The following is a 125,188-nucleotide window of genomic DNA, read 5'->3' as shown; positions in this document are numbered from 1 at the left end:
TACATTCCGATCCCAAAGAAGGGCAATGCCAAGGAATGTTCAAACTACCACACCATTGCACTCATTTCACATGCTAGCAAAGTTATGCTCAAAATCCTACAAGCTAGGCTCCAGCAGTATGCGGACCGAGAACTACCAGAAGTACAGGCAGGATTTCATAGAGGGAGAGGAACTAGAGATCAAATTGCCAACATACGCTGGCTCATGAAGAAAGCTAGGGAGTTCCAGAAAAACATCTACTTCTGCTTCATTGACTATGCTAAAGCCTTTGATTGTGTGGATCACAACAAATTGTGGCAAGTTCTTCAAGAGATGGGAGTACCTGACAATCTTATTTGTCTCTTGAGAAACCTGTATGTGGGTCAAGAAGCAACAGTGAGAACTGGGCACGGAACTACTGATTGGTTCAAACTGAGAAAGGAGTTTGGCAAGGCTGTATACTGTCGCCCTGCCTATTTAACTTATATGCAGAGCACACCATGAGAAAGGCGGGACTAGATGAATCACCAGTTGGAATTAAGATCGCTGGGAGAAATATCAACAACCTCAGATATGCAGATGATACCGCTCTAATGGCAGAAAGTGAAGAGGAACTAAAGAGCCTCTCGATGTGGGTGAAGGAGGAGAGTACAAAAGTTGGCTTGAAACTCAACATTAAGAAAACTAAGATCATAGCATCCATTCCTCTCACTTCCTGGCAAATAAATGGGGAAGAAATGGAGATAGTGACAGATTTTATTTTCCTGGGCTCCAAGATCACTGCAGATGGGGACTGCAGCCCAGAAATTAAAAGACGCTTGCTCCTGGGGAGGAAAGCTATGGCAAATCTAGACAGCATACTAAAAAGCAGAGACATCACCCTGCCGACAAAAGTGCGCATAGTCAAGGCTTTGGTTTTCCCAGTGGCAATGTATGGCTGTGAAACCTGGACCATAAGGAAGGCTGAGCGCCAAAGGATTGAGGCCTTTGAATTGTGGTGCTGGAGGAGACTCCTGCGAGTCCCTTGGACTGCAAGGCAATCAAACCGGTCAGTCCTAGAGGAGATCAACCCTGACTGCTCTTTAGAAGGCCAGATCCTGAAGATGAAACTCAAATACTTTGGCCACCTAATGAGAAGGAAGGACTCCCTGGAGAAGAGCCTAATGCTGGGAACGATTGATGGCAAAAGGAGAAGGGGGCGGCAGAGGATGAGGTGGCTGGATGGAATCACTGAAGCAGTTGGTGTGAGCTTGGGTGGACTCCGGGGGATGGTGGAGGACAGGAAGGCCTGGAGGAATGTTGTCCATGGGGTTGCAATGGGTTGAACACGACTTTGCGACTAACAACAACGTGTGTGTGTGTGTGTGTGTTAACAGAAGGGATATATTTCTCCTACATTTCCTTCCCAACCATGAAACTTGCATCTCTTTAAAAAAAAGCTCCTTTTTTGCAGCTGGTTTGCAAACAGCTCTTTAAAGGTGGTCTGGAGTGGATGGAAGGTCAGCATTCTGAGACTTGCATATCTGGCTCCATTCACTCCCTCACTTTGTAACTTTTCTCTTGCTGTTCCTGGTTTCCTTCATCTGAGATGGGCAAAAAGTAGACCAGGATTTGTTTGTAGATCTTGGGGTAATTTCTAGTGAATCTTAGAGGGGAAGCATGTCAGGACAATAATGAATGTGGGAGAAACTTAAATACACACTCCTAGAGCACTGTCCCAATCTGAATTGGGACCAAGGATGTGTACACTAAAGTAAATTATCCAGTCATGCATAGCTCTGTGAAGCATGGTTTAAAGAGCATTTAATTTGGCCTTAACTCTTTTCAGCCTTCAAGGATGAGGGAAACATCAGAAAAACTGGGAAAACAAAAATTGGGAATTGGGAAAATGGAAAAAGGCTATTTTTTGCACATGGACAAAAAATATGGAATGCAAAGAACTCGAGGTTTCAAAAAAAAACTGAAAGCTGCAGAAGGTAAAATTGTCAGATTCATCTCTGCTGCCCAGCATGAGAGGAAAAAAATGAATTTTGAAGTGAGTCCCTGCCACTTTGACCTAAGAGAAAAGACTCACCCTGCCACCAACTATTTTGGTAATTTGGGAAAAGAACTGCAAACTGTCATTACAAAGATGCTTGGTGCTCCCGAACCACAGTTCCTCACCAACTGTGACACTCCAATTTTCTTTCCAAGGGAAAGAGAAGGTCTCCTTACTTCTAGGCAAAGGCCTTTTAAAATTTGCAAAAGATGCATGAAATATTAATGGACATTAAAAACTCAGGATATTATTACAGAAAAGAGCAAAGAACCTTGGAATTCAGTGAATGAGAGCAACTAGAACACTGTTTGGACAATAGGTCCATCTTTCTCTTGCAGTGTCAGAGAAAATCCTATTACAGAATAATGTCTAGGAGAGCACATGTCCCTTCTTTTTGAGAAGAAAAGGATCCCTGGAGGAGGAGGAGGAGGAGGCGGCGGCAGCGGCAGCATTCAGAAAATTATATACTGAGGGGTACACATATGTATAAATTGTGACGATGCTCAAAACTCAAGAGCTTCTGGAAAGAAATACTTAAAACAATTATAGTAACAGGAATTGAACTCTCTTTAAGCATTTTCTTCATTAGGTGATCAGGTGAGGTCACGAAACAAGCACACGAACCTTCAGGTCGTCGCCACACCTTGTTCCACTCCCCCCCACATGTTATGGGGGCAAAGCTCTGCAGAGAGGGGCGCTTTTTCACCCATGGAGTTTCCTGGCATCACTCGGAAGCCTGAAATCAACACGCAGGGAGCGTCTAGCATGGGAGACGCTTCCCCCTGCAGCACCAGCCACTTCCCCGACACGTGGGCAGCGAGGAGGCCAAAACAGAGATGACACTTGTTTTCCGTCTCCCTCACATGCAACAGTAATTCGTGGCAGAAAAAACCTGAACAGGGCTCTTTGGTGTCCAGAAATTCCTTCCCACAGCAGCCCTGACCATTGTGTGGTCCTGATCACGGGGGGAGTGCAGTGAGCCTCCCTGTTCAGCCATCGCTTGCCTATGCAGGTGTGGCTAACCAAAGGTACTGGGGGCCAAAGCCGGACAGTCCCTGCAGTCCCAAACGTTTGCCCATGGCTGCCCTGTGCGCGCTCCCAAAGTCTCCTACAAATCCTCTGCATGCACCATGCAGGTTACTTTGCAGCCCAAATGACCAGAAGGAAGGGAAGCCCAGCGCTTATACCAGAGACAGAGAAGAACTGAATCGAGCCGAGCCGAGCCGAACCGAACCGAACTGTAGTAGCGTTGGAAGAGGCCTGCAGGGTCACTGAGTCCAACCCGCTGCTTCCACTTGTGGTCCCCCATCCAGCTGCAGGCCCACGCCTTTCCTGCTTAGCAAAGGTGCCTCGACATGCAAGCTCAATGGATAACAATGCAGTGCTATGCACACCCATAAGCTGCATCGGTAGGGAATGAAAGCAGAGCCCCATGGAGTTTGCCAGACTGTTCCACACGGCTCTTCAAGCTACCTGGATGGGAGCAAGCTCAGAGCAGGGGCTTGGGAGCACAGGAAGGGGTCACCATTTCTGCTGCATCTCTGGTTCAGAGCTGCCCTCCACCCATGTGCTTGTGAGCATGTGTGTGAGCTTCTGCATATGCTCAGCTACTCCCATGACATATACTTACAGCTGCATGCACACCAACCTCCCTGCAGGCCTTTGCATAACATAAGATGGTCCTTAGACCTTCAAACCAGCAGGGTGGCAGATATCGGGCTCGGAACGGCAGTAACGGACCCTGTCTCCTCTCCTCAGGCCTCTTCTGAAAAGGGTTTCCATGCAGGGAATGTCTGTATGTGCTAGTCAGCCCCAGCGCAGAGGCCAGGCCAGCCCAAGACATTGCAAGGGGATCTGTTGGTGACATACAGGTACATGAGGGGGTGTCACACAGAGGTGGATCATGACCTTTTTCCCCCTGTGGAGGAGGGCAGGACATGTTCCAAAGGAGCCAAGCTCAGGGAACCAAGGTTCAATTTGGATGCCAGGAAGCACTTCCTGATGGTTAGGACCCCGAGGGCATGGAATGGGCTTCCACGGGAGGTGCTTGAGGCCCCATTGGTGAGGGTTTTCAAGGATAGGCTGGACATGCACGTGGCAGGCATGTGGTGAGCGGAGCCGGCTGGAGCCAGGGGTCAGACTAGATGGCCCAGGAGGCACCTTCTGACTCACTTTGTTTTTATGTTTCTTTGTTTCTATGAAGTGCACATGTGCACATCATATACATGCACTAAAAAGTGTGTGTGTTTGTTTCAAGGAACCAAAAGACACCCCGATTTGTAAAAAGGGAAGTGTGGGAGAGGAGGCAATTGATTTTAGAAGAAAGTCACCAGCAGAAAGATTCAAGGGTGGGAGGCAGCAAGAAGGGAAGCACACAGCTAAACCCAATGTAGATGCCACAGAAATTCAAGTTTCTTCATTTCAGCCGGTGCCCCTGGACAACAAGGGGGTAGAGCAAATGGCCTCAGCTCCAGCCCTAGTGCGCCGCTCCCTAACACCTCCTATGGGCCTACCATTGCCCACACCCAGAGGAGACAGAGGCCTGAGAAGGGCAGGGGTGATGCCAACAGATGCAAGCTGGCGTGGGCTTTTCTGTTGTGTGGGAGCTTGAGACCCACAAGCGCCTGTGTCTTCCAACCTCCAACCAACTGTGTGGAAACAACAACAGTATGAAATGCAAAGGAAAATACCAGCCAGCTCCTGAACGCCGTTTAACTTAGCTGAAGAAACACATTGCATGGGGAGGTTTATTCCAGTCCCCAGTGGGACTGAGGTTTTAGTTCTAATCATTCACCTGTTTTTAATACTACAGAACGCTTGAATGTTGAAGAGCAGAAGGCAAAAACGACTGAACCATGAAAAAATATGTACAGGGACAAATATTGATTGAGGGGCCTAGATTCCCTTTCTATTTTGTTTTCCTTTCTGCTATAGTTGTATATAATTTCATGCTATTGAACATTAATGTTCAGAATTGTGTACATTTTGTTGGTGAAGGCCTGGCATTCCCCCCTCCCTGAGCACTTTAAGAGGAAACAAAACTGTTTCCCTCTTTCCCAAGACAGTGTTTTTTTAGACTTCTGATAGCTGAGGCACTTGCTTTTTTAAAAAAACTGATGAGCAATTCGCACACACACACCAATCTCAATTTAGAATGAGTGCTGTGGAACTTTTTCAATTGCGTTAGTCCCTAGCCTTTTCCACTATCAGTTTGGGCCCCAGCATTCCTGATAGCACATTTCGGAGTGTGATGGGGCCCAAACGTCTTCCCAGTTCCATTACCATCAGCTCCCTTGAGCCTCCCCATTGCCTCCTTCCCTTACCAGACTGTGGGGACTGTGACACAAGAAACTGGCCCCCCCTGGGGGTCCTGTGGATGTCTGGTCCTGGGAACTTACTTATGTCCAAGGATGCTGCTGTATTGGCATCCCCAGTACCAGAGAGAGAGAGAATCGTGTTTCCAGGAATGCAGAAGCTTGACTAACTTTGGAGGCTGTTGGGTTTGGTCCAGCAAATTTAGGCAGTAGAAATGAGTCTCACAGACACTGCAGTTTCAGGATTTAGCACCAACTTTGTTTTTTTGCAGAATTAAAATGAATATTAGACTTCCCTATAATCCTCCTCTTCCATTTTCAGAGAAGCCCAACTTCTCCTGTGGTTCGGTGTGAGTCACACCTCTGGCCATGCAGCCTCTGAAAGCAGTTAGTTTTGTGTGGTCTCCATACACTTGCCTGAGAAAAAGTCAGTAGATTGTGTGAGATGATCTCTTGTGAAGGGTGCTATGTACAATCCCTCTGAGGCTATAGGAGTAACTCATGCAGGGATACAGCAAGCAACCTCTTCTGCAGGTGAGTCCATTGGATTTCTCCACTGGAGATTTTAATTTTTCATTTCTTGATTTCACACAGCCCACTAGCAATTTTCTTATGGCACTTCACTTGGGGGTTACTGCTCTAAGATCTCCCATGTTGCTTTTTAAGGTTTAATCTAATTTTGATAAGCCGCAACCTTCAAACAGTTCTAATGGAACAGACTAGGACTGGTAAATGTGTGGCTCTCTACATATTGCTGGACTACAACTCCCAGCATTCCTAAGCACTGACTGTCTAGCTAGAGCTAATGGACACTGCAATCCAATAACACCTGGAGGTCTATACATTCCTCACTACTGGATTAAACAACAATACATAATTGCTTTTACATTCTGCAAAGCTGTTTTCTTCACCCAATGACCTTTCCATTCTCTAAACTTACCAGCAGCTCTTGATTGTCCTTATTCATACAGTTTTGCTGTGCATTGATGGAAGTGCTGTATTTACTGAAGCACTATAATTTTGTCTGTAACCCTCCCAGGAAGCCATGTGGCTAATGGGGGCAAGCTAAAAAGCAAATAAATAAATAAAAATGCTGCCTTCCAAGTATAAGAGGAAACCTATGAATGCTTGGAGGGATAAATTCCAAAATGGTTTGTCCAAACCATAACCAAAAATATGGCAGCATCTGTAACTCTTAAACTGTTGAAGTACGTGTAGGTAGCAAATAAGCATACATGACCCAAGTCTTATGGGGCAGTAGATAACAGAGAAATCCTATGGCCCCTTGTCAGTGTCTGGAAGGCCATAGGATTTTTATTTATTTATTTATTTATTTATGGATTCTCATCATTGGATATGCAATGATGCCAAATTACTAGCAGAAAGCAACAACAAACTGAAAATTGCTCCTGACGGAAGTGAAAGAAGAAAGTACACAAGCAGGATCGCAGTTGACTATTAAGAGAACAAGGATCACAAGCACTGAAGAATTACAGAACTTTAATGTCAACAAAAAAATTAAAATAGGAAAGATTTTGCACATCTTGACTCAATTGCCAAGTCAAACAGAGACACAGCCAAGGAATTAGAAGACGACTGAGAGTTGGAAGAGCAGTAATAAAGGAACTGGAAAAGATCATCAAGTGTAAGGACACTTCACTGAAGACCAAGGTCAAGATCATTCACAGCAGTGTATTCCCAATCTCTATGTATGGGTGTGAAAGCTGGACAGTGAAGAAAGCTGATGGGAACTAAATAGGTGTGTTCAAAACATGATGCTGGGGGAGAGCTTTGCGAATACCCTGGGTGGATGGAAAGATGAACAAATGCATCCCAGATCAAATCAGGCTAGAATTTTCCCTTGATGTGAAAATGACTAAACCAAGCCTGTCTTATTTTGGGCATGTCATAAGAAGGCAAGACTTCCTGGAGAACAGTCTCATGCCAGGGAAACCACAGCCTTGAGTTTACGAATGCTGAGTAGCATCATTAATGACATGACATTTTGGATGACGTTCATTCGTAGGGTCACCGTAACTCAGAGACAGTTCGACAGCATCTAACAGCAACATTTACAAGAATAATCATCGTATGAGATATGATGGAACGGCTGGTGATCATGAAGGACTATGAAAGTCTAGAGGGAAGCTCAAAACTTCTGGAGGTCAAGTGGTATTCATCCATCCTTCCAGTCCATGGAAGAAGACTAAATGGAGATGAAAAATTCTGCAGCTGAGTGACTGTCTACCAAGATGGTGCTGCTAGAATATATTCGGTTTATGGGATTCGTCATACTTTTGGAATGAAGAGCTGCTTCTGGGAGGTAGACTGCATCTCACAAAGTCTGGGAAGAAGATGCTTGTCCAAAGAATGGTACCTTTGATTAAAGTCCTCCTAATCAAAGGTACCATTCTTTGAATGAAGTGAATTCTACAGGGGATGGAGATGGTAAGGATCACATGTAAGGTTCATGCATTATAGCAGAGTAGCTATGCTGGAACTTGCCTGAAGTTCTTAATCAAAATGCAGGAAAATCACTGGAGCATAAAAACCATGAAAATCACAGTTCATGGCTTTCTATGTCTTCATTCTAGTGTTCGGAGTATTGAAATAAACAGCATGAATTCTTGATTCAGGAAGGTAAATATGCCATAATAGGTATATATGAGACTTGGAGGGATGACTCCTATGAGTGCAGCATAACAACCGAAGGATGTTTCTTGCTGAAACAGGGGGGAAGGAAATTGGACTGTATGTTAAAAATGAACACACCTGCATAGAAATTCGAAAAAATAAGTGCACTGGCCCTGTTGAGTCAAAATAAATGGAGGCAAAAACACAAACGGTGCTGTAGTCAGAGTTTGCTGCCAACTACCCAGCCAGTGAGAAGAAGCAGGTTCTGATTTCCGAAAACTAAATTGCAGGTATGCCGGGGAAGCATGAAGTAGCGGTAATGGGGGAGGGGGATTTCCTGTCTGGATGCCTGTTGAGGGACAAACTCTGCCAAGCATGATTTCTGCAGGAAATGCTTGACCTGCCTTACTGACAATTTAGTCCATAGAAACACAGAAACAGAGCGAGTCAGAAGGGGTCTCCCGGGCCATCCATTCTGACCCCCGGCTCCAGCCGGCTCCGCTCACGACATCGGAGGATAGAGGAAGAGTGAGGAGACTAGCAATCCTTGGCTTGATTCTGACCAATGAAGAGTTCGCCAATGAGGAGAAAACACAGGAACGCTGGAGAAAGTGACTGTGAGATACCTCACTTTTTGCTTTTAAGGAAAACAAAATGGGTGTATTTAAACGTTCCTTGGACCTCAAAGAAACTGGTGTTAATCAACCTTGAGTAATGGTATGTTGGATTCGATGGAAGAAAAACCTAACAGGAGAGTGAGTTCCAAAGGGACGGCATTTTCTATTAAAAAGGTACTAAAGGCACAGTTAGAAACAGGCCCGATGAGGGAAAAAATAGAAGGCAAGGGCCAAAGGCAATGTGGCTGCACAGAAAGCAGAGCAAAGATCTTGAAAATCAAAATTATTCCATTTTAGTGAGTGGAGGAAAGGATGGGATCCTGGGTCCAGGCAGATAGCTTGGAATGGCAGCGATGGGCTGAGTTTACACCCAACAAGGAAGGAAAACGGCTACCAATTTATCATACTTGTGATCATTAGGCACAAATTGTCGTGTGGTCTGGATCCAATGAGGGCAGGTGGCAGGTGGGTTTACAAACCACTCTAGAACCAGTGGCTTGTTCCAGGGTTCAAACGACACAACAAGCTGCAGCAATGAACGTAATTATAACTGAGAGGGCACTAAATGGCATGGAAGAATGAACCCCGGTGTGCTATTCTCCTTCTCCGATCATGCAAAACCCCCTACAGTGCCCGGAAGGTGAAGTGAGGTCCAGCTGAGCTCAGATCAGCAAGGAGTACCAACAATAACAAATAGAGATATTCAACGTACAAGGGGATAGTGATAGATCTTTGTTCTGCAAAGATGGCAACATGCTGGCAAGTGGCAAAGAAAAGGCAAAACTGTTCATTTCTTACTGCCCCAACCAGCACGTCTGAAAAGGTAAGAATGTAGCACAAGTTTGACCATATCCAAGAGCTATAAATGCATCCAGGGCCCCAGGTCCAGATGAATTCCAATGTTGAAGGAGCTTGCAGATTGACCTTCAGAAGCTATTTTCTTTGAGGCACCATGGATAATGGGAGACATGCCAGAAGAGGAGAGAAGGGCCGATCGTGTCCTTATCTTCAGAAAGGAAGATCCAAGGAATGATATCAACACTTCTTTGTCAGACTGACATCAACACTTGCAAAGATTCTAAAGCAAATTATAAAGTTCTCAATCTATAGGCAACGTGACCCTAATGCAAAGATCACCGGGAGCCAATGTGGGCTTGTCAACAACAAGAGGTCCCAGACTAATCTTATTTCATTTTTCAATTGGATAACTTCCTTCAGAGATCACGAAAACACCATGGACTTGACAGATCCTGACTTCAGTGTGTACTGTGATATTCTGGCTAGCAAGCTAGTTAAGCATGGGCTGGATGCCAGGAGTGCTAGCTGAATCCACCGCTGGCTGGAAACCCAGGCAGAAGGAGTGCTTGTCAGTCACTCCTCATCAAGCGGGAGGAGACTAGTGCATGGGGCGCCACGGTGGTTTGGTCCACAATCTGTGCGCCTCCACATTTTATTAATGAACTGGAGGAAGAAGTGGGGAAAATGCTTTCAGATCTGCAGATTACACAAAATTAGGTCGGATAACTAATATCTTAGAAGATAGGAACAAAATTCAAATTAAAAACTAGACCGAAAATAACAATAGAATTCAGCACCGACAAATGCAAGCTCTTTTTAATTTATTTTAATTTATTGATCTTAACATTTATACACCGCCCCATTTCCATAGGCTCTGGGTAGTTTACAAGAAATTAACCCAACAGTGAGTAATATTGACTAATACAACATATCAAATAAAACTGACGTAAAGCTCTTTATTTAGGAAGGAGAAATCAAACACATGGTATAAGAGAACTACCTTCACAGCAGTATGTGTGAAAAGAATTTCGGAGCTGCAGTCAATTACACACCGGCCGTGAGTCCACAGGGTGCAAAAAGTCGAATGCTCTATCAGGTGCTTCACAAAAGGTAATGGTCCGACCTCACTTGACTACTGTGGCCAGTCTCGGGCGCCACACTTTAAGATGGATTCAGACAAGCGCATAAGAAAAGCCATGCTGGATCAACCAATGGCCCGTCCAGTCCAGCACTGTTTGCAGAGCGGTAAACCAACTGTCCACGGATCCCTCAGGCAGGATGAGTACAAGAGCTCCACCTACCCAAGTTCCTCAGCAACTGCTGAATGCAGGCATGCTGCCTCTGACAATAGGGTACCACATAGCCAATGGGCCAGTAGTCTTAGTAGGCTGGAGCCGAGGGTCAGACTAGATGACCCGGGAGCCCCCTTTCTGAGTCGCTCTGTTTCTATGTTTCTCCTCCAATCCCTTTTAAAGCTATCCGAACTGGTGGCCATCACTATGTCTCGTGGCTGTGCATGGTGTAGTTTAATTATGTCTTGCGTGAAGAAGTTCTTCCTTTTGCCTCTACTGAGTCTCCCACTCATCTGCTTCACGGGGTGAACTGGAACAAGGTCAGAGAAGGGCAGCAAAGACGATCAGGGAGCTAAAAACTAAGTCCTACAAGGAAAAATGGAGGCTGGGGATGTTTCGCCTGGAGCAGAGAAGACTAAGGAGGAATGGGGCAGCTCTTGACCAGCACCAAAAGGGCCACAATCTGTTCTCTATCACCCAAAAGAAGATTTCAGCCAAGCATCAGGAATAACTTCCTAAGAGCCGCCACAGTCACAAAATGGAATGAACTGCCTAAGGGAGGTGGTGGGTTTTCCATCACTGGAGATACTCAAGCGGAGACAGGATGCCTATTTGCCTGAGATGCTTTGAGCTGCATCCCTGCACTGACCACTGGTCTCTATGATCCACTGGTCAACCCTACGATCCAACGTCTAAAGCTTCAGAGAAACCAAACCTCAACCAGAATGATAGGCTTTGTGCTGAAACGTATAAAAAAGCAGTCCAGAGTTGCTTGAGGAAATGTTTTATGGTGTCTGCAATTTTAGCTTAGCATATAGAAAGCAAAGATAACTTAATTGGTCCATGGGAAGGTTGGGGAGAACCCAGAATCCACATCTGAACAATGCCTTCATTGGGACAAGCCAGAATTGCTGCAGCAGCATTTGCAAGCTGTTGTAGTCCTACCAAACACTTCATCAGACTCGGTGGTACAAAAAGGCAAGGGACAGAAAGGGCGACCTGGAAAGTGCCCCAGTGAGCTCAAATACTGTGACCACGAGGTCTGCGTTTCAGACCCAGCCTCAGGATGGAGGTGGAGGACTGAATGAATGAGTCACGGACAGGTGCTGCAAAGATGGAGATAATCTTTGGGTGGCATTCTTCACCTGCCTACACTTCCTCTTAGAGAAGGAGGCAAATTTGGGCGGCTTTCTCCCCCAAAAGCAGCAGCAAGTGGGGTGGGGGAGGAAGAGGAGGAATCGACTCTATACCACCCCATTCCACCCACATCCCCCACAGCACAAACTTCAGTTGGTTCCAGTTTTTAACAAGGGCTTATCCAGATGTGCACTTTTCCCCATAAGCAGACTGGGAAGAGCAGAAATATTTTTGCTTAATATCCTTGTTCTTGGGGCTGTGCCATTCAATTCCTCCTCGGCCTTTGCACGGCTTCATTAATGAAATAAGGGAACGCATTACTTAAAACCTCAGTAAGGGAATGGGGCCATTTCAGCTGCAATCTTGGACAGACTTACCCGGGAAAAGCAGCCCTCCGAAACATTTGGCACCAGATTCCAGTGTTTTAGCAGTTCTTGTGAGGAAGAGGATGAGCAACTGCTGAGACAAGAGAGAGGAAGATGACACTCAGTCCTGCCTTCCCCACCCCTCCAGAATTTCCCTCCAGGCAGGCATGGGAAGAACCGTGCCAGCTGTGAGGGGAAAGAGAGGGAATTTCAACCCGGCTCCAACCTTGGACTGCTTTTCCGAGGTTGGAATAGAAGCCCCAATTTTTCCCTTGGCTGTCTAAGTAAAGCCTCGCCACCAAAGGACTGTGCCCTAAAGCAATTAAAGTGAGTGAACCTATTCTCTCTCCAGCAGTTTGAATTAAGATTTCAGAGCTGTTGGAAAGGTTTGCAGAAGCATTTCTATATTTAAATGTTCATCAAACTGTTAAAAAGAAATCAGGATTTTATTTCAGTATGATCCTAGCAAGCTCCGTGCACTGCCTCTAATGGAAAAGTCGGGTCGTTTGCTCAGGTATGATGCTTTGCCTCCTGAAAAAAACATGAAGATTTGTCTCTTTTTATTATGTATTATTCTGATATAATGCTAAATAATTAAGTTATTTAGAATTCAGAAATCTGTGATGCTGCCATAGTAAACAGAGATGATAATAGGAAAGGATTTGAAATACTTTTACTTAGATTTTATATGGTCCCTAAAGATTTCATGGGAGATGTTGAAGTGATAAAAACACCAGAAAATCATTTTTAAAGCTCTGAAAGATTTATTTGATTAAAGGTGAAAGCATTTGAGGTTCTTTTAAAGTAGGCTACAATTGTAGAAAAGAAAAGGGGGAAATGTAGTGTTATAAAGAAGTAACACACTTTCATTGGCTTATGGTTAAGAAAACTTAAAATTTATTTCACTGCATGGATTAGAATCACACACCAGATTTTTTTTTAATGAATGGAAACTTGAACAGACTTGCTTTATACAAATCAATGAATTCGTGGTGTTTGCTTTATTTTTTAGGGTATCTGCCTGGCTAGAAAATGAAGTTTCAGGAGATTAAACTTACTAAGGTAGAGCTGGATGTGATGGTAGGCACAGAACTGCCACTAAGAACAATACCAAGAATCTAGTTCTCAGTGTGACCTGCAGAGTGCATCATGCACGGATGTTGGTTCTGGGCCCAGGGCCTAAACCCAGGTCACCGGGGGCTCCAGTCTGGCCTTTTCAGGTTCTCATTTGAGCCCTTCCTCTGGTCAGCCCCTGTTTCCCTGTTCACCAATCATTTGGTTCACTTCCGCCTGCTGTTCCAAAAGGTAGAATGCCTCTCCCAAGACTTACTTACTGGCAGTAAGGAATTTCAGTTTAAATAAGCTGTTTTTTCAGGAGTTTGAGATTCCCCTATTTTGCCTGGAACCCTCCCACACCTGGAGTCCCTCAGATATTCTCCAAAATGGGTATGGGCCAGGCTTGTCCCATAGGGTGGATTTGCTTAAGGTGGATCCAATGGATACCACGCTCATTATTTTTGTTCTTTATTTCATTTTATACCACCCAGGAGTTGACGCACTCTCATTCTTTTCTTTGTATTATGTATGTAGACTGTAGACAGGAAAAGTGTCAATAAATCATCCCTGAGTTGCTTCCTAGGACTAAAAATGGCAAAAAGCTATATCTCGTTATTTGTTTGTTGGTCTGTTTGTTTGTTTAAAGTTTTTAGATGCTGTGCCAATACTGAAAGACCCTGGATGGTTTGCAAAAAACAAAGCAACCATATACAACAACCAGTAAAGAGTGCTGTCAGATCGTGATGCTTATAAGGCATCATGAGAAGACGAGAGACATTAGAGAAGACAATCCTGCTAGGGAAAGTTGAAGGCAGAAGAAGAAAAGGAACGCCGACTATGGGATGGAGGTAACAAAGAGAGGGCTGAGGACCCCTCAGCTGGGGAGGTGGTCACCACTTGCTTCAGAGGCCAGGCTGCTTCAGGCAGGTTCAAGGAAAGCAAGGGGTCAGGGCCCTGGGAGGACTTGATGGCACCTGGAATGCAAAACCCCCTAACATACTGCAAATTACTTCCAAGGACAGAATTCACACTCCCCTCCAAGGCCGGAGATTTCGGGGCTAAAGGGTACACAATTCTCACCCGGGGAATCTCAGGAGATGTCACCCCTTGAGTCGTTTGACTGATCTACTAGGGATGAAAGCCGGGGGCCGGGACAGATTGGGGTTCCTCTCCCGGGTGAGGTTCTCTGTTGGTGCCAGAAGCTCTGCTGAAGAACGCTGTCCTGCTCTACAAAGGAGAAGGCAGCACTGGGTGCTGTATACCGTGCCTGCGTGAGGAACAGCAGCTTCGCTATTTTGGGTCTGAGGTGGCCAGTTGGCCTCAGAGGTCTTGGTGGAGCTGAGACTGAGTGGATTTAGTGAACATGCTGCTCTCCAATGGCCTTTCCTCCCCTCTTGGGGGGGGGGGTGTTGTGTTATAGTGTTTTAAGACCCTCCACCCCTATTCTCTTTTAATAAACAGCTTTCCCCCACCACTTGAGTTGTCACATACTGAATCCAGTGTCTGGCCCTAGGATTTGGGGGAAAGGGCAGAGAGCTGCATTCTGAAAGCCACGGAGAGGTGGGAACTCCAGGACAGCTGAACATGACAGTGGGGTGACCCTATAGAGAAAGCCACCACCTCGAGCTTGCACGAGTGGAGAGGGGCTGTCATGGATAGGACATTCCAGGGGGCTATCATTCCTACGGCCACCATAACTCAGGGACAACTTGAAGGCACATAACAACAGCTACTCTTCCAAGCAGTTGGGGAACAGCCCCTCTTCATGTTCTCAGAATGTTCTCAGATGCAGAACGTCCCAGCTTCAGTTCCTGCTTCTCCAACACAAGGATCTTACACAGCGAGGTTTGGAGAGCCACTTCCTGTCCATTTGGACAGCCCTGTTCTAGATGGACCAGCGGTCCAAGGTTGACTAGCGCCAGCACCACAAATTCTCATAGGAAATCCTGCAGCTGTTTCAATACAACGGTATTGCCTCCCACACTCAGAGCCTTGAAGTTCATATGGACTAGCACCAATGGAAAAATGTTCTGCTTTCCCCTGCTTACATATGTTGTCGTTCTTGTTTTGCAATCAGTTCTTTGAGTGTTGAGGCTATAGGACAGTGATGGTGAACCTTGTAGAGACCGAGTGCCCAAACTACAACCCAAAACCCACTTATTTATCGCGAAGTGCCAACACTGCAATAAAACCTGAATACTGAGGTTTTAGTTTAGAAAAAACAACTCACAGCCAGTCCAAGCGTATGCTTGGACTGGCTGTGAGTTGTTTTTTCTTGCCATGTATCCTTGGCAGCGCACTGACCAGCCATGCAAAAGCTCAGACGAGTTGCAGCTCATGAGTCGCAGCTCGTAACGTCATCGCCTGGCGCCGCTACTCCTTTCCAAGCATGCGCATGGCCCCTGTGTGCGCTGTTATCTGATGCTCGGCTGCTGGGGCGATGCTGGGGCGACTTGGCTCACGTGCTGACAGAGAGGGCTCTGCGTGCCCGCTGCGGCACGCATGCCATAGGTTCGCCACCACTGCTATAGGGTATGAAAAGCACTCTTGCAGTTGTTTTTATAGTTGTATTTGTTGTTGTTGTTGGTAGTTGATTTTTTAATTATGATTCATATCCCACCAAGCAATCACAGAGTTCGTAGGGTGGCTAATAGTCCAGTATAAATAACAGCAAAGACAATGTTTAAAGAATATTTAAGAAAAGCAAAGTACAAATCAGCAGCAAGATGGCAAATTATAGGAAAAGCTGGTTGGCAAATTCCCCCCTCCAAGCCACCCCCCAAACTCGATGTTGACTTGTTGAGCCAAGGTCACCTAGAGCCCAAATCAAAAGAGGAAAGGAGATCTTCATTACTGATCTTAGAAAGAGGATGGCAAAGCGGCGGCAAATTTCAGGCTAAGAAACAACTCGGGTTGAGGCACCAGGAAGCTGGCAAACGCCAGGGGATTCAGCAGAGAGAGGTGATGGAAGAAGCTGATGACAGGTGACGGTTCAATATTAACACATGTAAAGCAGTGCACAGCAGAGGAAATAAATATAGTTCACTTCTCGGAAGCTTTAAGCTTGATCCTTAGAACTTTCAGAAGCTGGGCAGAACTCAGAGTGCATTTCCTGCTCATTTGCACTGAAACCTGAAATTAAAACAGTCTGGCTTGGGCCACAAAGGGTAGGGCTCAGTGTGCCAAGAATAGTGACACAGAGGACACAAAGGGCAACCCCCTCCTTCTTTGTAATATCTCCTTCTACTTAGCCTGAGCTCTGGGGACATGAACACACATGTGTTTTCCCGGCCCTTCTTCGCACTGCTGGCTGATGCACAAGCAGAAAAGACATTGAATGCTGGTCTGTTTAAAAGTGAAATGAGTTTTGCAAGCACAAGGGAGCACAAGGGAGTTTTGTGAGCCCCTCCTGGGGCTCCACCTTCACAGGCCTTCAAGCAAACCCTGAAGACTCAGCTGTTTATTAGCCCATGACCACGTTACGATTTTCCTGGAACCTCGGTATAACTTGGGGCTAAGCGATTTTATCTGTTAACTTCAACGTTACTCCAAGAAAGCTCCGTGTCATCTCAAGAGGGGGCAAACATTTTCTTAGAACGTGCCATTTTCTGCTCTTTCCATTCTTTGACATTTTTATGCCCGTTCTCTGAAACCGTCCATTCCTGGGCGTATTTTTTCCATGCCTGTTTACTTCAGGAAACTGTGGCTTATTTAAACCAGCAATGTCCTCAAGTGCTTTACTCCAACTCTCCAGTCGAGTCTCAAGTCACTGCAAGAAGTTTCCGTGTTGAGTTTCAAGTCTCTTCTCAAGTTTCAAGAGCCAGTTTTAACTGACAGGTGGTGGTGGGGTGTGTATATGTGAGTTGTAACTCCCCCCCCCCCGATGTTCCCATATGTACTTCTCTCAGTGATGCACTGAAGCACTTTACTTCAACCACAATTTATTAAAAAATAAAATAAAACCCCAATCTTTCTCCCACCCCCTTGAAACTCCCCATGCTTTCGTTCATGTGAGCATTGGGCATGGCTTGCCAGGTCCCCAGAAGCTGGACAGCAGGGGTGGTCCGAAGGGTCAACAGCCCTCCAATAAGGTACTGTGGAATGGCCAGAGGGTGGTTTCTCCCTCCCGTTCAGGGTCAAATAACACCCCCAAGCCTGGCAATTAGCCAAACCCCCACCCCACGCCTGCATATTCACAACGGACACAAGCGCACACAATGCGACCTGCCAGAGCTTGCATGGTTGCCTGCATCGGTCACGCGAACCTGCTCTTGGTTCTCCAATTTGCTTGCTCCTTGGGTGGGAAGAGAGAAACTTGAATGCATCACCAAAGCCACGGGCAATGTTTTCTCACATTAATGAAATCCAGTGCAAAGAACAACGCCCACATTTCCTCTTGTTCGTCCCAGAGGGAGACGGAATGCAGCCATCGCTCTTCAGTCCTACGTTAGTCTGGAGGGGATGTGCATTCGAAGTGGGTCTCAATTGCCTCAGCGACATGGATATGTTTCTTCTCCCCCCAGACCCTCTGAACAGTGTTTGCTTTTGCTTTTTTCCACTTGTTTACCCTTTGCAATAGGCAATGCTAGGGAAAGGTTCCAGGACGTAAAAACTGCAAATAGGCAATACCTGATTGCTGTATGTTGTAACTACTTGAATGAAACGCACTTACAGAATGGTATTAAAGTTGCAAGGGGCCTGTGAGGTCATCCAGTCCAACCCCCTGCTCCACTTCTGCATGTGGTCACCCATCCCACTGTAGGCCCATGCCTTTCTAGCTTAGCAAAGCTGACTTGCCTTGCTAGCTAACTTTTCACATACAAGTTATAACTGAAAGATGAACTGGAAATAAAAATTAGACAGAAGCCCTAAGTAGGCTTACTTAAAACTTGACTCCATCAAAATCAAGTGGACTTATTACAAGGAAATTATATAGGAGCATTAATATGGGAAATACTGTTATTTTTCATTCAAAAATCTAACCTATTTGGCAATGTTTCCCCCATCCTGAGGTGCCCTCCTGTACTCCCCCCACATTTTCTTTCTGGTAGCTTCACGGCTTTGGTTTGTTCAGTTGTTTGATTACTTGTTTATCTTGCACTTTAATCAAAGCAAAGCTTCCTCTTAGAAGCCCACGAATCAGTTTGACTCCATTTGTTCAAGCAGAATCAAAGAACACGGCAGGCCCCAAGATTATCCAAGGGTGCCAGTTCAGATTTCTGGAATGAATCATCTTTTCATCTCTTTGCACTACTCTCTTTACCTGCACCAGTTTCTCATTTGTTTCTGGCTTGTTGGAGAAATTTGTGGGGAGCACAACATGGATTGGCCTGTCTATTCTCAGAGATCAGTTTGCCCTCAGGTCGTAGTTCCCACATCCTGACGTGCCCTTTTGTACGCCCTTTTCCAGGGTGACTACAGTCAAGCCAGTGGTTTATAGAAATGGTTTGGATACGATGGAGTAAACAGGCAGCCAGGTTTGCAGATAACACCAAATTTTTCAGGTGGTAAAAACTAACAGAATGCAAAGCACCCCGAAAGAATGGACAGAAAACCAGAAACAAGATTCAGTGGGAAGTCAGTGCAAAATGACCAACTCCAGAGCAAAATATCACATAGGTGGGCAAGATGAGAACTAGCGGCAAATGACCAGGAAAGATCATGGGGTCATGCTGAACAGCTCAAGGAACCTTGCTGCAGCTCGAAGCAGCTGTGAAAAAGGCAGATTCTGTGCCTGCTTGCCAATGAAGAAGAGACCAAAATAAAAGAGGCAGGGTCCTTTCCAATGCCGTCATGATGTCTCTTCCTGCATTTCAGCTCTGACACACCGTTCTTCTGTCGCTCCTTCCACAAGACACTGTAAAACTGCATGAGTGCCAAAAAGAGCCGCAAGGGAAGGAAGAACACGGAGCCATCCTTAGGGCAAAGGGCGACGATTATTGGGAGTTTTGTTTCATTATCATTTTGCAAGAAGATAACAATGGAGGAACAGAAAGAGGCTTGTAGAAACTGCCCACACGACTGAGAAACGGGATGGGGAGAAGACTTCCTCTTGCATAAGACGAGAACACAAGGGCCATCCACTTAAGCTAACGGGCAGGAGATTCAGGACAGGGGAAGAAAAAGGACTTCTTCACAGCATGTAATCTGTGGAATTTGCTTCTACAAATGTAATTATAGCCACAAAATGTAATTATGGCCACTACAGCTGAGATGGCTCTAAAGAGGGAGATTAGACAAATTTGTGGAGAGTAAGTCTATCAATGGCTATTCATCATGATGGCTTCCAGTTACTTCAATACTCAGCCGTGATCATTGCCAGTGGGGTGGGAAGAGTAGAGGACCCCTTGCTGAAATCCTGTAAGCCCCACCCCTTCCCAATGCATACAAAATCAAGCCCCTCCCACTGAGCTGGATAACCACACCCCTCGCACAGTGTATTTATATAAGATGCATTCCATTATGGGAAAAGGGATGGAGCCATTCAGCAAACTGTGGGGGAAACGGGTGCATACACATTAACACCTTCTCCAAATGCAAGGAGCTGTCAAAAGCCCCAAATCACAATACTTGGGATCACAAAGCTTATGCAATAATCGTCACGTGTAGGCACAAGTTTCCGTCAAGCCTGACTAGGATGAAAACTTGCTTTTTCACATAATGCCCAAGATGTCACCCGCCTCAAGCACAAAGTGATTAAACAGAACCTGGAAAGGCACAAGACAAAGAAATAAAGACCTCACAAGTGGTATAATGAAGTTATCCATCACACTGCCTTACTGGGAAGCTTCAGCTGTGCCTTACAATACAGGCAGGCTGGGACTGGTGATACAGCTTCATCCACAGATGAAAGTCTTTTGCAGGGGAAAAACTATATTCCAGTAATTCATTGCTCTACCCGCTCCTCCTCCAACATGATTATTACTGCATCCCTAACCATCTGGAGTTGGGAAATGAGAACAACTATCACTCAAGCAAATTTATCTCCAGAGAAGTTCCAGGCATCCCACCCAAGGCAAGGTTTTCTAAGCCCCTAACATTTCACTAAAGCAAGGATGGTATGAGAGAAAGGGAGGCTGTAGGTAATCCAACCGCACCTCTCCAAATTCCTGGAAAGTGATTCTGTATTTGAAGCACCTCCTCCAGATATTACTAATGGATGCCTCACTTTATGCTAATTTCATAACGTTGTGGAGGGAGTCATTCTGACCAGAAGTGCCACAGAAAAACTGTTGAAGGGCTATTATTCTGCCTGGATATTTCATTACTGCATAACATTTCTTGAACATAGGCTAATTGCAGGACAGCAACCAAATTGTAGTGAAGAAACACACTCATATGATTCAGTTTCTGTTTCTATTGGTTCTGCCTTTCCACTCTTAAATTCATCCCATCCTATTTCTTCATTGGTTTGATAGTTTCTTAAGTGTGCATGCAGCTCTATACACATTTCCATGCATATTTCTTTGGCCTAATATACATGTTCTACAAGCAATTTCCCTTATTAGTGCACTTTTCATGTGCATTTTGTGGGCATTTCTCCTTCACACAAACCTTTTTGTATGCAGCTTACTGTGTTCCAGCTCATTTTATTCTCACAACGAGCTTGTAAGGTACATGTTAGCCTAGGAGACTGCGGTTTGCATGCCCTTCTTAGCCTCATGACAATGCAACACTTTATCTCACCCTGCCCATCTCCTTACTCTCTAAACACATCATTCCCAGTCAGAAAGCTCAAGCTTAGAATGTGGAGAGGGATTGGAATTTGGCACAGAAGTCTCAGGGTTAGCAAATGAGCTTTGTCAGACAGTTGCTGAGAACCAAACCACCTTAGGCTCAGTAGAGTGACACTGTAGAACTGGAAGGGTCTGAGGAATTCATTAACCTGAGCCAGCATCAAACCGAAGAAGCATCCCAATTAAATAGCATCCGGTGTTCCTGTTGTCTGCCCCAGATGCAGCATGAACCTCCCTGAGGGAGAAGTCAGGTTTTTTGGGAAAGGGAAGGAGGAAGGAGTCTTCTGTTTGGAATCAACTCTTCACCTGGGGAAGAGCTGCCACAAACAGAAGATAATATATTACCTTGATTGATGTTACTTGAGGACAACCTTCTTATGAAGGACTCTGTATCACAAAAGCCCTGTCTAGCTCAGATAAAGGGCTGTATTTTCAACAGTCTTCTGTTTAGATCCACTGAAAAAGGAAAGAGGAAGAGATGTGCTCACATTACCAGCTATACAAAATATAAACAAATGTCTTAAGAGAAAGGGGTTTGGGTTGGGGTTGGGGTTCAGATTCAGGTTCGGGTTTGGGTTTGGCCTAGGGTCAGTATTAAGGTCATGATTAAGGTCGGGGTTAGGATTGCTTGAGAAATGGCCAAAGGGATGTCTCTGTCACATTTATATGTTCAAGATGACTGAGTTCCTACAAGGCAGTAAGTCATTGTAGCTTATTAGCAAAGAGTGCCTACTGTCATCTGAACCCGGCAGTATCTGTGCATGCTTGACAACATTGCAAGCCACCCCTATCTTCTAAACAACCAGGGCACATTGAGTTGTGTGAATCCAGTCCACTATATGAACTATGAGAGCACAGAAAGCAATTGCTGACTTCTGAACACAGAACCAATCTTTCTGTTCCACGCACTGTGCACAATGTGCCAACCATTTCACCAGTGGGAGGTTTTCCTAAGTTTGTTGTGAAATAATGAAATGCTATGCTTCGACAATGCATCTGTATTGTAGCTGCATGTAATTTCCCATCCAAAATGAAGGTGTGGGATAAAGCGTTATCTGAAAGGAACGAAATCGGCTTCCCACTGTGGAGATTCTAGACCGGAAGTTCTATTTAAGGCTGCAAGAACAGCTCATTCTCTCAGCTCTTGAGCTACTCGCGTTAAAGCCAGGCCACATTGCCTTAAAGCAGATTTTAAGCCAGACAGGACGACCCATTGAAAATGTTGCACAATTTGCTTTCTATTGCAATCCGTATTTTGTTGTGCATTCTTATCCAGATATTGCACTACAACAGTGCACAGAAAATTATTTGTTTTTCAGCATGGCGATCCGTCTATTTTTATAGGTCACCCTTGTCACTCCGTTATTCTGTCTATTGGGAATCTCTTTTCTTCCTTGTTGTTATTCTGTTCCTGGAGAATGAACCACCCGAAGACACCTTGGCAGAGCTGAGTTTGTGATTGTAATCTACTGTGAATTTTGCCATTGTTCAATGACCCTCACTGTTCCCCTTTGCCCATGCACTAGGTGGGGAGAGCTCCACAGGGTTATCAAAAATGTGTCAGAATAACCCTCAGTTCAAAGGAGCTTGCCAGAACGTCTGTGCTTCAGAGCAAGTGTTTATAGGTTCCCTTTCTGGTGACAAGTCACAATTCCCTCTGTCCAACACTTTTGTTTCTCGCAGATGGGAGATGAAGGGGCAAACTTGCTTCTGGTCTGTTCGAACTTCAGGATGGGCTCACCCACTTTTATGGAGAATTATTTGATCCCTACGCAGTTTGTGAAAATAATTAGACCTTGTTTGCTGTAACTAGTGAATGAGTGTGTGGCCATGGAAAGCTGATGTGCACTCTTTGGTGGAAGTGGGTCACCCTAGTTGCAAGTGTAGGGTCATATTTTGGTAGTTTTCCAACATTTTTAGATCCCTTTGGATTTTTAAAAATCCTGTGGGGTTGCCTATAATTCCCCCAGCTTGGGAGATGACAAGCATCCTTTTGCAGAGCAGGAAAAACACGGAGGCGCGGCTGCTTTTCTACTCTTGCTGCCCTGCAAATAGCTAGGCAGCCGCATTGAGAGCTGAACTCAGCCAAATCACTTTAGAAGCAGAGGAAAGGAAGCCATGGCCAAGGATAAGGATAAGTCACACTTTGGTGGCACCCTTCTCCTTCCTCCTTCCTTCCCCATCTTTCAGCGGTGGCGCCCCGACTGGGGAACACGCTCCCCAGGGAGGTTCATCTGGCACCATTGCTCTGTTCTTTTCGGCATCAGGCAAAGATCTTTGTATTCTCCTGGTATTTTAACAATTAATTGGTTTATCCTTGTTTGTACTACTATTTTAGATGCAGTGGGCTGTGTATTGTGTTATGGTTTTGTTCTTGGTTTTCTGTTTCCTGTAAGCCATCCAGAGACTTTTTAGTAATGAACGGCACGGGGGCGAAATTAAATAAATGAATAAATCCCCAGAACTCGCCACAAGCCCTTCTTAGGGATGCTTTGTGACCTAGGAGAAGCAGCCAGCACAGGTATTGCAGCAAGGAGAGGAATCAGATCTGAGCACAGCATCCCAGCTCCACGGCTGGGCCTCTCTTCTGACCAGGGACCTAGAAATCCAAACAATCCCATGCCCCCTGCGGGCGCCACGAGATTGCGTTGCCCATGTTGATGAGCAATGATTTCTTTCTGGGGGGTATGCATTATTCCGCTTATATAACTCTTCGATACACCAAGCAGTCCGTCATCAAATGCAACCAAGCAAGATTTTGATAAACCAAGTTAAGAAACGTGAAAAGCACTGCAGCACCAGCGACTTATGCACTGAATTAGCGGAGTCAGGGAGAGCACGCGTGAACATGTGTGTTCTTAAGATGCCTGGAAAAGCAGCCATCCTGTCTGCCTCTTAACCTCTGATCAGAGCAACCTCAGAATGTGCAAAAGTTCACGTACTCAAGGTTCTGTCTTTCTTTCCTTCCTTTTTATCAGGTTGGTCGTCGGCTTGTTTTTGCTGTAACTTATCAGAAGTGAAAGTGTGGCATGCCAGGGGGTAATGGAGAGCAGAGAAGAAATGCAAGGCCTCCATATAATTGGAGCCCCGTATGAACAATCGAATCAGGATCCACAGTGACACCACTGCTTCCCAAAGCAGCCAGTCCAAGGCCTCAGGAAGCTCCGTGGAGCACCATGCAGCACTTCGGGTCTTCTCTTTCAAGTGTTTCCAGTATCCCATACCTGGAGAGCATCCCTGCTTTGGACCACAGATGTGCCACTGAGTTGTACCACGTGTGGAAAGAAAGACTGGGTCAAAGCATTTGCGTACTGGAACTGGGAACACCTCAGGGAGTTCAGCAAAGAAATATTTACACAACCCTGTGAAATCTGAGCATAAAGCTCCCAAATGTAGGTCTCATCAAGCCACTTTTATGTTATCCTGGCCTCTTTATCATGTGTCAACTGGAAATTCATAATACCTATTTTTGACTGAAGGGTGACTTTAATTACAATTTCTTTTACAGGTTTCAACAGCGCCTCCTGCCACGCACCCCACCCCCTTTCTTCTTCCTTTTTGGTATCACAGGAAATGAGAGCAATACGGTCTCTCCAGCTCAAGAAGAAAAAAATGAAAAGGCTGTTAAACGTATAAGTAATTTTAACTGATTCATTGATCTGAATACTTTTTAAAGTAATACTGTAAGTATTTCCGTCACACTTTGAAGTTCAGCACTGAGCTCGGTTATATCCCTTAGGGTTCCTTTACAGCCATTAAGAACGTGTACCTTTTATCTGGTGCCTTCAATTAATTGAATTTCAGAAATATTCCAAGACGGAGGTTTTGGGTTTTTTCTAAGAAAATCATTTCACTCCTGCAGGACATTCCTCTCTGATTTATTGTTACAGTAATTAAAAATACTCTGTATTACAGTGGACACCTGCTGAAACTCCTGTCTCCTCTGGCTATATTTTGGTTCAACTTAAAACACATATAGGCATATTGTCAAGCCAAGCAAAATTGTCTCATCTTCTGTATTTTTTCCCTAGAATCCTGGCACAATTTTAGTCTGAAGCTCAAGTGTTACTTACATGACAGTGATAAGCAAATACAATTAGGCCCCATATCAAAAACATTTGAATAGCAAATAGCCAGTTTTGTAAGTGTAAATTTTGCTTCCATCACTTGTCTTCCTGTTTATAATCAGTGACGTACATACATACATATATACATGCATACATGGGATAACATCCTCCTCTTCTTCAGCAGTGATAGTTATAGTGCAAGAAAAGGCTTTTTAAAATGCTAATTAGGATCATTAGCAGACAGTTTTGTTCAAGCAGTTCCTAACAGGAAAATGTAAATGTTGCATTAATTATTGTATTATGGAGTAATTGTCACTGCCCTGTTAACTCCCGTTTTATTAATCCAATTTAAATATCATGAACTAAGGCCAAACCCATACTTTACAATCTCTCCTTCTTTTACAGATGCCTTTCTGAAAATTTCATTTCTTTGTGCTGGACTTCGGAGCCATTTTAGGACATTACATTCTGGACATAAACCTAGGATTCATTGTGTCTACCTAAACTTGTAAAATATGGATGCAACAAAGAAGTGTTTGAAAGCATATAGCATATGCCAGTTCACCCATGAGGGAGCCGTGATTGGCTGCTGCTAGCATTGACAAAGCCTTGGGTCCAGACATAGTCACACTTCGAGTAGGCTAAGTCAGAAATCGCTTAAGTCCCATTAATTTCAGTGGGTTTGTCCTAAGTATGGCTCCAGTCCTTTGAATGGCAAAACCCAGGTGGACTGTGTGAATGCCATACTCTGCAAGGTCGCACAGAGGAAAACTGCACACCAAAACCGAGCATCCAACGCTGTCTCCACCCCGTCGCACGTGACGGTAACGTTTCCTTGGCTGGCTGCATGCTGTGTTAATAATTCCTCCCCAGAGGCAAAACAGGACAGCGCTTAACCAGAAAAGCCAGGAGAGAGATCCTCTTCCCAGTGAGGAGGAAAAATTATATGGAATAGCCTTTGGGCAACTAGACCACTTTGCAACGTTGAAATTTTATGGAATTCTCTTCGTGTGTTCTCCCCATTACACTGGGTGGACTTCATTCTGGTCACAGCCCCAGAAAGGATTGGATGCCCATCATCCAGTGGAAAATCATGGGCATGCATACACCTTGGGCTTCAGTCCCTTCCATCCCCCATTAAACATGCTCTCTTAGGTTTTAAGACTGGATAAGGGAGGCCTCTGTCTTCTCAGTCTTCTGGAGCACAGCTGTGAAAGTAAGCAGACAGCCCTGGAGAGATCCACAGACTGATTCTGTTCCTGGCCGCGGGACCAGATGGTCGTGCTCGTGGTAATTTCAAACCGTGCTCAGATAGAAGCATCAACCAGATGAAGTGAACACTATGGGGTGGACACTCGAAGGAGAACTGAATTTATGGTGAGATTCCCTAGAAGCACAGAAGCCCAGCTTTCTGAAAATGTGCACATACGTTTATTTAATGTACGATTTGCCATAACTCCAATTTTGTGGAAGCAAAAGTTAGGTGGTGATACATCAACATGAGCCCCTGAGTAACTCTGAAAACTCTTCATAAGAAGCAATTTAGGACTGTAACTGAATTCAACATGCATTCAAATATCTGAATTCAAAGTTGTCCAATCTTGATTTGAAGTTTGGGAACATTTGCAATCCATATTCCAGTTATAGGGTTGAAATGTAATATAGTTCAGTTTCTAGTGTTGAAATGCCAACATGCGTTTGTGGCATTGATTGAGTTTTGGAAGTTGAAGAGGAAGGAACCTGCAAAACCCAAACAATACTATGAACCTGAAAAACGTCTCGAAAGACTGTGTTGGATTGTTAATTGTAGAGCATGGTTTATATCGGAAGGCTTAACAGATGACTGCATGGCTCAAAACAAGGATGTGTTCTAAATTATGTACCCTCTCCATTCCCATGATCGTAAGCTGCACCGGATGCAGCTGAAAAGGAACTGTGACGCGTGAGCAGAAGACAAAGTATAATATGCCCAGAAATGTGTCACATAAGTCATGAGAATGTAAGAACTGTGTTGGATCAGACTTTTGGATCGTTAATCTAGTTCATCTTTCCGTTCACACCGTGACCAACCTGCAGCCCATGGGAGATCCACACGAGCGCATAAGTGCAGCAGCTCATGTTTTAATTTATTTATTTGTTTGTTTTTTTCAAACTTTTCTAGGCGGTGCCTCACTGAAGTCTCGGGATGGTTTAACAATACAACAATGTAAAATAAAACACAGCGTCCTAAAAAAATTCAACTGACAATGAAACCCCAATTAAAACAATCAGATCTTAAAACATTGGGAAAATAAAAAGGTTTTAGCCTGACACCAAAAAGAATGAAGTGACGGCGCCAGGCGAACCTCTCTGGGGAGCGGATTCCACAATTGGGGCACCACCGCAGAGAAGGCCCTTCTCCGGGTAGTTACCCTCCTGATCTCCTTCAGGGAGGGCACCTGGAGAAAGTTGTCTACCCCAGATCTTAAGGGGTGGGCAAGCTCATATGGAAGGAGATGCTCCTTCAAGTAGCCAGGCCCTAAGCCATTTCGGGCTTCCTAGGTCATCACCAGCACCTTAAATTGGGCCTGGGCTTCAACTGGCAGCCAGTGTAGGTGGAAAAGGACTGGCGTTCTGTGCTCATACCTGCCGTTCCCTGTTAACAACCTGGCAGCTCTATTCTGAACCAGCGGAAGCATCCAGACTGTGCAAGGGCAGCCCAACGTGGAGTGCATCCAGTAGTCCAATCGGGAAATGGCCAGGGCATGGGCCACCACTGCCAGGCACTGCCCATCCAGATAGGGGTGCGGCTGATAGCTCAGCCCCAGCAGCCGGTCCAAGCTAGCCAAAGGACCTCCAAGATGCCATGGTCACTTGGGCTCACTTTGCCTTGGGTGACAGACCCATTGCCTGCTCCAGGTGAGATGGCGCTCCCTTTGAGCAGCTGGGTTTGTTGTATGCCGTGGTTTTACGGATGAGACCAGAGACCAGAGACCAGTTGGAATTCTCGAGAGAAAGAGTTTATTTACCTGCCTGCAGGGACCATCACTCGTTAGAGTGTGGTGCTGAGCAGTTCGAAGGCAGGATTTTTATATTCTTTTACACGGATGGCTATGCAGGTGCTTCAATAACTGCGAACAATAGGGGAAATCCACTGAGCTACATTCGCACACATTTTTTTTATGCTAAAGCAAGCAAGCGAGGGTACAAGGGCGTAATGTTATGCTGGAGCGTAGCAACAAAGGCTGCTTTGTGGTCAGCCTTGCGTAGCGTGCACATTCGTTGGGGTTCTTGTTCTTACGCGAACAGGACACTCTGATCATGCTTCTTACCTGTGACGAGCCATGCCCTAGCTGCATGTTCGATGAAGAGGGGGGTTACAACAGGGTTCATCATCCAGGGGCACTCCTAGATCCATCACTGTCATTGGAGTCCCACATAATCATGGCAGCTCAGAAGTCCCTTGACCAGCTACAGCCTCTCCTGGACAGGGATAGCCTCTCCAGGGACAACCTAGCCAGAGCGATACAGGTGCTAGTAACCTCAAGACTGGGCTTCTGCAGTGCACTCTGTGCAGGGCCACCCCTGAGACTGGTCCAAAAGCTGGGCTTAGTACCGAATGCAGCAACGTGGCCGTTGGGAGCTTTTCATCATGCACCCCCTTCACTGAGGGAAGTGCATTGACTGCCTAGCAGACCATATTTTGGGGGTTGATCCTGGTGCATAAAGCCCTAAATAACTTGAGACCGTGCTCCTTGAGAGAGGGCCTCCTCCCCTACCAACCTGCCAGGCCACCAAGGCCATCAGATGGCAGTTCCCTAGTGGTTCCACAAGGCCTGATTGAAGTCCACCTCAGGAAGAACCTTCAGCATGGTGTCTCCACCTCTGCAGAGCTCTCCTCCTCTGGAAGCCAGGGAGCTGTTGCTGTTGCATTGCCTTCAGTGCCCCCAGAAACCATATTCATCCCAGCAAGTTTTCCTGGCTGACTAGCCATGGATCTTGTTGATATTCTGCTTAAATGTAGGGTTTTATTCTTTTTCTTGTTCACCTCTCCACAGTGTTTGCTCAAGCAGACACCTGGCACAATCGCAAGGAACTCAGAATTGCATGCACTAGAAAGCAGAACAGAGTGCACAAAACCATGCTCCGTCCCAGTTCCTGCCAACCTTGCAGTTCGAAAGCATGCAAATGCAAGTAGATAAAAAGGTGCCACTCCGGTGGGCAGGTAACAGCGTTCGATGGATTTCGGTGGCTAGTCATGCCGGCCACATGACCACGGAGACTGTCTGCAGACAAACGCTGGCTCCCTCGGCCAGGAAACGGAGATGAGCACTGCCCCCTGGAGTCAGGCATGGCTGGACTTTAATGTCACGGGGAAACCTTGACCTTTTTACTCCACAGTGTTTGCTCAAGCAGACGCTTGACACAATCTCAAGGAACTCAGAACTGCATCCACTAGAAAGCAGAACAGGGTCCACAAAACTGAGCCCACCCGCAAATCCAATTCCTCACGCATCCCTCGTGTAACCACTCCAGAAAGAATCCTTCCCTAGACCTACATCAACTATTGTCTGGTTATAAATACCCCTTCCTGACAGTACAGGAAACCCCAGACACTATGTTCAGCCTCTGGGGCCTTCCTCCTAGTGCCAGCCCCACGAGAGGCTTGAAGCGTGGCCAGCAGGAGGAGGGCCTTTTCTGTAGCGGCCCCCATCTTTGGAACACCCTCCCCGCTATGGCCCACCTGGCACCGAATTTGCCATCATTTGGTGCCAGGTCAAGGCAGCCTTTTCTGCGGAGGGCTTTGAAGATCTCCTTGATTATCCAGGGGTCTGAGGGGATTGTCCTGGTGAATCTTCTTCTTGCTGGGTCTTATTACTGTGTTTTTTTAAAATACTGTATTTTACTGTATTTTTCATTATTTTAAATTAATTTTAAATTCTGTTAACACTGCTGTTTTGCATTACTTGCATTATGTTTATTGTTTAGTTTTATACATTCTTGTAAATCACCCAGAGAGCTTCAGCTCCAGGGTGCTACAGAAATGAAATAAATATAGAGAGTGGTGGTTTCTCAGCTACAGGCACTCTTGAACCGAACTGAATGTCTGAATCCACCGGATCCAGGTCCATTCTTGGGATGGAACCAGTCCTAGTCCTTCTGATGGATGATCTTCTTGGGGAAAGGGTGGATGCAACCTTCTTGCTTCTTGATTTCCCAGCAGCTTTGATACCATTGACCACAGTATCCTCCAGGACCTTCTCTGTGAGATGGAATCGTTCTACAGTGCCTTATGTGAAGGCTCAGATCCAGAAAATAATACTAGCTGACTGGTCCCTTGGCAGTTGGGTTGAGGGGTGTGACACAGTGCCATCTTGTCCCCAGTGTTATTTAGTATCTACATGAAGCTACTGAGCACAGTCATTGGGAGACCTGGGACAAGGTTCCACCAGTATCCTGATGACACCCATCTCAAATTATCTGTGATATCTGAACCAGGAAAAGGCCAATCAACTGAAGCTGAATTCCAATAAGCGATTCTACAGGTGTCCCGGAGTGGCCATTTCCAACTTTGGTTGGTACACCAACATTCCTGGATAGGGTTATGGTGATGCATGAACTGATATCCTCCTGACTAGATTACTCATGACTACAGTAATGTACTCTGTGGAACTGCCCTTCGGACTGGTTTGGAAGCTACAGAGAGTACAGAATGGGACAGCTTGGGTGAAGCTACATTGTCGTAACATCTGTGTTTGGAAAAACTGCACTGGCTACTTGTTAGCTAAGCAGACAGGTTCGAGGTCACAGGTCCTGCTAAACCCTAAACTTGGGACCAGGATACCTAGCAGACCCCCTGCCCTTCTTTAAGGTCATCAGAGGAGGTCTTGCTGATCATTCTGAAATGAGTGGAAAGGCACTCCAGAACACCTCGAAGACAGGCCCTCTGGGTGCAGCACCCACCCTTTGGAAACCCTCCCCATGCAACTGGGGTGGCAGAAAATGTTGCTTGTTTCAAACACTTCCTTGAATATGCACCTCTTTGCCCAGACTCCCTCTGGCTTGTAATGAATGGATGGCTTGTAACAGCCTGGAGACATGGTTCGAAGCTCCCCTTAATCCCATTTTTGCTTTAACTAACCTAAATAGTGTTGTAACAATGATAATGTTGAATCATCATGACAGCATTATTTGGGAGCCCATCGGACTTCCAATTCCAAATTATTTGTGAGCAAGGTGAACAGCATTAGTACAGATCTCTGTGGGATGCCCACTTTTTACATCCCTCCTTTGGAGGGATTTGCCATTTATTCTTCCCTCTGCTTTCTGCTCCTTAACCAGCTACTTTTCTATAAGAAGGCCCCTGAATTTATTTCATTCTATTTATCCAGAAATATTTCAAGAGGGACTCCATCAAAACTCTTAAGAGATCCTAGCACACAGAGTAAACTGAATCTCCCTTGGTCCACGTGTTTCTTGCTAAAAGGTTCGTAAGGCAAGACTTAGTTTTCTGGAGGTCATGCTAATCCTTTGTTGGCAAGGCTTGTCCTTCTATAGACCTACTCATTTTCTTTAATAATGCTTTCTTCCCATTTATTCAGATATTAAGGTAACTGATCCATAACTTCCCTGATCCTTTTTAAAACACTGTTACATTAGCCATTTTTCAGTCCTCTGGAACAGCAGCTGAATTTAGGGACATGTTAGAAGATTTTGTTAGAAGATCAGCCATTTCATAAGAGAGTTCTTCCAGAACTCTAGGATGGATACCATCTGCAATGGCGATTCATCAGCTTTTAATTTATCAACAGGGACAAGCGTCACCTTTTGTCACCTTTATTTGCCTCAGTTCCTCAGACTACCTTCCTGAAAACATCAGCTTAAGCATGGGTATCTGCCCTGAATCTTCTGCAGTGGAGGCAAATCAAAAGAGCTCCAGTCAGCTGCTCCAGGTCCTCCTTTAGTGCATCTTTAACTCCATTATCATCCAATGGTTTCTGTTTCTGATCTATTTAAAGGAATCTTTATTGTTGCCCTGGATAATCCTTTTGGGCATCTTACCATCTGTTTGGATTGTGCACTTCTGTGTTCCTTTTTTTCGTCTTCACAATTCTTTTCAGCTGTGATCTGTGATAGCGAGGGGCATTTGGTCTGTTTCCAGGGGTACCCTGTGCCTCCGCGCACCTTCCTCAGTTTTCATCTTCAGAGAACATTCTCGTATTGACTTGTCTACCAAGAAAGCCTTGTAGGTCTGCACAAGGATTCCTTGAAGAGTCTATGCACCTACCTGGACTTTCAGATCAGTTTTGGAGACCCTTCTGAAAAAGCCAGTCCCCCAGGGAGGTAAGGAGGATGGCTAATGGGTGGGCGGCTTCTCAGTAGTTCTGCCCCACATATGGAATAGCTTGCTAAAAACAGTTCACCTGGGACTCTCATTACAATCTTCTTGGCACCAGGTAAAAAACAACTTTATTTTCTAGACATTTTAACAACTGGTTTTATCCTGGATAATTTTAAAGGTGTCTATTTTTATATAGTTTTGCTGTTTTAACCCAGACTGTTTTAAATTACCACCCCTCAGCTATATACTGTCTTTGGATATATGTTTTCATATTTAAAAAAAAAAACCTGACAGTCCTTTTTATAGTTATCTTGTTTTATATTCTATTTCTATTGTAATCTGCTTAGACAGCCCTTCGGCTAATAATCCAGAATATAAATTTAATAATAAATGAATAAATAAAAGTTGTAAGATGTCAGCTGTTCAGTTCACAAGAAGCTCTGACCAGACTGACTGGACTTCATAGGACTTGTCTCTGGGAAGCATTTATCCTGCACTTGCCATCCCTGCCCACAGTGGATTGGATTTGGATGGCGCTGTGACCTCGGAGAGCCAGTGTGGTGTCGTGGTTAAGAGCATAGCACTAGGACTCAGGTGATCTGGGTTCCAGTCCCCACTCGCCATGGAGCCAACCGGGTGAGCCAACCTACTGCACAGGGTTGTTGTTGTGGGGATAAAACTAAGGGCAGCAGGAGAGTGATGCAAGCCACTTTGAGTTCTTTCTAAAAAGGGGGGATGTAAATATAACAAATAGTTTCACTTCCGTATCTAAAGGTGACTTACAAATCACTAAAAAGGAGGCTGAAAGAGAGTGTGGATTTCCATAAAATGTGCATATGCTTCATTCATATGTATAGATGCAAATTTAGAAATAAGGAGCATAAGTGTGACTGAAATGCTGTACTTCTCACCATGGTAGGGAAAACTGTGGCCAGGCATTGATCATGGACGAGGCACTCCCTACCAACCGTGGGGATGTGGTCTTCATGACCACCCCCTCTGCTTCCGCATCCCACAAGCTCCTTCAGAAAGCTGAACTTGTATGTTCTATTGTATTTCAATGTATTTTATTGTGTTGTAAGCCGCCCCGAGGCTTCGGCAAGGGGCAGCATAGAAATGTAATAATAATAACAACAACAACAACAACAACTTGCTTCCAAGCACATGCAGGCTGGTCAGGCAGGGGTGCCGCTTTGGTCCCACTTGAACTCTCTTGGCTGCTAAGACTTCCAATTTTATTACTGCAAGCCCCCGAAATCCTGGCCAGCACATATACTGCTTCACAGATACAATCAGGAGACCCACACGGTGAAGCCTTTCCTGGACTGTACCACTTCAACCTGCAGGTGACACTGGTGATTCTTCTGCCTGGGGCACTAGATTTGAATCTAGAAGGATCTTCCTTCCTTCCTTCCTTCCTTCCTTCCTTTTGTGGAGAAAACAGATGGTCGTGTCAAGCAGTATTGTCATCTCCTGAATGTATCAAGTGGATTACAGCTCAGCTCAGTTCAGGGCCTAAAGAATGCAAACCCAAACCTGAAATCCTGCGCACACTTATTGAAGAATGCAGGACACGAAAGAGCCAGACTTCTTCCTGAGGACACAGGCCTAGGCCTACACAGCATGGCTGCCCTTCAATAGCCAGTTACTCTGAGCATGTTGATTTCAGCTCAATGCGCAAAGGATCTTGCTGTCCTGGGGAAATCAGCACGTTCTTAATCGCTTTTAGTCTTACGCCCCTGGGGTGCTTTACAAGCGAAGACATGACAAGCGTCTTGTTTAGTTTTTATTTTTATTTTAAGGCTTTGGACCCTCAAGTGCTGCGGCAAGAAGAGAAGCACCCTTCCTCGCATAGTGGCGTAGACAGCCGGCAGCAACGAAGTCGGGGCTCGGGAGTGCCTGGGCGGAACCTGGCCACAGCCCCTGGCCCCAGTCTGCAGGAGACGCCTCCGACCTCCCCTGCGGGGTTGTCGTGCAAGGGCGGGAGCTGCGACTGCTCTAAACGCCCCGTGCCCGCGCCAAGACGCTGGCGGCCGTCCCAGGAAGCGGGAGGGGCCTCCTTCCCTGCGCCAAGCCGGTTTGGGGCCGGCGCAGGCCGGGGCCGCGCTGCCAGGCGCCACGAGAGAAAGTTGCGAGCGGCCGCCGCCGCCGCCGCCGCCGGGAGCGCAGCGCCGGAAAGTGTTAATCAGGGGGAGGCAAAGGCGCGCGCCGAGCGCAGCGATTCACTCGAACGTCACGCCGGCGCAGGGCTTAGTGGAGCGACGGCGGCGCCTGGGGACGGAGGCGCTCGCTGCCCGGGCCGGCTGCACGCAGGTGCCCCGTGCGCCGCGCCATGCCTCCGGTCGCGCGCGGCTCCGGCAGCCGCTCCCCTCTGCAGAGCGCGCCGCTGCGGCCGTGGCGGAGAGAGGCGGCCCCCCTCGGCCATGGACAGGCTCTCGCCACGCGGTGCTAGGCGCAGCCCGGCGTGATTGCAGGTACGAAGCAGGGCAGGGCAGGGCAGGGAGGAAGGGAAGCGCGGGCAGGGCAGGGCAGGGCAGGGCGCACGGAGGCAGGAAGGATCGGAGGAGGAAGCGAGGCAGCCGGGAGCCTCGCCGCCCGCCCTCTGCCGTCACAATAGGCTGCCTTCGCTGGCCAGCCGGCTGCGGAAACCCCGGGCTGGAGGTGAGAGCGGCGCCCGGGACCCGTGGCGCCGCTTGGCACGGCGCACCGCGGCTGGGCGAGGGCGCACGGAACGGACGGCAGGCGCGCATGGCTGCGCGGGCGCGGGCCGGGAAGCCGTGCGGGCGGGACTTGCGCGGGCTTCTGCGGGAGACCCGGGGAGGGGGCCGCTGGCGGGGCGTCCTGCTGTGCTAAGAAAGTTTGGCGGACGGAGCCGTGCGCGGGGCAGGGTGATGAACGAAGGCGTGGGGTAAGGCGCGCTCTCCCGCTCGTCCCCTCGAAGCGGGTCCTTTCCCGCCGTTGCGCTTGCCCGCGCGATCCTGTGCCTGGAGACTCAGAAGTAAGCCCCAGCGAGTTCATGAGGGCTCACGGCTGGCTCGGTGGGGACAGGATTGCGGGTGAGCTTTTACCCCCGCGAGTGAGAGATGCCCCCAGGCTCGTCCCCCGAGCCCAGATGCCTGCAAGGGGACTGGTCGCGGTTTATTCAGTAAGGACGGCGTGACACTCTGCACATGCTCGGGGATACCCTTTACGGACTGATTTCTCCAGTTGTGGCTAGAACTGCGTAGGTTTCGGTTCTGAAAATGGGTTGCTGGTGTGGCCTGCGTCTGAATTAGCCCTTTCGAAACGCATTTGCTTTGCTTCTTTGTTTGTTTTGAAGATAGTACCCGGTCAACATCTCGCTGTAGATTTCTTTCATTATTGGTAGACGGGGAAGAGAAATTAGAGAGATTTAATCTGGGAAAGAGTCACTTTTCTTACTCCTGAAGACTTCGCATCGATTTGTTTGTTTCATCCACGGAAGCGGGTCCCTTGACTGTCAGAATGAAAATGGCCCCTTATAAGTGTAGAAATGAAGCGGGGCGTTCAGACGCGATGCTTGTTTCACTTCAGTTCCTGCAACGGTCGGTCCTGGACCGGCTGTAGGTTTCAGGCTGCTTCGGTCCGGACTTGGAGCCGGGCACGAGTCCAGATCCACGCTTTCTCCTTCAAGCTTTAAATAGCAGCAGGCTTCAGGACCTGAGGACACCTTTCCAAGGCGCGAGTTCATTTAACGCCACCCTCACCGCGTTTACTCTGGAGGAATCCCCTTCATTTTCACTGGGGATTCGCCAGTCCCCGTCCCATTTGGCAGCTAGAAGCGTGTGTGTTTCGGGGAGGGGAAGCGACGGTTTTAACACCTTTACCAGAATACTGCGAATTCGATTCCGTGTTGATGGCTGCAAATTCGGAACCGGGGCAAGAGATGTTACCCAGGAAATGAAAGCAAAGTAATTGGTGACTTCTGTACTTGGTGCTGCACCAGAGACTGAATTTCCTCCGACAGTTTAAAATGTGTCAGTGTTACCTGCTTACCGACCGTCCATCGGATCAACTCTCCACCCTTCTAGGCCTTGCCTGGGCACCTGCACCTCCCAGTTTTCTAGGCAAGGAAGAAAAACCAAGAAAGTGAGACTTTGGTTTCAGCGTCTTGGAGATGGAGGATGGGGGCTAAAACCCTACAGAGCTTTCAAACTCTTGAGACTCGTGGTCTGGACTGGTTGCACTTGGTCTTGAGTTGTTCTGGTTTGGAATAGCACCTATTCGCGCTGACTTTGGGAATTAGTGTTTTCCCGTCTGGATGGACCTCTTTGCAAAGAGCAGGGTCCCACTCCGTTTTGCTCGCGGGCTGCTAGTTGTTGTAGCCGGAAGGCACCTTCTCGCCTGCAGCACCATGCTAGGAGCGCGCCTTTTCGCAAACGCCTGATCAGGATCCCGCGCACGTGGGGGAGACACTCTTAAGACTCTGTCCTGCCGTCCGTCTGGGACCCTGTTGCTTGCCGGTTTTTCTGCCCGCCCTTGGAAGGGGGTGATACAAGTGACCTTCCTAGAGAAAGCAGCTGCCCGGGCAAAACTGGGGCAGAGCAAGTAAGCCGGCTTCTCAATCGGGTTCGCTGCACTGGGATTAGGACAGGCTTGGAATCTGGTGGAAAGGGGGGGAAGTACAGATGTCTGGGTGGAGGGGACTCCAAAGAGAAGATCCGAACGGGGGAAACGAGAGGGCTTCCAGAGAAGTGCGCGTTGCTGTTTTGCGGCGCTTACTTCCGAGTCGGGGCACGTAGAGCGGCCCCCTCACAGCCCGCTGTTCTGGACGCAGAGGGACGCCCCAGCGAGACGGTGGAGTTTGTCCCCCAGTGAGGGATCCTCCAATGACAGCCTAGTTTTGAGCATGCTTATTCGGAAAGGGGCCCGCTGGGGCGACCGGGAGGCCCCCTCCAAGTCACTGTGCCACGCAACACAGTCTAAACCCCGCGCTGCACCGGACAAGCGTCCGAGGACTTGCTGGGGCGTCCTGGCACGCAAACAGCCTCGGGCTGGGCCGTTTCCGCCCTCCTGCGGCGCCGCGGCCTGGTCGGACGCAACCTCTGGAAGCCCAGTGGCCAAAAGAGCGAAGGAGCGCGGTGGTTTCTGTGGCGCACCGGGAAGGAGACGCACTCGCGCATGGCTGGGGCCAGGCGGGCGTCGGGGCGTCCAGGAAGCGCCGAGCCCCCAAGCGCGCCGCTCAGCCCGCCGGTCAGGCCAGGCGCTTCGGGGACGCGTTCGCTCGTCGCCGCCTTGCAAGGGGCGCCGGAGGCCGCGTTGGCACCGTTCGGCTGGGGAGCTGCGGCCCGTCCTCTCCTCTCCTCCAGCCCCGACGTAGTGCTGGGCCCCCGTGGCGGCGCCCCTCCAGCGACTCCGGGGCTGGCGGGGTGCTGCAGCCCGCCCCCTCCGCGCCGCCACCAGCCCCTGGCAGTGACGCGCCTGCGTGCTCCAGCCGGCCGCCCGACGTGGCGGCCGTGGTGGCCAGCGGCTCTCCCGGAGCGGCCGAGCGCACGGGGCCCCTGCCCGCTCACGAGGCGGAGGGCGCCGCCAGCAGCCCCGGCACCTTATGCAGGAGCAGCGGCAGGGAGGGGGCCTCCCTCGACCCGGCCAGGCTCTCCTTGGCCGTCCTCGCCAGTCCTGACGAAGCCGAAGCGGCTTCCCCGTGGAAGCCTGCGTCAAAACGCCGGCTCGCCCGCTTCGGAGGCGGCCGGGGGACGTGGGACTCGCTCCTGGAAGCGGCTCCCGCCGGCGGCTCCCCCGCAGCCGGCCGGCTCCCCCACCAAGGGCGGGCTGCCCGCGAGGAGGAGAACCCGTTGCGCAACTGCAGGGAGAAGGAACGATGCCTTTTCCTGCCCAGGAAGCCAGGAAGGACGGAAGGACCGTCGTGTCCTGCCCTCCCCGGGCCGCTTCGAGCTGCCACGGACAGTTAAGCTGCTATAAATTATCCGGGATTCCGGACGAATTTCTAGCCCGAAGGCCGGCCTAGCGAAGCAGAGTAGACCTCCGTCCCAGGAGAACAGGATTTCTACCCATCGATAGCAACCTACTCCAGTCTGGTGTGCCCGGGCTATGGACTGGGTTACCCCAAGAAGGCGTCCCGGGGCGCTGCTTTGCGCACGTTTCTCCCTTCTCATCCAGCCAGGCGCAACCAGGGAGCTAATGCTTACCCCCACACAGATAAATCGCTGCCTTTCCTCGCAGCCACGTACCCCTCGACGTGTAGGCTGCGACCATACGCAGAATTTCATAAAAGTAAACGGCAGTTCTGCAGATTTTCACGAGCTGCGGGCTGGATAAATTCGTTCTGCAATGGCACCCTGGGCGCGCCTACCTAGAAGTAAGGGCCACGGAGTCCAGAGCGCGCTCCGGTGCGGGGAATGCGCACGCAAGGGCCTCGCTTCTCGCCGAGGGCGAGATTAGGATTTGAGATTTCTGGGATTTGGGGTTTCCCGAGGGCACAGAGGAAGAAGCGATTCACCCCCGGGAGAGGGTGGGCTAAGCCCCCACACTTTCCCTCTCTGAAGACCCCCTCAGTGGCTGTTTGCTTCCCTCCCCCCGCACACCCGTTTCCGCCGAACGAGGAGGGGCTTACTCTTGAGTAACGCACAGAAGCGCGCTGTAGCGCTTGCTTTAGTGACGTGCATTTGCTGCTAAACGCGGTGGACGGGGCCGGAGCGGCCGAGCCCGGGAAGCGAGGCTTGGCTCGGGAAAGCGCCTCCCCGCAGGCTGGGCGTCTCTTCCTCCCGAGCAAGCAGCCTGAGGATCGGGAGCCCTGCTCGGGGGGGTGGGGCGCGCGCGCCTTGGCTGGCTTGAACTAGAGCCACCCGAGCCCGAGCCTTTGCCTCGGTAAATTATAGCAATTACGCAGCAGATATGATTATATTAGGTGTAACACGGTCTCCAGATAGTCATCCATCACCCTCAACCGAGCTGTCAGAGCGCGCAGCCTCGTCCCTGCGAGGCACCAAGTCTTCCAGCTGGGGAGAAGACGGGAACATCATCATTAATTAGAGTGTGACCCCGGGGCTATCCACATGTCTGAACCCAGGCAGCTCTCTAGCAAGTCTGCACTGCTCCCCTCCCCTCCGCACACACTCGCAGCTTGCAGAATCTCCCAGGGGTCTGCCTGCTCCAACTTCCCCTCGCCGAGAGAGCCGGATTTCAGGAGGGGGGCTGCCCTTCCCCGCCCCTGCCCCGGTGCGCACGGCGCTTGCAGCCCCCAAGGCCTGGACTGAGAGGACCGTGTTTCCTTCCCCATCCCAAATGCACACAGTTTGTGAAGTCACCCAAGGGCCTGGCTAAACGTGCCCACTTTGGATTACTCTAGCCAGGCTATCCAGCTTTTGACCGATCGGGCGCTTCCTGTCCCACCCCCAGTACACACCTACACACAACGTGTGATGCTTCCAGAGGGAAACAATCCGTCCTGGACTTTGCAGGACTGAGTCCATAAGGAATGCCCAGCCTGGAATTTGCAAGAGCCGCCCAGCGCTGCTCTGGATAGGACATTCGGGAGGGCTTCCGTTCCTCGGTCACCATAAGTCAGAGGCCGCTTGATGGCACACAACTGCAGAGCCTTGGGCTCTGAGGAAAGGCCAAAAGTGACTCGGTGAGGCGGAAGGACGGGGCAATAAAACTGTTGGCAGCTTTAGCATTCTTAAGTAGCTGTCCCTTCTTGTACCCCAAGCCTAAATGATATCAGTGCTTCTCAGTGGGGTTTACTAATGAGGACTTCGGATCCCGGTGATACTCGGAAAATCTCTGAGATTGTTAAATATAGCTGTGAGTATTTGCTTTGGAGGAGCAGGTTTCTCGACGAGATTTTTGTGTTCGGGATTAAGGGACCCTCCGAGTCATGTTTTCACAGCGCAGTCCTATGTAAGCCCGTGTTTTGAGTCTATCTCCTGGCCTGCCCAGGGCTGGGGACAACATCTTGCATACACAAATCCCACTGCATTCAGATCAGCCACCCTACCAGGTTCTGCACTGCCTGTTTGTTTCCACCAAGTGCCTCCAGGGAAGGAATTTATATCAGCAGGAAGCTGTCCAATAAGAACGGCGCTTGCCTTTTGGATGCAGCCGGCTTTGCATCTTGGTGGCAAGGTGCAACCAAAGGGGCCCGATGTGTCTCGGGACTCAGACCACAGTAGCCTCACTGCACAGAGAGGCCAACGGTTATTGGAATCTCCGGGCCCCCCTCCCACCCCTTCATTGTGGAAATGAATCCCGCTCGCCCCTTCCAAGCATGGCGGAATGCCTGCGCACAACCACGTAAGCGTAAGTCCTCGCATAAGTAACTTTTAGGCTCACAGCCTGAGGACTTGAAATCCAGGACCGGCTTAAAGGTTCAGGGATGAAGTCTGAACCCATGTCTGCCAGGCTTCTTTTATTTTTTTATTTTTTTTAATGAGAGCACAGAACTGCAAAAGTTCCAGTTACTTGGAAATTAATAAGGGTTTTTCTATTGGTGCCAGAGAAATTCGAATCCCTCTCCTGGGGTGAACAATTAGAGAAAGAGACCAAGAGGGCTTGAGTGTTACATCAAAATCTTTAAAAAGCACTTCTGTGTATCTTACCTAGTACATGAAGAAGGCTTAACGAGAGGGCTCGGGACAATTTCAGACCTGGAGTTTGGAAAGTCTCCAAGAGAATGCCTTTCTTAATATGCATCATGTGTATGTGTCCTGCTTCCTCATAGCCTCAAGTGCCTGATCTTGGCTCATCTTCGAAGCTAAGCAGGATCCGCCTGGTTAGAATCTGGAAGGGAGACTTGAGTGTATGATTCCATCGTTATTGTTGTAAACTGCCCAGAGAGTTTTATAGTAAACAGATGATGATGATGATGATGATGATACCTAGAATTAAGAATGGTGACCAGTTTGCCAGAACTTAATGTACTTGAGCTATACCCACAGAGTAATGAAAAAGCATATGAACAAGTTTTCCCTGCACTGCCTTCAAATGCCCGGTTTTTTGTACTTTTTCCCCACCTCCACTGCGCTTGACCACAGCCCCCAGTTCAAGATCCATCCTATCCCATGAAAAGTTCAGGAGAACTCTAAGCCTTGGTCGCTATTCGGTGCATTTGTGTTCGAGCCAATAAAGGTGTGACCTGATTCCAGGTTTCGGAGCGTTTGTGTGGACCAGCATGACTATTTTTGCTTTTTCCTGCTGTTGCAAACCCAAAACCCATCGGGCGTTTCCTCATGATTTGTTCGTGTGGCTTGAAAAGGGACTAGAGGTGCTAAGCAAAATAAGAGCGTAAGATCTGCCTGCCTGCTCTGACACCCGCTCCAGCACTCTGGCTAAAAATCAATCCCAATTTGTTTTGGAGAGAACATAATGCTGTGTTGTAATTCCCGCTATAATATAAGCTAAACACACTGCCCAGGAATAAGGCCCATGGAGGTCAGTGGGGCTTATTTCTTGGTACTTGCGTGTAGAATCACACTGTGGACCTTGGGAGGAAGGAACCGAGCTTGAGAAAAGTCGTATTTGATGGAGAGAGAAATAGAGGCATTGAATTGTGCTGCTGGTGGTAAAATAGCCAGGTTGGCTTAGCCCTGAAAGGATTCGTGGAGCGGACCTAGACGAAGGACTGAGAACCCAGGGGGACCAGGCACAGCGGACGTTTTGCTTGACAAGATTTTAGGGTAGAAGTGGGCGAATTGGAGAAAGGCGACCGGGAGAAGGACACGGGCTTGAATGCACAATTCGGGCAGCTGTTATTTCTGGCTCCAGAAAGTCATAGCTACAAATTTGAGGATATTGGACCAGCTTCACTTGGTGCAAAGGTGTGAAAACTTTCCAGTGGCCCGAAGTATTTCTGGCCTACAAAGAGTCCCGTGTACCCACACTGTGTGTGTGTGTGCGCGCGTGTGTATGTGTTGCCATTACGTATACACTGAACCCCGGGACTTCCTTCTGAGTAGACATTCGGAGGACTGACTGCAAGAATGCTCGAGAGCTATTTGAGCATCTCCGGGTGGCTTGCACTGCGGTTTACATCATCTCTGACCATTGGCCCTGCTGGTTCGTGCTGATGGGAACTATAATTCAGAACTCCCAAAGGGCACCAAGTTAGGGGAAGATGACTTAAGCTAGGAACTAGGAATGCCCTTCCTCTGATCTTGCCTCTGCCAGAGACCCTGGGCAAACCATTCTCTCGTCCTCGTGCCTGCAAAATAGGGATGACCTTACTAACCTACCTTGCAGGGTGGTTGTGAGATTACTGAGACAATGCTCAGGTATGACGCTTCTTCCTGCTTGCTTGGCTCTTGAGGGTGTTAGGAGTACTGATAAAAGCTGCATTTCGCATGAACTTAAAGGAGTAGTTTCCTTCTTCCTGGAATAAGTGTATTCCAAGATGTGCTTCCTTCCCGCTCCAAGTTTAAAAGGTGTCTTTCGAAATACCCTCCTCCTCCTCCTGAGAACTCCAAACTAGGAGCACCCAATTCTGGCTGCAAGCTCAGATGCTCCAATGCCTCCTCTGCTCCTTTCTCAGTGGGTGCTTGGGGGTTAGGAACCTGGGGGAGGGGGGAGAGGAAAGAAACCCCTCTCCCCCGGGCCGCACGGACCTCTTTCCCACGGGCCACGTCACCTTCCCTGGCCCGCCTCGATCTCGTTTGTAAGTGGAACTGATGAATACCGGGCGAGAAGCAAGACGCCGAGGCAGCTGCTCATTAATTAATTTCCAATTAAAAGTGCTGACCACCCTTCACTGAGTCCGTCTGTGCAGGGGGAGGCGCAGGGCAGGCCTGGGGCTGCCGGGATCTTCGAACAGGGCCCGGTGTCATGACGTCCCTTTGGACCCAAAGAAATCTCCTTCTTTCCAGAAGCGCGCTTGGGGCGCGTCATTTGGCGGCTGCCCTGCTTAAGCGCAGGGAAGCCGGCAAACCTCGGGCTCCCCTGGGATCGCGCGCAAGCGATCCAGGCTCTCCGGGTAGGCCCAGATCCGACGTCTGCGCGCGGGCAGGACGTGGAGCGCGCTTCTGGGGCTCCAACCGTCCGCTTCGGCGCCGCGAAGGCGCGCCTCTGGGCCCTGTGGGGGGCGCACGTTGGTTCCCCCCCCCCCGTCGCCTTTTCCCGCACCCCACGCAGCGGTTCTGGGGAGCTTCTACCGCCGGATAACCCTTGAACTGGACACGCGCGCCTGCTTCTCTCCCCACCCCCTCGCTTTGCCCGTGGGTGGCCAGATTCACCTTCCTTTAAGACCGTGGGGTGCCTGAGTCAGGAGCGGGGGGAGGCGGATTCTTCAGCCTGGGCTATAAGAAGTTTCTGGGTCAGGTTAGTCGGACTCAAGGCGGCCTTGTGTTTGCTCCTCTAAGCCCCGAGGATCCTCCAGTTGCCCCCGCCATCGGGACAACACGGCGGAGCGAGGCCCCCCGGAGCTCGCCGATCCAACGCCTCCCCTTGCTGTTCCTGGAGCCTGGGAGACCCCTGTGGCCATGTCCTACCCCCAGTTTGGATACCCCTACTCATCGGCACCCCAGGTAAGCCCTGCCAGAGCGGGATCGCGTCCACCCTCTCCCGCGCCTCCCTGTTCCCCCGAGAAGCCCTCCAAGCGGGAGGAATCGGGGGGGGGGGCCGCTGGGGGAGGAAACCACGTGGAGGGTGCGACCACATGCCTCCCACATCCGGGGCCGCCTTCCACATCTGCAGCTCTTACACGCAAGTAGACCCCACGGGAACCCTTGGCCCGAACTTCCCGGGATGCAAGGCTAAGCTATGGCCAAGGAAGGGGGCGCTCAGCCCGGTCCTCGAAAGCTGGGGCCTAAGCCCGCTGGCTAGGGGACCCCCTTCCCGCAGCGGGAACGCTTCCAGGGCGCGCAGACCCAGGCTCCGCTGTGGGGGCGGGCCCCGTCCCAGGGGGTCCTTTTCGGGGGAGGGGGGTCCCTTTCGCAGGATGCGCCCACGCAGGTCTGCACAGCACCCAAAGGATGCTTCTGCCCGGTGAGGCGAGGGGGCGGTGGGCCGCTGCTGGGCGCAGAAGCAGCCGCGATTCCCGCGGGTCCTCCGGCCCTCCCGGCTTCCAGCGGCCCCCCTGGGCGCAGCGGCGCTGCGGGCATCCAGGTTTTCCTCCGGGAAGACTTTGAGAGCGGGGCTACACAGGCTGGCAGTCGGGGTTCCGGCTCAACTGCTTTCCAGATCGTTCTGCTAAGCGCCGCAGTGCCGCGGGGGAGGATGGGCTCCATCCATCCTGAAGAGGCTGCTATAATTGCAAAACGGATCTAGAAGTAAATTCGGCTACCGAACTCGTGTCCCTACGAGTAAGAGGGGCACAGGGGTTCGTGTGAATGGAAACGCGCTTCCGACGCAGAAAGGATGCATTAAATGCTGACAAGTCCTTAAATTCCCGCCCGATCCACACACCTTCAGCAGCTGGGTTTGACATCATGTACGAGGCACTTATTTCGGGTCATTAACCCCGGATAAGTTACCCTTTCGCTGCCCACTCTAGCCTCCATTTCGGCCGTACAAGTGGGATCCCCCCTTTCCGAAGTGGTGACGGCCCCGATCCCCTCATGCGAGGTTCAGACCCATCGAATTCCACGGGACTTACTTCTGCACAGGCATGAGAGCTTGCACCGTTGATTCTACCCCCCTGCTGTCGTGACGGGGTGGCTGCAGGCCCCATTTAGCCCCTGAGGGCCAGTGTGGGGACTCGGGACGCGTGCTCATCTTCGCTGGGCGTTGAGGAACCACCAGCTGGGGCGCGTGCAGGGGTCCCTGGGGGGGGAAGGTGGACGGGGGGGGCGTTGTTCTGGATTAGCAACCTGGAGAGGCGCGCGAACCCTGGAGCGCACGCGCCCCGCTGGCCCGGACGCTCGGCAGGCGCCGCACCGTCGCTGCCCTGTCCTCCTAGTTCCTGATGACCACCAACTCCTTGACCACCTGCTGCGAGACCAGCGGCCGGACGCTGACGGACTCGGGGGCGGCGGCCGCCTCGGCGCAGACGCCCGTCTATTGCCCCGTGTACGAGAGCAGGCTGCTGGCCACGGCCCGGCATGAGCTCAACTCCGCGGCCGCCCTGGGCGTCTACAGCAGCCCCTACGCCAACACGCAGGGCTACAGCAACTACGTCACCTACGGCACCGAGGCGTCCGCCTTCTACTCCCTGGTAAGCGGCGGCGCACGCGGAGCCCACCTGCCGCCCTTCCCTGGGGCGGGGGCTTCCCTGGAGGCCTTTGTCCAGGAGGCGCACATGCCAGGGAGAGACCCTCCGGAGCGCCTGGGGCCTGCGGGCAGCTCGGGCAGCCCAGCCTTCAGACTGGCTGCCCGCGCTCTGGGGTGGCACCTGCCGGCAGCGACCCCCGGCTGTGGATCCAAGCTCTCGGGTGGCGCGGGACCGTGGTTTGCTCCAAGCAGGCTTCGCTGTCCTGTGGCCATCCCAGACGTCCAGAGAGCATCCCCCAGGAGCCCTGACCCTTGGCCATGGTGGCCGGAGCTGAAGCCCGAAGGAGCTGAGCTCACCAGCAGGTTCTGGGAAGGCTGGTCCAAACGTGGAATGAAATCCGGCGTAAAAGGCTTGCCCAGGGATGAGAAGTCAACTGCCTGAAGTCAGCCACTACCTGGAGGGCGTTAAATCCCCCTAGACTTTGGAGTAGCAAGCACCTGAAGCCCCATTTGGTGCAGTCAAGTTCTCCAGGAACACGAAATTTAGGGTTAGGATGGCCCCTTGGACAGCCAATCTGAGCCCACTTCTTCTCAACTTCCCAAGGTCACCAGGGTGTTTTTGTGGTCAGTGCCACATTTTCTCCTTGCTTATTCCTAAGCGCCCCCAGTCCCACTGAATAAAGGAAATGATTCCTATCTTGTGTGGGGCCTGGGAGGAAAGCACTAGAATCGGAAGTATGAGGTTGCTCACACTGAGTTAGACTTAACTTCTGAGCAAGCGCATCTGCGTTGGTCTAACGATGATGATTTCTGACTGTGGCACATGCCTGCTAGAAGTTTTCTCCCCGGGACTGCACCTCTCATCATCCCTTACAACGGGTGCTGCTGGCTAGGACTGATGGGAATTGCACTCCAACGACATCTGAAGCCCTGTTCTGGAGTTAGGCGCATAGGAAAGGTTTTCACTGCGCCCACAATTAAGCACCGTTGTGACCCCCTTTACTTTAATGGGAGATAGTTAAGCACATGGTTAACTCCCCTGAAATAAATTGGTGGGACTAGGAGAGGCTCAACGTTGACGGTTTACGCCGTCCGTAGAAAGGCAGGGAAATTGCGTTTCTCTTCCTGTGAGAAGGGAGGGCTGATGCGTGCTTGTTCTTGGCTTTAATGTTCCAGAATAGCTTTGATTCGAAGGACGGGAGCGGGTCCGCGCATGCGGGCATTACCCAGGCGGCAGCTTACTATCCCTACGATCACACGCTCAGTCAGTACCAATATGACAGGTAAGAAACAACAGAAATTAATTGCACGGCACGGCCAGCGCGGCGAGGCGCGGGGTGGGGTAAGGGGAGGTTGGCTGTTTTCCTCCCCTAATCGGGAAATATTTCAAAGATGGCTACATGATCTCTGCAGATCTGTGCATTTATAAGAGGGTCGTGGTAATGGGGAAAGGAATAAATCACGGGGTATCATGGCCGGATCTTGTCTATGATGAATGGAGCACTTGCAGGTCACGTTAGACAGAACCGTGAATAGGAGGGAGAGGTTTCCTAGTACCTTTCGGAGGTAAAAAGCTGGCAACTGCGGCAAAGGAATAAACATGAAAGAATCCAGACCGGTGGGAATAATTTCGTAGTACTCAGCTCTGTGCGCCAACCCGCTCACACCTGGATCTGTCCATTCCCCCATAATCCGATCGACAGTGGACCAGTCGGAAGTAAAAAATATGTCTTATATAGCTGCCGAAGGCAACTCCCTGTACCAGCGACGGGTTGCACCATTAGTCGCCCTAGCGGTGAAGCAGCGCATTGGCACAAAGTCCCTGATTCGAATCCTGCCTCTGTTAGCGCTCCACAAGCGAGGACCTCCGTTTCCCAGCATCCCATTTGCAGCCTGGGGATTATAAGGATTGCCGGGAATGAAAAGCTCTCCCAGTGGCCGAGGCATCGTCTGTACGCTAAAGATTAGTATTCCATGATGGGTAACCAAGCCACTTGAACGCATGTGTGCTGGTTCTTAAATCCCACTGACTTCAGTAGCAAATCAGCAGCAGAGTCCTCTACAAGTACACGCAGAAATTCAATGGCACTTTCTCACAGGTCAATGCACAGTTCTGTACCTACTTTCCAGGTGCATTAAACCCATTGGGATTTCCGAGTGTGTTTAGGATTGCACAGCCAGGCTGCAATTGCATCCCCTTTTTCCTGCAAGTAAGTCCCCTCGATTTCTGTGGGGCTCGCTTCTGAGTCAACAATTAAGCACGTCTGGCAGTGAGAGGAGGTCTGTATCCGTGGGACTCCAATGGAATAAATCACAAAATCCTCGGGGGGTTGAACTGATTTCGAGCCAGTGCTCACCTCCATCATGTAAAGTTACAAGTTGTGCTTCCTACACTTGGGGTGAACCCTTCGTGTGATTTTTGCACCGAAGGGGAGCTTGCAGATGCATCTGAGCCTAGATTTGTCTCAAAGAAGCTGCCAAGAAATGCAGATCCCTTTTCTGTGACCCGTTTTAGACTGCAGTGTTAAACACACAGGGCTTCCGCACTGAGACATTTAGGAAATGCAGGCTAAAATCTTTCGGTACCCCAGTTCTCAACATCCCAGCTATTTTTCTTTGAAAGTAAGGCAAATTGATTGAATGAAGGGCATCTGTACCGATCCAGACACCTAAGAGCCAATGCATTTTGCTCGGGCGTATGCTTGATGTGGAACCTATGACCAGTTATGACCTAGGGCTGACGTGCAGCTCAAAGGCGCGAGATATTGCAATAATCTGTGGGAAAGCCATCTAAATCAATGACTCCATAGCCGTGGCTGACCTTGTGGCGCCTTCAGGGGTTCCTGCACAACAGAACCGGTGTGGCGCGGAGCTGAGTGCCGGGCAGGGACCTGGGAGATCCGGGTTCCAGCCGCCACTCAGCCATGAAGCTGACTGGGCCAGGCACACACTCTCGGCCCAGCCTGCCTCTCTGTGCTCCTGGTGCGAGGAGAAACCGGAGCTCTGAAGGCTTCCTTGGGCTCCTCACTGGGGGCAAAAGGGGCGGAGATACAGGCAATGAAGCGGTGATGCTGATATCCCTAGAGCGGGGATTTGGCCTTCTCTTTCTGCGCCTGTCGCAGATAAAACATTGGAAAGCAAGTGTCCAGCTCAGCCAGTGAACGCAAAGTCACCACCAGCAATAATTGTCCCGCCCAGGGCCAGTTTTCCAGCCCTCCGATTCTCCTTTTCCTCTCAAGCATGTAATACCCATACCCTTAAGTTGCTGTCCGAACGTGCAGCAGGGAGCTCCGCAGAACCAGCAAGGAGGGAGATGCGCTGGTGAACCGGCCCTTGCTGGCCAGCAGCGGCACGTGTGAATGCGAGGGCCATCCTGGGAAGGCAGAGCCCTGTCCGTGGTGCTGGACTCCCCAGGCAAGCAGAGCGGCGCTGGATGCGTCCTCCTCGGCTGAGAACCAAACGGACATAGTTCCTGCCTCTTCCTCAGGGATGCGTTTCCAAACGGTCCCCATGAATCGAGAGCATTTTGTCCCCGTCCCCACCGCGTCTGCATCGCGATAAACAAACCCTTTTTATCTTTGGCACGGTGATTGTTTTTTAAAAAGAGCACACGCCAAGAATCCCGCTTACACCACTTCAACCTTTTAAGCCCAGTGGGTGCTGATGACCTTTCCTTGCATGATGTACATTAAATATTCAGGTATAACCCAATGTCTTGTGCATTAAAAAAAACCTCTCCAGAAGCAAAGGGTAGGTGAGAAATTTACTAATAATAAAAGAATTTTTATTAACGATTGCACCCTGAGGTTACTTAGGTGTGTTCTATCAGGGAGATGTAGCGTGCGAGTGGATTGATTTCCTAGCATATCCATCTTGCACGAGCTGAATTTTGACGCTCCCAAAGGGTGAACTTGCCTTCGTTTTGCAGGCTGCGATTTGATGCATCATGCCTGCGTTAAATACAGTGAGATTTACTTTTGAGTAAACATACATAGGAATGCCCTGTAAGGCTGTAATTTTAAGCATACTTACTTGATGGTAAACACTAGAGAAGCACTGCGTCTTACTTCCAAGAAAACATGTACAGGGTCCAACAGCATCTAGATTCAACAGCTTCTAGACTGGCCAAATTAGGTTTTAAAAATTTAAGCTGATTTCAACAATAAACATTAAGTTATCCTGACTAAATGGCTTGTGAGCTAAGTCCTGAAGATTTGACCCATAGCCTAATTTCCAAGAGGTGCAATGCAGTCCTGAGTTCAGTGGGGTTTACTCCCAAGTAGGCTTCGGTTGCTTGGGGGTTTGACATATTCATGGCCACTCTGAACTCCCATTCAGTTCAATGGGGCTTCCAGATAATACATATCAGATTGCCCTCTAAGGCCATAATCGTCTCAGTTAATGGGTGGTATAGAAATCAAATAAACAAATTCAAATAAATAATCCCCTACACACACACACCTGGAAATAACGCCCATTGAACTCAACAGGGCTTCCTTCCGCATAGACGCAAACAGCATTTCACTGTGTTTCCAAGCGATTCATCTTTCTAGTCATTCGATTTTAGTGAATGTGGTCTGCCTGAAAAGACAGAGGTAGACAAATCTTGGCCGAATACTCCGTAGGACTCCCTTTCCACTGGATATGAAATTATCCTAGGCGAATCAGAGTGAGGAGGTTTTGTTTGCTTCCCCAAGTCATTGGTGGTACCCTTCGGCCTGGACACGTGTTCACGGACTGCCCCTCTCGCCTTCTTGTGAGCCACAGATATGGCACCATGGACGCAGGGACCCGGAGGAAAAATGCTACTCGAGAGACTACCAGCACGCTGAAGGCCTGGCTGCAGGAGCACCGCAAGAACCCGTACCCGACCAAGGGCGAGAAGATCATGCTGGCCATCATCACCAAGATGACCCTCACGCAGGTCTCCACCTGGTTCGCCAACGCCCGGCGGCGGCTCAAGAAGGAGAACAAGATGACCTGGCCCCCTCGGAACAAGTGTGCGGATGAAAAGAGACCTTATGAGGACGAGGAGGAGGGCGAAGTCCAAGGAGAGCGCCTGAAGAACGAGAAACTGGAAGGTATCTGTCCCGCGTTCTCGACCCTTTGCAGGATCCCAGTTGTCTGTTCAGCCCCCTCCCTCGCCACGACAGCCCACGGGAACTGCACTCATCCTGCACTGGGACTCAGGTCCCATGTGTGTGAGGGGTAAGGGCTGGGAAGCGTGGGGGGAAATGAGGTCAGCCCCAGGGGGAGGAGAATCTATGGGGAAATGCCAGCGGAAAGAGCTCTGTTTTCAAACAGAAGATGCACATATAGGAAAGAGAAGGTAAAGGTTCCCCCAGATAAGGAGTCTGAACTTGCAGAGGAGTGTGCAGGCCAGGCTTCTGACTCTTGGCCCCGTTGGACGAAGGCACTAGCTCAGCTCTGCAAGTATCACTGATTCAAGAAGCATTTGACAGCAACAGCGAAATAAATAATCATGAAAATAATGCCAAACTGCACTGAAAGGGGAAGGTGACTATCAAGAGGGATGCAAGCAGCCTTCTTTGCAGCTAAGCCTCATATTTCCCCCATCCCGGAAAGCAGAATTTCTGCTTTCTTGCCGCCCTGTAACCCTGAGGACTAGAAACTTGCATGCTTTTAAGGGCCAGTCATAAATGTCATGATACATACGGCTCCATCGGGATGATTGGGATGGTCTTGGACAAGTGACTGTCACTATCCATTCCCTGTTTGTTACATGGGAATATTAACTGCTCCCCTTGCCGAGTTGCTGTGCCAAAGAAAGCACCATTTTAAAGGAGCCCAGCGAAGAATTCGGAGGGTTTCTTGAGGGCGCGTGATGGGTCTCCCCACCCAATCCTGCCCCAACCTGGGGCCCTCCGGATGAGTGGAGCTACGCCTCCCAGCTGGGCACGGCGGAGCCCTCCCAGGGCCGGGGTGGCGGCCACGCTCGCCGAAGCCCGAGCGCGCAGCGGGGCTCGAGCTGGCCTGCCTCGCCTCTGCCACCGCTTCTTCCCCGCAGAGCCGGCGAGCAAGGAGGACAAGGAGCTGGCCCTGAGCGACCTGGACGACTACGACCCGCTGGAGTCGGAGGGCTCGGAGGGCGAGCTGAAGGCGCGGCCCTTCGGCGCCGCGGAGGGCGCGCCGTGCGCCAACGACGCCTGCAAGGAGCCCTCGCTGGGCGCGGGCGCGCTGGAGGGCAGCCTCAAGGAGCCGGCGACGGGCCCGGCCGCCTGCGAGGCCGCGGAGCTGCTGAGCGCCCGCCAGCGGGGCTGCGAGGCCAAGCCGCGCTACCCGCCGGCGCAGGCGCAGGCGCAGCCGCCGGCGCAGCTGCTGGAGGCGGGCGGCAAGCCGCGGATCTGGTCGCTGGCGCACACGGCCACGTCGCTCGGGCAGGCCGAGTACCCGTCGTGCATGCTGCGACGCCAGCAGGGGGCGCCGAGCGCCGCCAGCGCCGGGGCCGCGCCGGCCGCGGGCGCCCTCGAGCGGCACGCCAAGGATTCGCCCGTCACGAACCTCAGGAACTGGGTGGACGGCGTGTTCCACGACCCGCTCTTCCGGCACAGTACTTTGAACCAGGCCTTGAGCAACACCGCAGTGTCTTGGGCGACCACCAAGGGCTCCCTCCTGGAGACGGGGCCCCTGGGGCGCTCGCTGGGGGGCGGCGCCGCCGTGCTCAAGGGGCAGCTGGCGGGCCTGGCGGGCGCCCCGGACGCCGGCAAGGACTTCCTGGCGTTCCCCAAAGCAGGCGGCAAGATGTTCTGCTCCTAACGACCGAGCCCCGTCCGCCTCCCTGGGCCAGGGTGGGGGAAGGCAAGACGGGGAGCGAGAGAGACTCGGGCCAGCGCGCCCCGGCGGGGCGGGGGACCAAACCAGGAGCACCGGGAAGGCTGGGGGGGAGTTTCCCTTGGAAGCCAGAGAAGTTTTTCGGGAGCGAGCAAACATGGATTTGCGAGGTGCTGACTCAAGGAGAGAGAGAGGAGAGAGACTTCTCTGCCGTTTGGAAGATTTTCACTGGGCTGCGAGCTTGAGGGATCGACGCCTTCACCGATATTTAAGTCCATAGCACGTCCCGCTAGCTTTAGAGGCGAATATCAGCGTTTACCTTGGGCAAGTTTACAAGGCGCGAGATGCTAATTCCGCTTCTCCGGGGATGGGAGAGGGAGCAGTCGGCCTGTCCTATTCTCCCTGTTCGTTTGTTTTTTTCCTTTTAATTTGTGGCATGCCAATCTTAGTTCCCCAAAAGACTTTCCCCTCCTCTTTTCCTTGTTAGCATCTCACCCACGAAAAGGAAACAAAAATGCACCTTCCACCGAGTTGACACCATTGCGCGCACGCACACAACACACCGAATTTGAACTTGACAAATAAGCTATGTCGGAAAGGTATGTTCACTCCAAATAAATTGTCTGTCTCTCAGAGAGCGTGCCCTCCAATTTGTGGTCTGTTTGCATTGCCTATGAAGGAAGCTTTTGCAGGAGAGCATCTGTGGGGCACGAAGTAGGGGAAGTTCTTGGACAGCCCCATTGGATCCCCTACGTGCAGTGGGCCGAAGTTCGCACGCCTGGATTCGAAGCGTTTGCAGACCAGGGTCTATTTCAGAGAAAGATCCGTGGAAAGAGACGGAATTCCCGAGTCAAGACCGGATGGAGCAAATCTCGGCTTGCAGCCAGTGCCTTGAATGCAGCGGGACACGCTTCCCAGGGGATCGGGCGGGGGGGGCACATCCAAGCCACGAGACAAAAGGGCGCAACCGACAGAGATGCGGAGCGCCCCTCAGAACGAATTTAAGATCCAACCTCGTGGCTTCACGAGGCTCCGGATCGAGTCGCCAGATTTCATGAGCTGCTGGAAGGAGAGGATGCGAGGAAAGCGAAGCGTTTTCCATTACGCCTTGAAAAGAGTCGTTTCCCCCCGCTGCCTACTCGCAGTTGGAACCGAGGGCTGTAAATTAGCAGAGGGACCCTTGAGCAAACGACCCCCCTCCCCCCAGCCATGCAATGAATCCGGGCACCCCCCGTTTGCTCTCGACCCTGGCCGCGTTTGCGGAGCTTGTCCAGGCAGGACGAAGGGACGTTTGGGGGAATCTAGCTCAAGATCCGGGTGTCTCTCGAGGTGGAGAAAAACCTTCGCATTTGCTTTTTCAAATCCTTGCAACTGGGATGGACGCGGTCGAGCCGATTATGCAGAGTAACAGTGCGCCGCGTAGGCTGGGTCAAAGATCACAGGCCGAGCTCATTATAAGGAGAATCTTCCGGTGAGGTAGAAAAGAGAAATATGGGAGCTGGCGAGGGAGGGTCCCTTCCCCAAAGCGCAGCTCCTGAGTTTTGTTTGCTGTGATGAAAGAGGGCGAGCCCTCGCTTTAGCTGCGTAGCGCTTAAAATACAAACCCGATAAATATAATTTTAAAAGCAGTGTAAAGCAGCTGTTTGGCTTAGGCAAGGAAAAGGGGGCACCGTGCTGTGATCCAGAGAGGAGGGCTGTGATCCTATCACATAGGCTGCGATCCTATGTCCATTTGGGCTAGGATAACGCCCCCGCCCCGAGCTCATGGGGCTTCTGAGCGCAGGATTGTACTGTGAGGATGGGAAGCAAGTCTCAGCAGAAGCAGCGGGGCCTCCTTGCGAGTAAAAACGCATCGGATCGAGGCTATGGAAGCGTTCCGGGCTGGAGGCTCCGCGAATCGGGTTGCCCACTTATTCAGAAAAGGCGGTGCGGGGTGGGGAACTCGTTAGATCTCCACGGAACGTGAGAATGGACCCCGAAGGGCTAATTGAGTGGCTTGAAGGCGAAGCCAGGACGCGCTACTTTCCCCTTCTCAAAAACGGGGCCTCGACTCCAATGGAAGCAATCGATTCACATGCAAGATTTGATGCTTTAAACTGCCGTTTTAACCTGCAGCTTCTCCGTCGCGGAGAGGAGCGCATCGTTGCGTTCCTTATGAATATTTCAGCACGTCAGGACCGATGCGTTACCGTTTTGACATTAGCGCAAAGCGCGGCCAAGGGAAAGAGGCAGCGCCCCCCCCCCGCCCCGACCGAGATCCGCGAGAAAGCCCGGGCGGGGTGCCAGGGAGGGGGGCCCGGCGCGCCTCCCCCCCCCCTTCTTTGGCTCTTGAATCCCTCCGGCGAGCCGGGCCGGAGCGCCAACTTCCCTCCAGGGCGTTGGGGGAGAACCGCCTCAGCTCTGCTGCCCTCACAATCGGGGGCAAGCGGACGCCCCCTCTTCCCACCCCGAGAGAACCCGCCCCCCCCCCCCGGGGTTGGGGCCCAGCGGGCAGGGCGCACCAGTTTCAGAAAGCAAAAAACACCGGCCCCACAAGTGGGCGGCCGGGCTCAAAGCCCAGATGTCATTTAAGGAAGGGAAATGCCCCCCCCCCTTCAGACCACACGGGATACGTTCTCAGGAGCGCTTGCACCTGGCCCTGGCAAGGTCTCTCCATGGGGCCCTACAAGCAAAAGCCTCAAATACCTTTACTTTTTGCCCTCCCGCTCCCCGCAGAAAAACCTGACTTTGACCTTGCTCCAGTTCAGCCGAGGGGTGTGCGCGAGAGATTAAATCGCGGCTCGGGTGCAGGGCGTGAGAGGCGTCTGTTACGGGGGAGCCTCAAATGTGCTTAAAACACGCTGTTCCGCGCTGGGGGGTGGGGGGATTGTCCCTTACAGGACCCCCCCCCCCCCCCGCCAGGCTTTTAAGCTCCTGCGCCTGAGCAAGCCCCAGTGCACGGCCTGGGAGTGCGCCCTAAGTCCTGCTGCGCGTTTTTCGGGGGCGGCCTCCCGAAAGGACACCCCCGAAGCCTCTCCAAGGCGGATCCAAGCGGCGCCTTAGCCCTGGTCCTAGTCCGCCCCCGCTACTCTGAGAAGGCCGGTCTGGCTCGGCTTCAAGTCAGAATGGGGGGGGGGGGCAATCTTCTCCCGTGCTGAGGCTTAAGTGGGTTAGGGATGCCCCCTTCGCAAGGCGCACGGGAGAGGCCGCTGCGATGGCTCTGGCGGGAGGCGTGGAAGGGGACGGCCGCCTTCTCCCTCTCACTTTGCAGCGGCTGTAATTGGACTGCAGCCCCCCCTCCTACGCACCCCCCCCGTCATTATATTGACTTTCGCTCTCTTGGATATTATCGAAACGAGTGCTTCTCTTGGCTGATGGGGGCTGTCAAAAGGCTGAGACAGGAGGGGCCCCGGCCTGGGGAAAGCGAAGAGGGAGCAGGCGAAGGAGGTGGGAAGGAAGTCGCGGGGGGGGGGGGACCCGTTGCATCAGCCAAGATAATTTGAAGTGAAAATTTCATTTTGACAGTAAAAGAGGAAGAAAAAACCCCTCTTCAATTTCTAAAAAGGCTCCGCACCCGGAGATCGCGGCGTGGGGGAGGGGGCAGGGGGGGACTCTGTGGAAAGCCACGTCTTAAAGCTGAAAAGGGCAAAAGAACTCGAATTAGTTGTAATAGATAAAAAGGGCAAAAATAAAAAGGCGACTTGACAGTAATGGCGAAAAGTGGGGCCTCCGGGGAGACGGGCTTGCAGCCGGAGGCTGGACGGAAAGGAATTTTAATTCTGTCTGGGCGAGGGGCTGCGGAGGAGAAGCCCGCGGTCAGACAAAGCCACGGCGCTGGCGGGCGGATTTGGGGCGCCCCCCTGCCGAAATGGGACAGGGGGCTCTCGCAAACAGAGGGGAGAATGCGCCCCAGCGCCTTCTCCACGCACCCGGCTCCTCCGTCCCTTTGCAACTGCCCGAGCGATCGTGGGCAGCGATTCCACGTCTGAGTTTACATTATTTCTCAGCAGCGTCATGTCCTCTTCCGCGGTTGGGGTGCTCGCATTAAATTTTCTGCTTTTTTTGTGTTTTATTTCATTTCTATCCCGCCCGCGAGCCGGAGCCTTCTGGGCGGCTCACACCAAATTTCAGATTTTTCCCCAAGCCTTCGAAGCACCTGAATATTCCAACCCTCCGAAACCGTTCCAGGGCATCGCGGCGGAGTTGTCCAACTATTCGTGACCAAATCCCCCCCCCCCCCAAATTATTCCCGACCTTGCTGAGGTTTAGTCAACAATTTTGGAAGGAACCGGCTCGTCAGAACTCCCTCGCTCGCCCTCTCGTTTTGTACAGTCTTGGTTTCTGACAAAAATGGCACAGACTTGGCGAAAGGTCTCAGCGCCCCAAATCTCAGAATGAGATCAAAACCCTTCTTTAACAGCACCATCCTCTCCGTGTCTACTCAAAAGTAGCCCATTTCCACAGATCTCCCTGCGTCTAATAAGCCTCTATAAGATCGCAAGAAAAAGTCGCCTGGTTCAAGATGGAAGAGGCATGAAAGTGCGCAGCGGCGCGATCCTATACGTGTTTCCCGGGAGCAACGCGCATTGGCGCACAGCAGCGTCTTCCCCGAAGTAAACACGGGTAGGATCGCGCCGCAGCATTCAAATGGGCCATGTCCTATATTTGAAAATACAGGGATCCTCCCAGGTAGGTGCGCAGGAACCTCCCTGCCCTCCGGGAAGCCCTATTTATTACTTTGCTCAAGGGCTCGGCCTAGATTCGGGCAGCGAACGGTTCGCCAAAGCGGAGGAAAGGCGCCCAAGCCTTTTGGCTCCCCAAAAAGACGCCTTGGCAAGAATTCGCAGGTTTCCGGCGATGAGGCAGCCGAGGAACCCGGGAATTTCTGCTCGAGGCGCGCCGAAAGGACTGGCGTTGCGCAGGGGCATCTGGCCCCCGACGGGTGGGAGAAATCGGACGGCCAGGGACTCTCTCTGCTGAGGAGCGGAGTGGGCGCCCCTTCCCATCCATCTCTCGCACGGGGAGACTTGCCGGTGGATCGGCCCCCGGCGGCCCAAGGAGACCCACCGAGCCGCCCCCCACCCCAAGCCGCATCCAAGCCGCGCTTGGGGAAATCAATCTCAGCGCGCCCGGATCAATAACCGCCCGTCCCGTCGGGGAAGGCGCGCTATAGGCTTTATTTTTATCTCTCCAAGAAAAGTTCCCGGTCCAGCCGGAGGGGATGCGGGCGATGGCGAGAGACTCGGGCGGCGGGGGGGGGGGGCTGGAAGCAAGACGCCCCCGGAAGGGAGAGGTGGGGGACCCGGCGCTGGAACGGGAGCGCCTCTGGAAGGCATTCGGCCGTGGCAAATTCCAACCCACCAAGGAGGAGATGGGAAATTAACAGCGCCTTTTTACATCGGGCCCAAATAAAACTGTAATCAGCGATGCGTTACTTTTCATTAAGAGAGTTTGACAGCGGCGTCGACAGCCGCGGTAGCGTCAGTCTCGACAAGGGAGCAGGAAGGGGGGGGGTGTATAAAACTGGGTGGGGGGAGAGAAAAGGAGCTCCCGGTCAGAATCATAAGATAATTCCTTAAGCTCCATTAACAACTCTTAGCCGCAGGAAATGGGCTCTCCGAAAACATCTTCAAATCTAAAAGCTTTATCGACCTCGCAAACCTCCGCTGACGGGTCTATTTCTTTCTTTTCTGTCCATTTTTTTTAACGTGCCCCCCCCCGCGCCCCCCAAGCTTTGCAGAGGCGAGCGAGTCGCCCAGCCAAGCAATAGACTTTGACACAACGCCTTCTTAATCGGAGGGAGAGGGAGAGAGACAGGGAGAAAGAGACCTTAAATGATATTTAAAAGGCAGCCAATTAAGATTTCAAATGATTGTCTCCTGAGATTATGCACGCGATTTATGTCACCTGCCGCGTCGGGGGCGAGTGCGCGTGCACGCTCGGGCCGGGAAGATGCGAGCGCGCGGATCTGGGGATCAGCCAGGGGTGGGAGAGGCAGCCAGCGGCAGGAAGGAGCTGCGTGCAGACGCCGGCTCTCCACCAGCTGGCCGGGAGCGCAGCGAGGGCTTCTCGCCACGGGGAAGAAAGAAGGGGCTTTTTGCAGGAGACCCCTGGTGCAAAGGAGGGCATCGGGAAAGCCCGGAGGCATTGCGCAGGAGCAGGAACGCTTAGCCGCGCTGGCCTTCCCCTCCCAAAGCTGCCCCATTGTCTCTCTACTCAACTTATTCATCGCCCTGGATGTGTGGCCTTTGATAACCAACCTTTCTGGGGACCCACGGGGAAAGGAAGGGACATGGGACCATCAGGAACTGGATGCAGGGAAGCTGCCATGTTCCTGGGTTCCAGCCAATGTTAGTCTAACCTCAGTCCCATTCATTTCAGTGCTCTACCCTGAGTAGGCCAACAGGACTCACAAGGCGCTCTAGATGGCCACCATCCAGACCGATGGTGGTGTACGGCATATCAAGGGTATTGCCGGGTGGAGCCGGGGGTCAGACTAGATGGCCCAAGAGACCCCTTCTGACTCACTCTGTTTCTGTGCTGAAGCCCCACTGGTAGAGTGGGGCATTCCCTGTGGCATAGCACGGTGTCTGTTGTTTCTTGCTTTTGCCCCTAGCATGAAGAACCTGCATGGTGATCAAATGGGGCTTTGGTGCTCCAAATAGGATTTGTCTTATTTGCATCAAGTCAAGGTCTGCTTTGCTTCTGAATGCTCACAAGAGGGGCGGGGGCCATATATAATGTTTGCCCCTCAGAACGAGAGAGAGTATCGGTGAACATGGTAGTTGCATTAAACTGCAGGGAGCTGCTGAGAGATTAATTGCCCAGGAAGGTGTACTCGATCCAGGCTCCTCCAGCATGGAGCCCAACAGGATGTGAGCCCCCCTCCACCCACACACAGCCAGCATCCACCAGCCTCCCCAAGGTCCCAGGTGGGCCAAGGTGATCCATCCCTGTCCAACAGCTGCTTCTCACCTTGCACCATGTGGCAATCCGTTAATGCCGCTGTTGGTGTAGGGATATTCTCTTTGGCTGAAGCAGAACGGGGGGGGGGGGGGGGGGGGGGGGGGGGGGAGGCGGCGCTTGTGAGAAAAATTGTGTACTACTTTGCAGGGGTGTTGTTATGCCTGGGACCAGGGAGCTCCAACTTCACCCCTGTTTCAGTGGGGCCTTGGGCAATTCCATTGGGGTGAGCAGAATAGTTTACCTCCAAACTGCTCATTTGCTATGCAGGAGGGCAATTTTCCAGGAGATGGTAGCTGGGGAAGAAAGGGTTAACTCAGGAGGGAGGGAGAGAAAGATTCTCTGCATAATCATTAAGCTTAGTCAGAAACCAATTTGGTTTGTGGTGATACTGGGCACAGTTGTGAATTAACTGAAGATTGTTTTAAAAAATACTGAGATCGTGTTGTAGTACAATATGCAGATTTTGGACAGATTTGTGAGCTGCGGGTCTAGACACTGAATCTTTCAAGGGTGGCAACACCCTTCCTGCTGATCACCCATAAAGCCAAACAGCTGCATTTTGTCAACAGCCTCACTTCATCTCATCCACCTGAATTCCCATGTGTAAACACCCTTTTTGTGCGGGAAGCAAAGTCCATGGTTAACTCTGGATCATTCTTGCATAGGTGTTCAATATTTGGGGTACACATGCCAGTCAATTTGGGTCACGATGGAACAGTAAGATGCTGGCACTCGCCAAATTTTCCATTTCCAGGATTTGGGCCGTAATCTGGGAGACACTTTGGAGCTGTTTTTCATTCTCATCTTGGCTTTAGAGGGCTTTATTCCCAGACACACAATTTCTTCACTTCGTGTGTCTCCCTGACCCGACCAAGGCAATCTACAGTCTGTCCCAACGCAGCTCTGACCTCGATCCTGCTTTCCATAAAGAAAACTAGAGAAGGTTTGCCTGTGCGGCTACTCATCCATTTCTCCTAGGGTTTACTAAGAAGGGTGAGAACTACAATTATGCACACACAGAGAGAGGGCGGGGGGGGGGGGGGGACAGTGGCTGCAGAGCATAGAGAGAATGAGAGTACACCTTGGTGAAAATACTGTACTGAAGATTATGTTCAGAGGGTAGCCATGTTAGTCTTCTGCAGTGCCCCCAAAAACCTCTTGGCTCTTTAGAGTAACACATTTATTCTGGCATCAACTTTTGTGGATCCTGCCCACTTTGGCAAAAGCACGAAATCTTAGTGGACATGTGTGAGTCTGTCAATTTGGTGTTAACATTCCTATATCTGGAATACACACACACACACACACAGCACTGTGCCATGGAAGCTTGCACCCAAATTAACCAAATTAAATCTCTTGATAGCCCTGTTCAGGCATGCAGTAGCCACACAGGGCGAACGTACAAAGAGAAGTAATGTCCCAGCTCAGTGTCCCCTGTTGCCAAATTTGCCACCATCTGCTCAGGGAAAGCAACTGAGGTCCAAACAGAAGAACTTCTGATAGCTCTTCAGCAGCATATAAATTTGAAAAATAAAATAAACAAGAGTGATGCAAGCCAGAGAGCTGCAGATAAATGTTCACAGGAACCTCAAGGTCACTCTTGGGCACAACTCTTTATTCATTGCATTATATTGTCTTCCTTCCTTCCTTCCTTCCTTCCTTCCTTTATTATATACCTTACATGACAAGGAAAGATCACCTGAATGCTAAAATACCTCAGTATTCGTTCTATTCTCCAAGGCCCTGATTGACATCCTAGGGGGATCATCCCATACCTGACAACCTCCAGATATTTTGGAATGCAACTCCCATCATCCCCAGTCAGCACGATCAATGAGCAGCAGTGCTAGGGTTTGTAGTCCAAAACATCTGGATAGCACCCATTTGGGAGAGGCTGCACTATTTTTTGATGGTGATTGTAGCCCTAGATACACACGCACTCTGCAACCGAGGCCTGGCTTGCCCAAACAGCAATCCATGTGATACAACTGGACCGTGCTTGTGAAAGGGACCACGGCAGACTGGGAGAGCTGTTTGTGCAAACGCTGCTTGTGTGTGTGCTTGTAGAGCACACTTGCTCTTGTTCTTGGGTGCCTGGAAGCCTGTTATGAAACTCACACACATTTTCTGCTCTTTCTCGGTTTGGGGAGGTGTAGCCCCTCTCCATCCTAATGCTGTTCTACTCGATATGGACAGAACACAGGAAGTCGGAAAAATCCATAAGAATTGGGAGAATCAGTAAACCTGCTGTGCAGATAGTAGCATCAGGGTGAGAGTAGTGATGCTGGGAATGGTCCACCACCCCACCCTCTCTCAGTGATATCACTTTATTTAATTTCCTTAAACTGCCAAATGATTATTGATTTCACTTCAGGGGTCAATATGCCTCCAGCTGAAATCAATTGGAGTTTTGCCAATTAATTTCTCTGAAGCAGAACCAGGGATTGTGTCTTTACCATTTGTTTTCTCCTTGAAATATCGATGTTAATGGTGCAGATACCAACAGAGATGAGGATTATAGAACAGTGCAGTGTTGGCACCTTTATCAGTTTTCACATTTAAATAAATACACATTTTCAACACGTTCTTTCCATGTGTTCTTGGTGCTAACCTACTGTAAAAGAAAAGCTACAAAATAGTGGTTCATTTCTTACTTACTGGTCTCCTTCTGGAGAACTTCAAAAGCAGTTTGCTCCGGCCTGGACAGAAGCTGCAGTGTTTTGATGGCAGATCCCCCAAAATCTTTGGCCCACAGATGGTTCAGTGGGGTTGCCCAGCACCCCTGTTTCTACACTCTTGCACGGGATAGAATAGCTGCAAGCAGAGGCTGCTTCGCTTTGAAATGCATGCAAAAAACAGAGAAAGGAGAACAAACGGAGCTTTGATGATGACATTTAACTCTATTAAGGGCCCAGTCCTGTCACCCCTGCCCTCGGGGCATGTCGACCTCCAGACACACTGAGGCAGAAGCGCATTCAATATCCGCAGCAAAGCTCAGTGTAGCAAAAGCTCCGACACACCTTGCCCTGTGCATTCTCTCCAGACACCCTCTAAGCAAGAGTGCAAGGGAAGGGAAGGGAAGGGAAGGGAAGGGAAGGGAAGGGAAGGGAAGGGAAGGAGGCCGGGCATAGATAGGAATTAGCCTGCTAAGAGGCGCCATGGTGAAGGTGCTGGACTGGGGACCTGGGCGATCCACCTGGGCGATCCCAGTTCTAGTTCCCACTGGGTGCCTTTGGGCCTCACTCTCCTCCTAACCTACCTCCCAGGAGAGTTACGGAACCCAGCACGGAGTTTGGTAAGCCAGGTTGGGTCCTGCCCAAAAGGCAAAGAAGGTGAGACATAAATGCAATGTAATAATAACAGCAAGGGCTCCGTGCCCTCCTCACCCAATTTTCCCCAGCCCTGAGGAGCTGTGGACTCTCCAAGGGGCAGCCACCATGGCGTGGGGCCAAGACCCGGCCAAGGGTTCTGTCCAAGGTCCAAGGGTGGAGGACCTCGCCGTCCAAACTCACTCCAGGATGGAGTTCACGACACTCCCCTTCCATTTTATGTCTACAGCAACCTTGCGAAGTAGGCTAGGCTGAGAGAGAGTGATTGGTCCCAAGTCAGTTGGAGAATTTCAGCATTTGGGGCTGGCCCTGCAGTGTTGGAGCCCCAAATCTGAAGCCACAGATCTCTGGGAGACCCTCTGCCCCATTCCCCTGCTGTCCGTGGGTCTTTGCTGAAATAGAGGCACAGGGCCCCCAAGAATCTCTGGTATCTGATGCCTCTTGATTAGCTGGCATTGACCCTCACCTCCTACTGACCCCACCCCGAACCTTTACGCCTGAGATCTTTTTCTGAAATTCAATGCTCTCCTCTCCCTTTTCCATATATCCCACTTTACAAATAGGCAGGGTCCTTGAAATATGCACACACACATAACAAATACAAAGAAAAAGACTTTAGAGCATATGCAATCAGCATATGCAAATGTGTTGTTGTTGTCCTGTAGGCCAAAGTCCTGGGTCTTTTTGGTATTTAGCGCTGCACTCAGTCCGAGTCCAGTACACGATTTCCGGACAGAATCAAAACAAAGGAACCACAGAAATGTAACTGGGATGTGAAAAGTTAAAAGAAAAGATCAATGAGAAGCAGCTTTTGTGGTTGGTGGCACCCAAGACAATGAAGCAGAACAAGTGTGCATATCAGAAACTCAAGGGAAAAATCCTTTTATTTATGCAAGTTTGTGTAAGAGGTCACTGTCCAGAAAATATTAATGATAACTGCAAAATCTTGCAATTGAGACTGCATAATTCATATCATTAGCTGAGCTAGTAGGTTATTCAGTGAAAACATAATTGATTTATTCATTGGAGTTCATTTTTAGCCAATCAGAGTGCAGTGTAAGGACACCCTTTTTATTTGCAGAATTTCTGCTGTTACTGAATTCTCAAATAAAAAGGAAACATTTCAGATGCTCTTTCCTACTAACATGGAAAAGTAAACTGGTCCTAGTTTTAATAATTATATCTTACCCTTTCGACATCTGAAACAGGTACCTGAGTTCAGGTTCTAGAAATCTGGAAAATTATTTACCTTGAATCAAATAATATAAAGGTGTATGACAAACTGACATTTTTCAGCCAATTGCTAGCCTGATGTAACATGCATATTAAGGCCAGAGAATACATGATCAATTTTTAATCAAGTTATAAAACAAGGTTCCATGTATTAGGAATAAGTAAGGGAAACTACATATCTACTCCATTCAAAATCTGCAAGAAGAACTCTAGGGGTGGCATCTGATCTCTTTCCTAACACAGTTCAAAGTGCTGGTACTTGACTTGAAAGCTACAAGGCAACTAAAGAAACTCCAGTTCCCATCAACCTCTCCAGGGCCCTACAATTAGACAGAGCAAAGCAGTTTTAAGAAGCTCTAGAAAATATGGGTAGTCCATAATCAACTTTAATGAATCAACTTTAATGGCAAATTCAGGCATATGCCTAATTACTTCCTTCTGGACTCAGTGAAGATACTCTGAAGGCAGGCCAGAGTTCAGCACAAAGGACACGTTGCCACCACCCATTAAAAATATTTGTTTTTTAAAAAGACGTGGGATGAAACAAGAAAAAGCAAACTGTTACTTCAGAGGTATAGGTGCTAGTTAGTGGTTCTGTTGTTTGGTACAAACACTGAGGGAAATAATTAATGGCACTGCAAGCCTAAACATGATGAAATGACATTAACTTCCCTTCCAGGACCAATGTTAGAAAAAAGGGCTTGATTGTAGCAACCGGGAATTGATAGAAAAGAAGACTTCCGAATGCTTAATGGCAGGTCCGTTGGGATCACACCTTCTCTGACATCATGCTCAGGGCTTTTAGTACCCTGACCTAAAAGAAAATTAAAATCACCCAGGCAGTCCAAATTCTATGCAAAGAGAAGAGAAAATCTGTAACTTCCATACATTATGCAAATTGAGCCAACTTGTCATTTCTGCTACTGGAAATAAACATTCTTTTCTCTTGTGTGCTGTTTGAAAAGCCATTGAAAAAAATTGACATGTGATTCCCCCTTCCATGAAAGAATGACAAATGACTGCAACCTTCGAGCCAACATCATAATCTTGTGTGTTTTAAAAATATTGTGGGAGACAAGACTTAAATCCAGATATAGGGTCTCATATAGGGCAGGAGGGGTCTAAGGATACACATAGAGAGATTTGAAATGAACACTCTTGACTTAGAGAAGATTCCTTCACAGGATTCTCGAAAGAACAGATCTCAGACACTGGGGAGATCACTTTGGGAATCCTCTCTGTGCCTGGGGAAGTCAACCTATGGCCCCTGCACAGCATCCCAGAGGCCATAGGATATTCTAGCTTCCCCCAGCTGGAGCTAGTATGCCCACTCCAGGGACTGGGCGGGAGCGGGGGAGATGCTGCTGGCATGCAAAGGACTGGGGCAAGAGTCTTGACAAAAAAACCCAGCTAGAGGAAATGTAGGGTTCTGTGCCAAGGAAGCTTCACTTCCATATTTCCTCCTGTCCTACAGAGAATCAGTACGAACCTCCATATTTGGGGGAAGCACCTGTCATCATGGGCCCGGAACAGAGCTCGGTGGGGCATGGGCTAGCCTGCAGACCTGTGAGTAACACCCAGGCAGGGCTGCTGGGTGGAGAGGTGAGGAAAGAGCCAGGGCTAACCAAGCTGGGGGTCCTAACTGCGGAGGGGAGGGAAGGGGAGGGCTGGGGGGAGCTTGAAAGGCTGGGATGAAAGACGGGGCTTATCCTAACACTGGGTGGTACAATCAGGCAGGCCACTGCAATACCCAAAGGAAATGGGAGAATGGGATGAACTGTAATTCACACACACACAATCCACAGCTTGTACATGCACCGTTTCCAGTCCCGTTATTATCCATGATCAGCTAAAAAGAGAGAAAAGAGTGTCTCTGCAATAAAGCCAGAGAAATTTCCTGTTGCCAAGATAAACTCTTCAGAGTTTGGCTTTGCCTGAAGCAGCTTGGAAAATAACATGGACAGCTCAGTGACCAAGCCAAGCTGCATTTTATTTATTTATTTATTTATTTATTTATTTATTTATTTATCTATTTGAAACATTTCTATGCCGCCCCATTTGCCGAAGCCTCGGGGCAGCTCACAACATAAAATTAAAATATAATACATTCAAAATATAAAACAAATTAACAATATAAAATATTTATTCCTGGGAGCAGAGTGCAGAAAATGGCTGCGTTTTCTATCAAGCACTGTCCAAACGTGGATGGTACTGCAACATACTCCCACAAGAGACAATGAAAAGAGGGTGCCAAACATGCAATTTGTGGATGAAAGCCCTGCTGGGAGCAGAATAGATCCCTCAAAGATGCCTGTCCTTGGGTTTGAGTAGGTTGAAAATCAGGGAATATGGAAGCCCTTTGCCTTGGAAGATAAGACTCCAGGTGGCTAAGCTTTGAGGAACCAGACAAGAAGTTGCCAAGCAGAAAAATGATGCTCCATATCTCTTAAACAGATCCCCCTGGGCTTTCAGGAGCCAATGGACACAATCAGGTCTATAGCTGGACTTTCTTGGATGAATGGAGCAGATCTCAGCTTGAGTCTCCTTACTGAATCTGGGAATTTTCTCTACACTTTACAAAATTAGCTTGGAACCCTGCGGTAATGAGGGAGGCCAAGAGGTTTTGGGAACATGGTCCCGGTAAGTTACTGGTCCTACAGTCACAAATGGAAGCGATTGGGTGAACCAGCTTGCTGAGGGCTCGAAACTTGGAACTGTTGTGATGGTTTAGCAGAGTTTTCAAAAACACAGTCGGTGCCAGATCTGGCATGACCAGGACACCACAAGGCTGAAAAACCAGTGGAGCAATTCTTGGCCGGAGTCCTCACAGATGTCGAAAAGGGTGAGTGGGAATGGGAAAACCAACCAAGGAAATACTGAGCCTACAGCTATTTGGAATTGTAGCCTTTCCCCCAAAATGGGAAGTCCCTAATGCTACACCTGGATAGATGATGACTCATACCTGCGGAAATTAGTTCAGGGCTGGGATGCGTGTGCATAATTAAATTAGCATTTGCTGGTCCCAGGGCTTCTACTGCAGCTTGGCCTCATATGACCTAGAGGGATTTTAGGCAAGAGGGTTTTGAGCTGCCATTTTTCCTGCTTCTGCCAAGGCAGGATTTCTTAAAGTGACAGTGCCCAGGAATGCCAAATGCTATGAAAGTACAAGGATCAGCTTGACTACTTTCTCAGCAAATCAGGGAGCAGTAAAGCAGTCACTTTCTTAACAGGATCCTCATGACGCATCACGAAGCTGGCTCAGCCCAGCTGCTATGCATAAAGGTTTCCACCAAAGGCTGTTCCCATTAGTACATTGCATTTAAATCCCACCCCTTTTCCTTTTGTGAGGAACCAAGCATGGTTTGCAGATCTCCGTTTTGTCTTCACAACAACCCTGCAAGGCAGGTTGAGCTTAGAGGGCCTGACTGGTCCTAGCTTCATGGCCACGTGGGGACTAGAACCCAGATCTTCTGGGTCCCCAGTACAACACTCTAACCATTGTGCCACACTGCTTCTCACTGGCTAGATGAACTCTGCCCCTCTCTGCTGCTTGGGAGAAGCTGTAAAACTAAGGAATTGCCTGTTTGCCTGCTAGCCGTTGATTAAGGGGACTTTAAGATGTTCTGGGATGCATTATTAGAACATTAAGTCTAGGTTCATTAAAGAGGACATCCAAGTCCAATAGGCATGAGGTACATATTATCCATGAGTTCATGATCTGCAGAATCTTCTGCAACATTCACTGGTTCTCGAGCAGACCGAAAGCAAATCCAACCATCCCGAGGGCCAGAAATCCCCAAAGGACAGTTTTCTCAGAGTTCCTGTATAGGGTGACTCATGGCTGCATATATGTTGTCACCCCAAAATATGATCCCCCTTCGCACACGCCATCTCCATGTCCCCCTCCGAACCATGCCACTTCCTTGGAAGGGCTCTGCTCTTGAGTGTGCTTTCCTGGGCTACTCGGGTGAATGGCTGCTCAGTACAGTCCTACCATGGGACTCCAAGCTTCCAGGTTCTAGTTAGGAGGTCCTTACAAAATAAAGCACTTGCCACACAAAAATGCAAGCAGGACACTATTCTCCTACATGCAAGAGGTTAATACCAGGAAGAGGTAACACCAAAGAACCACAGGGAATGTCACACTTGCTACACTTTTGGCAGGCCTTCCTTTTCCGGGATGGTTAACAGTTTAACTACGGAGGTGACTCATTTCTTTTGCTCTTTTAAGGTGACCAAGGATATTTATGCTCCTGTTTTGGAACACAAGGAGCATTCGCCTTTCTGGTTGGTGCACGGAGAATATTTACATTCCCTGATTGCCATCTCACCTGCATCTACAAGAACACCTTATAACATCGCTCAAATGCTGGACAGAGAGACCATGTCCGTTCTTTAACATTTTCTCTGTCCAGACTTAAACTCCCTTGTAAGCCCTTTCTTCAACTCTCTAGTGAATCCCTCAACATTTTCTTTTTAGAATATGCTAAGAACAAAAACTGAACTGGTGCACATGGAAGTACATTTTCAGATGCACATAACCTTTTCCAAAAGTCCCCCATTAATGCCAAACTCTCTGGCTCAAAGAAGAAGAAGAGGTGAGCATTGGCTCCAATGTGTATTGCATTATGACAGTTCCACACACACACACACACACACACACACTTCGATGCCCTCCTGATGTGTTGGATACAATGCCCATCAGCCCCAGCTGGCATGGAGAATGGGCGTGCTGACTGGGAACCATGGCAGCTGTCACACAATGCACATGGCGGGCGCAAGGTTGGGAAGTGCCACATGAGTGAATGGAGATTTTCACGGACGATTCGCAGGCCACACGGGGAACAACAAATTTCTTTCTACCAGTTTGGTTTGCCTCGTCACAGCAGTCCTTGGAGTCCTCGGGAAGATGGAGCCGACTACTTAAGCAAGCTGTGTAAATGTACGTGTCTGTCGATCTGGGTTAAGGTATACAGCTGTGCTCTGTTTTATGTCACATTTAAGTCCATTAAGAATGCATGCCTCTTTCTGAATTTCGCCTGATCCAAAAACGGCAAGTTACCAATCTGCTATTGCCAGATTGCTCGTTGATGCTCACACATGTGCACTCTTCAGAACAATGTGAGTGGCTCGGGAAGCTTTGAATGAACAGCCAGGTCCCTGTGGCAGTCTAAAAGGATTCCCTGCTAGGACAGCGGCACGGAACCCAACACCGTCCAAAGGAATCATCAGGCCACCCCAGTTCGAGGGAACCCACAGCAGATGCTGTGGGGTGAGAAGCAGGGGGGACGTTGTGGTGGACAATGTTGTGAGTGCCACAGTGCCTGTCTTGCACCCGCCAATGCTAAGCCGCCTCTCCGGTCCCCTTCCGTCCAGGAAGGAGCCCAGCAAGGCAAGGTGATATAGGATCGCTGTATGGGAATGGTTTTCGGGCACGCTCAGGTTGCCCTTAACGCACATGGGCCTCCAAACTCAGAGGCTCCCACGCATCTTATGCCCTGGACAAGGTGCGCCCACTTTTCGTGCCCCAATCTTTATCTAGACGCTCATTTGGCCATCAAAATGACATGCCGGGGATGAAGGGAGAGGATGTCAGGACACCGGTAGCGATTGGCACAAGTCCTTGGCCCCAGGATCCTGCCCTCTCGGTCCCCCTGGCATGGAGCGGGAAGCTCTCCGTGGCCAGTAGCCTTGTGGGCTACCTGTTCCCCCCATTACAGGAATGATGTGCTGGCACACAGCAGTCGCTGGAGAGTCCGGGCTGGCAGAGGCCCGGCACAAATTCTTCCCTAGCCATCCTGTGGGCAGCCTGCTTGCTGCTGTGTGTGCAGCGTTCTGGACTGGATGGAGCCTGGTTCTGATCCAGCAGGGCTTTCTTGTGCTCTTCGCCCCGCTCTGAGGCACATCTGGGGACTCGGGGAAGGCAGCAGGCATCATGCATGGGGGCTGAGGGACTCGGCCTTGGCAGTGCAGCCCCCAAGATGCACCGTTTAAGGTCTGGGACACCAAATAATTCTGCCCCTGCTCCCCCTGAGCATCAGACTTGCACTCATCATGTGTGACAGATTTTAATACTTGCATATGATTTATTTTATTCCTACGAGATGGCTTGTCTTAGGTATTCAGTGGTTAATTGGAAGTTAATTGTGTCTTTTTGAGGTACTAATGAGCGGGGCTTCTTGATCCCTAGGTGGATTCTAGGTGCCTTTATAAAAATGAAACTTGTCAAAAATCACGTTCGTCATCACAGGAAGCAAAGTGTTTCCGTTTAGCCCTGAACTGTATAAAGCCCCCCCCCCCCCCCCCCGTTCAGTGGGTCTGGACAAAAAGGAAGCAAATTTGAATCTAGTCTGTAGGAGGCAAATTTACTCATTCAGGAAACTGTCACAGTCCATCTTCATTTCTGCCAACATAATCCATCTCTAAAGGGTACCAATAATCGCTGGTATCATTTGCGAAGCAAAAGAAAATCTTTGCATAACCTTTGAATAATAATTTTTGAGAACATCTGACACGGTTAACCACATGTGTAGTGTGTGCATTTGTTCAAATGCAAGTTTATTCCGATGCAAGTTCCACTGACTTCGATGTGACTACCTCCTGAGTAAGCATGAGATGAGCCGACCTCCCCAGCAGACACCTACAACTCACAGGGCATCTGCGTATTCTTTAAATTACATACATAGCTACAGTGCCTTTTTTTGTCATAGAATGCACCAGAACGGAGTTCCAGCACCTTTTTTTGACAGATTTTCCAAGTTGTAAAAGTAACTTTTGAAAAGTTGATGTTTGGTCCACGTGGATTTGAATTGCCCTGTCGAGCGTAGCAGGTCGGCAGCAAAATCATTAAAATGGTGCATGCGGGCTGCTTGTGTGTCGAGTCCGATGCATGCGTACTTCACACTGGTTGTGATGGCGCTGATCGGCTTGTGGTGCTGCTCAGCTTACGATTGGTCGTGTGGTCGCGCACTGAGTGCTTACTGCGAGCGGCGACCGTTATGTTTCATTACGCAACTGACGTGTGCGGGTGTGTACAGTGATTGGCTACGTGCGAAAGGTAAATAATTTCATGAGTTCTGGCACCTTTTTTCTTACAGAAAAAGCACTGCATAGCTATATATTTGATCTTCCCTTGACAGCTTGCCTGCTCTGGCAAATTCTCTAGGTGAGGCTTTCCCTAAGGCAAGGGTGGGCCACACGCCCCCCCATGGCCCTGCCACCCTTACACTGCTGGCATTGGGTAGCCGCTGCGGCAGTCTTGGATCAATAGGCTGAAATCCGGGGGCTGGTCAAGAGGCCAGCTTCAGCTTGCTTTCCTATCAGGTGTAGCCCCTTTGACTCTCTGTCGTGGTTCGCGTCTGACTTTTGACAGCATGCTGCTGGCGTGCCACCCTCCAGGATGATGGGTAAGAGGCCCCTAGACTACCGAAACTGCCCGAAAATCAGACGCAAGTCCAGAGCAAGAGGCTTTAGAGGCCAGGTGTAACGTCAGCCATGAGGTTTGGCCTTGCGTGACTTTAAGAAAGGACCAAACAGCCAGCAAGCAGAGCGAGGCCCAAGGAGGGAGCTGGGGCATGGATCCTTTGTCCCCCACAGACCTGCTCTGGATTAGGGGGCTCAAGCCGGCTCCCAGCCAGAGAAAGCCACATTGTGTAACTGACCTGGAGTGCGTTTCAGCCCCCAGTGCAAAGAATTGTTCGTATTTAGGGGCCAGGGCTCAGAGTGATGGGGAAGCTGATTCAAACGGAGCGCTGGAGCTAAGACGCAGCCATAAATCCATACGTGTTTGGGCTCTGGTGAGCCCTGTGGCAGAGGGGACACAAGCCCATGGCAAGCAGGCAGTCCCTTACTTTGTCAATTGCCTCAGGGGCCCCCACCTTCTCTGGGCACCTCTGAGCCCCTCCACTTAGTTACAGCCATCCCCGATGTCCTGAGGATATGAAGAGGACTGGTGAGTCTCCCTGTTGCCCCTGCCATGATCGGAGAATGTGGGCCCAATATTGTCTCCTGGTTGCACATTGTCGGAACAGCTCTGTGACTGCCTTCTGAAGGAGTTTTGCTGCCAAAAGAGGACTTTCATTACTAGAAGAATGTTCCTGTTTGCAAATAGTGCAAATGCATCCCATAGAATATAAGCACAATTGTCAGGAAATACCTGTTGTTTCCCAAACTTGCCTTCATGTTCGAAAGCACACCCTTGCTCAAATGCAGATTTGTGCAAATCTGCCAAAAAATGGCCATTTCCACATTTTAGCCTATGGGAGGGAATGCAACGTGCTTGAATGGGAGATGAATATTTTTTTAAAAATGTGTGTGTGATTGCACAGGAACACAGAGGAGGCAAATGAACTTCAGGGAAGAATTTGGAGAACGCAAGCATGGCCTGTTTGTCCATCCCTACTTCCAGGAACGAGAAGGAGCAATTCAGGGGAGAAGAGCCTGATGCTGGGAACGATTGACGGCAAAAGGAGAAGGGGACGGCAGAGGATGAGGTGGCTGGATGGGGTCCCTGAGGCAGTGGGTATGAGCTTGGGTGGACTCCAGGCAATGGTGGGGGACAGGAGAGCCTGGAGGAATGTTGTCCATGGGGTCGCGATGGGTCAGACACGACTTTGTGACTAAACAAAACAAAAAAACAAACTTCCAGGAAACCACAAGAAGTGGACCAGCATCCCCGGCCTGCGGCTCCTCCAGGGCTGGGAATGGCCAGCATTCCAGACCATTGGCTGGGGCGGAAGGACCAGAAATCCAAACAGCTGGAGGAGGAATCAGGTTGGAGGAGCAGAAAGAAGTCTGTTGAGCCAGAAAGCCGTGTGGACGGCTATGCCGACTTGACGTTCCAGAACCAGGCCAAACCACACCCAGCCCCGCACGAATGTGGCCAAAATGCTTTGCTGCTTTCAACACAGCAGGACCCACATCTTACAGCAGGTTTTCACAACCTGATACCCTCCAGCTGTGTTGGATTGCAATCCCATCATTGGCAATGCTGTCTCAGGGTGATGGGAACTGTTGCCTAGCACATTGGAAGCTAGGAGCTTGGGGAAAGCTCTCCTACCAATGCCCATTTTAAATGCTTTGCTCTTATCTACCCTACTCTCTGGCCAATTCATCTTAGCCCGTGTTATCTCCAGAGCCATGGCAAAAGATGTCACAGTTCAGAAGTTGATCTAATACTGCAAGACAGCCAGCTAGATCCAGCACTCATCAACAAAACATGTGTGGAGTCCAAAGCAGGTGCCAGTTTTGCGCAAGAGTCTGCAAAGCAGGAAGTGTCTTTTTTCCAGCAAAACTCCTGCAATCGATTGCATTTCAATTTCTATACCAAAAGAAGAACAAAAACCATCACTTCTAGTTTGCAATGGCAGGTTATGAAATCTTCTTCAAGAAGCAAAATAGCCAGTGCTACACCACTGGGAAAATCAATGGGGTATGGCTTCAGCCTAAAGACAAAGGGGGACAATTCATTTCAGTGGACCTCAGACAAAAGATTTCACTTCTAATTGGACCCCTTCCTAATCCATAATTATGTATCACTTGGGGTTGTCTCTCTTTTATTCTATATTTCCAAGTTATAATAGCCTCACTAAACTCTACTAATATTCCAAGTGCTAATTTTTAATAATACCTTGTGGCACAGAATCAAATGCATTACATAAGCAATGCATTTTATTAGCATTGTCTTTAATCCAGTAACAAAATCAAACATGTTTGACTGGGCCCAAATTTTCCACCCATAAAATGATGGCAACTGTAATTAATTTTCCTTTCATTAAAACTTGATTGATTGAGCCCTTGTATCAAATTTTCCAGTGGGCATGGACGAGGGAGGAAGCTGAGATCAGTACTCAGCTGGGCTGGAATGATCAAGATTACCCAACTTTTCCATCGGAGTTGGCAGAAGCTTCCCCTTTGTCTGGCTTCCTCTAATTTCTCTTGCATGTCCTAGTAGAGGGTTCAGGTGGAACACGGACTCATCCTGGTGATTTGCCATGATGCCTTGGTGGGGCCTGGTAGGACCTGCCTAGGTAGACCCAGGAGGAGTCCAGCAGACAATCAGGCCCATCCTCAATGGTCCAACCCTCTCTTTTTAACTCCTTTTCGTAGCTTCTCCGTGAGAGCTGCACGTTTCCTGGAATCTGAAAGGGCAAGCCCGTTTCAGTTTGCCGCAACTATGGCTCGTGCCTCAAAGGTCTTCTTCCAGCGGTTGCCCATGCGCATTGCCCCAGATGAGCCTGGAAGTTGACCTTGCTGTGCTTCACAGCACCAGCCTTGTCCGTATGAAGGGCAGGAAGAAAAAATTAAACCATCTCCCACGATGCCGGAGCAAGCCAGCATCTCTAAAGTTGGCTGTCAAGGAATCTAGTTCCAAGACCACTCCGTGCCACCATGGAGTGCTGAAAGGTCTCATGGTGCCAGCCTGGGATGGCAAGGCAGGGAACCCGTTGGCCAGCTTACCCTCCAGTGGACCCCAGTCATGCTCACCCGGCCCAGCTTGCCCCAGCAGCAGGTGTGGTGGGGAGAAGACCTCTCCTGAGGGGGACGGCCTCTCTCCTCCACACCACTGGGGAGAGGCACACCGTGGGGATCCGAGAAGGCTCTGCCAGCCAGCCATGCCAGCCCAAATCCCGTTCCCCTCCCACAGGGGCACAATGCAGAAAAGGGCGAGGGAGAGACGGCCATCCCTACCACTGCAATGCAGGCCGCAGCTGGTTATGTCTCAGGAGCAGTAGTACTTCTCCCCCGGATTAAAACGGCATCAGCAAAGCGGAGTTTAATTCTCTGGCTGAAACTAATCGAGGTCTTGATTTGGGCTACACTGGCTTCTTTCAGCAGGAGTGAGGGGAGTCAATTCTCTAGGACTTCTTTTGCAGAACACTTAGGACACTAATGAGTTAAGGTGGCCCTTGTACCATCCTCCTTCGCCTCATCTTCCATTCCTGCTCTTGCACCCGCTTCGGCTTGCATTAAGGTCCATTTGCAGCTTCCTAGCTCCTGGGGTGGGTTTGTCTTTAGCTTACTGGGTGGAGAACGGGAAGTGCCTTATTCCCGGGGGAGCAGGAAGGGATGTGGGCTGGATTCCATGCAGCACCCAGCTCCTCTTGCCTGCCTGCCCCTCCCCAGAAGTACCACAGGCTCCCACTGCCTGGGCCACCAGTGGCCACCCAAAACAGACACACTCCAGATGTGTGAGACCAACAGATGTCATCACCCCCAGCTAGCATGATCTTTGCTCCTCGGTGGTGTTTACAGAGTCTTTTCTGTAGCAGCCCCCAATTAGAGATCAGAATACCCTATTCTCTGATTACTTTTAGGAGGGCTGTAAGAACATTCTGTTTTCCAAGGGAGGTATCCTGGTATCCTCCAGATGTTTTGAAGTGCAATGCCCATCATCCCCAACCATGGCCCATGGCGGCTGGGATGAAGCCTAAAACGGACCCTCCTTCATTCTCCAAGTCAGTTCGGGGGACGAAACAACCTTCCAGGAGCCATGTTTTCCTTCGCCAGGCCCAGAGGCCGTGGAAGCACTACCGGCCAAGGCAGCTCGTGGGCCCAGAGTGAAGAGCAATGGAAGCCTTGGCCGAGAAAGCCTCCATCCGCTCCTTGCAGAGTCAGCTGCAAACAAGCATTCTACTTAACACTCTGCCCCAAAAATCCAAGTGCCCAACTTTGGCTGGATCATGCCTTGCATTTATTTCTTTATTTTTCGTCCAGCGTTCCGTGTGTTTATTTCGATGTGCGATGCCAGGAAGAAAAAGCCACTGATAAGAAAGTATCTGGGCAGCTCAACAAGTTATCTGGTTTGACCTCTCGAGAGCAGAAAGGAAAGTGTTGTCACGCCGAAGAGATGCAGAGGTCAAGCGACACACACAGTCAGCCAAGGACTGTTTTTAGAGTGTGTCAGAACCAGGGCAAAGTGAAGACAGACTAGACTTAATCCTTTAACCTAACCTGTCAAGAAAGCATCAAGCCAGCCTGCCAACGCTGCAACCACCTCATAACTCAAAAAGGTATGCATGATCGCATTTATGCATTTACGATTGGTAAAGGGATTTTTACAGCTTGATATTCAAGGCATCACAGAAGCCACGGCTCTCAGTCTGAAAACACAAACAAAGAAAAATTGGAGCCATTCAGCTAAACCAGTAGTAAGATGATAAAGCTCTACAAACAGAACAATGTCCAAAGGTGAGCATTAACAGGTCGTTTAATTCAGATAGATCCCTAATAATTTAATAAACAGAATAAATGTACAGTTATTTGTGCCATAAAAAACCAAGAATGCCATGCCCCTTAATATAATCTTTATGCGCAGGATAATGCCTGGCTAATTGTGTGAATGTTTATTCAATGCATGCATAGACGTAATAAAAATGGTGCAACCAAAGATAAAACTGATTCATTGATCTTGGAAGGTAGCATAACATTACTGGTCTTAACAATGATCCCCTTTGGAAGGCTCACATATCTATAAACCCATAGAGATGTTTCATATTCACACAGATTTATGGTTCCCCGTTTTAAAATATGCATTTATACTTTTAATTTATCCTTGCATATAGAATTAATGATTTATTTACTTACTTGGGGTGTAATCAAGCCAGAATAAAGCACTTTTCAGAACCACTGATTTCAGTGTGAAGCATTTCCTAGTCTTGTAACTCCATTTGTGTATGCATTGTCAATTTATTTTCAATAAAGATTAATTAATGCAATGAATGAAGAGTTGTGTTTGAGGTCAGGTACACTTAAATTTCAGTGAACATCTGTTTGCTTATTGATGGATGAGGTATTTATTTATTCTCCAATTTTCAAGGAAAAACCCTGCATGAAGCAGCTTCCAAAATAGCCAGACCACATAAAAACAAATTTTAAAAATATAAATTTGGTGTAAAAACCCAACAGCTTGCTTTGTCCCTTCTAGTTGTATGACTAAGATTCGTTATGGTGGTCATTTACCCATCTCAAAATAGAGGAACTGCAGGACCAAAAAAAAAAAAAATAGGACAGAAACAGGCAGCAAATTGCATTGTATTTGCATACGCAAATATGTAAGTATAAGTGGAAATTTGTAAAAGGTGGGATACACACATTTTAAATAAATAAATAAATAAATAAATGATTTATCTATTGCCACAATTCATCTCAGCTTAGTCAAGAAGACTGAACCCGCCATCGTCTGGGTATTCATGGGCAATTTCAGTGCCTTCCTTTATTCTTCCTGAGGCTCTTGAACTGGCCTGGACTGGCCAGCCTTTCAAACAGAGGACTGCTCTCTGTAAAGGAGAGCATCAGGCCATTTAGGGGAGAAAGGACCCTGATCCAGAGACTGCGGGTCCAAATGTTGACACCCTCTCTGCTGTCCTTCCATCAGCAGGCAAAGATGGCAGTCTCAGCATCTACTATACATAGTGCTAAATAAATACGACAGGCCTTCCCAAATTAGTTTTCTTTAATATGCTGTTCCCAATCAAAATTTGAGTTCTTGGTCGTAAGGTGCTGTCAACTACCCGGAGCCTCTGGGAATGGGGCAGTATATAAAACAATCGGCACGACACTTCGCTCTTGATGCCAGAAGTTTTTGAATTGTGCAATGCCTACCTTTTCCTTTGTTGTGGTTCACGTTTAATCGTAGTTTAATGTATTGGTTTCTATGGTCTGTTTTCGCTGAGTTTTATCACCGTCCACCTTGAGGACCAGTTTTGGACTGCAAGGGGACGGGTTAAATAAATAAATGGCCCAGTGCCCAGGCAGCTCCCCCAAGCGTTGGTTGGGTTGGCCACGAGGGATTAGAACTTGGATAACGCATGGAAAAGCTGGGCAGGTGCGAGATTCCAGGAGAAGGAATGTCCACGTCTTCCTTTCTCAGTCCTTCAGATATTAATCCCACCCAGCTGACACCCAGAGGAGCAATGCCCCTCCTTTGCCTTGCTTTGAAGGAGACCATGGTGGTGTCCAAGTGACTTGCAGAAATGCTTGTGGAGAACCAGTCTGAGAGGGACTACACCATGTATTTTGTTGATATTTAAAACTCATTTATTCCACTTCTGGCTTGTTTTACAGCATACTCATTCAGGGTTCAGTGAAGGGAGCAAAGAAGATTCAGTGGAGGTGAGAAACAAGATTCATAACCAAGTGTGATCTTAGATATATTCAAGAGTGGGAAGGCAGAAAAGGCAACTTACAATGGCTGGGTTCGGACATATGATAACACACACTCAGGTTGAATGTGGGTTGAATTTGCGTTGCCATTGCACTGCGGGTTCTTGCTATTGTTGATCATGGTCTCTGAACAGACCTGGTTTGTTAAGCATGCTTTGTTGTTCGGTTATAAGCTACAGGTTGTTCACCATGGATCATCACTTTGGCTGCTTTCAGACAAAATGCATTTCAGGTAGGGATATGGAAGCGATCTGGTTTCGGAATGGGAATCCATCAGATTTCCTCGGCTAAGTTCCTTGGATATCAGCCCACTTTCTCTCTTCCCGAAGTCAACCTCATGCTAAACATTTGCGTGGGTGTCCGGCAGGAAGCCAATCCAGGAGAAGACCCTTCACATCACACCAGTCCTCTTTCAGCTGCAATGGCTGCCAGGTAAGGTCCAGGCCCAATTCAGACCAGGCTGGTTCTAACACTTAGTGCCCTAAATGGCTTGGGGCCAGGTTACCTGAAGAAACATCTTGTCCCATCCTCTAAGACCATGCATGGAGGTTCTTCTCAGGGAACCTCCCCAAAAGAAGTAGAGGGGGTACTGACCAGGAGAAGGGCCTTTTCAGTAATGGCACCCCATTTTTTTGGAACATGCACCCTAGAGAGGTATGCCTGGTGCCATTTTGCTTTCTTTTCAGCACTGTGAAAAGCTTTTTATTTTCCAGATATTTTAATAGATAAGTGTTAGTTTTAATGCTGCATTTATTACTAATCATGCTGTGCAGTATTCACCCTGACAATGGTTGCTGTAGGTTATTGATTTATTGTAAAATGTATGTGGAATGCCAATGGATTTGGAAATGTATGTTTGCTTTTATCATTGGAAATGTAAACCACCCAGAAGGTTCTATGGGCTATGGGTGCAGTACAGAAGTGGAACGAAGATGAAGGTGGTGGTGGTGGTGCCATTGTATCAGTTGTATTCTTTATTGTGTTCCTTAAATAAACTGTAAGTTCCTTATGGGGGTTTTTTCATCTGTGAATCACCCAGAGAGCCTCTGCGCTATTAGGATGGTGTAGAAGTATAATGCATAAATGAACAAAGCAGGGTTTTGCTTCCACGCGCATGACTTGTACGTTTTGTGTACTTTGTGCAGAGAATTATGTGCTTTGCGCAAAGAAGCCCCCAGCATGTGCTAGTGTCCGCAGACTCGATCTCAGCTCGGCTTGCTTCCTGGCCAGAGATGCAGATGGGAAGGAGGTCCAGTGGACACACGAGAGCCGGATTCCCATCTGATCATCACATCGCAGTTGCATCAACAACCCCAACTCAACCCCGGAATGTGGAGATACCACACGGGCTGAAGCCTATCCATACGACCATTTCTCATGATAACTTTCAATGTGCGACATGTGCCAGACAGGTGGGCGATGCAGCTCTTGAAGCAATAACCGCTAAGGGTCTTCGAAACAGGTTGGTGCGCCCAAAACTCCGGTAAGCAGCGTTCAGCAACCGCCGCTCACACAACCTCCTGTCAAGCGCCCGGATTCCTTCAGAACGCTTACAATTTGTAGCAGCTGTTATCAAGCACGCGGCATGCATCGCAAGCTGGGGAACAGTTCAACGAGGGGATAAAAGTGAATTTCTTGTTTTTGCATTAGAGCTGGCAAAGAAGATCATGTGTTAATTAAATAAAAGACTAAATGGACAAACCTTTAAAACAGAAGCCATAACATTTAAGAATAAAACCAACATGGCAGGGTAAAGGTCAGAGAAGATCAAGTTAAAAGCTAATAGTTTTGCTTTTTTCCATTTTATTGATCAATAGGATGTTGGCTTTTTTGCTTTCCAGTGAAAATGCAACAACGGAGTTATTGCTGACCTTTCCTTCACCCTTCCATTGTGTATAAAATCACAGCGAAAACAACAACTTCATAAGTCACGCAGTTTTTCTAACAGAAAGAAGGCGTGTGTCCAGAAAATAATGTAAGATGTTTATATCCTCAGAAAAATAGGGCTTTTTGACAAAAGCACTTCCCTTTTAATTATAGAGGCGAGCGCCTCTTTGGTTCGGGGAAGCATCCGCTTAGAATCACCAATTGCATGTGGTGTGCGGAAAGTCCAGCCATCTCTCGATTTGGCATTTAAATGAGTCATTTGACAGCTCAATCCTGAACCCAGAAAACAAACAGAAAAAGAAATATTATCTCCATGATGGGGTCGGGTCCCTTAATAACTGTGGAAGAGGCGACTTGCATCCGGCTTTATTCACCAGCGTCGCACCGGCGTAGAACGGGGGAGAATGATGCATTTCAGACGACTGCCTCTGAAGAGGCAATCCTACGCATGTTTAGCCCGAAAAGGGTCTCTGTGTCCACCCAGTTATGGAGCCCAAACCTTGCCGGTTCCACTGACATACGTTCATCCATCCCACCTACCTGCAGTGACCCTCTTTTCCCCCTTGAATCTTTCTTCCAAATCTCTTGGGATCGTTGGTGCTTTGGGCTGAGGCTTTAAACCTGCATAGCCCCACCCCAAACACAAAATAGCTTGTTTGGACTCAGTCTTGTCATTTTCTATTTCCAAGCCTATCCTGTTCACATGGCTCTTCCGCCTGTTTTGTTTTTGTTTTGTTTTTTAAAGGAAGGGGGGAAATCACTGTGCAAAAGACAGGATGGTTTTTCATCCGTGGCTCTGGAAGCTCTCCATGTACCACAATCCCTTCATGCTCATCCCAAACTGGACTGAGACCTAAATAAGGATACCTGGACTTGCGTCTTTTGTTTTCCTGTCCTCCCTTCCCATCTTTCCCATGCCTTCCCGTGGGTAAACTCTAGGATTGCTTTAGACCACGGTTTTTACCATGGGGAAGGCCATCCAATGATGATTTCCCCATCTCTGGCAATATTGCAAAGCAGGGATTCGCAGCATCGTCAAGCCATCGTCTTGGCACCTCGACCTGCGCCTACAGCTGCTGCTGAAGAGACAGACAGGGAAGGTCTCTGCATTTTCCCTGAATGATAACACATATACCTTTGCAATAAAACTCTGGAAGCACTCTCCACAGAAATCAGGGGTCATAGATCACTGCAGCAAAAATGACGTCTGCACCAGCTCTTTGACTGCCTACTGAAAGGAAAAGCACTTGACACAATTTGCTATTTAGATATTCTAATTTTTCAGAGTTCTGCAAGCATGCGTTACACTTCCAAGAATAAACAAGGGCTCGACTAAGTTTGTCCCACTTTAAAGTATGACTCACTTGCAGTAAATAGTGTACAAGTGTACTCAGAAATGGTTCCCTTTGAATTTCATGGGGTTAATCCAGCCTTGCAGACTTAGTCTAGCTCCATCCATAGGATGTGTGCTCTGATCCACTACCCACCAACACAAGATTTGGGAGGTCCACACTGCCCACTGGGAAGCTCTGCTCAGCAGACTTTTCAAGGACCAATTTGTGGCCCTCCAGGTGTTTGACCTACAACTCCTATCGTCCTTCAGCATTGGCTGTGCTGGCTCGAACTGAAAGGATTTGTAGGCCGTACCATCTGGAGGAGCACAAGTGGTTGCAACTCCTTCTCTTCCTCAGCTATCAAGGGGTGAATGCACCCTTCCTTGTGCAAAAGAGGGGAAAGGCACAGGGTTCTAGGAGAGAGAAGGGGACCAAACAACCCCTTCCCCAGGGAATTTTCCTGTTGCAACCTCCTCTTCTTGTCTCCTGCAATTCATTCCAGCAACTGTCCTTCTTGGAATGGCTTAGGGCAAGAGCTCACATAGAAAAATAGAATGCTAGTGACTAGGAAGGTTGCTGACGTGCTAGTTTTCTATACACGGGGAACGTGCATGTTTCTTTACTTCGTGGATCAAACATGTAAGCCACACATGCTACATACAGGCTTGCATTGTCCAGGAAATGCTTGACCGTGTGATTGGGAGGATTAGCTGCATGGACTCATCCCAAGCCTTTCTACATCGCTGCGTGCATACCAGGGGATATTCAACAGCTATACCGGCACAAAATCCTGCAACTGGAGGTTGCATAGGCATTGCAACCTTGTAGATTTTTAGGAATTCAGTGCAGGACTTGCTTCACCAATGCAGGACAGAGGGAGTGAGAGAGAGAATATTCTATGGGGATAACTGTTTATAAGAAGGGAAATGAGTCTGAGAACAGTGTACCTATCAATCAGGGCTTGTGGTGAACCGATTTGTTAAAGTTAATAGAGCAATCTATAATGTAAGACAAATTAGTGTTATTAGTCTAGGTTTTATGGTCCAATGCAAGTAATGATATGCAGTAAAGCAATAAGAATAATTAGACATTATGATAAAATGTACTTTTTAATATGGGAAAAGTATGAATGTGTTTTATTTGGTGGTGTTCTCTCTGATATCTCCAACAATTTCTTCCGTAGTTGCCTCAGGGCATATGAAGAAAGACTCCTGCAAAAGAGATTCAGGAGTGAAATTCACTTCATATCAAAAAGCCAAAAAACAAAAACCCGCCAAAACTCAAAAATGCACACCCACCCATCCCATAGATGTGAAATTAAAAGTATAGAGCAAATTGTAATGATCGCAAAATGAGCTTTATTAAGCAAACAAAATTGCTTATGTTGCTCATTTTTAACTAATCTCAGACTTTCATTAATTCCTACATTAGAGGACAATAAATCAGGAAATGGACGATGTGAGAGAAGTAAATTTTTCAGACCCTAATGATGAAGTTAATTTTTCAGACCATCATGTTGAACTTGCTCAATTTTTTTAAAATATATATACTTCTTTCTTCTTTGGAGGACAGATCTCCATGTCATTTTAGAAATTGTCTTTGAAACCCCCCTCCATTTCCAAAGCAGTTTGTCACAAAACATATGAGTGATATTAGAAACATTGAGACATAGAAACAGAGCGAGTCAGAAGAGGCTTCTCAGGCCATCTAGTCTGACCCCCGGCTCCAGCCAGCTCCGTTCACGACATCCCTGCCACGTGCATGTCCAAGAAGCCAGATGAAGAACTACTCAGAAACTTTGGAGTAGTTCCCAGCCTCTGGAGTTTAGTTCTCTCGGCCTCCCATATAAAAAGAGCATCTTCAGATGAAGAAGCAACAGTATATTCCTTGGGCAGATGAATGTATGTATGACCACCACTGGTTTTCGGTTTGTTTCTTTGTCTTTTTTTGCACCAATGACGTTTTTGGCATATGACTAGACCCCAGAAAGCTTGCCAGTATCCTCTCACATCCTTCGATCTTCACAGAGCTGATCAGGCGGGTTCACACGACAAAGGGAAGGTGTGGTGGTTTCTTGCGTAGAGGATTCGTTAATATTATTTATTTATTTTATTCTTTGGCCAGAGCGACTTAAATTTTACTTTATCCTGCTAAATTGTATTGTTTTATATTATGTTATTTATTTATGATTGTGAGCTGCCCCGAGGCTTCGGCGATGGGGTGGCATAGAAGTCCTCTAAATAAATGAATAAATAAATCCGTCATGTCGCCTAGACCAGTCATGGTATTTCAACATAGTATGTTTGGTTTGTAGTAACCATGGTAAGAAACAAAGGTCTGTTCTATGGCATCCATGGTTTCTCTGATCATCTGAACCCAGCATTGTGGTTTCCATGGTTCTGGTACACAGCTAGCACGGAGTCCCCTAGAAAGAGCAGCCGCTGCAACAGGAGCTTCTCCATCCATCCCACGTGGGATTGAAATTCACATGTGGTGGCTGATGGGATCCTTGCCAGCAGCAGGATGACTGTGTGAGAAGGGTAGAAACCAGGTTAGCACAAAAAATAGTTAATCATCTCTCAGATATATCCGCATGAAAAACCATGCTCTGTGCAAACCACACAAAGCTGCTTCTCAAGACGTGTGAACCCGGCTGTTGTGTTTCACAACTGTATTTACACTAAGCTACCGAGGATGCATCCACATCAAAAAAGTTTGTTAAATGAAAAAGCATTCAGCACACAACTTCCTAAGCAGCTACCATTCACCTGAGGAACGTCAGCACTGAAACGTAGGAGAAAATAACTCTGCCTTCTGCGAAGGATGTCCATGTCATGCCTTAAAAAAGGAAACCAGCACACAATCTCTTGTAGATGCTGTTGCTATCCATCCCCTTTCTGATGTCCCTAAAGAAAAGGACAGGATTTCAAAAATACTATGTAATAACACATGGATAGAGTATCTCTCAGGACAGAGCACCCTCACATACTCTGGATGGAGGAGGTCAATTTTTCTCCAGGGTTAGGGCTGCTCTTCCCAGGTGGTTCTCTTGTTCTAGGGTTCGTGTTGTCCGAGTTTGGATGACCCAACAATCATGGTTCGTGCTGTCCAAGTTTGGATGACCTAACAATCATTCATGATAGAATAAACCCAAGAATCCCAGCTTGAGTCTCTGACATTTCCAGGTAGGACTGGAAAAACTGACTGAAACACTGAAGAGCTGCTGCCAGTCCGTGTTGGCAATACTAGGGTAGATGGACCAATAGTCCAAATGGACCAAGAATCCAAAACAGTATCAGCTTCCTGTCTTCCTATGAAGGAAAGTAATGAGTTACTGGAGGAGCAGTGAGACACAGTCATAATAAATAAGCCCAGACTGTCTTGCCTAAGCCTCAAATGGATTATACCACCACCATCACATTTTACTAAAAGGGAAAGTAAAACATGTGGCACCAAGGTTTTAGTCTGAGTCATATGAAAATGTGGAACAACTGTCAGGAAGGTAAGGACACAATTGTGTAGACATGGGGAAAGAAGTTAAAGCATAAATAGACAGATAGAAAGGAGCAATTTCTGGATTTTCAGAACCCCAAGATCTACTACTCAGAAGCATGGGTGAAAAACATGCACTTAGAATTAACGAGGAGGGTGTGTCTGAACAATTTCCAACCCTAGGAGTGCATCAATCATGTTTGCTTCCACATCAGGCTCCCCTCCTACAGTAATCCCTGCTAGCTACCCCAAGCTTCCTTAATTTCAGCATTTAAGTGTAATGTAAGTGGTCAAAGTCATTTTGTTGTTGCTCTTGTTAAACAACCCGCAGTCAGAAATGAATTTGAAATTCAAAGTGGACAAAGTGACTGGCAAGAGTTAAGGAATAAGCCACCCTGTGAAACAATTTAACGCACACTAGAAATATGTCCTTTAAAATTGTTCATGGCTGGTACCCTGCCTCCAAGGAACCCATCCAATCTCCCCAGTGGTGCAGAAATCAGGAATGTACTGACATATTTGATGGGACTGAAAGACGTTCAGATATTTGAGTAGCAGAAATATTTGGGAAGGATTTAATTATAAATCAACATATTCCAAACTCACCCATTCTCTAGCCTTGTGGAATCGCTTTCTGGGAGAAGCTAGCAATCTGAAGAACAAGTTGTTATTTACTCATTGAATTGTGGCTGCCAGATTCACCATTATGAGGTATTGAAAAGGGTTTAGATTTCAAGGATTAAATTATTGGTCCAAAATGGTACAGCAAATGGCCTTTATGGAAAAACAAATCTCATAAGATGAATATGGGTCTAAGTAAGCATGATTCATTTTATGCCAACTGGCAGAATTTTATTTATTTATTAAAAGCTTTTCCATCCCGTCCCCTACAGAATGTTTCAGGACGGATTTTATTGATATAAATAGGGTAGACAATCATTATAATATTCCTTTACATTAAAAAAACATTTTGGGCACCATGAAGAACTTTGAAAAGAAAAATGACTGTATCATTGTTCAAATAAGCAATTTAGGTTGTAACTGAGACCTTTATAATCTTGTACCCAATGCTTACCTAAGTATTAAAAATTATTTTATAATATGTATAATTACTGTAACACTGATGGAATACATGTGATCTTCTGCATTGTTTATTTTTGTTCGTCGATTTGATTGTTCTTGTATTGATTGGTATAATAAAAATATAGGGTGGGGGGGACTGGGGTGTCAAAAATCTTTGCCCATTCACTGCAAACCAACTCTCGGTAGCTCTCAACCTGCCTTCAGCCCAATCTAGAACGTAAAAAAACCTTTTCCATTCTTTATTCTATAGCCATCAAGTAGCTGTGAAAAATAGCTATGAAGGAGAGAATAACTACTTTTGTTGATCGGATATTATGCAGCAGTTAAATATTGTAGCTAATGAATAAAATCCATGAAGAAGTTCTCCTCCACATGACCACTGGAAGGGTCAAGCGTTGCACAATAAGGTTCATACAGAAGAACTTTGCAAGGTCTTTTTGCCTAGGGAGAAGGTGTTTTCTTAGTTCTGTATTTTTAAAAGCAATAAGCTAAAAATTGATAAGAAAATAATGGATGCTTGCAATTTCCTCAATTTCTTTGCTTCCCAAAATTGCTTTTAAAGATCTTAATACTGAAGCCTGGTGAACAAATCCTTTAGAAACCATCTTTATGAATTCAATTTTTTTTTTCTTGCAAAAAGCTAGTCCTTAATTAAATGGAATTCCACTGATTTCTGTTTCCAAGTTCTTCCTTAATTGTAAACTGGGGCTTATTTTATTTAAATAAATAAATTCTATTTGCAAGTTTATTCCAGAGAAAATTAAAATAGAACCCCACCCCCATGCCCTGTTCTCTTTTAGATTAGTATTTTACAGTATACTTACCATTGTTTTACTTTTGAAGGCTATAACAGAATTTCATTTTAATTACCTGAACTAAAAGCTTTCAAGCCCGTCAGATCGCCTTTTAAGGTATTAGCCAATTCCGTAACCAATTACCCACATTCTCTGTTAGTTATTGCAAATGTGACCTTTACTTTGAATTTGATTGCAAGTTTCTTGCGGAGGGTGCCTAACTCTCTCTGTGTCTAAGTATGGCTATTGTCTTCACATGTGATGACTGCGGTTAATTTTAATACACTTTGATGGCTGGAGAACAAATAAGTGTCTGTGACAAAGTGCAGAGACATTTGAAGGAGGCTAAGCTGGGCCTGTAATGAGTGGGGATCAGCCAGCTAAGAGGCCTGCCAGCGACAAACCAAGAGACCTGCCGCAACCCAGACAAAGAGGAATGCCTGCCTATCTTGCAGGTAATGAGAAACTCATTACCGGGGCTTACACACAAGAAGCAAAAAAGCACACCAACAAGCAGGGTGGGTAAAAATAACTGTAATTATCAAAACACAGAAACAAAGCCTCGAATGAGGTGTGCCCCAGCTTTCCTGTTAAGGAAAGCATTTGATCGGAACGGGTAAGTGCTAAGCACCTTTCTAGGAAGTGTGTTTTCATAACAGTGGCCAGATGCTGCAGACCACAATTTCCAGAGGCTCAGACGATGAGACACGGAGGGGAGGAGTCCTGGAGGGGAGGGCGGTGCCTGACTAATTGTGGGCGGAACCGGCTGCAGCAACCTGGTAGAGGCGAGGGCAACTGCCGTGCTCAGCATGATGGGCCTAGAACTGAGAGCTGTAGGAGACCCTCCCCTCCCCTCCCTAAATTTTCATTATTGTCCCCTGCATTTTGCATACAAATAACGATCTCTATTACAAACTTTTAAGAAAAACATCAAGAAAGCCCTCCTCTTCCTCCTCTTCCTCCTCCTCCTCCTTCAGGATGCTAGGAGCAATGCCGCCGTGGTATGTGCCCAGATTTCCCCCGTGGCACTTCCAGTGAGCCTGCACCTGAACTGAAGGCGTATGTACGTGAACAGCAGTTGTACCTATTTTCTAGGAAGTGGAACATTGCTCAGATTTACAAAGCCACCTCTTTACCAGGCCGTTGGCTTATCGTTGGTTCAGATGATGGACTCAGCACTTAGAGTCTTTTACTATTACATATTCTAATTTTTTCTATACTCACATTAATGCATGCACCTCCCCCTTAAAAAACGTCATCCAAAAGATGAACTCTTAGACTGTCCAACCAGACCACTAGTTTTTCTTTCCTCTTTCTTACAGAAAGTCTGCTAAAAGTATTGAGATTTCTTACACCATATAGTCCCGCTAAAAGATATTTCTTACACTACTGCTGGAGCAGAAGAATCCAGATCCTGACACAGCACAAAAATATCGATTGTTTTGAGAGAGAGTTGGAAGAAATGCACAAGTATGTTGCTTTCAGCCACATTTTTGAAGCAGCCCGAAAAGGCATATGAATTTGTTGACTATGAAGGTCTCAGTAAACTCCCCTGGACTTTCAGAAACCGATTTCAAATAAACATGGATCAGAAATCAATGGAATTCCATGGCAGGAAAACCCAATACAAAGAGGAGTTCGGAAGGTTGGAAGGAATACTTATTCCATTTGCAGGTGACACAAAATTTGGTGGGATATCTTAAAAGATGGACAGAAAATGCAAAGCAATCTTGAGCAGTTAGAAGACTGTGTAGAAAAGAACAGAATGAAATTTAAGCAAGATAAGTGCTAAGCTCATCATTTAGGAAACGGAATAAAATCCAGTGGTGGAATAAGATGGGGAATTCTTGGCTGGGAACCAATATCTCTGTGTCTAAGCATGGCTATTGTCTTCACATGTGAAGGATCTTGGCAAAAGAATCTTGGTGATCCCAAATTGAATATGAAACAGCGACACAATGTGGCTGCAAAAGCAGCAAATGCAATTTTTGTGGAATATATCAAAATCACAGGAAGTTGTGCTGGTTAGACCTCACCTTGATGACTGTGCCCAGTTCTGGACAGCTCACTTAAAGAAATACTTGGAAAAATCAGAACGAGTTCAGAGAAGGGCAACAAAGATGACCAGTGAGTAGAAACTAAGTCCTATAAGAAAAGATGGAAGGAACTGGATATGTTTAGCCTTGGGAAGAGAAGACTGAGAGGAGATATGATATCACTTTCCAAGTTCCTGAAGGGTTGTACACAGAAGAGGACTGGACCCTGCTCTTTTTCATTCTAGATGATAGGGCATGAAACAAGGGGCTTAAGTTACGGGAAGACAGGTATTGGTTGAGCATCAGGAAAGACTTCCCAATGGGCAGAGCAGTTAAGACCATGTTAGGCAGAGGATGCGGTGGCTGGGTGGAGTCACTGAAGCAGTCAGCGTAAGCTGACGTGGACTCCGGGGGAAGGTGGAGGACAGGAAGGCCTGGAGGAGTGTTGTCCATGGGGTCGCGATGGGTCGGACGCAACTTTGCGACTAACAACAACAACAAAAAGCAGTTAAGAACTAAGGAGGTGGTACCATCTCCATCACTGGGGTTATCCAATCAAAGACCTGACAGCCTCCTTCCGAGGATGCTTGAAACTGGATTCCTGCACGGGCCAAGGGGTTGGATCCAAGGCCCTTAATGCCCTCTTCCAACTCTGCAGTTCCTTCATAAGACTATTCTTGCTGTAGGCTCTTCTTGAGTTCCTAGAAGGGGGTTAGTCTGGATTTTTAAAGCCTTTGTTGTTGCTCTTTGGTGGCAAGAGCCAGAAGTTCCTTAGTGAAATGTTTTGAACGTACACGAATTGCAGTATGGCAGCAAAAAGCAAGACTGCGCAAGAGCAGACCGCTGTTTTGCTTCTTAGAGGTCTCCAGATAAACTGACCCCCTTCGCACATTTTTGGCAGCCCTCCCAGAACTTTTAGTCTGGCTACAGGCCTGGAGAATGACAGATGTGGGACGCAGCCGAGGAGTGGAAACTCGTCAAGGTCAGCAGCCAGCAGTCAGGGCCCCATCCGGGCTTTCTACTCCATCTGCTGGATCGCCTGGGAAGGCCAACAAATGGACAGTTCAGGCCAAACTCGGAGGCCTGACAAGCCTTGCTCGGCACTTGGGTAGCCGAGGAGTTAGTCCCAGAATCACTGCAACTGAGTTCATCAAAGGACTGACAGAACGGACCCACGAATACGGTGACGGCCTCACTTGCAGGCTGGCTCCTCAGCTGAGAATGACCTCCAATGGGACAGCCACTTCCGAATCACTGCAAAGGCGGAGGGATGCATCACCAAACAAAGAGGACAAAAGAGGGGGCTGATTTGCATGCTATTTGCATTTGCACGTTGAGAAATAATTATTATAATTGCAAAGAAATACACTCTGGTTCACGATAATGTGGAAGCTGTGTGCCTCGCTCCATTGCAAAGCCAAGGCATATCTTCGGAGTCCTTCTCGGTAGAACGGCCTTGACCTGGACAGCCTTGCAAACTGAAGGCACCTAGTTTGTTGTTGTCATTGGTGCTGTGATTGTTCTGTCTCATAGGACTTCCTTAGGAATGAAAGGCCTCCAAAATGTCCAATCTGTGGCTTAGCTGTTCCAAATTCAAGGGTGTCGCTTCACTGATGGTGTCCATCCATCGCATAGTTGGCCTTCCTCTCCTCCTCTTCCCTCCAGCTTTCCCCAGCACAATGGTCTTCTCCAGGGAGTCCTGCCTTCTCATGATGTGCCCAAAGAAGGACAGCCTCAGTTTTGTCATTTTTGCTTCCAGGGAAAGCTCGGGCTTAATTTGATCTAGGGCCCACCTGTTCATCTTTCTGTCAGTCCAGGGCATTCACAAAGCTCTCCTCCAGCACCATGTTCTGATTGCATCAACTATCTTCCTATCAGCTTTCTTCGCTGTGCAGCACCTACAAGATAAGGGGCTGTCCTCCACAGAGCAGGACACAAGGCCATCCTGGCTCCAGAGGGTAGCTGGGACAGGGAGGTGGAAAGAGAACTAAGTAGAGAAGGAATCAGGAAAAGAAGTGAGCATCAGTGGGCAGCTACAATTTCAGCAACATTTTGTTATCAGGGCAAAGCAAAGCTCCAGAGCTTAGATGAGAGAGTTGATCGTGGTCTTTCAGGACCTCCAACCCCACCGCTAGGCAAACTGAGGCAGTGGGACCCTCAGGGCAAGGAACAGATCAAATGTGTGCATTAGTTTCCTCAGATGCTGCAGAGGATGCCGTCTTGATGCTCGTTTTGAAGATTCAGCAGCCAATCTGGTTTTATTCACGGAGTGGAAGGAGGCACCGACTTATCGTTTGCACAGGCAGAAAGATGTCTTGGGCTGCACTGGGTCGCCAAAGACCCTGGCCCTGGGATTCAGGTTGCTGAGACAACATCACAAAGCCAGCATCTTCGTGGTGCTTAAAGACATATTTCTTTATTTCCAAGAAGACTCACTAGTGCAGGACGTTTGCCTCCTTTTTCATGCCGTGGTGCAGCAAGGGCCCTAGACTTTGAGCCAAGGGGGTCTCCAAACAACAGGTGATGGAGTGACACACGGCCTGCTGGGAAGGAGATCTAGGCCCAGCATTTATTCTACAGTAAGAAGTATAATTGCAATTATTCTTCAATCCCTCTCCATGGCCACATTTCTATACACATTCCCAGCATTCATTTGAACATCAAATTGAAACCTGATTTTTAGCTTAGTCGAGCCCAGAAAAAAAGGCAACTTTGTCCCTGCCAAAAATCACAATCTTGCAAAATGGCATCTTTTCCTGATTATCTTAATGTCTACACATGTTTTGAATTGTTAGTGAAGCGTGTAAAGTAAGTATTCACACAGCTTCTCAGCCGGAGAGACTATACCTCTGGAAGAGGCTGAGGTGGAACTCAAGTTCTGTGTGATTAATAAAACCCACTAACATAAAAATAAGAGGCAATCAAGCTCATTACTAAAAGAATTTGCCAAGAGTGTTGTAGCCATTCTGGTGTTGTAGCTCAGGGAGGGGAGAGACTGGCCTTGTAGATAATCTGTCATGTGCCATGACAATTTAAAAATCTCATCCACTCTATGAAAATTAAATAGTTCAAAAAGTGCCTCTGACTCCCTTTATGAATTTTACAGGGCTTTGGGTGGGGGGGTGGATGGAGGGAGGAAGAGTCAATAAAATGTAATTAGTTTAAACCTTATCATTTCTTATAATGGCACAAAAATGAAATTGTAAATCTAACCATGTCTAATAAATTAGTACTGTAACGCTGAGATTAGCCTCTTAGGAATCAAACTCAGTTTAGCATGACTAAAGAGGCCCTATCAAATATGGATGTTCTAGCTATCTGTCATCACTCGAGTCCATCATTCTGGTGAAGTTGCTCATCATGCCAAAGTTCGGAACAGAACGGCTCTGGATGAGGCGTCCGCCGCGCTCTTCGTCCTGGGCGTTTGGGAGCACCCGACAGCAAGCGCCATGTTTTCTCAGAGGTTCACTTCCAACGGATTTCAGGAACTAAAGCCAGCCCCTCAACGGAGGATGCTCTTAGCTAGGCGAGGCCTCCGGGTTCGGCTTGAGGGGTTCCGTCATTCCCACTCTACATACTTCCTGCCATCGCGACTTTCATGGTGGAAGTAATTTCTCTCCCCCAAGAGCTCACTCGTCAACTCAGGCAAGCTCTTCCAGAGCCTTGCCGGCTGATTCATAGTAGTTGTCACTGTCAACATTTCCCCGCTGTGGCATTACTCATCCCTTTTGTTCCCCACACCCCTGCTCTCGTGCTTCCCCTTCTTTACAAGCTTATTGGCAGGGGCGTAAAAGTCCCAGTCCCCAAGAAACACTGGAGGGGGCTGGCATTTGGTCTTGAGGCTGTTGAAGGAGCCGCAGTGTACAATCCTCTTCTCTTGCTCACGGCACCTTTTCTCCCTTTCTTCTGTTCCAGCCCACTTGTATTTCCAGTGCAGCTTCATTTACAGAGCTTGTGTCAGAGATAAGGGCCAGGTACCACCTCTTCCAGGGCGGAATGGCAGGTCACTGTGTGTATGAGGGGGAAATTGGGAAACAGATGATCTAAGTCTTAGATTCTAAGGGCCCCCTCTTCCCACCGGTGAGTTCAGATGTCCCTCCAGGCTGGGTCCAAGACTTCAGCAAGCATTTTGTATTCCTGCTAACTGGCCAATTTCACTGGAAACTCCAGGGACCATGTATCTGCCATCACCGGGTGTGTATCCATACATATATCAATCTATATGAGATTTGTTGTTTATTCACATGCCACCCAATAACTAAAGCTCTGGGCAGCGTACACGGATTCCTCAAATACACATTGTATAAAACAGAAACGACAGGAAAACATCATAAAATTTCACTCGTAAATAACTTAAAACAACTAAGACAGGTTCCTACGGTTCATTCTGTCTGTAACTCACCCAGGGACACTTGTGGCTAATGAAACAGGCTAAAAAGTTAATAAACGAATGAATATAAGAGTTGTGAAACGATTTAGCATAGGCAGTCTTAGCCTAGCACCAAAAGAGTTCGCTCCAGGCAGACCTCAGTGGAGCTGCCGGATTATGGAACAAAACAGGCCACCTTTGTTGCGGCCAAGGATCCCTTAGGCATGGCATTCGAGGAAGGCCCCAGAGGCTGAGCACCGTGTCTGGGTAGATTGTGGCTGGGAGAAGGGTTCCACCAGTACAGTCATTCCAAGCCATGTAGAGCTTTATAGGTTAAAATCAGCACTTATAATCAGGTCTGGAAGCGAACAGAGACCCAATCCAGTTGGTATCACGTGTTTAAACTTATTGTTTCTGGTTACTAACCTGTTGGCTGCTTTTTGCAGAAACTGCTGTATCTCAAGTGGCCTCTAACCCACTTAGAGAGCATTTCAGTAGCCAAACTCAGAGATTACCAGAGTGTAGGTTACTCAGACCAAGGCATCCCTGTCCAGATAGGAGTGAAGCTGGGCTACCAGCCAGAGTTGGTAGAAGGTACTCTCTGTAGTTCACCTGAGCCTCAAATAGCAAAGACAGCTGAAGGAGGACCCAAGCTACAACTGTGCTCCTCCAGAGGGAGTGCAACCCACCCAGAACAAGTTGAGCCAGCGGGACCACCCACCAAGAGCATCCTAGTCTTAGTCTTGTCTGGACTGAGCATCAATTCAGTCCCTCATTCAGTCCAGTGTCTCAGTCAAAAACCAATTTAGTGCACCCATCATCATCTGCTGGAGACGAAAAGGAGAAATAGAGCTGTGTGTCATTAGCATACCATAATTCTGGACAATGCCACTTGGAGTTTTCATGCCTTCATCTGGCATGAAAGAACATGTATCTTTTACTAGCTTAATGTTGAGGGGTATATGTTAATATTGTTTCCTGTGATTCCATTAAGAGTACTCAATATTATTTCTCAGCCACCTCAAAAAGGATTCCTTTTATCCTGAAAGGAAGAATATTGGGCCAGTCAGTGGCTGGGTTCATACAACGCAACAAGCAAATCTGTGTGGTTACGGCAGCTCAAGTCAGTCTGCAGGGCACTGTTAGTTTCCCAAAAGCAGAAAGAGAGTTCATGGTCTTGTTTCCACACTTCTCTACTGCCGCAGTTTGCCATGTCATGTGAACCCACCCCCCCTTAAAGTGTAGACACCAAGCCACCCAAGTTCTGCAAAATGTGATTAATAGGGTTGTTTTTGAATCAATAACATGTGGTATATACCGACCATTACAAGTGAGGAACACTAAGGACAAACATACTTGAATGTATTGCTTTCCATTGGTGTGCGAAGGCTAAAAAAACAACAGATGGGGGGAGACACTTGATGTCTGCACTTCCTCCCCAACTTTTCATATTATTTTATATATCTGTGAATAATCATTTCCCATACTTCTCTTCAAGTATGACGCTTCCTCTCCCTCAGCCTAAGGGCTCCATGAGGTTCCATGAGCCACACCTGCATTTTTTAGAAATACTGCAGGGAAGTTGAGCAATGGAGTTCAACAGCTTTTAATATCAGAAACATTCTAGCCATATTTGTGTCTGGTGGAAGGAAAGCCCTACAGAAGCAGAGCTGTGTTTGTCCCATTGGCGAATGAAGTTGTGCTATGGACAGCTATTGTTTTTGGAACAACAATATAATCTGGGGGGGGGGGGAGAGAGAGAGCAGTTAAGAGAAGGGTGTGAGAGTTTGCCATTTTGTACTTGTCAGGATGGAGGAATAAATCCCGCAGAGAAAAATATTCTGGAATAGAAGTCTTTGGAGAACCTGGAAGGAGGCCAGACGAAATTTCTTCAATTCTTTAATGGGCAGAGAATTTTCTAAATCGTGAAAGTCTATCTATTACTGTGCCAATAAAATCTATACAGAGGAAGGGGACCGATTTCAGGCCAGCTGAAGATTAGGGGATTTTTTCTATGAAGGGCTGCTGCGACAGGAAATTAAGCAGGGGCCTCAGCAGACGGTGGGCAGCCAAACATGGGTAGTTTGTCCCACTGCAGGACATCATTTCCCTCTTCATACCACCCTATCCCTTCTCTTTATCACTCACAAACTGTAAGCACCATTTCCAGGAGAACAAGAAGTGGACCATTCCTGTTGCTCCAGAAGGCCTTCCATGACTCTTTCTAAAGCTGTCTTAGATTGCTGGTATAAATTCCAGGTGAATTCCATGCTGTGTGAACTATTATCTGTCTCCCCTAAATCTAGTCAGCTTCATTGAAAGACATTGCCAAGTTCCAGATTAAATAGCCTCTACCATGGTAAAGTTTCTTTATAGGGAAGGTTCTGCATTTCCTCATCATTTTAATTGCACACCTTTTCCAGCTCCACAATTGCTTTTGAGATACACAGTTCTAATTGCTGCATTTATACACATATTCTGATTGTTAGTTTTATTTTTGGTCGCTTTCCTATTGCTCCCTATCACAGAATTTCCTTTTTCCTAACTGCTGTACCATTCCATCAAGCTAGGGACAGCCTGAGTTTGCTGCCCGAGATGAAGGGCAAGAGAATGCCCCTTCTCATTCCATGTTCAAAGACCCCAACTGGACTAGAGGTTGAATCTCACCCTAAGCAACTACCTCTACTGATAGGGCCGGTCCTGTATCACAATCCTAAATCCCATCTTTAGTGAATCAATGTCAAAGCCAGACTTAACACTTCCATTGAGCTGCATTTGTCATTTTAATGCCCAGGCACCCAAGTTTGGAGACATCCTTTGGGAGAAATCCGTTTTTACCACCCTGAGTAATTACCCCTCTGCAAACATGGCCAACCTAACTTGAGATAATGCACCGACAAACCAAATGAAACTTGGTGCATAGAACTACACATTTGGAGAGAAAATATTCAAAATTCAGATACTGCATCAGAATTAAGGCCCTTTTGTGGTTTACGATTATAGGGTAGCTAAGAGTTACAAGATGTATTCCCCTGAAAAACATGCATGAAATGTCACTGGAGCAATTCCCACACAACAAATCATGACATCTGGTCACTTAAACAGCATCCAATTTCTTGTTGAGACATACACCAAGAAGCTAAACTGATTGTTAACGGCAGTGCCTATGTTATTTCTGCACTGCGAATGCTGTAAAGGTGGAACTGATATCACAGCTGGCTCCTTTTGGACCTGCACTGCGAGTTTAAGATAAAATTCTTATTTCTGTTACAACATGCAGAGCAGTGAAGACTAATTAAGAATGCTGTAAAAGCACTCTAAAAATATAATCCTATCAAATATTTAAAATCCCCTACAGCTCAAATAAGCAGAAAGCAGCAGAGAGGATAACAATTTGCAGTCGTTCTTCAAGAGGAAAAGTTATTTTTAATATCCGTTCCCAAGAAAAGCAAGTCAACAGTAATCCAAAATTCAAATGTAAAACAACTTATCAAAAAAAATTGTACTGATGGACAATCCTATGTTGCCCAGGAGACCCACCCTAAAACATAGTTGAGCTTAACTACAGCTTATTGCAAGCCTGTTTAATAAACCGTGGCTTGAAGTTGGCTTATTTCAGTAAAATTATACATCTGATGTGGACAGTACCTATGCAAACACTTGTATGAATACATTTATTCATCCTTACACTTGTTGTTTTTCTGCAACAAAGTGCTGTAGCTGCTACTCCTTTGAAATTTTCAATGAGTCACATTTACGACTTAGGGTTCAGTAGTAAGACTAAAGTACAATTAAAATTAAGCTTGTTATCTTCACACAGATAGGAGCAGAAGAGTGGAAGTCTGAGGCTCATTCACCAGAGTTCAGTGTTAAATTCAAATGAGGCCAATGTCTGGACATGAAATGGACCTACATAATTAGGTCCCTTTCAGTTTCAGTTCTGTTGTTCTAATTTTGCATTTTTTCATCCTCAAGTGTAAAAATCTGACAAGAACCAAGCACACTGCAGCATTAAGACAAGTAAAAAAAAGACATCACTCATAATCATCTTTTAAATATATTTTAATAATATAACACAAAAAGGCTAACAGCTCTGAAGGACATGATGAGACAATTTCAGTGATGATGCTTCTGCTTATACTGAAGACCACAGTAACCACATGTTCCCGTTTTCGTATCTTTGTCCTGGAAATGAAATGAAAGGGGCAAATGAAGTAAAATTTTATCTTACTTCTGTAAATATAAAATAATATAAGGACTTTTCCGTTCATCTAACAAGCAATACCGAATGCAAAACAATGAGAATAAAGTTTTACAAGACAGAAGGTTGGTCGATACAGTAATAACGAACTGCTGTCCAACAAAGGAAGAGGAAAGACTATCCTTAACAAGTACACGTGTCATTAAAACCACCCATTTCCAAGTCTGCACACCTGCAACCCAGTGGTATATTTGATCTCCCAGGTGCTTGACAATCTCTACTTTTGCAGTTCTGTAGCAGGCAGCAAATTTTTAATAAACCCCAAGTAGGCTGCACTGGGTAGCTCAGTTGGGCATGTTATGCCCCTCCCCCCCCCCGCAAATAGGATATGAAGCCCAATAAAGGACCACACAGAAACATTTCAGTTACATTACCAAGTTTATATACACTTTGGGGTGTCCCAGAGCTCCACCACCGCCGTCACAGAAAATGACTCGACTTTCCACTTCATTCACTTGCTGCTCAGCAATTAAATCAATTGCAAAGTTCTCGTTCACCTATAAAGGCGTAACAGAAAATTGTTCAGTGCCCAATGGCCCAAGATGTACATTTGCTTCAGCTGCAGTGGTTTTACTGCTTCAGCTACCACAAGACCCTGCAGTGAAAACAGGCAGAACTAATTGACTGGGCCGGTATCTATGGGATGCAAGTAGCTCTCCTTAGATTTCGAAGGCCTTTATCTTCTCACTCCCCAGTGCTGTCCCCTTCCACCCACAACAGATATTGCACAGTGACAGCACTGGGGCAAGTGGAAAGGGCAGGGACCCCACTGCACCCTGAGATTAAGGAATTAGGGCACAGGGAGAAAGCAAAATACAGCTTCATATGTTTTAGAGAAGACTCTTTCCACCGAGGAAATGACTATAAGCATGTGTCATTATCCTGTGTGTTGGAGACAAGGGCACAAAGTAGGTACTTACTTCCATTATGTGGTGGGAATGTGAAAATGAGATTTTGGAAAGCATTTTCAAGGAAATTAGCAAAATAATAAATTTAGATATTGGAGCAGACCCTGGAATTGCATGATTGTCTTTACTGCATCAAAGGAAAAGGAAGTGGAATAGTAAAGAGCTAATAAATTTATTAACAGCCATAAGATTAGTAATAGTAAAGAACTGGATGGAAAATCGTGATGTCCAACTAAGTGAATAGTGTAAGGAAATTCAGAAAATAGCTGTTAATGACAAGTTAATGTGTAGCTGTAGTATTCAGGTAAAAAAGGCCGACAAATAAGAATAATTTGAATGACATTCAGGGGTTGTTCACTGAATACGTATTAATAAAGGGGAAGGGTATTACACCTTCATATGATTCAATTCGATTTTGGATGGGGAAGCGGTCTGCCTAAGAGAGGGGAAGCAACAAAGAAGAAAAGTAGGAGTGTGATAGGAATAAATATTTATCACGTAGCCAAAGGTTCCAGTGTGGAGGTGCACCTTTTGTGTTCGGTATTACATAAATTCCTAATTGTTTAGATTGGTATGATTCTATTTGTACTATACGTTTTTCCTCTTTGTTCTTATTGATGTGCTATGGTATGGTATTGTAAATTGCTATTATCCTAACAGGAAGAGAGTCCAAAGAGCTACAAGCTACACAGCAGGCCTGCAGGCTACATAATACAAACTATACTTTAAAATTTAATTGTTTTTGTCAATTCTGTAGACTGTTACAGTGGTAGCTACCTCAGCCCAATCTCACCCACTCCCTCTGCAGTTCCCCACCAGATATCAGCACTTCCAGATATCAATTTTACCTCTTTCTGTCGCCCAACAAATCGAACCCGCCTGTAGTCATTCTCCTCATAAACCTGAAATAAAAGTAGGGATATATCAATCACAAAAGGAAAAAATTTTGATTCTGATTGAGTTTGGAGTAGGGGTTGAAGAAAAAACTGGCAAAGAACAGGCCAGCAAGTTTACACACATTTCCAGATATTCTGAAGCTACACAGTTCAAGAGAACTGGCATGAAATATATCCTACAATAAATGGGAAAGAGTTTTAGGCCACCACATTCTACAGCATGAATGGCACTAGATTTAGACAAATATTCCAGTTTGACTGTTTTGTTTGAGTTACAACCTAAAATTTTAACTAGTTTTTATGTCACTTATATCTTCTTTGAAAAGATACTTCTGTGGGTATTCTACCTTGCCTGCTAGCATTTCTCATACCTTTAGATTTGTCCAGTTAATAAAAGATAGTGAAGACTGATTGAGTAATGAACAGGAGATCCCTTAGTAGGTTATAGAAACAGAAACAGAGCAAGTCAGAAGGGGCCTCCCAGGCCATCTACTCTGACTCCTGGCTCTAGCCAGCTTCACTCACAACATGTCTACTGTCTTACAGTGCTTTTATTATGCTACCTAGAAGATGAAGTGATAAAGATAGATTTCAAACCAGTAGTTAGCCCACTTAATTGCAGCAAAGATTTGAATTTCAAGTTATTGGGAAATATTCCTTTATTTTCTTATTCGTATTTAAAATATGGCACATTGCAGTTATGTTAAAATTAGCATGCCTCTTGGGAAATCATAGGAAGCAAATGCAGAGAACATGATAAAGAAAATGATTTTGTTGCATTTTGGATTAACAAATATCAAGATTGGGCTGGGGGTCACTATCTTGCTTTATTGTGCTCTATACAGATTGGAAATTTTTTCACTGACTTTTGTAATTTAAGATCAAAGATTAGAAAGCAAAAAGGGTGGGGGGGACAAACAAGAATTTGACACATATGATGTTGCAGCCTATCAGATAAAACAATAATCAGTCTATCTGCAGACTAAACAAGCAAACATTGTTTTTGCTGCAATTCAGAAAACAGTTACCAAAAAACCAGATGTATCTATGTTTTGCACTTTAACAGATAGCCAAAACATGTAAAGTTGAAACCACAAAAAGGAACATTATAGGTTTATGGCTAAAAGCAACATCAAGTCCTAACATCATACTGAAACAGAATAGGCTCATTCTCTATAAAAAAACAGACACTGAAGTGGAGATCCCTGTGACCAATTAATACAGTTTCACCTTCCAAAATAAGGAAACTATTTAGTAACATTTCTTCCCTGCCTTTTCAGTATTTCCTCTGAAAAATGGAGTGAACTAAATTATCACTAATTATCACATCCAAATGTTTCCTAGGGAGAATGAGGAGAAGACAAAGGAAATGTTTGAATGTAGTAATTCAGTTACTTCCATTTTACAGCCTTCATATTTTAAAATATAGTAAAAGCAAACTAAAAAGCATGGTTTCATGTCAGGTAAGTCACTCTACTCACAGCCTACTCCAAAACACAGTTACTGAATTCAGTAGGATGGTCATGCTGATTTCATAAGCAATCAACTTCTTTCAACTCCTCCTTAATTCATAAGTTAACTAGCCTTTTTTTCTCCTGCAAGGAACCCAAGGTAGTTTAACTAAGTCCCTCTCTCTTCACAGTTCTATGAAGTAGGGCCAAAGCTACCCAGTGAGTCTCATAGCTGAATGGAGAATGGAACCTAATTATTCTCAAGTCCCAAACCAACAATCTATGCACGCCACATGGTTTCTCCCTCGACAGTACCCCATATGTAGGATGCCTTCCGATACGAGACTTGCCTTGCACCAAACATGACCCTTTGTCATCAAATCTACCTGTTTTTAGGATGCAACAGTTTCCACTTGCAGCAATCCCTTTTCTTTTAAACACTGGGAACATATCTTGAACTTCTTTTTCCTATGCTAGCCATGCTGGAAGTTCTGCAAACTCAGAAGTGGCACACTGGCATATACTGATAAAAGACAAAGGATAAAGCACACAAACCAAAGTAATACTGTTTAAAATCCCACTGTGGTTACTCAAGGATATGCACAATTTTACCACTGCATAAAGTGAAGCTTGCAAGTATTTAACACTGCCTTGTTTATGCCAGTTATAAAAAAAATCTCCTTTTTAAAGCACCATGCCAATTTTATCCAAATCCACAAAAGAAAGCCTACACCAGCATTAACAGCAACTTCTGTTGCAGACACCACCCATAGCCTGAGCCCCTTCTGCTGCTTAGGTCCGGCCTCTTTATATTTAAGCCACGCTGAATGCCCTGACAGAAAAAAAATAGGTATAAATGCGGCAAAACCAGTAGATAAAATCGAACGCGGGTGTGGCACTGAGAGTGTGGGACCGGGACTCCAGCCGGGAGGTCGAGATCCGACTCCTGCTTCACCCAGGAAAACTCCCTCGTCGGCTTTGTTCCAGTCACAGGCCTTCTGCCTGGTCTACCTCGCGGGGTTGTTGTTCTTGTGAGAACAAACGGAGCGGAGGCGCTGATAAGCCGCTTCAGGGGGGATATACGTGCAGTGCAACATTCTTAACATTATTATTTTGAATAATAACGGAGGTCACACGCGAGCAGCCCTACAGACAGAGCCAGCCTGGGGAGCGGACCAAGGGCCGCAGCAGCCCGGGAAGCGCGCTGCCGGCCGGGCTCACCTGCCCCGTGTGCGTCACCTTCTCGCCCGTCGGGGACGTCACCACGCCGTAGCGCCTCCCCAGCGCGGGCCCGCCGCCCCTCGCCACGGCCAGGCCTGCCCGGAAGGCCCTCCGCAAGGGTAGCGCGGCCGCCGCCATGTCGGACGCTGCCCCAGCGCCGCCCGCGCACGCACGGGGCGCCTCCGCGCACGCGCGCACGCTCGAGCGGCACCCAAACCCCACCCCGACGCGTGACGTCAGGAGAGGCGCGACGCCGCGACGCCGGAGAGCGCGTCGGAGGAGATCCCGTGCCCGCCTTGCGCTGCCGCGGGCGTCCTTTGGCCCGCCGCGGGGCAAAGTGAGTCTGCAGGCGCGCTCCGTTTCTCTCCGTGGCGGCTGCCAGGAAGCCCCCGCGGTCGGGGGAGCGAACCGCCGGGGGGGTTCAGTGACGGGACCTGAAGCGGCCTAATCCGCGCCTTGGCCTTAACGTTCCGGACGGCACGAGCGAGGTACTGCGCGTGCGCATGCACTGAGGCTCATGGGGGAGGGGTGCGTTATGGCTGAGCGCGCATGCGCCCTTTGCCCAGAGTCTGTTGCACGGGCCACTTCGCTTAGCGCCTTGCGATGATTTTGCCGGATCCTTCTCCCAAGGAGCGGAAAAGATGCCTGCGCCAGCCTTTGCACTTGTTGCGGGCGTAAATGCTACTGAGTTCCGTAGAAGTCAGGCCCACGTAAGGGTGGCACAGGATTGCAGCCTTGCGTAGAAGCCATTTGAGAGCCAGGGTGGTGCAGTGGTTAAGCCTCGGGCGATCTGGGCTGCAGTCGCCGCTCAGCCAGGGAGCCAGCTGGTGACTTGGAGCCAGACACAGAATCTCAGCCCAACCTGCCTCACAGGGTTTTATTGTGGGGGTGAGTGAGTAAGAGCAGGAGGAAGAGAAGAGAATGATGTAATCCGCTTTGAGTTCTTTGTAAGAAAAAAGTGGGGTATAAATCTAACAATAGACCGCCCTTAACGGGCCTGAATTGTAGGTCATTTTGCAACAGATTGGATCTATGTATCAGATTATTGCCTTTATTTAGTTGACTTACTCATTTTCTTTTCTCTCCCCACCCCCCCAAAGCCTGTGCACCATGGCCTCTCTTCTAATGCGGAATGCAGTGGCTGCTGCAGTCAAGTCAGTGTCGTTCCTGAACTGCTGCTCGGCTCCCCGCTTGTTCTCCTCGTGGCTTCTGGGACGCTCAAGCCTTGGTAGCCCATCGCTCGCCTTAACGGCCACCAAGCTGCATCGCGTGGATTTGCAGCCCTTTCTCGCAGATCTCCCGCCGGTCAACTTGCAGCCAGTTGCTGGAATGAAATGCAAGGTGGTCCTCCGAAGACGCTGCAAGGACTGTTTCTTTGTCCGCAGGCGTGGCAATTTGTTTATACTTTGTAAAACGCACCCTCGGCATAAGCAGAGGAAGTTAGGAGGTCTTAGAAGCAAGGAAGATCCAGACCGAAGAAGTTTGATTGATCAACTAAGAAAAAAATTCAGATGAGCCTGTGTTGATTTTTGTAGGGGCCATGTTTTCCACGAAAGTGTCAATGATTAAATGCTGCTTGCTTCAAGAGTGCCTATGTATGTTATGTATAAAGTGTCAAACTGCATAAACATTTCTTAATCCAACAAACTAATTTGCTGTCACTTTGAAAGCAATATTTAAATATGGCCAGTTAGTCCCATTGATGTTTATTTCCCAAATACATGGTCAGGATTAGACTATCAACGAAATGACATAATTCAGCTGCAAGTTTCTCTGGAAAATAGATGAGTTTAAATGTGTACACAAGTCTATCCCATCCAAATAAATGTTGCTGGGCTTGTGCCCATAATCTTATGTTTCAATACAGCATCTGAAGTTGGAATAACTTACATATAGACGTACGTTTAAGTGTTCTATAAATACAGGAAATGTTTAGTATAAAAATAAAACTTAACCCAAAGATGGAGGAGTTGTTTGTTTGTTTTTTGGTTTTGTTTTGTCCCATTTCATTGGAGGGCTTGGTAATGATATGTATTAAGCCCTCCCTCAAAGGAACTACTGCAATAGACAAAGTAATTTCTTTGGTGCTTAACTTGAAATCTGTATTCACAGTTTGTCTTTTTTTATATGGAAGGCAACTGCAAATGTATTAATATAACCTTATTGAATGAAGAGAAGCTGCATGTGAGTTCAACAAAAATGCTTTTCACTCCAGAGACAGAAAGCTCAAAAGTGCTGCTAAGTCCAGAGAAATACGTCTAGGACTATAAGACAGTTAAATTCTTAAAGATGCAACTCTATGTATATTTAGATAGGGGAAAAGTTCTTTTACTAAGACTTTTACTTAAATGAAACAGTCAATTTTGTAAACTTAGAAAAAGACACACATAAAAGGGCACATTTTCTTTTTGGCTTTGTTAATCCCTAGATGGTCCAGCTCATAATCGTGCCAACATGATGTAATTAATGTTGGACTGGGATTCAGGAGATCATGGTTGGAGCCCCCATTTGGCCATGAAATTCACTGGGAAGCTTTGGGTGATCACTGACTCAACCTAATGGGATAAAATGGAGAGAAGTAAGACAGCTTGGGTTCCTTGCAAGAAGAAAAGGGGTGAGATAAAATTGCAATAGTCATTCTTGAACATATTCATGGCACATTTTGCAAATCAACCTTAACACCATACAGTCCTTTCCCATTTGTGGAAAGGAAAATACTCTCTCCTAAGCTTGGATTTGTTGGTGTAGAATCCCCTTCCCTAACCTTGTGCCTTCCCTGGAATGCAGTCAGTGGCTCTGCTGGATGGGAATGTTGGGAGTTGTGATCCAAATGCCTCTGAAGGCCACCAGGTTGGGGAAGGCTGCTGCAGAAAATACCAAGACTGGGCCACAAATGAACGTAAGGAGAGCCCTGCAGGATCAGACCAAGAGTCTATCCAGTGCAGCATTCTGTTTACACAGTGAGCAGCCAGCTGCCCAGACAAAACCCCTATGCAGGGCATAGGTTCAACAACACTCTCTTCCCCATGTTCCCCAACAACTGGTGTACTCATGCATGCGGCTTCAGAAGCTCCTGGTAGCATATAGCCATAAAGACTTGGTTGCCACTGATCGCTTTCTCCATGAATTTATCTACTGTCGATGCCAGGTGAACCTCTCTGGGGAGCGAATTCCATAACTGGAGTGCCACCGTGGAGAATTTTTAAGTATGCATGGAATCCATCGCTCTTGGAAAGGATATCACAGCTAAGGTATTTCCACAGCATAAAAAGCAGCCAAAAATAATCAGTCTTAATAACGTTGAAGATGAAGCAGCAAGAGCTGAATGGTATTGATATGAATTGTATACTTCACTAATGCCTGCAGCAACAGTGTCACTCAGATAGCTAGTGAAATGAGAAATAGCTTGTTCAAAAGAATTGTGAAGTTTAATGGCAGGATCTCCTCAATCACTGAAGAATCAACTACCATTGATTTTTTAAAAAGTTCACTGATTATCTATGCACAAGTTCTTGTCCCACACTGTGCAATGAGTTCTCCTGTAAGTTTGTTTCTTAGCGCAGCAAAGAGGAATTTTCAACTCATTCCTCCAACATCTCCATTTTTTAGGAATGACAGAGAAGCATCTGAATGAACGTTTGATTTTTGCAGCTTGTGATCTTTGCTGCTGTAATATTAAGAAATCATTCTGGAGGCAGGACATGGTTGAAATATAGGTATTTCTCTGTTACCATGTGGCACCGAGCCAATCATTGACTTGAAACATCAGCTGCACATGTTGTCTCTGGAATCAGCCAATTCAGATCTTTGACTGACAGCTTGTATGTTTTGGACCATGCTCCACCGCACCCCAAAATACTAGAGATCTAGATGGAGGTGCAAAGATTCTTGAACTAAAATTGTTAACTACTGAAAAAGTGTTAAGTATAATGTGGATAGTTTCCCATTGTAGATCAGCGTATTTCATTTGGGAAGGTTTTGAAACCTTGGTGCTTCATTTTCTTGAAGCTAAAAGTGATTGCAACAGAGATGAAAAATAGAGATCCATGATGGATGGTTTACAAAGGAAGATCAGTCAAAATTTAGTGGACTTTGGAGTGATGTGTGATGCCTTCCAAGAATGGTTGGAACTGAGCCTAGATTTACAAGATGACATGGCTTTATATGAAGACAGTAAAAGGAGAGAAAATATTGTTAAAATATTTGAGGACAGAAAGGAAAGTCACGGACCGTATTATGAAAATGTCATCAATGTGTCAGAAACATTCAAAGGCATTATCCTCCAGTAAAAGGATAAAAAATGAACCTCCAATCTATCCAAAAGCTATCTAAAGGCATCCATTGCAAAAAGACTGCAGGATAATTAAGAATGTGATTTACCAAAATTCACCTAAATACTAAGACCCCGAGCAAGGGCTAAAAGATGCAGTTTGCCATCCACATTTACCAAGAAAGTTGTTTGAAATTTGATGAGAAAGAAGCATGAAATTTGGCCAGAATGCCTTGACTGAATGAGTCAAATGATTGGTGGACTGCATGACAGAAAGGTCCCGGAAGAATTGTTACCATCAAAAACATCACTTGACACTATACCTGCGTCTTCACCTGAATGTGAATGGGCTTTTCAGAGCGGAATCGTATTTTGACTCCATCAAGGTCAAGTTGAGCAACACTGCCTCAGCGCAGCTGTTGCTTGCAATATTTGGCCCATCTTACTCAGTCAGACCCGACAACATACACCCGGTCGAAATACGCCCGGTTAATGCTTCACATTCGGCAGCAGCTACGCAAAGCAAAGAATGAAGCCAGAAAAACAAAGCCAATGAAAACACGATGCAGCTTTGGAACATCTTTAACTATCAAATACCTGAGTTATATCTAATGGGTTAGATTAGATTAGTGTTTATCCACTCTTTTGATACTTTTCATTGTAATTTAATCACCTTATATGCACAGGGAAACATAATCCAAGAGTTCCGGTCCGTTTTTTCTCCAGAAAAAAAGAGGTGTGTGTGTGTAAAAACAAGCTTTCTTCTCTGACTTTCTGCCCTCCAACAGGTAGATATGTAACTAGGTCAACTGAAAGGATCCTGCAGCTTATGTATATTAATGAGTTTAAGGCTAAAGCGGCAGCGGAAACACTGCTCTAGTTGCTGAATAAGGACAATGTCTCCTTAGTAATGACAGGTGAGGGGGGAATCTGTCTGAAGCATCCTGCTGGGGGAACTCTGTCAGACCATATCAGTGGGGATGCACCAAAGTTCGCTAACTGACAGATGCCTCCTTCCCAGGCACCAGCCATTTCCCTGAATCGCCCAGGAAGTGTTCAGTTCCTTCTCTTTGAGGAACATAGGAAGGTTTGGCAGGAGCGAGAGGAATATTTCTTGGTGGCGGGTGGACGCACATGCATTCCCTTCTGGGACAGCTTTTCAGTACTCATGGAAGTGATTCCATGGCTGGATGGTCAGTGGCTGCAAATACCAATCCAGGAAGAGACAAGAACACTTATTAGCAGCTTTTTCTTTTTTTAGAAGAAGCCATGACACTTGAACTGTAATAAAACTGATATATACAGTAGATGTATCCTTATGCTAAGGGTGTTGCTAGGCAGTCGAAAGATTTGGGTCTCCCATCCCCCACAGCCTGTTACACTGGCCCAGCTTACAGACTGGGCCCAGCTGGGTCCAGCTTACAGACCACTGCCAAGTCCCAGAAGACTCATGAAATGTGATCAAGTCTCACAAGGTTTAATTGTGATCAAACAGGACTTTAGGTGGGGGATAATAGGAAAGATCCATCCTTAAGACTGCAACCCAATCAAGGTCCGGCGAGATCTGCTCATTCACCAGCCACTGCCAGCTTTCTCTTGCGATGGAAGGGTGTCGGCTGCTGCCCTTCACTCAACAGTCTGGAATTTCGACAGCAGGGCAGCCGATGAGAGGAGAGCCTGCTGGGGACCTTCCTAGTTCTCTAGCCAGGCAGCATGAGGAAGGGCCAGGTCCCTTCTGGCTGAACAAACACCCAGGATCTCTGTGTCTGGGCACTTACGGAACTGTCCCCCAGGAACCTTGCTAAAAAGCAGAAGTCCAATGGGGACTTCCAGGCAGAAGGCTTCTAGTGCTGCCAACCTAAAGGCACGGTGCAGCTAACTAATCTTCTGTGCAAGGGGAAAAAAGATAGATGACACAGGAGGGTTTTGAGTGGAGGACTTCTTTGTCTAGACCCCCCATAAAGATGTTTTGGGAAGGAGGCAGGCAGTGGCACAACGAAAGCTTTGCCCAGAAGCAACCTAAGTGTGAGTATCTTCCGGATGAATTGCACAACTTACTTGGTTATGTAGGCAATGAGAGCTCTGGAGCGAAGTGGTAAAGGGTTGAGAACTTCTCTTGTTGTTATGAGCCATCAAACCTTGAGCTGAAAGCTCTCCAGATTGTCTTGGCCTTGACACCCTGGGAAGCGCCTATAAACTCAAGGCTGTGGCTTCTTTGATGGACTCGATCCATCTCCGACGTAGTCTTCCTCTTGTTCTGCCTTCTGCTTTCCCTGGCATGACGATCTTCTCCAGCAAGTCTTCTCATGTTGTGCCCAAAATATAGAATATTTCATTCTGAGTTTGTTTGTTTGTTTGTTTGTTTGTTTGTTTGTTTTGGGGGGGTGGGATGGGTGGCCTGGCACTTTCTCTCCCATACCCAGAGCCATCATTATGGGAGGTGGAAGAATGGTCTATAATAATAAATACATAGATAGATTTCATGACCAACCTCACAGCCACTGGATCATTATCCGACACCTGCAGTCGGTGGCCCAGAAATTCAGAAGCAAAGTAGCAACTGGTTTACCTGAAGAGTGAACTTCTATCTGTTGCATTGTATTTTCAATATCTTGTTTATCTCCTCAAAGCTTAATAGCTGGGGCATAAATACTCCAAAAAAGTAAGCATGATCTGCTTCATCTTCTCCTCAACCCCTGCATGCCATATGCCCCAACCCTAGCCTTGTGGGGTCCCATATGAGTTAGAAACAACACATGTGCAAAACACTTTGAATGCAAAGTGCATCGTATCAGTGCAAAGTATTATTCTTGGCCACTAGCTGCCTAATTCAAAAATTCAGTCCCAGTGGGTGATATTATCATCCTTTTATTTTCTTTCTTTATTTAAAGTTTTTAGTCCTTCACTAAAGTCCCAGTTAAAAGGCTCTTGAACAACTTGGAAAACCCTCTTGGAGAGCCATTGGCAGTTGAAACAAACACATAATCTGACCCAAGGAAGTGTGAGAAACCAGCTTTGGGGTACAAATCTGTTGGATTTCTGGGTGCTGATCCTGGGACTTTCTCACAGCCTTGGGTCCGATTTGGCATTGCACACACTGAATGTTTGTGCAGGTGCCCGCCAGGAACTGAGACCACACAAATGCTGCACAAGCAGGGTCTCTCTTCTGCACACAGGACTTGTGGGCTTTGCATGTGCTGTGGACGGAGCTTGCTGGGTACGTCAAGAGGCATTCCAGCAGCGTTTGCAAGTGTGCACAGACCTCCTCGCAGCTCAGCTTGTTCCCTAAGCCAGGACCTAGCCTGAGAAAGAAGCCCAGTGAACAGAAGGCAGCCAGACTCTTCTCTTTTCTCTTCTCTTCTCAAAAGTGGAACCAGCTGCCTACAAAGGTGGTGGGCTCTCCCACACTAGAGACATTCAAACAGAAACTGGACAGCCATCTGAGTGGGATGGTGTAAACTGGTGTCTTGCAACAGCAGGGGGTTGTACCCGATGGCCTTCATGGCCCCTTCCAACTCTACTATTCTATGATTCTATGACAGTGGAACCAGCTGCCTGGAGAGGTGGTGGGGTCTCCCACACTGGAGACATTCAAGGTAAAACGGGAGAGCCCTCTGAGTGGGATGGTGTGACTTGGTGTCCTGCAACAGCAGGGGCTTGGACTCGACGGCCTTCCTGGCCCCTTCCAGCTCTTATATGATTCTACAGGATCATGGCAAGCCAGTATGCCAGTTACTGTCCCCCTTTCTAGCTGTTTTCCCTTCCCAGTCCGTGCGATTGGCATCTGGCCCTATTTGGTTCAGGTGGGAAAAGGGAGGGCCAAAAGGAGAAGAGCGGGAGCGTTGCAGAGAAAGGAACTGTCACAACTGCTGCGCTGTTGCATTGTTCCAAGCTTGTGCAAAGATGTAAGATGCAGTCCTGCGGACCCTTCCCTGGGGGTAAGCCCAAGGAACTTGGTGGCATGTACATCTGCGTAAACATGCTTCGGATCATGCCCTGTGGCTGTCCAGGCACATGTTCCACGGACACAAGTTTATAACCCAGCCCTGAGTAAAGGTAATGGTGACACCCTTTGCAGAAAGATGAATCACCCAGCTCACCAAAAAGATGGATGGCTTCCCCCTGTGGGGGACCATTTGAAGGAAGTTTAATTAGCGATTAAATATATGAAATATCCTCGCTTTCCGTGATTTCACATTTTGCCAAAGTGAATGCATATGGATGCATATGGGCGCAGTTTGACGAAACTCAACCATCTTTTTTATTATAATTATTAAAACCAGCTTAAAGTAGAATATATATTTACATAATGCAATGATCCATGAAGGTTACCATAACATCAGGGGACCATATTAACCGGTTGAGTGGAATTCATTAGAAATTAACTACCACTTAAATTAATTTTCCCACATTCACAAGGCTATAATGGCAGGAAAAGGGGCCGTCCATCAACGTGTACTGACAGGAAAGCTGCCACGGTTTTTATTTATAGGTGGAGGCATTAACTCAGCAAGCAGCTTTTCCCCACAGAAAGCTGTGCTTGGGCACTCATAAATCGCTACTTCCAAACCCTTCCCTATTAATAAGTAAGCCGGGAACTCATCTTTTGCTGGCGCGTTCACTAGTGAGTAAACTTAGACGTTTCATTTTCCACTGCAGGGAGATACGGAGTTTTAAAAAATGCTTATTAAATAGCCCTCTGCTTTAGAGTGCAGCCAGTTTAGCAAATGTTTGGGTGAAAAATAAGAATCACAGCCCCCGTCAAGACCTGAGCCCAGAGCTGTTCTCATGAACATTTCTTGCCGTATCAGAAATGCCTCTCTGGGGCTATTTTCCAGCCCTTGAGAAAACGTTCTCTTGTTTGCTTCAGTTGCCTTCCATCTCCACACCCCTCATGTGCGCTCAGAGAAGCAATGTGCAGGCAACTCTGATTCGTTTGGAGGGATCACATGATTCTCTCAACCCATCCGTGCAGACTTATGTGATGAGAATTGTTGCTGTTGCTGTTGTTGTTATTCTATACCACCCAATAGCCAAGGCTGTCTGGCAGTTTACAACAGAACATTAAAAATACGACATAAAATACACCATATTAAAAACATGATAAAAAGCTTACCGTAGGAACATTGACCCCAAATTTGAAACAGATGCAAAAGTTACAATCACTTAAACAAAAAGGGGGAAAATGCAAAAACTTAGGGGCCATTGTTTATTTGTTTATTTATTTAACACCTTTGTATGCCGCTGCAATAGCCATGTGGCTCTAACAAGCCCCAATAAACTAACAGAATACCCCGCAAGTATCGGACAGTCTTCACCTGGTGCCAAGAAATAGTAAGGTTGGCACCTCAGTGGAGGACTTGTTTCCTAACCGAAGGACCACCACTGAAAAGGCCCTTCTCCTTGTGGCCGCCACCTGAGCCTCCCTCGATTGCAGTGTGCAGGTCCATGGATGTCGGGAGAGGCGTTCCCTCTGGTATTGTGCTCCCAACCATGTAAGGCTGTGTAGGACTTAATAGGTTAAGGGATCTTGTGGTAGAATTCCCAGCTTCACTCTCACATCCATGGAGCTTTTTCAACAGCTGCCTCAATGACCGCATTTTGCATGCAGATATGAAGGGGTGAAAGCACTGAGCACCAAGCTCATTGTTTGATTTTTTTAAATGTGTGCGATCAGACCCGGGACACTAACTGTGGGATGCCCTGCTCAAAGACATGGACCTTTAGGAACAAGAACTATTCATTTGATTTAAAAAAACAATGGAGCTGGAATAATAAAGAATTGATAACACATTTAATAACTGCAGTGAGATTAATTTTAGGGAAGAATTGGAAAGTAAAATATGATTATGCATTGCCTGATTGGGATAGAGAAGTTTGGAATGTAACTATTATTGACAGATAAACATGTGAGATTAATGTGAGAAAAGGACATGTAAAGAAAAATAAGTTTAATGAGATTTGGAGTGTATTTATTGGGTGTGTCTTAAAAGGGGGGAAAGGTTTCAAGCCTCTGAAACACTCATTTCAGTTTTGGAAGTGGGGAATGTCCTGAAATGTTTGATTTTTTTTCTGACTGTAACATGTATCATCTGGAGTTCAGTTCTGCAAATGAGAGGCAGAAAGAGTTATGGCGCAAGCGAAGCAAGAGAGATTCTTCCAGAAATACTTTTGTACACAACACAATTAAAGAGCAAGAATATGACTATATCCTTGTCAGAACGACCACCAATGAAGCCGTACAGGGTGTTCCTGCTACAAATGATAAAGACCTTAAGAAAGAAGTTTCAAAATTTGGGGGTATTTCATAGAAACATAGAAACAGAGCGAGTCAGAAGGGGTCTCCCGGGCCATCTAGTCTGACCCCCGGCTCCAGTAAAGCACACAGGAAAAAGAGGATTCCAAGGAAAGTGAGAAGATGATCTTGTGCCCACCTTGAATTGCAGTGGTCCCACTTACTGGCCTAACTATTGCTGTGATAATTTGCGACAGCTTATACTACATCATGGACCACATAGCAGGCTGTATTGTATGGTTTTCCCAAAGACTCAGGAACCAGAAGATTTTCTCCTATACCCTACAAGAGGAGACTAGGAAATGGTGAAGCGGTGTGCCGTCAGTGGCTGATATATTCCACCTCAAAAGATGTGTTTTTTGTTTTCGCTCTAGGCTGTTCAGCAACAGAAATGGTGCATCAACTCTGCGCGAACTGGTTCAAAAGACTGGAAGAACATTGGAGCAATTCTGTCTTTACATGAGAGGAATACTGTCCATTAAGAAAACTACCAGACCTGGAGAGAACTTGAATTGCACGTATATAAAGGAAAAGCAATTGATGATATTAACCAGCAGAAAATCAGGCAAAAAGAACAAAGTTGGCAACAAATTGTGAAGCCCTTGATTGCTTTGGTCAGAGATCTTGGCATGCAAAATGTGCTATTCTGGAGAAAGGTGAAAAGGTGTTCAATGCTCGCAATGGAAACTTTTTGAAGTTTGTAGACTATTTAGCCCTTTTGGGTCCTTCATGAATGAACATTTGTGCAGTGTTAAAGATGAAGAAACAATAGTTCACTGCTTAGGAAAAGATATCAAAAAAGAGCTTATACAGCTTCTGGTAGGTGCTACAACGCAGAAAATTTAAGCAGCCGAATACAACTCAGTTATCCTGGCCTGCACACCTGTGGTGTAGTGGTTAAGAGCATGGGACTGGGACTCAGACAATCTGGGTTCTAGTCCCCACTCGACCATGGTGCCAACTGGGTGACTTTGGGCCAGTCACGGACTCTCAGCCCAACCTACCTCACAGGGTTGTTGTTGTGGGGATAAAATGGAGGAGGAGAATGATGTAAGCTGCCTTGAGCCCTTTCTAGGAAAAGGCAGGATATAAATCAATCAATCAATCAATGTTAGTCACATCGAACAACCAACAATTATTGTATGTTGTGTATGCTGATGTAATCAAACCATGAGATACTGGTGTCTGAACCTGAGGTTATGGTAAAACAGCATTTCTTAGGATTTGTTCCACTAAAGGAGACTACAGGTGCTTTTACGACCAAAACTCTTCTCCAGTAGCTTGAACAAATGGGATTACCAGTTGAGAATCTGCATGGTCTAGGTTAGGATAATGGGAGCAACATAAAAGCCAAAGAAAATAGTGCACAAAAGAGACTTCTAGGCATGCCTGGCAATGCCCACTCTTCAAATGTGGGAGTCAGCAATGCCACTAAGCTGTCTGGAAGCAACGAGCTTCTTCAGTTTGAGTCAACAGATCTACAATCGTTTCTCTGCATCAGCTCAGCACTGGCAAATCCTACTTAGCCATGATCGGGCATAACTGTTAAGCCATTGAGTCAAACAAGATGGGGGAGTCAGATTAATGCTTTGAAATGACTGTAATATCATCTTGGTAGTATATATAATGCTTTATTTATTTATTTATTTATTTATTATTTAAAACTTTTGTATGCCATCACCACATGCCTCGACATCTCAGGACGGCTCACAAATGTACAATTAAAAACAATAAAACAATCCAGATTCCATAAAATTATATAAAAACAAAAACACAAAAAAGCGACTGTTAATGATAAAAATATTAATTTTTAAAATAGCAATTAAATAAAAAGGTTTTAACCTGGCACCGAAAAGAATATAAATTTGGCGCCAGGCACACCTCTCCAGGGAATACATTCCATAATCTGGGTGCCACCGCAGAGAAGGCCCTGCTCCGGGTAGTTGTTCTTTTTGCCTCCTTCAGGGAGGGTTCCCAGAGCAGGGCCTCTCCCACAGATCTTCAGGGGCGTGAGGGCATGTAAGGGAAGAGGCGCTCCTTCAGGTATCCTGGTCCCAAGCTTGAATGGAGATCTTTGAGGACACAAGCAGGAAAAAAAGTCTGAAAAAACTGGGATAACCATAAGATCTTTATTAAGGGAAAGGATTACTAATGAGGAGCAGGCCATTCTTGCTAATGAAACATTGCTCCAGGCTTGATTGAAGGTCCTGAGGTGATCACAAAGGGATGCAGAGGTCTCCTCCAAGCTAGAATCCTCAGCCCAGCTCAGCCAATCACCTCTTCTCTCCCTTATCTTTATGAGGTCGTCCTGACTCAACAGTCCTGGGAGGGAGATGAGTTCATCGCCGAGGCTGCTCAAATGTGCTCCTTTCTAACTGACACAGCTCAGTGCAGGATGATGGTCCAGGTAGCTTTCCTGGCACCTTATGAAGACGTGGCTCTGTATGAGGTAGGGACACACAGCGGATTCCCTTCCGTAACAAGTCGAGTTTGTATGGAAAGGGTTGTTTGGGGGGAAATGCACAGAGCATGGGAATAGTTTGATGATCTTGGGAAAAGCTGCCTGCTGGTCTTTAGGCTCCAAGCCATTCTTGCTGCTTGGTCTGAAACCAACCAACCAACCAGCAAGCACCCTTTCGAATAATCCCCGGTGAACTTGGAAGCGGAGTTTTCTGCCCATCTTCCAGATCCGCGTCTGAGCTTGGAGAGTCAGCAGGCTGGGCCCAGGAGTGCCAATGCCCATGACCACCCAGACCTCTCTGGCCTCAACACTTTGGAGAAACCGCCCTCGGCCAGACCTGGGTTTCCGGCTAATCGAGACACCTGCACCCAGAGGCTCCTCCAAGCGCTGCTTTTCTTTGAGCAGGGTCTGTGCGCATGAACTCATCCTGGCAAGCAAACCAGAAGCCGGGTTAGGGTTCCCGACAGCTGGAAAGGAAGGTCACTAGCCTGTTGCTGAGGAACCATGCCTCGGAGCACAGCAAGAGGAGGCTCAGGGACTGCATCTTACAGATGCGGTTGGAAAAAGAGGAACAGGCAGACACTGCGAGCACCATGTTGTGGCCCTCCTGTAGGGAGAGGAGGGAGCGTCCAAGTAGCTGAGGCAGCTTGAACACCACGTGGTGGTCCTCCGATATCAAAGCCTGGCCCTGGGAAGAGTGCATGGATGACAGCAGAGTGGAGTCCCTTCTCTCTTCTGGCCTCCTGGGTCAACATGGAAATCACTTCTCAGACTTTGAACGTCTGTCCACTCTCCTTTCTGACTTCACTTCTACCTCGTCCCCATCACAGCAGGAATCCATTTCTAGCCTCCCTGCTCTTCAATGAGATGGGTGGGTGGACAGACAGACATGGGTGGGTGGATCAACAGATAGATAGACTGATAGACAGGCAGACAGATGGACGGACGGATCGCCAGTATGGCAGATCGAGGCTTGCATAGAAATATATATTTTTAAAACTCACAATTGTGTTGGTGTGGTTTTTGCAACAGTCAGCCAGCTAAGATTTTTTTGATGTGCTTTTGTTTGAATGGAACTGCTCTAGAAGACTGGTGGATTTATTTATTTATTTATTTATTTATTTTTACTGATTCGTTTATTAATTACAGTTACATACTGCCCCATGGCCCACAGGGCTCAGTGGGCATATGCAAATGATAGAATCATAAAATCAATTCTTACAATACTCACAAAACAGTACAGACATTATTCACCTAAAATACTACAAAACAACAATATAATAACTGACAATCAAGGACAAAAAGCCAAATAGTTATTTAAAATATTTAAACTGGTTCAGTAATGAGACACACAGGCTTTGTGATATCCCTTGTTACGTGGTATAGTATCCTTTTGAAATTAATCTTACAAGCAAGCTGCTTCAAAATAAGAAGGAAGCCGAATTTAAGTGACCAAGAATTCTCTTGTGGGCTGTAGGTGTGATGAGGGTTTTCAACAAGTTTTGATAAATGCTGCCAAGATTGCAAGGGAGCTAGAAATATTTATTTATTTATTTGGAACACTTATATGCTGCCCCATTCGCAAAATACTACCAAACTTTGAGACAGAACAAGTTAAAAAAAGGTCAAAGAAATAGCACTTTGCTCCCAAGACCCAAAAAGAGACACTGCAAGGTGCAGGATTTCCATTGTGCTGTCTTACACATGGCCAACCAATCCGTTGAAGAGAGATTCCAACACCTACAACAATATAATTCCCTATTTGGATTCCTGGTTGATATATACAACCAAATATATCAAATATTTGGTTGTATATATCAACCAAAAAATTACTGAAGATGTACTTTAGGCTGCAAGAATTTGGAAAATCATTGAGGCACAGTGGAAACAAGGATATTGATGCTGAAGAGCCCGGCACTAGCTCGAAGACTTCCAAAGTTTGTGCCACCATAAGGAGTATTTCTCTTCACGCTGCAGCAAAAACTCCTGGATAGTGTACCAAATGTTTCTATTGCTCTAAGAATGCTTTTCACATTTCCACTGGCAAGTGGTAAATGCAGTTTCTCAAAGCTCGGACTTATACAAAGTTACGTATGCTCAACAATGCTGCAAAAGAGGCCACTTGGCTCAAATGAACATGCCCAAGCATCAGCCTGAGTGAAATTCGGTGACCAAATTTGCAAAGAAAGAGGCACACAAAATGAGATTGAGACGTGCCTGAAATGAAAACATTCAAGACACGTACATTTAACATCACAAGTCACAGGATTATTCACCATGATTTGTGGTGCGTGTGCTAAAATGGTTTCATATTTGAGAAAGAGAACCAAAGATGGTCGTACTATTTATTCTCACAATTTTTGAAACATTAGCAATTTCAAGTTTTGGGCTTTTCATTCTTATTTCCTACAATTCATCTGTTGTTTTTTTTAATTGTTTCACCGTTGAGGGCATGTAGTTAGCCTTCCCTTGAGGCAAGAATGCCCAGCACTGGCCCAAGTAATCCAGATCTGTCCTCCAAGTTGAAAATAACTGAGTATCCCATCCTTTTATCTATAGATTAGCTCCACTTTGCTTCTTGGTCTAGGGGCAAAGCCAAAGAGGGCAGCCATCGGTGACTCCCCACTGAACTGGAAGTGCGAGCACCGAAATGAAATATTTTGTGGCTAAAGCGTTCGATGCCATTTCACACAAGGTTTGAAGGCAAGCACGTTCTCTGTGCATATAGAACTATGTTCCAGGGTTGGCCAAACCCTGACATGACCCAGGAAAAGCACACGGAGTGAGGACATGCAGTGAATGAGAAGTTTGAAGGGGGTGGTGGAGCCGAAGCACCAGCTCAGAACAAAATAATCACCACCTACCAAGTACAGTGGTGCCTCGTAGTTCGAATGACTCTAACTTCGAACGATCCAGAGCTCGAACGTTAGAGTCGGGATAAAACCGCTCCTCAGTTCAAACAATGCTTCTGAGTTCGAACTGTGAGCAAAGCGAAAAAATGTGGTTGTAGCAAAAACGTCATCGGTTGTGTTCCCAAGTCGAAAGAAGAGCTGGAGAGCCTGGATGCCCTGAATCAATTCGTCTTGAATCGATTCATCTTGTCTTGACTTGAATCAATTCATGACACTGAGGCAGCCAGGACAGAGCTGGGGTACGTGTGTTCGAACCTGGGGGAGTATTTTGAGAGGGATTAATGGCTTTTACTGTCTTTTTTTTAGTTAAACATTTACCATATTGTTTGATCACACTTCCTATATAATTTCTTACTTAATTCATTTCAGGTGGCCATATTTGCTGTTTAAGTTCACCAAAATGGGTATTGTTTAGGGACTGGGAACAGATTAATTAATTTTGCATTATTTCTAATGGGGAAAATTGCTTCAGACTTTGAATGATTCATAGTTCAAATGGCCTCCTTTAACGAATTAACTTCGAAGTACAAGGCACCAGAGTACTTCATTCAAAGGCAGTTCAGTAATAATAGACTGTAATGATGGGCTGGGCCAAACTTCCCAGCTTGGCCCAATCCCATGCATGTTTACTTAGAAGGAAACATAAATTCTTCATCATCAGCATCATTTAATTTCTAAGCCGCTTTTCCATGCTCAGAGCAGCTAAAAGCAACATCAAAGAAGTGGACACAATAAAACTACATTTCCAGATAATTCAGTAGACTCATGCCAGAAGTGTTGTAGGGGATGTTAGGGGATGGAGCCCCACATCTGCCCTACTGCCCTCTTGCCCAGGGTGCTGAAGCAACAGAACAAGGACCCTCATGATCTGAACTGCATCAAATTCCCCTTGGGTCAGTGGACTCTCTGCATACATGCCCTTCACACCTCCCTCCACCCACACTGAATCCTTCTACCCAGTGTTTCCTTCTGAAATCAAATGCCCTCGTGTCCTTTGTGAGTACATCCCTTTTTACAAATAAAGATATCTTGTGGCGATAGGGCCCTTTGAAGACACACATACAGAGAGAGAGAGAGAGAGAATCATAGAATAGCAGAGTTGGAAGGGGGCAAGAAGAAGGCCATCAGGTCCAGCCCCTGCTCTTTCGGGACACCAAGTTACACCATCCCACATTTTGAGTATATGTTGTTGTTAGTTGTGAAGTCACATCCGACCCATCGCGACCCCATGGACAACATTCCTCCAGGCCTTCCTGTCCTCCACCATCCCCTGGAGTCCACTCAAGCTCACGCCGACTGCTTCAGGGACTCCATCCAGCCACCTCATCCTCTGCCGTCCCCTTCTCCTTTTGCCATCTCTTGTTCCCAGCATTAGGCTCTTCTCCAGGGAGTCCTTCCTTCTCATTAGGTGGCCAAAGTATTTGAGTTTCATCTTCAGGATCTAGTCTTCTAAAGAGCAGTCAGGGTTGATCTCCTCCAGGACTGACTGGTTTGATCGCCTTGCGGTCCAAGGGACTCACAGGAGTCTCCTCCAGCACCACAATTCAAAGGCCTCAATCCTTTGGCGCTCAGCCTTCCTTATGGTCCAGCTTTCACAGCCATACATTGCCACTGGGAAAACCATAGCCTTGACTATACGCACTTTTGTTGGCCGGGTGATGTATCTGCTTTTTAGTATGCTGTCTATATTTACCATAGCTTTCCTCCCAAGGAGCAAGCATTTTTTAATTTCTTGGCTGCAGTCCCCATCTGCAGTTATCTTGGAGCCCAGGCAAATAAAATCTGTCACTACCTCCATTTCTTCCCCATCTATTAGCCAGGAAGTGATAGGATCAGATGTCATGATCTTAGTTTTTAATTCTTAGTCTTAATTCAAAGGCCTCGATTCTTCAGCGCTCAGCCTTCCTTATATATGCTAGTATATGCATATTTGTGTTATTTTATTTCATTCTGTGGACCTTGGTCCCAGCTCTTTTTAGTACCCACCACCAATTTACTTTCAGCATGGAATTATAAGCATAACTGGGAGATCAAGAAACCCCAATTTGGCCACATTGCCACTGCAGACCGAATGCATTCAAGGACATGGCATGTGCCTTCCATCAGTTTATCTTATAAAATAATTATGCTTCCATGCAAATCAGAGTGTTAAACTAAATCTTTGAATGACTGACAATCTAATGACTCTTAGCTCCAAAAGCATTTCTGCACTCTGTCTTTAACTGACTTCCTTTTACAAGTTTAAAGCCCATTCTGAATCTCTCTTCCAATCCTAATTAGCAGATTCTTGATTAAGAGGCACTGAAATTCACTTTTTAGCTGATGCCATCTTTACAAGTGTTTCCTGTCGTCAACCGCAGTAAAACTTTCCCATACAGCCACATGAATGATTCATTGAGAAGCATATGTCTGAAATGCAAGAGAGCGCCTCACAACCGGTCTGCCTCACACACTTCCTTCCATTTCGTTTTATTCCATTTGCTCCCTTGCCACTCACGCTCTATCCTTTTCTTGGCAGCATTTTGATTTCTGCATGGTATGATTAACCTGTACACTATGTTCCTCTTAATGCGGAGCTGTTTTCTTATCCCTTCAATTCTGCAAACCAGGAAGAAAAGCATATAGCCGGAGGCTACACAGAATAATACCAGTGTCAAGCTTTATAAAACATATTTGTTTCGTGTCCTCTAAGGACAAATGATAGACATGTAAAAATGTTTTCTCTGTTCCTGTTTCAGGGAATACTTAGTTTAGAATTAACTTCTGTCACAGAAAACAATTTGCAGAAACTATTCTATATGATTTCCTCGCTCTTCCTGCGGCAGAGAAAGGGAGAAATGGTGCACTATGTCTGACGAATAATTACACGACCGCAGCTTCTATTTTCTCTCATCACCCTGGTCCTCCTTTAGGAAAAGCTTGCCATTCATTCAGAAACATCCATCCTCTTTCAGAAGGAACAAAGACATGCATTCAATTAGCAATCCAGCACACAGCATAATTCGTTAATTTTTAATTGTTTTTAGAAGACTCTGCATTCCACTGGCTTTGAAATGCATTATTTTCATCATGTGTCCTAATTTTGTGTTCTCTCGGAAGCCCTTCAAATGGCGTGTCGAGGTGAGATTGCTTCCTGGGCTGGCATTGCCTATAAGGATCCCAAATACCTGGAGCCCAGGTATGGGATCCAAGTCCCACTGCTATCAAGTCATCTCTGACTGGCAGCCCAGTGAATGTCCGTATGGCTTCCAAGAAGTCCTGCCCTTCACAGCCCTGCTCAGCCCTTGAAAACACAAGGCCGTGTCTTCCTTTATGGAATCGATCCATCTCATAGCTGGCCCGCCTCTTCTTCATCTGCTTGCAACTTTCCCTACTGTTACTGTCTTCTGCAGTGAGCCTTTGGGAAGTCATATTTAGTGATTTTGCTGGCCCTGGAATTTGCTGAGCTCCAGAGGTCGGCAGACGTGCTGGAAGGAGGCTGAGCCATCCTGGAACACTTTCCTACTGCTCACCGTTTTGCAGGTCTGTGCAGAAGGGACGATGGTTGTCCACTGGCGGTTCGTGCCATCCTCGGCATCTCCAATTAAGAAAGGATCAGGTAGCAGAAGATGCAGAAGACCTCCTCCTCCTCCTGATTCCCCAGAGAAGGACTCTCCGACCTTCTTGAGCTGGAGCACTTGGGAATTTGCTGTGAGCACCACCCTTAAACAGCTCCCACGGAAGTCATATAAGGGCTGATATGGGGACCTGGCTTGACAAGAGCAAGTCAAAGAGGTAGTGCTGGGGAAAAGAATCTGTGAGGCTGGAGGCTGGGAGAGAGGAAGACATAGTACGGCAAAAGTGTGGAGGGGACAGAAAGAACAAGGCTCAGAATGGAAGGGTTGAAAACCACCCTATCATTTTCCAAGATGATGACGGTGACGATCTTAAGGGGGCAGGAAGTCAGAGGCTTCATGAGCACCACTGGGGTTTCCAGAAGGCCCCATGGTAGGCAGCCTCGCTCCACGGAGCTCCCATCCATCTGCCCCATACTGATGTTCTGCGCTGGACCCCTTCAGACCGCACATGGAAATCACTTGACGGCACTCTCTAAAGAAATCAAGGAATCCCTGCAAATCACAAACCAGGTGCCAAGTGGAAGGATCCCAGGGTAGCCTTCACCCGGTCATGCTAGTTTTCTAGCAAGAACTCATTTCTTTGGTGCATCAGGGTGTGGAATTGCAGGATCTGTCACCTGCAGTCAAACGTGCTACAGGCATGGCAGGATTTGGCCACTTTGGTGAGGAGGCCACCACTGACAAAGCGCACAAGCAACAAAACCATCTAACTTTTGAACAATGGACTTTGGAACTTGAATCATATTCTTTAAACACACACATGTGGTGCATGTTGATAATTGCATAGTATTTTATTCTCTCCCTCTGACTTACTTTCCTATCACTCCTTCCATTTCTTTGTTCTCAGAGATGCTCTTCAGCTTAATCTTTCTCCTACCCTTCTGTTAATGCTTCCGTTGTTTTTTCTGTGGCATCCAGCATATTTCATTTCATGCCTCATTGTCCTGGTTTTCATTTCTTCTCCACTATTTTAAGCTTACTGCTTCTAGTGTGTGTGTGTGTGTGTGTGTGTGTGTGTGCACGCGCACATGTCTTCATGTGCGTCTGTGTGTGTGTGTGGTTAAAAGCTTTAAGTTAGTAGAGGGAAATGAAAATGTGTCATTGCCAGAAACCAAAGGGCTTCCAGAAGTAGCTGTAAATGTGTTACCATTGCAGATTTTAAGGCAAAATAGACATTTGCATCAGTAGATATGAGTGTGAAAGCTGGACAGTGAAGAAAGCCGACGCCAAGAAAATGGATGCATTCAAAACATGGAGGAGAGCTTTGCTAATACTCTGGACTGGGAGAAAGATAAACAAGTGGGCCCAGTTCAGTTCAAGCTTTTCCTGGAAGCAACACAGATAAAACTGAAGCTGTCGTAACCTGGGCGCTTCATGAGAAGGCGAGACTCACTGGAGAAAACTGTCACGCGAGGGCGAGCGGAAGGGAGAGGAAGAGGAAGGAATGAGTCCATCCAGGAAGCTCCAACCTTGAGTAGTCAGGGGCCGAGCAGGGCTGTGAAGAACGGCTTTCATCCATGGAGTCACCCTGTCATGGTCTTCACTTCCATCTGTGTCAGGATGAGGAGGACAAAGAGGACAAGGGCCAGTGGCAGCAGCTTCTGACTTGCTGGTTTCAAGCCCCCACTAAGCCAGAGTCCAGACACGAGGGAGCTGTGTGATTAACGGGGTGGGCTAAAACATCCAATCGGCCAACCGACCATCCATTGCCAGACCTGGTGGGCCAGAGACTGCCACGCTCAGGACCAGTTCAAATGTGGGAACGAGGGCCAGAGAAAGCTCACTGGGGCTTCTGTGCCACCTTGGGCGAACGGGCCATGTTTCAAGCAGAGTGAAATAAGACACGCAACCGTCGAACGAGGAAGGTCCCGTGAGACCATTATGTCTAAAATTACTTCACTCTACGCTCTCCAAGAAGATGCTGATGGCATTTCTCTTAGTCCCTGCTGGGCTCCCTGCCCTTCTGATTTTTTATTTTCTTTCCTCGGGTGTTTAAAAGTAAAACTCCAAAATAAACCAGGTGGGCAGTTTGCTACAAAGTGAAGTGCCATCTTTATTGGAGCTTTAAGTGAGCACTTCGGCAACTCAGCTCCCATTGCTTGTAATTAGGTGTTGGCTTGTTTTGGTAGTTACTGTTTCAGCTCCACTGCTCTGCCTTCTGGGAAATGAATGTTCTGTGATTGGCCATGCTCGGGACTCCTAGCCAGACTCAGGACTCCTAGCCAGACTCCTACATATAACGGTGATGTTAAAGCTGATGGTGATGATTCCTACCGAAATGGTGATGTAAAAGGGTCAGGCTCCGAGTTAAAAATAATCTAATCCTTTTGGGGGTCCCTTCCCAGAGTCAAGGACCTTTTACCATTGAGAGCCTCCAGCATGGAGGCTTCCAGCCAGCTCTAACAAGTTCTCTGAACTTTGTTGAAACATGTGGTCCACTGGAAACCACCACAGCAGTTGGCTTTGAAAGAGCCACAAGTAATGAATTGTGAAGGAGTGTCTTGACCTCTTCCACCTACAACTCAGAGAATTAGGTTATTTTGCACCTCTGTCTCACCAGAGAAAGATTATTCTCGGTTGAAAAGGCCTTAACAGCCAGCACGGTCAGCATTATCCCCTTAGTTAATCTTCCAATGGTGCAATGTTTCTTATTTAATGTTTGTTATTTGTATACCTCAGTGTTGTGTTTAGTATTAAAAGCCCTCCACTTTTGTTTCCGTGGATGATACATGCCGGCTTTAATGAGGAGTGGGAGTTTGCCACTACTGATTAGGTTTCGATATCTCTGAAGCAACTGCCAACTTGTTTACTCCACAACATTACGGATAGTCTGGGTGCCATGACAGCCAAACAAGCTGCAAACACAAGCCAAACTCTTACTTCACACAAACGGAGCACCAACTACTCAATGCCCAAGTGCTTGATATTCCTGCAAGCAAGCCCACTGCAAAAGTATAAAGCCGGGGGAGAATATGAACAATGCTATGCCCGCTTCCTTTTTCCACGAGTCAGGAATTCTCAAAGAGGACGTGCATCATCACAGCACAGAAAGGGGTGTTTTGCTTTCTTTTCCATATGAGTGAAATTGCAGCTTGGGAGGAGAATTTTTAGTGAAAAGGTAATTTAAGAAGAGAGGGTCAGAGTGTCTCTTCCCACCTGCTTTTCTAGACAGTGAGAGTTGTAGGCTTGGATTACGGGAAAAAGGTGGAGGAGAGCAAGATGGAGCTTAATTAAGCAGAGCTCTGTACTGGTTCAAGTGTTAGTCTGGGGCTCAGGAGATCCAGGTTCTAGTCCCCGCTTGGCCATGAAGGTCGCTGGGGGACTTTAGGCCAGTCAGTCCCTCTCAGTTTAACATACTTCACAGGGTTGTTGTGAAGGTAAAGTGCAGAGGAGACGGATGGAGTGAGCTGCCTTGGGCTCCTTGCAAAAGGAAGAAAAGGGCCATATACATGCAACTATTTTCTTTTAAAAATTTTCGTGAGCACCTTCATGAAAATTCTAAGGCAGGCCTGTTTCTACTTCTCAGAAAGGGAAAAAAGGACCAGATGTCCCCCAGCCTCACCAGGCCTGTTGCGTAGCAGAGTTGCTCACACACACCAGCTGCGTAACACGTACTAGTTCCCCCCACTTCCTTATGATGTTTATAAACTTTAGACTTTAAAACTTTAAATAAATATTAAATACAATTCTCAATCTCTATAAAATTTTATATGCAGAAGACTAAGGAGGAGGAAAGCTTTGTAAACAAGGGGAGTTGTTGTTTAGTCACAAAGTTGTGTCCAACCCATCGCGACCCCATGGACAACTTTTCTCCAGGTCTTCCTGTCCTCCACCATCCCCCAGAGTCCACTTAAACTCACGCTGACTGCTTCAGGGACTCCATCCAGCCACCTCATCCTCTGCCATCCCCTTCTTCCTTTGCCATCTATTGTTCCCAGCATTAGGCTCTTCTCCAGGGAGTCCTTCCTT

General features: G+C 47.4%; 2 protein-coding genes and 1 long non-coding RNA gene across 4 annotated transcripts; 2 read left to right on the top strand and 1 right to left on the bottom strand.

Annotated features, from left to right (window-relative positions):
- The first annotated feature begins 43,801 nt into the window (after positions 1-43,801).
- Positions 43,802-52,895, top strand: IRX4 (iroquois homeobox 4). Its single transcript, XM_044442936.1, has 5 exons — positions 43,802-43,846; positions 45,220-45,474; positions 46,647-46,753; positions 50,238-50,551; positions 51,499-52,895. The coding sequence occupies exons 1-5, from the start codon at positions 43,802-43,804 to the stop codon at positions 52,245-52,247; spliced, it is 1,470 nt and encodes a 489-aa protein (XP_044298871.1). The 3' UTR covers positions 52,248-52,895.
- A 22,930-nt stretch (positions 52,896-75,825) lies between these two features.
- On the top strand, positions 75,826-82,536 carry LOC123029706. 2 transcript variants are annotated; one of them, XR_006415973.1, is made up of 4 exons: positions 75,826-75,958; positions 77,834-77,881; positions 78,149-78,364; positions 79,078-82,536. It is a non-coding gene; the product is annotated as an uncharacterized LOC123029706 (long non-coding RNA). The 2 variants fall into 2 exon arrangements; XR_006415972.1 differs by having other exon boundaries at positions 78,106-78,364.
- Positions 82,537-96,971: 14,435 nt separating this feature from the next.
- NDUFS6 (NADH:ubiquinone oxidoreductase subunit S6) lies at positions 96,972-101,821 on the bottom strand. Its single transcript, XM_044442953.1, has 4 exons — positions 101,665-101,821; positions 98,945-98,998; positions 97,563-97,685; positions 96,972-97,112 (listed from the first exon to the last, which is right to left on the bottom strand). The coding sequence occupies exons 1-4, from the start codon at positions 101,800-101,802 to the stop codon at positions 97,044-97,046; spliced, it is 384 nt and encodes a 127-aa protein (XP_044298888.1). The 5' UTR covers positions 101,803-101,821; the 3' UTR covers positions 96,972-97,043.
- Positions 101,822-125,188: the final 23,367 nt, after the last annotated feature.

Source organism: Varanus komodoensis, unplaced genomic scaffold, assembly GCF_004798865.1.
Source record: "Varanus komodoensis strain SLA01 unplaced genomic scaffold, ASM479886v1 scaffold40, whole genome shotgun sequence".
In the NCBI taxonomy this organism is placed as follows: Eukaryota; Metazoa; Chordata; class Lepidosauria; order Squamata; family Varanidae; genus Varanus; species Varanus komodoensis.
This window is presented reverse-complemented; position numbering and strand designations above follow the sequence as displayed.

Excerpts from the sequence above, each read along its gene's own strand:
- NDUFS6 (XM_044442953.1), bottom strand. The coding sequence starts at position 101,802 with ATGGCGGCGGCCGCGCTACCCTTGCGGAGGGCCTTCCGGGCAGGCCTG. Across the intron at positions 98,999-101,664 it reads AGGTGACGCACACGGGGCAG|GTTTATGAGGAGAATGACTA; the intron begins GTGAGCCCGGCC and ends CTTTTATTTCAG. Across the intron at positions 97,686-98,944 it reads TTGTTGGGCGACAGAAAGAG|GTGAACGAGAACTTTGCAAT; the intron begins GTAAAATTGATA and ends ACGCCTTTATAG.
- IRX4 (XM_044442936.1), top strand. The coding sequence starts at position 43,802 with ATGTCCTACCCCCAGTTTGGATACCCCTACTCATCGGCACCCCAG. Across the intron at positions 43,847-45,219 it reads CCTACTCATCGGCACCCCAG|TTCCTGATGACCACCAACTC; the intron begins GTAAGCCCTGCC and ends CTGTCCTCCTAG. Across the intron at positions 50,552-51,498 it reads GAAGAACGAGAAACTGGAAG|AGCCGGCGAGCAAGGAGGAC; the intron begins GTATCTGTCCCG and ends TCTTCCCCGCAG.